We start from the raw sequence: 144,179 nt of genomic DNA on the forward strand, positions 1-144,179 counted from the left end.
CAGGCCACTGCGGTCAGCAGACTTGCAGCACAACACTCCACAAACCCACAACGGAGCTCAAAGGTGCTCGGCAGAGCACGCCTGATCTTACATGCTAAGCAGCTTCGCGTGCAATCAAGAGTGACCAGAGTAACGGCCCACAGGCTGCCTATAGACAGTCATCTAGTTGGAAAGCAAATGCGCCATGGTGTGCATTGCACTAATGGAAGTTCTTGTTCCTGCTCATGAACTGTTGTGTAGGCGCAGCCATTTCACTGCCCTATCGGATTTTACTCCCACATCACTTGTCTGCGCCATCCAGGCCCATCTTGGACTTCTCTGCTCTAAATTCCTCCTCACAAAGAAGAGAGACTAAAAAAGCATATAGATGGATCAGATAATCAGGAATTACAACTGTCTAAATGAAAAAGCCAAGAACTTAAACAGATGTATTCAAAAAACAAAGTGCCCTGCAAGTACTTAGGTAATTCACTGTTTTAAAGGGGTCTTCATGTGGATTGTAACAAGGGTATTTACATTTGGATTAATACTTACCTTGAACAGCTCAGGCTTTAACCAAGCAAAAAATATATTTGTTAGCCTTAAGCCTTCAAATATAATTCACCTGGGCTAATATAAGGCACTGGAGGTAGTCTCTCCATGATTTATTCAGATAATTCATTTACATTATCTAACTGCAAGCTTCAGTACACATCAAAGAGGAAATAATTTCTCTTTACCATTTAACCAGCAGTTGACCCCAGGACCTCTTTTTTTCCTCATCTTTTTGTTATGAAAGTGAATTTAGGGCGAAGAGACACCAACACATAGCTGAACAACTTTCTGTCTCAAAGGGCTTTGAGACATTGGAAGGAGAACCCAGTTTTCTGGACCAGCTACCCAATGGCCTGTTGACTGTACCATGGTGCCAGCTAGAACACCAGTTGTCTCCCAGAAGATACTACCTTTCCTTGGCAATTAAAATTGAACTGCTGTGCAATATGCAAAAAATAGTTCACCTAGAGTATTAATCAAAATATTATTTAATTGCATATATAGTTCACATGATTTCTTACAGTCAGCATTTTTAATTTGCTCTGGTTAAAGCCCCCCCCCCCTATATACCTGGCACTCAGAGCAGAACTAGCTGCAAAAATTATATAGACTTCTTTCTGGTCATTTTTTTATTGAAGGAAATCAAAAGTACCAGACATTAATGTCCCGCATATTATAAGTCTGTCTTCTAAATAACCACAATCTTTTAGGGGACAAAAGGTGAATTTTCATAAAATCAGAATCTCTCCCATCTTGTCCATCAGGGAGGAAAGGACAGAAAGGTTCACTTGGCTGAGGCTCTCGGATGAGCCGGCTGAGTTCCATTAACCACTGTTAGCCTCTGTAGTCCAAAAACATGTGACGTAAACCAGAAGCCAGGCCTCAAACAACTGGACAGTACAAAGGAAAAAGCCACATGAGTAAGGGTTCCTACACCACACTGAGCATCAGCTGAATTTCTCCAGAATACTGCAGAAGATTTAATCCAGACTAATGCTTATATATAGATCTTGCATCACCTAGGCTTCTAATTTTGTTTTTTCTGTGAGATAGAACATAAACTGTATCTCACAGCGGAGTAGAAAAAGGCCGTTTATTCTAACAGATTCAAGCTACGATTTGATGCAAGCTCTGTCATGAGGTAATCTAGAACAAGCCAAGACAGACACCAGCACCCAGGAGAAAGAGCAACGGAAGTGAATTGTCACCTTCCAAGACGTCAGTGCAAGTCTGCCTAAAGAGATCTATCATAAATGTGCAAAACCAGCTACAGCAAATACCTCTCAAGCCTGAGCATTTTAGGAAAAGTAAAGTTTCAGATTTGCCAGGCAGTCCAAATTAAAGTAGATTCTCTTAATTAATTATCTATATAGTTTTGAGTAGCAATACCACTGTTACACAAGTCTTTTAGCATCAGGCCCGCACAGCAAGATGGAATACTTGTGTTCTAGGTGAAGTGAGTCAGAGAAGGCGAGTTTCTTTCAAATTATGGTCAACTGCACAGGAATCATTTTTTCAGAAAAAGAAATCTCAAAAAGAGGCAAGATACACTGCTGTCAGTTTTGCGATAAGGAACAGTCGTAGTAATTTCAGAAGTTAGGTTTTTAAACAAGTCCTGATTGAACTTGTTTAGTAGCTCGGGGGGATGCACCTGCAGCAGTGGCCTCAATGAGAAGACGTCAGCAGGAGCTGTCTCTGTGTTGCACAGAGCCAGTTCCAGCTGGCTCCACGATGGACCTGCTGCTGGCCAAAGCTGGGCCTGTCAGCAAAGCTGGTGGTGTCTCTGTGATAACGTAGTAAGGGTGAAAACACTGCATGGCGTCTGGGAGAAAGGAGCTGGAAAAGGCGAGAGACAGCCCTGCAGACACCAAGTTCAGTGAAGGAGGGGAGGAGGTGCTCCAGGCACTGGAGGAGAGATTCCCCTGCAGCCCATGGAGCAGACTATGGTGAGGCAGGCTGTCCCCCTGCAGTCCATGGAGGCCCGTGGTGGAGCAGATAGTCACCTGCAGCCCATGGAGGACCCCACATTGGAGCAAGTGGCTGTGCCCTGAAGCCCATGGATACTCCATGCCAGAGCAAGCTCCTGGTGGGAGCTGTGGCCTGCAGATAGGAGCCCACGCTGGAGCAGGATTTCTGGCAGGATCTGTTGCCTGTGAGGGATCCACGCTGGAGCAGTCAGTTCCTGAAGGACTGCATCCCCTGAAAGGGACCCACGCTGGGGCGGTTTGTGAAGAACTGTGGCCCGTGGGAAGGAGTCACGCTGGAGGAAGGACTGTCTCCATGGGAGGGACTCTCATTTTTGACCAAATCAGTTTGTTTTCCTGCATGATGATCATTCTAGAGTCATACTGTTATTTATACATGCAAAGAAGTTTTTTAAAAGTAAACAATTGTGATTGCGAAATTCAACCCTGCTGGCAATAGCACAGGCTTTGCAATAATAGTTAAGAAGCAATAAATGATCTTTTGTTGTTTTTTTTCCTGAGATGTGTTCAACTCAAAACTTGACATTTCTAAACCCACTGTCCCTTTTCATCATCTTAGAGAGGCAGTAAAACAAGTTCAATTAAAACCAAAATTAAAACAATACACCATGATTCAAGGAAAAGTTTTTATTTTAGGGCTAACAAGTTGGTAATAAATAAAGGAATATAATAATGTAATAACAGATGTTCTCATGCACTTAACACATACAATAACGCTGGCTTACACTGCTGTTTGGACAAATTGAGAAGAGGTATTTGGCAATATTATGAGTTTGGATAGTTAAGAGATTATAGAACAAGAAATTCTTTCCATTGTTTTTACATTTCTTTTATACAAATTCAAATAAATATTAATACATCTATTTTTCCTCAGATTTTGAGTTCACTTTTAACATGCCCGATAACTAAGCCACAGTAATATATGACTGCCAAGAAAGAGCATTTATGAATTATACTTATTAATATTCCTAAAAATGTCACATTGTGCAAGCTCTTTAGATAAAATTAGGTTTTAGGAAAAATTGCAAAAAATTTAAACTCATTAAAACATATCCAGTGCAAAGGCCAGTCTAGTCCACACATTATGGTACTGTAATGTAAGCCAATATAATTTAAGTAATAAAACTTGCCTATATGATTTAGAGGGAGCTGAATACATTTTATGTTTTAAAGATCTGACATCTAATATGCAGATTCTGCAATATCAGACATTTTTCAAATCTTCATGAGATGGCAAAATAATGTTAAGACTTTATAAGTAGGCTTTTTTTTTTTTAGGATAACTCACATTAACAGTACTACAGTGGCCAAAAAAGACAAACTATTGTAATAGAAATCAATCTGATTAAAAAATTAAATATTCCAATTAACACTGAAAAAGTGTTTGTAATCATTATTTACAATTTATCAATGATACCAGTGTATAACTTCACACAGTCAAAGTATACCACTTCCCAAGCAAATACCAGTTCTCGAATCCCCATTCACGCATTCGACAGCAGTATGTTGCTGATGGGCAACACATCAGTTTAGAGAAGGAGATCGATCTGTGGTCCAGAGTAATTCTATGTACGGCCATTTGGTTTGCAAGCAGCGTTTCACAGGAGTGTCGTCGGTCTGTAGCATTGGTTCTTCAAAACCCATAACAACCGCTGTGCCTTCTACATACATGACCTGTCAAAATAAATCCAATTACGTCAGCCTATGTTTGTTTAAAAACTCTCTAATGAGATGATTATTTTCACCAGGTTAGGAGAGGATTTGTTATGATACATTTCTTTTTTACTACAAAAATCTAATCCATAAAGTTTTATATAGTTTTTTTGTTGTTTTAAATTAAATGAGGTATGAAATTAAAAAACGACTAATCTCTCAGACTCAAGTGCCTGAAAATTGTGATGAGGCCATATTCATTTGACTGTTTACTTCAACAGACAGTAAAGGCTAAAACTGGGGAAAAAAAAAGCTAAGAAATGCAATGCAAAAATTCTGTGACAACAGATCTTCTACTACTGTTGCAGTTGCGAAGTTTGATATTGTTATTTTTATAAGGACAGTGTTCCTTAGACTTAGCTTTATGCAACTAATTTTCCATAATGTGGAACTTCTGTTGCAAATTAGGTCTATTCATAAAGCAACACAATATTTAAAATGCTATAAGCAGAATCCTTTAAGAACAAAAATTTGTTTAAATTTTCTTCATTATGTGTATGTGTTCAATAATAAAGATAAATATATCTTTGAATGCTTTTGACTACATTTTGGAATATGAAACTGCTGAAGATTTCACAGTGGTTATTTTAAGGACTTAACTCCAAGCTACTCCAAAGACTGAGTACATGCACTTTCTCGAAGCATCTTCTTACTTGAAGTTTCTTTTGTTCCCTGCATCTCCTAATGCCTTACACTCTTCTGTCCTAAATGCTAATTCAGGAAGTAGCTTAGCAGCAGTCATGGTGCCTCATGCAAACCCCTCCTTCCAACAACGCTGAAAATGAAAGAGGTCATTTTTGTCCCCCATTGAGTGGTTCCAAAAAATACTGATTTTTGATGCGGGTCTGGAGTACTAAACTATTTCATAAAAAATTCCAAACATCTCAACGTAGATGTAGGGTTACTTACAGAAGGTGCAGTTTGTCTGTGTTACACCTCCATTGTCCTTTACCAGTTCAGATCCCGCTTCACATGCATAAAAATATTAAAGCTATATTCTTGTTTCTTAATTCTTACCTTTTCATTATAGTTAGATTGCTTCAGTCCATTGTAATGGTAAACGGTGAATGACTCTGAAACCCTAGAGTCCTAGTAGAAAGAAGACAGTTAATTTGGTGTAACATACACACTGTGCCTTGACAGTCTCTTCTCTTTACACTTAGACAGATGCATTGAAACAAGAAGACTCTAGGAAATCGTAAAAAAGTAAAATTTCTTTCAGGTGACATCATCTTGAATATTTTATTCATTTTACCCTTCTCGTCAGAAATAATAAAAAGATGTCAGTAAATTAAAGGGTAACACCCCCAAGAGCAAGCCACAAGTTTCTGGAATGTTCTGTCCAGTTCACCTGGACTCTTTAAGCTACAACTTCAGCACTGAGCATCTGTCCTAAGTTTTCAAGTCAGACACCTCAGGTAGTAGCCACATTTGCATGTATTTATGACAGTTTGGATGTTACCAAGTTAATCATTATCTAAGGACTAGATCCAGTCTCCAACCCTCCATCTGAGAGCTAAAAAGTTCTATATGCCCATGCCTGCCTAACTGTAAACCAACTGGGAAGACACCTGTTCAGCTGAGGCCTAACAGCAGAGGTACTGCAGCTGTCAGCCTTCACCACTCCAGGTGTTTAAATGCTTTAGTCCTAAAAGGACTGGAGAGCTTTGCATTTCAGTGAATCAGGACGCACAAATCAGGTGTAATATCACCTCTTTTATGCTTACTGGACCAGGCTCCACACAAAAACTTACCCCTTTTTTAAGTACATGGAAGTAAAGGCTGGAATGAGGAGAAATCTGCTCAGGTTACAGTACATCCACCAGATAACAAAAAGCCCTCATTCATTTTTCTCCTCTCAAATGATTCAAACCCCTTATCTCTGTATGGGTTTCCCACAGCAACCCAGGCTGTTTAGTGGAGGGAGGGTGGTGAAACGAAGGTCAGTGGTAACTCTACTCACAGAAATTGCTTCAGAGAAATGCATAAAATCAGGCTTTGCTGAGAAGGAAAGAGGATGCTTGTTCTTTTCCCTGAGGAAAGTACGCTCACCCTGAAGGCAAAGTCCTGCTTTCCAGCTCCTGCCCCATGGATGTTATGCAGTAATTGTTTCCCAAAAAAAAGGGCTACCGGGGAATTCAGGAATCCCCCTCTCCAGGTGACTGCCCTGAGTACTAAAGAGTCAGGCTTGCTCTCTCAGGCTGAATGACCTTTGAGTATTGTTCTTCTAAGCCCACAGCTTTGAAAACAAAAGCTGAGATACCTTCCTGCTTTTGAGGTGGAGTTTAGTACTTTCTAGGAGAGTAAGAATGGGGTTTTGCATATTCTCAGCAAAGATGGAATTGAATCTGGATCTCCTGAGCAATAGCTACATGTTCAAATATATTCTAAAGGGGAATTACAACAATTCCAACCATCACTGGCATCTGCTGTTTGCTCACAGTATTTTGGAGACAGTCATTGATCTCTGCAGAATTTCACTTTCAGATAGAATTCTGAAGGAGGTGTGGGGCAGGGCTCCTGCTGTCTGATCCACAGAGCACAGACTGGACACCGTATCCATGCCCTCAGCTTTCATTCAGTAACTGATACTGGCCGGTCCCAGTCCAAAACATGCTGGTTGCTCAAACTGCACCCTTAGGGCTGTAACACTTCCCATGTTTGGTGCTGGAGCCAGCCAAGGCTCCACAGCACAGGCAAAGCAGAGTGGTGGGAAACACGCGCAGCAGGGAGTAAGTACTTGATGGACAGGCATTGACCTGAGGGCTCCAACTTCACAGCAGGTGAAGAGCTCTTCCACCAACTCTAGGTGACTATGGCAGCGATGTGCTCATGATTCCGCTACGCTCCTGTCTCCAGCTGCCCCCCCTCAGTCAGAGGTGCCCTTCAGCAACCGGCAGCAGAGGCAGCAGACCCACATGACGGCCATTTTCTTCTCCAGCTACCTATGGCCCGCAGCACTGGACAGTTTAGGCACAGCCAATTATGGAGGATCTGCTTTGGCGTTCTGAACTCTATTCTAAGCATCTGGGGCCTAAAATTAAGCAGTGGAGTCTTCCAGATTTGCAAGTGTAATATAATTGTAACAAATGAGATTAAATTACATTCAATTGTAAAGATATTTCCACTTCTGGATATACAAATGAAAGGAAGAAGAAAACAGTTGGCAAACGCACAATGCAGATGTAATTCTGTAAATCCAGACAAAATGAACACACTAACTCCTTTTTCCTCTAGATGATGAACCATCTCTCAACGACGTATCGGTCCCTACCATCTTTGGCAGTGCAGTTCTAGTGTCTTCTGAATGACCAGATTGCTTCATAGTACAGAATCCTACACCCAAACAGCGCTGCACAACCCTTAACAAACAGCGTGTTGCTGAAGGCATTTTAAAAATATTGGTTTCGCATTTCCTTGGCTGTAAAAATGAAGCCATATAGTGTCAATGACACGTTAAGCCACAAAAGCCTCTGAAGCTGTACTCCTCGCAGCCCTTCTCCTGCCTCCACCAGCCTGTCTTGTCACTGGGGAAACCCTCTCTTCTGCCGGTGCAGCATTTGCACCGCCATGGACCCAGCCTCCACAAGCCTGTGAAGACAGCTCTCATCGGGCCAGCTGCCCGCTCTGGACTGCCACATGGCTGTACAAAGAGGTTCCCCCTGGCAGGGGGGAGGCAGCGTGAGGGCAGGGGAGTGTGACCCAAGGCAAAGGGAGGACAGTGGTGCTGCGTCGACACACGCTGCTCAGCGCTGCTGCTATCTTAATGAATACAGGGAACGGACTGAGAGTTTGAAAATAATTTTCCCTTTACCCTAGCATATACTGACTTCCACATATGCTAAACATACCTCTATCCTGAGTTAAAGTGTAAAAAATTTTATATTATTAGAGATATACACAGAACTAGCTTTAAAGATGGTTGTAACCTTTTCCCATTTGCTAGCAATTACAGCAGACATTTGTAATATTGAGAAAAACAGTATGGTCATTTATTCTCAGAAAAAAACAAACTCAGATGAACTTTCTGAGTAGGGAACCAGTTCAATTTCATATGCAAAATGATTATATATTTCCTGAAGTTAATTTTAGAACTTGTCACTACAATGGAGTTTCCTTCCAGTGTAAAGCTGACACAATCATGGACGCCTTATGCAGAACGGAAGTCTAGAGTTTGCTGTGTAATACAAGAAGTTATTTGCTGGTCAGCCTTGTCAAACGAATGCCATACCTGTTATTAAAACCAGCTCTGTGATAGTGATGGAAGTGTTTAATGAATCTCAATACAAGCAGAACAGACATTTCTCTGCAGCAATATTGATTACCTGCTCAGGGAAAAATTCTTGCAGAAAGGGACCCAGCAATATGATGCCCAGTCCTTCTGGGTCTAATTTGGTCTTCATGAGGTTTACACTACGACAAAAACATTGCATATAAAAGTATGAGTAAGACATTGTAATGCTGTACTACCACAGTACTGGCTGCCAAGTATAGCAATACTATTCTATTTTTAATTGTGACAACTGCACCAGAATGGCATGCAAGTTGACAAAACATGGTTATTTTAAAATAAAAGTGATCTGCTATTTTAAATTAAATAAGTGATAATTCTGAAAGACTGCCATATTTGGTAAAATAATTTGAAACCCATATAATCTAAAAACAGGTTTACAGCCCAAAAGGCATTTTGCTGTCTTGTAAGCATTCTTGATCTTAGATACATAAAACAGTCATCTTTTAAATACAGCTCCCTAACTGCCAAACAACCTGTTTTTAAATGGAAATTTGAAAAGCCTCCAAGATCTTCTAAGTACACTGAAATAAAATTAAGTTTAACATACACTTGTTTACATCACGTCCTTGATATCAAAGAAGCCAAAAACAATAAATAATGAAAATATCAACAATGCTAATCTGAAAGCCTTACTGCTTTCTGAGCAGTATGAACATGGCATAATTTCAGGTCACTACAAATGAATGTCAATTGTAACTTTATATTTCTATTTAAGCAATGTATTTCTACAGGCATCAAATCGCTTCAACATTTATTTGCATCTACCTACCCTTCTGCCTTAGTTACAAGTTGTACCATCTACAGCAATGCTCTCACTAGGTCAAACCACCAGAGCGCCTTGCCCAGCACCCTGTTCCTGACGCTGGTCAGTAGTTGGTGTGTAAGACTGAGTGCAACATGGCAAACACACAGTGATAGCCTTAGTTTACCCTCCCCATTTCCAGCATTGCTGCTTGAAGACATCTTCAGTGAGAGGCAGTATCTAAACCACAGAGAAACATATTCTTTTCTTTCCATGCAAGTGCCTAATTGGCTTTGAACCCATACACACTTCTGGCATCCCATAAACTCCACTCACAAAATTCAAATTAAACTATGGATTCTGGGAGTAAGTATCTCCTCCTGTTTTGAACCTGTCATCTGATAATCCAGTTTGATGACATCTCATTTTTGTATTGTGAGAAGCAATTAGCAATCATTCCCTGTTTGTCATGAAAATCCTGATTTTAGAAAACTCTCTTACATGCCAATGGTTGTCTCTCTTTCCCAGGTCGAACAGTCTTAACCTAGTTCTTCCTTGCACTAATGCTGTCCTGTACCTTCGGCTAGCCCTGTTGCCTTCTTGACACCTTTCTGCAATGTTCTTTTCCACGACAGAGTGAAACATCACGCATTTACACAATGGCATAACTCCTAGAAATCCCACTCTGTATGTCTGTCTGTCACTACATATCAGTTTCAATCTAAGATCCGTTTCGTGAATGGCAATACCTAGTTCACAGCCCAACAATGCATATGTAAAATCAGAACTGGTTTATCCCATGTGCAGTCAATCTACATTTACTGTATTGAGACTACTCTATTACCCTGCCTTCCAGGAACTTCTGCTGCTCTTCCACGCCATTTTTAATATCTCGAACACTGTTGTTTCAGCAGCAAACTATCATATTAAACCCTACCCTCAAATCCTCACCAGTGCCATGACAAACTTCACAGACCTAACACAAATTCCTGTAAAATTCCTCTAATGATCTCCCTCCACTAAGAAAAAAAGATATTTTAATCCCTTCATCGGTTATTTCTCTACAAGAAAACCTTCCTTCTTATCCCATGTTTACACCCGAAACATTCACATGTGAGTTTTCCCCAGACTGGCCTTCAATTCCTTTTCTAAGTACTGTTGTCCATTTGTCACCTTCTCATTCTGGTACTGTCTGGTGCCAGGACCGTTCACAATGGGATGGAACCTAAAATAATTCAGCAATTTCATTCTGATGTTTCTGCAGAATTTTAGGGTATTTGTTAATCTTTACACTTCAGACTCTTAGTTACTCTGACCACACATACAAAGGCTTAAGTGTGGAAATATTTCTGTAATCTGCCCCACTGAAGATGAGAACTAATCCCTATCATCTTCCCCAGTGAATATGAAGTGGAATTCACTAGACTTTTCTTACTGACTTTGAAATACTTTTTAATACTGGGGATCACCTATGAGAACTACAGACCTCTTGCAAGTCTCCTGGTTCTAATTCTATTCTATTAATACTATTAGCTTTTATTTTATAACTTTCCAGTTTAGTCATCAGAGAATTTTAACTCTGCTCTATTGTGGATTTACATTTAATGCTCCAGAAATGTAGATTTCACCCTATTTTTTTCATGTAGGCATTACATTTTTCTTTCAGAAGGCAGAGTCTTAGCTTCTCATAACTGCCTCTTTTGCCACCTAGGCCTTTAACCACCTAGGCCTCTTCTGTCAGGGGCTGCGGGCAGGTGTCTTTCTAAGGTCTTTTTGATTAGTATTGCATGTAAGCATTTTATCCTTTCGGCTATCACTTATGTGTCTCCACTTCTCAGTAGCTTCCTTTCTTGGTCCTAACGTAGTACTAATAATAAAATATTTGGCTTCTTTTTGTTTCTGCCTCAATACACATGGAATACGTTATGCAATTCTTAAGGGAGTGGCTCTGTTAAGGCCCTTGGAAGATGAATTTTAAAATTCATAAAACTGAATGTCATATCCTAAAAATTATGTTAATTTAATATCTAAAAAAAAAGAATTTTAACTACTCAAGTGAAACTACAACTGAGGATTTAAAAGATACTGGACTTCAATCTTTTTATTGCTCATTCTTACTGCTGTCAAAGTACAAAATTTAAGGTATTTCAGTAGCTGTCTGAAACCTGCTCAAATTCTTGAAATGCTATAATAGAGCTGTAAAAATATTGTGCTTGTAAACAGAACCAAGGCAGATTTAACATAATTTTGAAAATGCACTTAAAATTATGTAATAAAACTAAAGCAAGCTATATAATGACTAATGAGATCTAAGAACTGTTTAAAAATGCAGAGCCACACTACGTTTTTAAGTATGGTCAGTGTAGAGAACTAAATCAAAGAATCAGGAGGGGAGATTAATAAAAATGAATTGCTGGATGTTTCAGCTGAGGCTTTTTCATTCAGCAAACAGCTAACACCGTTCAATGTTACTGACATTACAGCAGCGCTACCGAAACATGCGTGCATTGGTGCTTCAGCCACCGCAGCGCGAAGCCTAGCGTCTTCACTGAAGAGGTAACGAATGTCGGGGTGATGATATCGGTGGCCTTTGTACTGCTATGGCTGAGGTGCGTGTGGGGACAAAAGCCTCCAGCATTGTCAAACAGCCAGACAGGATAAAATGATTTAAACCAGCTAAACCTAGATTGACAGATATACTCAAATCAGTGCCCTAAAGAGTATCAGATGGTTTTTAGAAACAAACGAACAAAACAAGACAGCTGGATTCTCAGGTATATTTACTAAAAGACTAGAAAATGTTACTAAAATCACATGCAATGGCATTCAGTACTGGTATGTCTAATCCACCTTGTTAATTCACATCTGCTCTACAAAGTCTTCTCCTCTATAATTCTTAAACTCTAAGCAGGTCTGACTGTTGTTCATCTTGAGATTCTGAGAAGCTTAAAGCCTTGGATGAGATGATCACAAAGAATTTCCATTTAGTTCTTGAACTAAAAAATGTAAATAGTACACTTGGAAGCAATGCCTTTAATTTTACTTAAAAAGCAAACAAAAAACCAACCAGAAGAGCCTGCAAGGAATTTGAAATATGTTATTTATACTTGTTCCACATTAAATAGACAGGACATCTAGAACAAAAAGAGAGTAGGTCCTCAAGACAGTAATATTAGACAACACTTTTATTTAAGAAGAGATGTTTGAAGACTGAATATTCCATGGTTTGATTGTGGCTTTTCAATACAGCAGGCCTTCTGACTGGCTCTTCCTACATCAATTTATATTTGTTGTGCTATGCACAGTAAAATAGGCCGGGCTATGCCACAAACACCCTGAGGGCCAAAAAGCCAAATGGAAACACTGCTGAATGCAGAAAGAGGATTTCTGCAGATTTATTGAGGCAGCAGAACAAAAAGGCCAAAAGAGAGCTTCTCAGACCTATTAAACTAAGGCTTTTTTCTTTTTCCCCTTTAAAAAAAACTTTTGCAGATTTCACCATTTATTGGCATGATACGAATACTAGCCTTTTTGTCCTGTATTTTCGTAGCTTGTAGTTTCCCAAGTGTCTTTCGATTTCAATTTTCACTCCTATTCTCCATAGAGAATAGCTCAGTAAACTTTGTTGTACTTTGTAACATTTGAAAAGACAGAAAATGGCAACAATCAAATTTTGAATTGCTCTGATAGGTAAGTAAACTTGCAGTCTCCACAGCCATGCTACAGGAACAACTGGTTTAGACCCCAGTAAGCTAGACTATATGCTTATGAAAGAGCAGAACCATCTTTTGGAAATGTAAGAACGTTCAAGTACATAGATCTCCCTTCTGGGTTAAGCATTTAGTGGCAAAACATGGTAAGCTTTGACATCGAAGGTTAATTGCTGCCACTAAATATTAGTCCTGTCTGTCCACGTAAGATCTAAAATAAACTACCTATTTCATCTGATAGTGTTATCTCTAATTCTAGGAATCAAGCTGCAATTTCTGGAAACAAATGACAATTATAAACACTAGAAGACACTGAGTGTTGGTGGAAACAGAAGTGTAACTGAAGTAGTTTCAGCTTCAAACTCTGTAGACAGATGCAGTGGCAATCCAATGCTAATCTGCCTCTGCGTTGCTTGGCTCTCTTGTCACAGTCAACATACCTCGTTACACAGTTAACAACCCTCGTTAACATGCAGAAATACATTCCTGACTACCTCCTCAACATATAGTAATGCAGTAGATTTGAGGGTTTTTTGGGCTTCACCACTACCAAAGTGAGACACATTTTAATTTGAAGTTCTCCCTTTAATTTAAAGCTGCCTTAAACACTTCACAGTAACATTCTGTGCCCAAAATGCAAGCTAGAAAAAATATCTAGAAAACTCCCTAATTATAATTGATATCTGGTTAACTGAATCCAGAAAACATGCCTAAAACTATAATTAATAAATTGATACTTCTGTAGTATTTAAATTTTATTATACTTACTATTCAGGATCTGAAACAAGGTCCAGAGCCTTCATTACATCTTCTAGCAGAGTGTCAGGTATAAAACCATTATCTGAAGAAGTAGCAAAGCTTCTCATTAGAAAATGCTTTCCAGGAGTACAAATTTTATTCAAAAATACAAATACTACCTATGTTTATCTCTAAAACTTGCAAACAAATGGTGGAGTTCTAGAAGGAACAAAGTTTTCAAACACTTCTCTCCCACTTTAAAAAAAAATGAGGAGTGCAATACAGAAACTGTGGGCTTATAATTCATACACTTAGAGACTTAATACTTGCTAAGAATTAAAATTCTTTATAGGAAACTCCATTTGATACCATGGGATAATAACTGTACGTTTTTTCCCTTTTCAGTAGTTAAAATAATACCTGAAAGTTTAAGAAAATTTTCAGTGCATGCCACATACATTCAAGAACAAAACTTCATGAAGAACGTAATTATAGCAGATCAGTTATTCTATGAAAATGTAACATAAGAGAAATCAAATTATATTTAAGCCTTATGTTAATTACAAACAACATTACAAGGTGTCCTGGTTTTGGCTGGGATAGTGTTAATTTCCTCCCAATAGCTGCTGAGTTGTTGCTAAGAAATCAAGGACTTTTTCTGCTCTGCCATGTTCAGCTAAGGAGCAGATGTGCAGGAGCTGGGAGGGAGCACAGCCAGGCAGCCAGCCCAAGCTGGCCAATGGAAATATTCCATACCATAGACATCATGTTCAGTTTATGAATGGGGGTTGGCCAGGGGGACAGGAAATCTTTTTTTTTAATCCTCTTTCATCCTTTTTCCAGGAGTTAGAACTTTTCCAGGAGTTTGGTCTTTTTTGGGAGTTCTGCAAAATCCATGAGTTACGGAATCACAGAATCACAGAATGGTGGGGGTTGGAAGGGATCTATGTGGGTCATCTAGTCGAATCCCCCTGCCGAAGCAGGGTCACCTACAGCAGGCTGCACATGACCTTGTCCAGGCGGGTCTTGAATATCTCCAGAGAAGGAGACTCCACAACCTCCCTGGGTAGCCTGTTCCAGTGCTCCATGTTTCGCAGTTGCTGCTCGGGGACTGGCTGCGAACTGGTCACTGGGCAGTGAGAAAAACTGTATTGTGTGGAGCTTGTTTTGCATGTTCATTATTATTATTATTGTTAGTAGTATTAGTAGTATGTCCTTTGTTGTCTTATTAAACTGTCTTTATCTCAACCCACGGTCCGTTTTCCTCCCCATCCCACTGAGGATGGGAAGGGGCAGGGTGAACGAGTGGCTGTCTAGTGCTTAGTGGCTGGCTGCTGGGTTAAACCACGACACAAGGTCAAAAAGCCAATGCTCTAAGACCTCTAATTCCTATTGCACAATGCTGTACTCAACTTCCCTTACTACAGAATTCTCAGAAAACTTCTTTATGTCACTTGTGGATTAATTACTCTATTGAAAATTTCTTCTGTGAAGTACTAAGTATTTCGCTCCTCTCTCAATCAGCTCAGGTGTAAAAGGATATTTTCCTGGCATGGAAAGGACAGTGGATTTGAGAGCAGCATTTTGAACAAGTTTTAGAAAATAATGGTCCTGTTTTTGAAGAGATACCCTACATAATGCAGTAGTCGTTACTATTTGGAATTTGTGTCTAGTGAATGAGTACATTTTGATTATAAAATCTTCTTTCAGCAAGAAGTACAGCCCTTACCCTCAGGGTCATACGTCTGGAAAACCCTTCGAGCTTGTTCTGAAGGTGCTTCAGGAGCAACAAGTGCCATATCCTTAGGGGAAAAAAAAAAAAAGAAGAAAACTTTCAGAATATTCTTAATTCAGATACAGACTACTACGGAAATATTTAGCCATACTACACAGGTTTGGACCTCAAATTAATGAAAATTTAAATACAACAGAGGAAGAATTACAGTAATTTGGCAATATTGCTGATAGTGACATAAACTGATCAAGAAATATCTTAAAGATTATTCCACAAACTTCTAGACAAATTTTATGTAAAACTTTTCATGTAGATGTTGTGGCACAAAAGCTACTTGGAGACTATATGTATTGTGTGGAGATTTAGATTCATGGTATAATTCTTTATATACATATAGATATGAAAACACATATACATATACCAGTGAAATTTACTGAGTGTACTATGCATACGTTGAAACATATAAAAATCATTTAGATAGAGAGCTGTGAGAGAATGTTTTGAAGTCCACTTCGCAGAATGGCAGAACACAAATTCGCTAGCTGCATGAAAAAGTATGACTTAAATAGTAGCTACTGTAATGCTTTTATTTATCTGTGACTTTTTAAATCTCAAATACAATCATGCTTTCCAAAACATGCAGAGGGGCACATGTATATCTCCTACTGCAAAATCAGCAAAAAGCATATGCCTCTGATTTTATGCCAAAAACATTATTATAAAAAAGTGAAATCGATTAAGCTATTCATAAGAAATGAAAGGTGGCATAAAGGGTAGGAAACACACCTATTCAAGACATCCTTTAATTTAAAAAGATATAAAGACTTGATGTTCAAGTAGAACACAGAACTCCAAAATACAGCTCCAAAAATTGCTCCCTAGAAGTACTTAAATCCTTAAATCCTACATCTCCTCTTGCAAATTTATGTTATTTTTTACATAGAAAGGAAAATGAAAAAGTTGCTTAGAGGGAAACACTGCATTTCACAATACCCCCTCTGGAGTTTTTCTTCCTGTCAATGCAAAAATGTCAAATGTTGTTACCTGTAAACACAAACCCCCAGAAATAGCAGCCTTGACATTACTCTGAATAAAATTAAACCCTGGGAAACACGCTCTTGTTCATATTGTATTAAGTAAATTGATTTGTTACAAATTGTTTTGGTTTCGGCTGCCGCCGGCAACAAAAGCGCCACGCGGCCGCCCCTCCCCCCGCCGGCGTGCGGAGGAGAATGAAAAGAAAGAGGCAGAAACTGGTGGGTCGGGATAAGGGCAGTTTAACAGAACAGCAAACAGAGGGAAAACAGGAACAACAACGATACAGATAAGGAGAAAACACAACCACGAACCGTACAACAGCCGCTCTCCCGAAACCGGACCGGCGCTGCGCCCGCCCAAGCCGCGAGTGCGTTCCCGCCGCGCCGCTCCCCCCCCACCGGAACCCAGCGTGACGTCACATGGTATGGAATACCGGGCTCTGTTTGGCCAGGTCGGGTCAGCCCCCACCCCCCGGCTGTGCCCCTTCCTGGAGTCCGGTGAAAATTAACCCTGTTCTGGCCAAACCCAGGACATTATCCACCCCTTATTCCATACCATCTACGTCATGCCCAGGTCCCCCATTGTCCAGTTGATCACCACCACTTCTCCTGTCTCCAGATATCATTCCTTTAGTCTATGGATCATCACTCTAAAGTGTCCGTTGAGTTCATTTAATCCATGACTTCGGGCTCCATCTGTCATAATGGTCTTCCGTGGCAGGGGAGGTGATGTGTGGTGATGGGCGGTCACTTGCTGCATCCGGAGCTCACGGCTGATGTATCTGGTGCGGCCCGTGCCCACAGTCTGCAGGAGATGTTGATCTTGATGAAGTTGCTGGATGCCAGTTGTTGAAAACCAGGTCCAATTCCATCATTGCTGTGCTCTGCTAGGTTTTCATCGAAAAAGTCCATCCTTCTTTAATCTGGACGATTCTTACTATGCTACTACTGGTACAAAATATAACAATTATAACAGTGACAACAGACAGTGACAGGGTTATTTAACAACTAACTTTATACAATTTATTTATGGACTATTCTCGCCCAAAATCAAATCCCCATGAGGTACACATCGGACTTCCCCATCCTTCCGCATTACCCACCAGGTACACCCAGGTCCTTGAGCAAAGGCAATCCCGCGGACGGGCTTGCCTGTGCCCGAGGCAGGACTAACCCAAACCGTCTTCCCTAACATGTTCCGCATGTGCACTACAGGGACTTTATCCCCTTCTACTGGGCGCTGAGGTTTTGACTGGGCAGGACCAGCCCGGTTGGTGGACCCTCTGGTGTTAACCAACCAGGTGGCCTTTGCTAAATGGGTATCCCAATTTTTGAAAGTCCCACCCCCCATTGCCCTCAAAGTGGTTTTTAGCAGCCCATTGTAACGTTCAATCTTTCCAGAGGCTGGTGCATGGTAGGGGATGTGATACACCCACTCAATACCGTGTTCTTTGGCCCAGGTGTCTATGAGGCTGTTGCGAAAATGAGTCCCGTTGTCCGACTCAATTCTTTCGGGAGTGCCATGTCGCCACAGGACTTGTTTTTCCAGGCCCAGGATGGTATTCCGGGCAGTGGCATGGGGCACAGGGTAGGTTTCCAGCCATCCGGTGGTGGCCTCCACCATTGTGAGCACATAGCGCTTGCCTTGGCGGGTTTGTGGCAGTGTGATGTAGTCAATCTGCCAAGCCTCCCCATATTTATATTTTAGCCATCGTCCTCCATACCACTGAGGCTTTACCCGCTTGGCTTGCTTGATTGCAGCGCATGTTTCACATTCATGGATAACCTGTGCAATAGTGTCCATGGTCAAGTCCACCCCTCGGTCACGAGCCCATCTGTATGTCGCGTCTCTTCCTTGGTGGCCCGAGGTGTCATGGGCCCACCGAGCTATAAAGAGTTCACCCTTATGTTGCCAGTCCAGATCCACCTGAGCCACTTCAATCTTAGCAGCCTGATCTACCTGGTGGTTGTTTTGATGTTCTTCAGTGGCCCGACTCTTAGGGACGTGGGCGTCCACGTGACGGACTTTTACAGCCAACTGCTCTAGCCGGGCAGCAATATCTTGCCACAATGGGGCAGCCCAGATAGGTTTGCCTCTGCGCTGCCAGTTGTTCTTCTTCCATTGCTGCAGCCACCCCCACAAGGCATTGGCCACCATCCAAGAGTCGGTGTAAAGATAGAGCACTGGCCACTTCTCTCGACTGGCAATGTCTAAAGCCAGCTGGATGGCTTTCACCTCTGCAAACTGGCTGGACTCGCCTTCTCCCTCAGCAGTTTCCGCGACTTGTCGTGTAGGGCTCCATACAGCAGCCTTCCACCTCCGCTGCTTCCCCACAATGCGACAGGACCCATCCGTGAACAGGGCATACTGTTTCTTATCTTCTGGCAGCTGGTTATACAGTGGGGCCTCTTCAGCACGTGTCACCTCCTCCTCTGGCGATGCTCCAAAATCTTTGCCTTCTGGCCAGTCCATGATGACCTCCAGAATTCCTGGGCGACTGGGGTTTCCCATTCGGGCGCGCTGGGTGATCAGAGCGACCCACTTACTCCACGTAGCATCGGTGGCATGATGCGTAGAGGGGACCCTCTCTTTGAACATCCAACCCAGGACCGGCAATCGTGGAGCTAGGAGGAGCTGTGCTTCAGTGCCGACCACTTCTGAAGCAGCTCGAACGCCTTCATATGCTGCCAGAATCTCTTTTTCAGTGGGAGTATAGCGGACCTCGGATCCTTTGTATCCCCGGCTCCAGAACCCCAGGGGTCGACCTCGAGTCTCCCCTGGTGCCTTCTGCCAGAGACTCCAGGTTGGGCCATTCTCCCCGGCTGCGGTGTAGAGCACGTTTTTAACATCTTGCCCTGACCGGACTGGACCAAGGGCTACGGCATGAACTATCTCCCGTTTAATTTGTTCAAATGCCTGTCGTTGCTCAGGGCCCCATTCAAAATCATTCTTCTTCCGGGTCACGTAGTACAGAGGACTTACAATCTGGCTGTAATTTGGGATGTGCATCCTCCAAAAACCCACAACACCCAGGAAGGCCTGTGCTTCCTTTTTGCTGGTTGGTGGAGACATAGCTGCTATTTTGTTGATGACATCCATTGGGATTTGACGGCGCCCATCCTGCCATTTTATTCCCAAAAACTGGATCTCTTGCGCAGGTCCCTTGACTTTACTTCGCTTAATGGCGAAACCGGCTTTCAGAAGGATCTGAACTATTTTCTCCCCTTTCTCGAAAACCTCCTCCGCTGTGTCGCCCCATATAATGATGTCATCGATGTACTGCAGATGTTCTGGGGCTTCACCCTTTTCCAGTGCAGTCTGGATTAGTCCATGGCAAATGGTGGGACTGTGTTTCCACCCCTGGGGCAGTCGATTCCAGGTGTACTGGATGCCCCTCCAGGTGAAAGCAAACTGTGGCCTGCACTCTGCTGCCAAAGGGATGGAGAAGAATGCATTAGCGATGTCAATTGTAGCGTACCACTTGGCTGCCTTTGACTCCAGCTGATACTGAAGTTCTAGCATGTCTGGCACGGCAGCACTCAGCGGTGGTGTGACTTCATTCAGGCCACGGTAGTCTATTGTCAGTCTCCACTCTCCAGTAGATTTTCTTACTGGCCATATGGGACTATTAAAGGGTGAGCGAGTTTTGGTGATCACTCCTTGACTCTCCAGCTGGCGGATCAGCTGATGAATGGGGAGAAGGGAGTCTTGGTTGGTACGATACTGTCGCCGGTGCACCGTTGTGGTCGCGATTGGCACCTGTTGTTCTTCAACCCTCAGCAACCCCACAACGGAAGGATCCTCCGAGAGACCAGGCAAAATGGACAGCTGTTTAATTTCTTCCGTCTCCACAGCAGCTATGCCAAAAGCCCACCGATACCCCTTTGGGTCCTTGAAATAGCCTCTCCTAAGATAGTCTATCCCAAGGATGCACGGAGCCTCGGGGCCAGTTACAATGGGGTGCTTCTGCCAGTCCTGCCCAGTGAGGCTCACTTCAGCCTCCAGTACACTCAGCTCTTGGGACCCCCCTGTCACTCCCGAAATGCAAATGGGCTCTGACCCTTTGAACTCTGATGGCATTAAAGTACACTGTGCACCAGTGTCCACTAGAGCTTTATACTCTTGTGGATCTGACGTGCCAGGCCACCGAATCCACACCGTCCAATAGACACGGTTGTCCCTTTCCTCCACCTGGCTGGAGGCAGGGCCCCTCTAATCCTCGTCAGAGAAATTGCTGCTCACCTGCTGTAAAAATGACTTGGAGGTCCCCTCCAGAGGATCGGAATCAAGGTCAAACTGTCTACCTGGTCTGGAGAGCTGGCTTTTGGAAACTGGAGCGGCATTTTTCCTAACAGAGTCCCCTTTTGTGATTGTTTTACCTCGCAACTCACGTACTCGGGCCTCTAGACTTGAGGTGGGTTTTCCATCCCACTTCCTCATGTCCTCTCCGTGGTCACGCAGGTAAAACCACAGGGTGCCCCGGGGTGTATAGCCTCTGTATTCCCTCTCCTGAGCAGAGAAACGCTTGCCCCTAATAGCTGAGATGCGGGCCCGCACAGGTGGGGAGTAGGACATATTCTTGTCTAGTCGCTTGACCAGTTTCTCCACAGCTGAGACAAGGGAGGAAGAGAGACTTTCCTCATATTGGCGGAGTCTGACAGCCACCTCGTCCACTGTTGGTGTGTCTTTACCTTTCCAGTTTACAACTGCCAGTGAGTTGGCATGCGAGGAGGGTGCACTCCGCACAAACTTCCTCCACATGGATTGTGAGCACTGGAGTTCATCTGGGTCTGTGGGTACCTGCTCATCGTCTGTGTCACAGTAAACCAGCTCCCGCACAGCCAATTCCCTCAAGTACTGAATACCCCTTTCCATATTGGTCCACTTGCCAGGATAGCATACAAAATCGTCACTGAAGGGGTATCTCTCCCTCACCCCTGAGAGAAGTCTCCTCCAGAGGCTGAGGACTTGTTCCTTTTTCCCAATGGCCTTGTCAATGCCCCCATCCCTGGCCAGGGATCCCAGCTGCTTGGCTTCCTTGCCCTCTAATTCCAAGCTACTGGCCCCGTTATCCCAGCACCGCAGCAGCCAGGTGGCAATGTGCTCGCCTGGGTGGCGGCTGAAATCTTTCCGCATGTCTCGCAGCTCGCCCAGGGACAGGGACCGGGTGATGATCTCTGTCTCTATCTCCCGTGATGACCCTGGCTCATCATCATCCCTCCCGGAGCGATCTGCTCTCTTTGCGTCTTTCTTTAGTTTTACGGGGGCGACTGCTACCTGCACAGGTTGGTCATTGGGCTCAGTCACTGTGCCTGTGGCTGGAGCTGGGGCTGGAGCAGCTGCTGTGCCTGCTGGGGAAACCGAGGCAGACCCTGCAGCTGTGGCTGCAGCAGCGGTGGTGCCGGTCAGGGGGGCTGGGACTGCCTGCTGGGCTGGAGGGGCTGCAGGGCCGGCTGGGGGGGCAGCGCCAGTTGCAGCGCCTGCCGCTTCGCTTCCCCCCCTTTCCCCTTTAAGGCACTGAACAGTGTTGAACAGGGCTCGGTAGGCATGGGCCAGACCCCAGCACATTGTGGTGATCTGTGTCTCTCTGGAGTTCCCAGGGTGGCAGCACACTTTTTTCAGATATTTTACCAGATTGTCCGGATTCTGTATTTGTTCAGGGGTGAGTTTAAAACACACCGCAGGTGCCCACTGCTCTAGACATCTGCCCATGCTGTCCCACACACCCAGCCACTCACAGCTATCCGGCCCCGGGGCAGGTCTCTGCACGATGTTCTTAACGACTTGCTTAACCCTAAACAAAACCTGCAACCCATTCAGGAGGCATAACAAAAGGAGAGTGCTGCCCTGAGCATCCCACGGGTACTCGAAATTCTCAAAAACAGTTAGGACCAGCCTGAGGGAAAGAGGGGGGGGGGCGAAAGAGTGGGGGAAGGTATCCCCTTCGGCTTTCCCCACAGACTGGGTTTGATTATTAACAAAATCTAAGACATAGGATCCGAGGTACGGAAATGACCGCAGTGCCGCATGCAAATACAAGACTAATTTCATGCACAGTGATGTTATCATATCATAAGTCGATATCGTACAGTACAGCAAAATCATCATCTTAATCCTTTTTCCAGTGATGATGAACAGCATGGCAATGAACACATAGTGCAAGTACGGATTTACATAGCAGAGCCACTTGATCAAAGTCAGAAACATTTTTTTTTTTTTTTCCTTTTTTACCGGCGACTACTTAACACAGAAAAATGCGTATAACAAAATTTAAGCAAATCTAAGAAAACAGTTTTAACAGCCGCTGCTCAGCCCTGCCGTTATCCCTGCTCCACGTCTGGGCGCCAATTTAATGTTTTGGTTTCGGCTGCCGCCGGCAACAAAAGCGCCACGCGGCCGCCCCTCCCCCCGCCGGCGTGCGGAGGAGAATGAAAAGAAAGAGGCAGAAACTGGTGGGTCGGGATAAGGGCAGTTTAACAGAACAGCAAACAGAGGGAAAACAGGAACAACAACGATACAGATAAGGAGAAAACACAACCACGAACCGTACAACAGCCGCTCTCCCGAAACCGGACCGGCGCTGCGCCCGCCCAAGCCGCGAGTGCGTTCCCGCCGCGCCGCTCCCCCCCCACCGGAACCCAGCGTGACGTCACATGGTATGGAATACCGGGCTCTGTTTGGCCAGGTCGGGTCAGCCCCCACCCCCCGGCTGTGCCCCTTCCTGGAGTCCGGTGAAAATTAACCCTGTTCTGGCCAAACCCAGGACACAAATCAAAAAGTTACCTTAAACTGTTTCGTAAGGTATACGTTATCTTTTGATTTCCAGTTCATTTCAACTTTGCTTTCTGAAGATGACTTAGATTTTATTGAAAGGGAAAATCACGTTAACATTCTTTCCTTATACCTGCATGCGCCAACAGTGAACTTTGGCATAAACTGCACAAGTCTGTATTACTTCATTTGAAGGAAGGCACAGAAATCAGAAAATATAGAATCAAAAGATGTATAGTGATTGTTCTTTTATCAGGTTAAGAAAACTCCTTCAGGAAAACAACAGAAACAAATCATACATTTGACCAGAATTCCACTCTTAACCAGTTTCTCTTAAGAGCTGACACCAAATTAGTCAAGAACATTAAATACACACCTAATAGCTTCTAGCATATACTCAAAAACTTTCCTGAATGGAAGCCAGCTGCCTAGGACAAACAAACAGGTATAACATAGAACACAAGCACTTAAAAATAACAGGCATCAGTTTTACTTTGGACACATGAACGGTACAGCTATTACTGGCAAGAGTTGCATACAGTAGGGGTTACAGAGCTCCCCTCATTTCCATGTACAGGAGAGACAAATACTTGGTCTTACAGCGGACTATATTAGACAGAAAGCTGGAAGGAGACATCTGCCCTGTCTTCCAAGGCTCTAGATCACCAGTCCTTTATAGTTGCACTCTTAGGGGCTACTCCATTGCTCCCTGAGCACAATGCAAACATGTACACTACCAAGCGATGCAGCACAGGGAGGGCAGGATTGGGGTTTAATTTGCTGTGATGTATTACGGGGTATCCACATTGCATCTTTACTGGCAATGAAGTTTGTGCCAAAATTCAGTCCAAGAAGAACACTTCGCAGAAGCAGAGCCAGCTGCTGTAAGCCCTTGTGTCCACACTGCAGGCGAGGCACTCTGAAAGTCCTCCTAGTGTACAACTTCAAGTGTTGGCTCCCCAGGACACAAACAACTTTCAGTACATCTTTTAGACACTTAATTGCATGTAGCAGGACTCCAAGTATAGATGCAATGCAAATTTGCATGAAAAAGCAGCTCTCCAATATGCTAAATCGCTAATGTAGATGGATCTGGTGAAACACATCTGCCGGAGTTCTCCTAGTTCCTGAGAGGCGATAAGACTGACCAGGACTAAAGACTTCTGGCTCCAGTCTAGTGCCTCTCTTGCAGCATAGGTGCCACCTCTCGCCGTGACTGGACTGCAGAGCCCATCTGCAGGTCGAAACAGGCTGGCCTGCAGATAAACTAGAGCTCTGTGCCTCCCATACTATGGGACTTCTCCAGTCACCCTGTACCCGAGAGCTCCAAGTGAGAAACGTACTGAAGATACTAATCTGGGATAAGCCCCTTTGTCCTTCTAGTCCCTCCTAGAGAGAACAACTTGTAAATTGCTTAATATACTGGAAATATAAAACCTATATTTTTACATCAATTCAGTACGTAATTTTAAGGATCCATAAATATGACTAATTTGGAACAAAAACACTACTCAATGAAAAATATTCCAGTAATTTTATAAATGAATGATAATGAGAACACTTGCAGAAAATCCATACTTTAACAGTGTATCTTCATGTTTACCTATGTTCTAAACTTTTTTTAAAGTACTTTGCAGATAAAGAGACCATACTGCTTTAATAACCTCTACAGCTCTACACAATTAGTTTAATGGTGCCAAATGATGTATGAAGATGCGCAGTTGTTGAGTATATACTCTGTTATAATGGGCAACACTTCTGTGATCATATAAGGTAATGAACCCATTCCCATTGAAGGGAAGGCGGTAGATGCAGTTTTTCTGGATTTTAGTAAGGCTTTGGATACTGTCCTTCACAGCATCCTTCTGGACAAAGTGGTCCAGCTGCGGGATGAGCAGGTTCATGGTACACTGGGTGAAGAACTGGCTGCAGGGAAGAGCTCAAAGGGTTTTAGTGAACGGCGCTACATCTGTCTGGCAGCTGGTCACCAGTGGTGTTCCCCAGGGCTTAATTCCAGGTCCAGTTCTGTTCCAATATATTTCTGAACAATCTGGATGCAGGAGTGGAATGCACCATTAGCAAGTTTGCTGATGATACCAAACTGGGAGGTGCCGTTGACTCTCTTGAGGGACAAGAGGCCTTGCAGATGTATTAGAGCATTGGGCTATGATTACTGGGATGAAATTTAACAAGTCAAAATGTCACATTCTGCACCTAGGATGGAGTAACACTGGGCACAAGTATAAGTTGGGAGAGGAGTGGCTGGAGAGCAGCCCTGCAGAAAGCGGTCTGGGGGTGTTGGTCAGCAGCAGGCTCAACAGGAGCCAGCAGTGTGCCCTGGAAGCCAGCAAACCACATCCTGGGGTGCATCAAACACAGCACAACCAGACGGTCCCAAGAGGTGACCATCCCGCTGTATTCAGTGTTGGTGCAGCCCCACCTTGAATACTGTGTGGAGCTCTGGGTCTCACAATTGAAGAGGGATGTGAAGGCCCTTGAATGTGTCCAGAGGAGGGCAAGGGAGCTGGTGAAAGGGCTGGAAGGCATGTCCTGTGAGGAGCAGCTAAGCACTTTGGGGTTGTCTGGTTTGGAGAAGAGCAGGCTGAGGGATGACCTCATTGCTCTCTGCAGCTTCCTGAGGAGGGGAAGCAGAGAGGAAGGTGCTGAGCTCTTCTCTCTGGGATCCAGGGATAGGATGCATGGGAATGGTTCAAAGCTGCACCAGGGGAGGTTTAGACTGGACATTAAGAAGCCTTTCTTTACCGAGAGGGTGGTCAAACACTGGAACAGGCTTCCTAAGGAGGTGGTCGATGCCCCAGGCCTGTCAGTGTTTAAGAGGCATTTGGACAATGCCCTGAATACCATGCTTTAACTTTGGTCAGCCCTGAATTGGTCAGGCAATTGGACCAGATGATCATCAGTCCCTTCCAAATGAAATTGTCTATTATATTCTACACATACAGTGCAAAATTTTATAATATGTGATAAACTCTTAAATACTTTGGAATACTCCAGAACTGGAAAAGTTTCATTTTGGGGGAGTCACTATAACAAAATATACTACGCAACAGAAGATTTCACTTTCAGTGAAATACAGTACACTATTGCAAGTAGTTCTCAGTTTAAAATAGATGATGCCATAGTATATAGAGTTTATTAACAACAAAATGACCAATCATTACTATATTCAGGATTTAACTGTAAAGAGGCGATATTTTTATGGTAGGTTCTTATTAACGAATTAGCAGCTCATGGACGCAGTGTAACACAGGAGAACTCTTAAAATTTCCATGGTTTGGAAGGACATCACCAAAATAACTTCTAACTGCACATACGTATTATTTCAAATGCAAACTACATAGTTCTACTTTGGTTTACAAGTATGCAGTTCTTTCCATATAATCTTAATGTAATCCAAGAATAAAGACTATCATTTGTGTTGTCCTCCCTCCCCCCAAATTATCTTGTTAATGTAGTACTTTCCACAGTTTCATGTGATGCAAAACATATTTAAAAAAATAAGTCTCCTGCATCTACCAACAATTTTTTCTGACAGTCCAATTGCAAATAGTATGTAATTCTGCTGGCATTTTAATTTTATAGGTCCTTAGTTATTTCAGTGCATGTGTACATGGGAAGAACTTGAGAGAATAAGTCACCAAAAGCATTCCTCAATACTAAAAATTCTCCATGTCTTTCAACTGAAGTTTTAAATATGGTAAAGCCTTCCATGTATTACATATTAATGTTTTTATTCATTAAATGTGATTTAATAATGCTCAAAGGAAGCCATTTCAGGAAAAAACTCTACCTGCCTTGGAGAGATGACCAAAAAAACCCCCCTCTTATCTTCAAAATAATTTAAACCTTTCACTGAGACTGTTATCCTATACATAGTTAAAAACACAATATTTTTATCCTGTATATACAAATCCTATGCACCCTCTAACTTAGCATGTAATTCACTTCCAGCATCCAGAAAACTCTGAAAGTTCAACTAGTCCATATATTTGTATCTAGGGGAAAAAAAAGTATCACGCCTCTTTCAGGCAGAAAAGCTGAATATGTGACAAATATCTAACAAAACTGTACTGCAACTGCCCAAGCTGTTATTTTAATATATGTGTCAAAATGTATCCCCCACCCCAGCCTTATGAATTGTATTTTGATGTATTCCATGCAGTGAAAGTTCCATAGAAGGGAATTCCATCAACAGTTAATTACAATAATTATTTCCAATACTAAGTACAACATGTCCCAAAAATCATGTTTCACTTGTTGGCTCTTGTGATACACAAACAAATCATTTTGTATTAGTTCAAAAAGTTATTCTCATCAGTAGTACCAGTTAATTTAAGATCCCATGTTTACCCTCAGAGGCAAAAAATACTCTTCATATGTTTTAATGAAAATATTCCAGAAGTTTTCATTCTACAAATCAAAAGCAGAACATAATGGCTAAGCTACTCTGACATCCTGGCTATGAATTTTTACAAAGATCTGCCCTGAAAGACCTGTTGCCCTTGAAAATGAAATCTGTTCGCATATGGGCTGCTTTACAGTTCTACATTACAACTGTTGAGTGATATGTGGAAGAATTACATATTGTAGTAATAACTTTCTTCTTAAAAATTTGTCTAAAGTCGACATAGAAACACTGATAATTTATCAACGATTTAGCGTGTTATCATGTAATCAGATGTGCAAGAATGAAGATTATTTAATGCAGTCTTTGTATTACAGAGAAAAGTGTGCATTTTTCAATGCTATAATCAGTGGCTTTCAAGCCAGCAACGTTTCCAAAATGGTTTCTGAAGAAAACACAGTTGATGGGATCTCTGGAACTGATTGCCATCTCTCTAGCTGACTTCTGAATCCATTGCCCAGTTTCAATTTTATTTGACAGAGGGAATGGAGTCTCACGACAGGCTGTTGAAACTGGAAGCCAGGGAGGGAGGAAACATACAGGTTTGTGTGCCCACTGAGAGAAGGCAGAACTCCGCTGCAAATCGCTGTGTTCAGCAATAGGTGGACAACCATTCAAACACCACAGGCACAAGCCCAGCCTTGTGACTGTATGCCTCGCGGTTGTTGGGTGGACCATCGCAGGAGACAAGTGGTGGGTTACTATAGCAGGGGTTTGCATGTGTGGGAGAGGGAGAAAGAGAGGTGCAAGGCAGAGATGGAAAGGGAAAGAGTAAAAATAATTTAAAGAGTCTAGGAGACAAGCTGCTGGAAGACAGGCTTCAGCTGGTCTACTCTTACCTAACATGCTATGACTTAGAAGCTCTTTAATATGTAGTTTTAAATTAACATGACTTGAAGTAGTATTGCTTCACTAACTACCCAGGGGAGCAACTTCAGACTTATTCAAAGAACACTGCTTTCTTCAGGTTCACATCAGTCTTGTGGGCTTCAGAGATGGCAAGACATTTGGTGAAGGTACAGACAGATCTGACAGATGTTGGGGAGGGAGGTGGCAGGAAAAGACCAGACCATAAATCCAAAAATCACTTGGTAAAAGCATAGGTCCAATGAAGAGTAGAACAATGGGCTGACTCAGTATAGACTTCTTCATAGCTCTTTACTCAACTGAAGTGGATATTGAAAAATAATTGCAGTTGATGTGGAAGAAACAGATTGGTGGGCAAACGATGACGAAATTTTGACCAACTTAGGAGGGAGGAAAAGAGTCTACACGTTCCTATCATTTATGCTGGAGAGGAACAGAAGTCCTCATCCAATGACAGCCATCCACAGTCCAGTGTTGTGAAGATTTTTGACTTTGGAGGGATCAGATAGTTTAAGCACTATTCCTGGTCCAGACGTAATGGTGAGGACTCTGGTCAACTTACTGAGGTCCTGATAACCATCATACAAAGAACTGAACAGGTATGGAAAGGCCACAGATCTCATTTCCTTTTAGGTACCATTGAACAGATGTTGAGATTGGTGAGGTATGCAGTTACTGGTTCTGAAAATACTCTCCAACATAGCATCTTGACCCTGCTTTGGCAGGAGGGTTGGACTAGATGACCCATAGAGGTCCCTTCCAACCCCTACCATTCTGTGATTCTGTGATCTACTGTCAATTTAGGCAAACTATTGTGAAGGGTCTCTGAAAAGGGACAGAGTTGGAGAACTCTGCTGTGGCAATAAAGAAAATCCAATCCTAGAGCCCTCACCTGTGAAGTCCATACTAAAGTATTTTATGTTATTTGACATAAATGTAGTTTGAAAGACCACCAGTCTGGCTGTGAACAGAGATATGGTCAACGAAGACTAGTTCAAGACTCCCATTTGTGCTCAGGGATGTCACCCGCAGCAGTAATTTGGAAAGGCCACTGCCCACAGCTGTTGCAGTGATGGAAGTATCCTCTACAGACTGCTTACAATGCTTTTCTTGTGCTGGCTGGTGGAGTATGAGATTGCTCTGCAGCATATTGTCTGCTATGAGAGAAGGCACTAAAAAATGTCAAACGACTGGAAAATGTCCACAGAATACTTCAAGGAGTAAAAGATCTTTCTGCTCAAGAGCTGCATACGGAGGAGCTGAAGGAAAGGTCCCTGACTTAGCTGTCACTATACAAGAGCTCTGTAGTCATGACTGTTTCCATTTCAGAATGGCAGGTGTCAAAGATCATATATACTGTGTCGTCCTCAGCCTTGAAGAGGGGCTTTGGGTCTCTCTGGGATTCAGAAAAAGACAAAAGAAAATCCTTTCCTGAAGAGAGGAAAAAGACACAAATGGAGGCATGCTGTCCCCAAGGCAGCAGAGTTCTTGCCACAGGACAGAAAATAAAATACAGGCCTTGTAATTCAGACCAGCAAAAGATGACACAGTTTATGTGAAAGTGTTCATCGAGGGGCAGAGGTGGTGGTGGAGGAGAGACAGTCATGGTAAGCGATTTGTTACAACAAGGTGGTTGAGAGGAAACCAACTGGCTCTGTTGCACTCTGCCTTGTGAGTAAGAGTGAACAGATTGGATTTACTCCACAGTACCTGAAGTACTGCAAACAGAAGAGAGTTCTCAATAGAGCAGAATGAAAAGCTACATAAGGGCTACTTCTTCAAATCTTTTTTCACCTTCACCCAGACAGAAAAGGAAGCCTACTTGATCCAGGGGTGGGGTGAGGCTGTGGAGGAAAAGCAAACACAAACCAAAGAGCAGAATTAAGAACAGAGAAATCTACAGTGAGCACCCTTCCATCTCGAAAGCAGGGCTTTTAACATGCGCTCAACTAAGTTATGGAAACCACAGTATACGCTCCATTCCTGTGGGAGAGGATGTTTTAAAGAGACAGCCAACAAAAGAAGCCACAGCACTGCAGTTTTTCAAAAATAAGAGAAACTCAGACTACAGTGAATACATGTTTAACAGTTCCAATGCCGCAGATGTTGGTGTTTTAGTTCAAAATGTTACAAGAAGGCAACAATTCACCTGCTGACATGTAAACAAATAAAAGCTTCTTCACCATGTTCCCTGCTTTGAAATACAGATTACAAAAGATTACTGTGAAACAATACACATCAGGTATACAGTCTTTTTGTTATTCACAGTTACTAACTTGTTTTGCTCATCATCACAGAACAAAGCTCTCCTATGAGGACAGGCTGACAGAGTTGGGCTTGTTCAGCCTGAAGAAGAGAAGGCTGCGGGGAGACCTGATTGCAGCCTTTCAGTACTTAAAGGGAGCCTATAGGAAAGATGGGGACAATCTTTTTAGTAGAGACAACAGTGACAGGACGAGGGGTAATGGTTTTAAACTAAAACAGGGTAGATTTAGACTAGATATAAGGAAGAAATTCTTTACAATGAGGGTGGTGAAACACTGGAACCGGTTGCCCAGAGAGGTGGTGGAGGCCCCATCCCTGGAAACATTCAAGACCAGGTTGGACAGGGCTCTGAGCAACCTGATCTAGTTAGTGGTGTCCCTGCTCGCTGCGGGGGGGTTGGACTAGATGACCTCTAGGGGTCCCTTCCAACCCAAAACTTTCTATGATTCTATGAAAGTCCTTGTTTTGAAAGCAAAAATACATTACTGGAATTACAGACCAGGAGTCGGCAAATTTGAGTTTACTGGAATTCTTATCTAATTACTAAATTACACATTACCCTCCAGTCACAAGTTTAATCCAAAAGGGCAGCTTTTCATATTGTCTGTTATCTGCCGTATTTAGATATCTTTTTTTTTGGAGGACAGAATACAGTGCTATACAAACTCCAAACTTTACTCCTAACAGGAACCAAACTGGCAGGGGGCAAATTACACGGTTTATGACTTCCAAAACCTTCACAATATAAGTCACTCAAGGTTTCTGGCAGCTTCTATTACCATAATACTTTTTTTCTACCTAAAAAATTAATATCTGTATTAAATACTATTTCTATATCTAATACTATTGCAGTCTATAGCCATGAAACATTTGCTCTGCAACCTGTGGTGAGCATTAGTATATTAACTCTATTTGGCAATTACAATAAGGAGATGGGAAATGAACAAGTATGGTGGGAACATTTGTTAGCAGAGTTAAAAGTCACTGAAGATGTACTGCAGAAATTCAAATATTCCTAAATAAATTTCTCACAGTACTGAAAGCTGCACTTAATGTTGGAAACCAGCTTCACGTGTTCAGTTTCCCACTTAAACTATGTAACTCTTGGGGTGATGCAAATCCTCTGGTTTACTTCAATCCAGAATGATGAATTGTTTTTGAAAATGGACCAGATAAATTATTTTATAACTCAAATATAACAAAAACATTTCTAAAGGACAATTGTTAGCCTGGCTAATTATTCTTATGACTTTACATGTGAAATGTATGAGTTCTATGAAGTAATTAAGAAAGCACTACATTAATAATGCCATGCAGTCCACTGTTACTTTGTGCTGTTAAGTAGTATTTTAGGGAATCATTATAGGCACATGGGTGGATACACATATGGAGAAAACACTAACCATTCACAAACTTTGCACATTTTCACATATTACAAAAACAGTATCACCTTTTATGTTCGTATTTGAATTTGGTATTTCAGGTAGCTAATTCCAGTAGTAGTGGAATAGACCAATTAACTTCTATGAAAAACAGTAAGATTATTCCTTTAATTAATACAAAACTTGTGATATTTTTCTCCTTAAAGCTGTATTATATGCTAAAGCCCACCTCCTATCACACCAATTACATTAGTTTTCTTAACTGTGCACAGGCAATCACTGAATTTTTTGTTCTGAGTATATCCACACTGTCTCAGTATTTCCACACCAAACTGTCTTTAACTCCCTGTAACACAAAATAGTTATTTTAAAAGTACATATATAAATGTATGTGCACATAAAGATTGCCTGAACTATCAACCGGCAGACCAAAATGGCATTGGGCTCCCTGTAATGCCAATTAAAATGAGAAAATACATTAATATATTTCATACCCATATGTAAAACAAACCAACACTGAAAAAAATGTACCTAAATACTGAAATGAGGTTACTTCAGTTTTAGAAACAAACAAATATATTATTCAGATAGCTAATTAAATGCGACTTCTGATGTTATACAAGGGGAGAAATAAAGATAGAAAAATAAGGCAAGGTCATAAATGTCACTAAATGTGCTTTACCTCTGGCCAGGAAGAGTTAAACGCTTCCTCTGCCACAGACAGTCCCCTCCCCCCCTTTTTTTGTATTTTTTTCCTTCTTCCACATTTAGACTTTCAATTCATTCATTCATGTATCCTAACCTGAAAGCAGAGCTGCCTTATCAAAAGAAGTCAGAGATGTTATTCTATACCCAACAGAGTTGCTATCGGTATGAAAGGAGACAATAACGGGACGAAAACCTCATTTTTGAATGCTTCTCAAAAAGTAGTTAGAAATGGATTGCTAAGGGTATTTGTGATTGTACTTGTCAAGAGCGAAATCAGACACTGCATACAGATTCACTCTAATGTTCCCAGGGATTCAACAGCTGTCACGTGCATTAAGATTCTGTGGATCAAACAACAGCTAAAACCCAAACTGATTTCAGACAGGTTCCTGCCACTTACAAAACTACCTAAAGTCTCCTGGAAACATACAGATTCTCTACACAAGTTCAGTCTGCCATGTCACACATTTGGGGAGCTCTGCAAGAAGCAGAGTTTGGCATAAAGTTTCACAACAAGACTAAACCCATTACTATTTTAAAGAGTATTTTTATTACTGAAGCATATGTTGTCATGTTGGCAGTCTCATTTAGTGTTTCTAGTTCCCCACATCTATCCCAGTAGGGTTTGGGAACACGGGAATACAGCAGACTGAACAGAGAATTAAAAAATGTCACCTTCCACTTCTCAAGGATACCTGGTGCCCTGCTTAGAAAGAACATCTGGTCTTCACACATTTTGGGGAAAAAAATTGCAGAGAGACAGAAAACAGCCACAAAATAATTTCCTTGTTGCTTAGCCCAAGAACACTTCAACTTACATCATCTTTAATAGGCATTCAGTAACCATATTTAAAACTATTTCATAAACTCTTTTTCAGGTAAAAAAATTCTAAGGGGAAGCAAGAATCTGAGACTCAATTTAGAATGTGTATTTGGAACAGGCAAGCACAGATTAATACCCATTCATATAGATTCATTTTCTCAAACAGAAGACACGGTGGGCATACTATCAGTTCACATGTTAATTGTGGAACTACCATTCGGTTGGCATACTAGATTTCCAATGCTAACTCTCACTAAAAATGGGTAAAATAATATTCCCAACATCATTATCTGGTACACAATTTCTGCAGTTAGTAGGCAGTAATTAGAAGACAAGATAAAACAAGGTAGCTTGTAGAGCAAAGAACTGATGGTGTGAGCCTAGAACTATCACAGTTTATGATTTCTATGTATTACCTCATATAAGGACACAAGGAATATGGGGAGAAGTTGTTCATTCTACTTACCTATCACGTCTCTTCACTGTGACACTACAAGTATGTTAAATTCCATATTGGGAAGATAGTGGGTAAGATTTTGGGACTCAAAAAAATTCTATGTGAAAATGACTCCATAAAATTTCTCCTTTAAAATTCCATTTCTGGAATGATTCCATGAAGATAAACCCTGACTACGAATACGCTATTTACTGTCCTAAATTGGTTTATTTACTGACCTGCATTGGTTTAGAAACTTTCACAATCATGCATACGTACTTGTTGAAAAAGCATGGAATCTAAACTCAGCTTTTTTCCCCTCTCCATGTGCTGAGGCTGCATCTTATGACTAGAACAGCATCTTTTACCTCTGCCTTATCTCTTTCATAAATACACAGTCATGCCAAAGCCTGATGTGGACACTGGAGCATACCATTGCATTTACATACTTTCTGAAAAGGAGTATTCTACTGCATGAAATTAACACCCTTCTTTCCATTCTTCACTTGATGTCAGATTAACTGTCAACAAAGCTAATACTTTCTTCCTAATTGTTTGCATACTACTCAATGATTTGTAAACCTGCAGAAACTGAAAGCATACTAAATTTATAAAAGTTAAAGCTTTTGGGCTAAGACTTCAGAACGTCTTTAAGGGAAGAAAAGAGAAGTTTATGTCTCTCCCTCTCACCTACTCACAAATACTCAATGAACTACAAATTGGTTAGGGTGTAGTAATACCTGCTCCACTATCAAGTGCTCAAAAAAAAAAGGATAGATTATTTTGAGGAAATTTGAAAAATATCCAAATACATGCAGAAAGCTAAAGTGTATAATCATTCTGAACACTAAAAAGCCAAAGTGTAAAACTCCGAGTGAGAAAAGAGCTTTTGAAGCAGAGTTGTATTTTTCAGCCCAGGACTTACTGTGAGCTAATCACTAATGCATACACAACTAGAAAGCCATCAGACACTGGAAGGATTCTAGGTCGTGCTTTACAATATTCAGTAGCATTGACCCAGCAGAAGAAAGGGGTCTGTAAATCGACTACGCAAAGATATATATATATATAAACAACACCTAATTGCAGAACGTTACCAGCAGACTGGAATAGCTGCAGACACAGCATTGTGTCAAATGCAGAATCAAGACAGCAACTGGTAATTGTTAACACCTTCAGTGAGCTGGACATGCTTTGTAAACAGCAGAAAAAAGTAATGCAATATATGAGAGTACATTATAATAAAAAAGGTGTGTTGAAGAAAACTTCATATCAATACGCACCGGATGGCTGTATCATATTGCATTGCTATCTGGGCAATCACATAAACAATACTTCACTATTTGATATTGCTGAAACCCAGACTAAGTGATAATTGTGGCAGAATGGAGTAGAACTTGTACCTGGAAAGGCCATGGCACCTGACTAGTGGAAGAAGCAAATGGTGGAGCAAAAAGCCATTATTTTTCATTTGATTTGGAATTAGGAATAACATTTTCTGCAAATTTCAATGATTGAGACTTAAAAACTGCAATACTATTAAAAACTCTATCAATTAACTGATCATATTTTAACAATGAGCCAGGATGCCTATTCCTCCAAATTCAAAAAACAGAATATCTACCCATCATGTGATGACTCAGGCCCAATGTCTTCGCTACTGTATCAAATATAGCTGGAACCAACATTGGTTTCACACCTAAAAGGGATACAGAATGATACAATGATGTTCTCAGCCTTGGTTTCTATGAGATACGTTGACTTTCAGAAATTACTTGACACAGTGACTTATAAATTACAAAACTGCATGTAGCAATGTCTTTGATGCATTTACTATCTGCAAGACACTCTGTACATACTACCAAAGAGAAAGAAAAAAATGTTTTTCTTAAAAAATCAGCCTTTCATTTGATAAGCTAACGTGCATACAAACTATATGTTGTTCATACCCTCCTTCCTGGAACAGGAGGCTATAATCCCTTCTAGATGCTAATAAGTACTTTTATGGGGTAGGATCCAATCCATTATCTTCCAGTCCTCAATTTCAGTTTAGATATGAAAGTCTTTCATTCTAGTATGAGGATAAGGAAAAAGCACTCCTCAGGACTGCTCTGCCTACAAATGGAAGGTATGCAAATGGTGGCTCATTTACTATTTTATGCATTTTTCACAACAGGTGCTTTACACATTCATCACTACAATCTATTCCACTACAACTATAGCTAACTGATTTTCAGAAACAATGTATCATTTAAGTTATAGTCAAAATATTGTTTCATGGAGATGACTGCACACTGGTCTCAAATACATTCCCATAGCCTACTCCTAATCTTTAAAACTGAATAAACAGATGACTACAAGAATCATTTTATTCCTACCTGTATTTAAAATAGACTTGAAATAATTAAGGAAGACAATCTTTCTAAAAATGGTTCACATGATATTCATGGTCATTACTTAAGCATATTTTCTTTGTAAGTTTTCCAATTCAGAAGTGCTCCTACAATATATTGAGACCTTAGCAGTTCATGGGGAACTCCTTCATTTTTCATTTGTGCATCTAGAAAAGGTTCTCTTCATTGTGCTGGCGTTCTTTCCCTCCTTCTCTCATCCCTCCTTCCTTCCTTTGTTTCAAAGGGCATCTCATGCAACAAGTGGTATTGTTTTATTTTCAATTTCTAGATCTGAATTTTGCTGGATCAAAAGTTCCTACTGGAACTGCTAGAACCACTCCCTGCGCCCCATTTTACATGTTTTCACCTAGGTTTGGAAACAGCGTACAAGCAGTCAGTACAAAGTCACTCTCTCACCTACCTCAGCACAAAACAGTACCAAAGCACGTAACATTTCAGGAGAGAGAATTAAGTGACACAAAAATTGGAACAACTCAAACATAAATACACGAAAGTGAGATCATCTAAGCTGCCCTATTCTCAACTACTTCACACATAAGAACTGAACCTCCTCCCCTGAAAGAAAACAGATGGATGCGAAGTCTTTTCCCAAAAGGAAGTAATTTGCTTATTTGCTTAGGGGCATATACAATTACATTTCATGGTCTGTATCAGCCAAGCGTGAACAATGTCCTTAAATGATTATTGTGAAAGCTGTATATAATGAGATGAATGTTAAAATTTTTAAAAAACTTTAGAGAACATACAGATATGACTACATGGCTGAAATTTGTCAGAGAATTGGGATAAACACAGCGAGTACAATTCTTTTAGGATGGTAAAACCCAAATAATCTGTTATATTAACATTCAGTCTTATATCTCTCAGTTTAATGACCTCTAGATTACAATTTCTATGTCTCGACTCTAAGAACAAATAATGCAAAAACCTCATGACTGAGTTACCTCTTGATGATCTGAGCAGTAAGTCCTCATAACTGCTACTCATTATTACGGGATGCACAGCACTTCTGACAAGAGCAACACAAGCGTCACAAGACTTTGACCTAATTCCTAAATGTTCTCACTTCAGAGTTTTTGCCACAAAATGTCAAAATACCTTCCACTGCCCAACGATTCATTTCTCTAGTGTTCAAAGACATCAACTTCTTTACCACCCAACCTCAGGAACTGGAAAACCACCAGAATGCTCTTTAACACTTTTCACATGCAATTTCCTCAGCATGTATGGGCATATTATTGTACTCCCGTCTTGATAAAAGTCAATAATGTGACCTTAGATTCCATGGTTATGGCTTTCTCTTTCTAGCTCCACATTTTCAGTTACTATACTAGGCTAAAAGAACCACAAAATCTGTATAGCTGGATCTCTACTTCAAGGCCTCTTTATAACTGTGTGGTAAGGACTCAGATTATGCTCCATCCTTCTAATACTACCTGAAAAACCCAAAAATCCTGAGTAACTAGAGTCCTACCTGACTCTGGAAGATGGAGTGATGATCCTGTATCACCAACCCTAAAACCAGAAAATCCAAGTCAGGATCCACTAAAAACCTGAAAACTTAAGTACAGTCTCTTGATTTAGGATGTAATAATGCATGTCGTAGTCACAGTGTTTCTGGTCCACTGCATTAGAATATGATTTGGCCTCTGTAACATTTATTACTGGATTTTTTATGGCAGAATGATCTATGTGTCCTAATCTTCTAGCTCTGCAGATCAGCCCCACCTGCCTACCACAGACAGGTACGCCTCGATCTTCCCATTCAACCTTTCTGTTGTCCTCAGCGTATCTCTGCTCTTGGAACTCCAGAGTTCTCCAAGACACTTTATAAGGTTGAAAGGATGTCAGGGAGGTGGCAAAATCAGAGTTAGTTCTTAATGTCTTGGATAGGAGAGGGTATTCTTGGCTTCTTCACAACCTTTTCTTCTTTCCCAAACATCATGCAAGACATGAAAAAGAACGTGTCCTGTAGAAAGTTGGTATAGCCACCCTGAAGAGATTTAAACAGCTCCATTATTTAAAAACTCTTTTAGTACAGATGAAGTACAGATGAAGTACAGACCATCAAAAACTAAGAGGAGATAAAGAAATCTGCTTTCTCCTTGCAGCTATCAGAGCTGGCTGCTCATTCCAACAATACGGGAAATGGGAAAATAGAATGAGACAGACATGTTTCTCCAGAGCAAAGCCAAAAATCATATGATGGCCAAAGTTTTTCATGAAAGTTACCTCCACTTCAAGCGAAAACTGCATTTCTAATGAAAAAAAAAGGGAAACAGAAATACAGAGACTTCATAAATGACAATGCTCCAGTTTTGTTATCTTTGGAGAAAATAAAGCGTACATGACTTTGGTTAAATTGATGTCATGAACTTGTTTCATTAAAAACAAATATGCCACCATACACTGTTGTAGCACATATGAAGTCTATTTTACTACAATGAAAAGTTCAGACAAAATCTAGAAGTTACTTGGATAAATGATGATGTGAAAATGACTTACATGAATGAAAAAAGCACATTTCCCCATGGAAAAACTCCGAAATAAATAACAAAAAAACTGCCCAGAAGCGCCTATTCATAGAAAGAAACATGTATCTGTAGTAAGAACAAATTAATCCCAAAGTAAAATTTCAGTAGACCCACACAGAGCAGAATAAGGTTTCACAGTTGCTCCGTGATCTTGCAAAGCTAGAATAACGTAGATACATTACAGAAGTAATTTATTTTGGGGTGCCCTCATGCGAGGTCTAAACCGTACATTACCCTGGGATCCTCAAGAGTTGAACTTGCTAGGGTCAATGAGAATTGGTAACACAACCAAAAAACTGGACTCTCAAACAGCGCACCAACCAGATACAACAAAATCAGGGGGTTTTGGACGGATTGCTCACCTCACTCTTTGGTCATTTGCCCGCTTGGCTTAAGGAGTTAATTGTAGAAGGTTTGCATATATGTATTGTGCTGATTGTTGTTGGAATTATAATGTGTATTTGCTTTAATTGTCTTAAAAAAGCTCTTTCCAGGATGATAGACTGTACCTGGCTTGCTCAAAAACAAGAAAGGGGAATTGTGGAGTCCTGGTTGGATGAGAGGGGACACAGTTTGGTGCCATTGAGCAACCCAGGCTTTGTACCGGAGGTAGGCCTGGAAAGCAGTGAACGCAGAACACTGCTGAGAAAGTAAAGTGGCGAACACGGAACGCTGGCGCAGGGGGACTGCCACTTCGCCGCTTCCTGTTACATCGTCGCTTCCACATGGAGATGAAGCTCTGCACCAATCGCAGTGAGTTATAGCAATTTTGCCCATATATGGTTAAGAGTAACTAACCAATCAGAGGCTGTAATTGCTTTGCTATATAAACCCTGTTTTGCTGACTAATAAAGGAGAACGATTATACCCATATTGGGATCGCATCGTTACTGCCGAACCAGCTTCCCACTCCAACAGTGCCCCCTGCCAACTATGAGACCATTATTCTTAAGAGACTTGGCCTTTCTGCTGGGAAACTTCTTTTGGGCAGTGGAACCCTTGTGAACTACTGTGTTGCTCAGAACAATAGCATTTACACCATGAAGCTTAAATCAACCAGTAGAGTAACTTCAATTCTCTTTGCGCACCACAGATCTCATAGGAAACACCCTGCTCTAACATTCATTTTAAAAAGGAGTCTCTTCCTGCAGAAAGGAGCTCTTAAATTATCAGCTAATAGAAATATTTGAAGATTCACTGCTGATTTAGCCAGGTCAGAGCTAGTGTCAAGAACAGAGCAGCATTTGTCTCCCTACTCTTAATCAATACACAAAAAAATTAAATCCTACTTTAGCCTAGAAGTTACTTCGGTAGTTACCTCACATATCGATATTCCTTCTACTAGATATCCAGACTGTCTCAACTAGAATCAATTGCACTTGCTTACGGAAGCCAGAGACTCTGAAACCACATACTCTGTAACCATTTCCTGAACTGGAATTCTTCAAAATCTGATTCTGATTTCTTCTCCAATGAAGAAAGACTTTTTCAAAATCTGATTGCCTGCATTCACTGGTCATGGGAATAAAAAACAAAAGGAACGGCGCAGATATTTTTCACTACCTTCCTGAAGTAGAAGAGTTCCTAAGTTAAAGGGTAACCATAATTTATTTGGATATACATAGGTTACTTTTGCAGTGACCAGAGTTGTTAACACTTACTAGCAACTACTGAATTTTTACACATGCATCTACTCTTCTTTCACGGCCATTGACATTCTCTGCGGGTGTTCTGAGATTAAATGTTGTACCCAACAACACCCCCACTCCAGCCCAGTTCTGGTAAACACCACTGACCGAAATTCAGGATCTCCTATAGCAGTGTCAGTGCTTGCTCAGATGTCCCTCTGTTGAACTCTGATCAAAAAGATTGCTTAGGAAGAGAAGTGAATGTTCTTTCTTCTGAGACACAATACTATCACGGATGCTGAAGAAAGGCCCTGAGAATATGTAGAACAGGCTACAATGATCAAAGCTAAAAAACCACAAAAATGTAATCCAAAACCGTAAGTATAGTCCCAACACAGCAAAACAGGCACACTTCCCTTGAAAAGCAGTAATTTGTAACTTATTCAGATATCTCAGCCAGGAGTTTCCCCCACTCATCTGATTCTTCAAGTCTAGAAATGCCACAATGCTACAGCTGAAAACGGACAGCCGATTCTGTTGTGGCCTGTGTGCTCCAGGACCTGGGAACCGACTAAGGGAGTTTTTGAAAAACTTACACAGCTCCTAAGTGTCCCCATAGACAGTTTCAATCACCCGAAGTCACCAGACAGACACACATTCCATGCTGTCTTTTCACTTTGAAACAGCCTGAATTCAAACTTTTAGACCATGTGAGCTTGCATGTTAGCAGAAAGTATTTAGAAAGCAGCTATTAACCTGCTCTTGCTCTTCCTATTGTTTGCACTGAAACATTTTCTTGTTACATTTCACGTAACTTTTCAACATGCTGGCATTCTTTAACACAGTGTCTGACCAGACTCTGACGTTCCTAAAAGTTCTGAACAGTCTCAGCTTGTCATAACTTCCTATGCTACCAGTATCATAAAAATCACCAAAATCTGACCACACAGCATTTGATCCAGAGGATCACAGCCTCATCCCTACATTAAGTAATTTAGAGCTGCCTCATTTCTCACTCTTTTCCCTACAATTAAAATAAAAAAAAGACTTTAAGTTTAAAGTCGACTTTTAGAGGACATTTACAATACTGTCTATTTGCATTAGCACCATCTGACACAGCATACTGTAGGGATACTTAGTGTGTCAGATGAAAGCTTCCTTGTTTATCTTTGTTGGCCTGAGGCCATTTGGAAGTTTTCTTATTCACCGAAAGGAAAGGCAGGCAGGGAGAGGCAGAAATGATGGCTGCTTGGATTTAGTTGCCTATGAAGAACCTACACACTTTTTCAGGGAAAATCTACCTTGTTGCAAATGCAGAGTCAATGACCACTAAGAGTAATACTGACCCTTAATTTTTATTAAATGCTAAATTTGGATTGCTGAGCATCAAGCAACTTTCTGGCCTTACATATGCACAGCTGTAAATGAAAGAAAGAAAACATGCTGGTAGTAATTACAGTTCCCTGATAACATTTCCGCCCCCCCCCCCCCCCCCCCCCGAGCTATCCCCACAAATTTTTTCAGCTCTCCTATGATACACGTAAGTATCAGAGTTCTGAAGAACTAACTATTTAGGTAATACAAATGTTTATCCATCCTTCACAGCTTCATTACATCTCATCTGCAGACCAAGCTGCAGTATTTTTGCTCAGTACAGTCTACCTTAGACATCAAAATCTGGAAGATGTGAGCTGAAGCTTCATTTCAGATGCTTCCAGATTCAATTTTCTTTAGTCTAGCAAGAACACTTCCACTGAAGTGCGTGACAGTGGATCAAAACTTTGTGATGAGTATTCTCCTGTTTCCATGCTTTGTGTAGGAGATTACCCACTGTATTTCAACTTGTTGTGTCTGCATGATTGCCTCCAGAACATCTAACTGTAAATGACTGTTTGGCTAGCGACAGGTCAACTAAGTCCCAGGAAGAAAAACTACTGATATTCTCTTCAATAAAATGTGCTTCAACCAAAATTGCTGTTTTAAGGAAGAAATAATTTCCTAAGTCATTTCTTTCTACCTCCAATTCCTTGTAGTAAAGTGAGGCTAATAATATTTCTGTAGATACCAAATGAGTTTTGACAATCAAGATGTGGAGATGAAGACCATGCAGATAGAATAAAATCTCTATTTTAGTAAAGGGAGAAATTGCTGACCCATTGGTACACTTTTGTTGGAACTAGGAATTGATCAGCTGTCACTGTTTAAGGCTGTTTCATGCTGCCGCAGTTACAAGAGAACTTAAGTTCAAGTACATGCTTTAGTTCATTTTTTAAATTTTTACTTTAAGCTATAAGTGTGATCTTCAGCCCAAAGATGCTGTGTTGCACTTTTCTTGTAAACTGAAATCCACAGGAAATGTAGGAAGTTTTAGAATGGCAGCAATGGACAGATTTATTTATTTTAGAAAGTATAACTGAAAAACATTTCTCTGAAAGTCACAGCTACAGCAGAGTGATCCACACTCAGAGTAATGCAAATATATTCTGGCAGACAGCAATAGACATCTATAGTATTTAATTCAAAATGTTCTGAGACAGAAAAGCAAGGTGAATGATCTTTCATTCCACAGTTAAGAGGACAATGTTTATTGCTGTGCTCCACACCAAATGTAAAAATCTGAATGAATCACCTGAGTACTGAAGAACAGCAGCCAACCTTCTCTGAGTATAGTTGTACGCAGAATTTGAGTAAAACTTTTTGCTTGTTGAACCTCCACACGCAAGAGAAGTCCCTGAGATGGCACTGAAGGTTCTGTGCTGTTCCCTAACCTCCCCACACTACCTGTCCATAGTGACAGCATCCTAGGAAGATTGCTTTTTTCCAGCTTTCTAGGAACAATTACTCAGCTAATGACAATAGTGACTACTATTCTGCTTAATAATTGCCTGATGTTTTTCTATTTAGACATAAGGGTTTAGGGTCCTGTGAATCATACACAGCTTCAAAGAATTAAAGCTGCATTTATTTTTTTCAAACTTAATCTGCACTGCTTTTGGCTCCACACTCCAGTTGCCTCTGTCCATTCTGAAGAGTTCTTTGTCATGTAATCAAATCCTTCCTCAAGCTAGAAGTTATTTCCTATGTATCAAGCACCATCTAGACAACTACACACACCACTTCAATAGCTTGCTGACTGACCACTGGCAATGAATCCAAGTTTCTTCCTGCAGTTTTTGGCATGTAGCTTCAACTGATAAAAAAATGGGCTGCTGACGGGAATCGTATTTCCACTGTAGCTGACATCTCTGCTCTATCTGAAACGCTCATCAACCTTCACTTTAGAAAGGGTGAGGTCAGACATGCAAGGTATATATCCAAATACTCTTGGAATTTTTACACGCCTTCAGCTACTACTTCTTTTCATCAAAAAAATTTATGGGAAATTCTTTGCCAAGACCACGTTGCTTCCTTTTCCTGCTTTTTAGTTCCTATGATATTAATCACAAGCTTTAGTCTTTCTACAGCCTAAGTGGAGTTCAGTGAAGAAAGAGGAACCATGTTATATTGGAGGCACCAGATGCTGATGCCCGGTTACTTTAAACCCAGCAAACAGCCCTCAACATCCTAAAAGAAAGAGGACTAGAAATGGATTTCTACCTGGAAACAGTCACTGTAGACACAAAACATTAGAAGGTGCAATAACATTCTGGACAGGCACACTTGACTTGTATAACAGGGATACTGCCTATCTGCATCAGACTGCTATCTACATGACAAGGTACTGACTTTGACGGTGTAATTCAGAGAAATTCTGAATCAAATTTCAAAATTGAAACAAAAAAACTTTTCTAGGAAAAACTGTTTGGGGAGAGAGTAAGGCAGGAAACAAACATCCAAAGAAGGATAAGAGCTTTTCTATTACCATGGAATAGGGAAAAAAGAGCATTTATCAGACACAAGGAATTCAGGGAAGTTCCAGGACATCATTTGCATCAGAATCTGCAAAAAAATATTCAATTTGCAGCATAGACTAATTAATTTAAAGGATTTTTAAATTGAAGTTTAAATGTAAAGAAATACTGCTGCACATAAACTTCCAGTGTACTGTGGGAGTTTGTATGTTTGTTTCAAGACAGTACTTACCCTAATTTTGGTGTTCCTTCCCCCAGCCCAATACCTTAAGCTAGAATCAAAAGACTTCAGCAAAATTTACGAGATATCATTAAACCACTCAAACAACTCTGCCTTCAAGGGAAGGGTTAATTAAAAGGTTTGGTGACTACATTTTTACACTAACGCCACATGAAACTCACATTTTAGCAAGAACTGAACTTCGAATTTATGTGGTGTTTATCTGTCTGAGGTTATAAAAAATCACATTTAACATACCTTGGCAAAAAAGACTGTAAGGTGTGTTTCACTGCCAAGTATCCAAATGGGAAATTTTGGAGATTTCAAATAGGAGCCAACCTAAAAAGTAAAACAAAATCAGAAACACAAAGCAAATCCAGAAAACTCATCTAGGTAGTGATGAAGATAATGACAATTTAGTTAGTGACATCCCAACTGCTCTGAAAACTAATCTAAAACATTTAATACAATGATGAAACATCTTAAAATACTTAGATTCTAATTTTCATCACTGATTACTGTTTGACTTGGAAAACAACATAGCTTATGATAATTAACTGAAATAAGACACCTGTGAGAAAGTGTTATCAACAATATTCCTCACTTCAACCTTGGAGACATGCTTCAAACACCACACACAAGGATATACTCCTATGCTTAACACTACTATAATTGGACGCTAAGTGAGGCAGAAGTCCACCTAGCTTATTAGCTGGTTTTGGATGAATCAATTCAGAACTGACATTTATTTAATAAATGAAGGGACAGTTAGTTACAATCAATACACAAACATTCTGCAAACTACATAATCCTCTTTAACTCTGAGCTAAGTTAAAGGAATTCAATAGAGATTGAAAAAGAAGCAAAGAACATCCCAGAGGCTTTTGAAACTAAGAGTACTAATGCTGTTTCAAAAGTAGTATTTGTAAAGCACAAAATTTCTCAAAAAAAACCTTAAATCAAGAAATTCTGTGTCTCAACAGGAAGAAACAATACGGACTAGGCTGCACTTCAGCTACTTTCAGATGTTGACAGATGAGTACATAAAATATATTATATATATTATATTCAGAATACATTTAATTCATAGTAGTTTTACCATTTTTACTTATGGCTATTTATTTTAAATGGAAGAGAGTGATAGCATAAAAAGAGAACACTAAAACTGCAATGTTCACATTAGCAAGCCACTTTGGGACTTCACAGTTTTCCAAGCATCTACATAACCTGCATTAAGCATTATTTTAGTAAAAATGTAAGCTTCTAACCAGCTATATTAAATTGGTGCAATAAAGTTCTGATTTAAATAGCATCAAAGAACATTTACTCAGTAAGATGCATTTAACAATGTTATTATATAGCTGTTTTAATATAGTATTATTCTCAGTTGTAAAATGAAGTTGAACATACTTTGAAAGTTCTTTAATATCTCCATTTGTACACAGTGAAGCTTTTAGCAATACTGTCAAAGAAGCTCACAACACCTTAATGAAAGAAAAGTTTTAAACGATGCAGGAAACAGCTTACCTTACAATATCTCAGAGATTCCATCAACGTCAAAAAGCCTACTGTTGCCTGTTTATGTATACCGAGAAGTTCTGTTCAAAACAAAACATAAAACTTACTCAAGAAAAAACTGCAAAGTCTCTTTTAAGTAATTTTTTTCTTACTTTCAACACTGATCAAGTAACGATTTTAGGAGTCATGCAGTTTTAGCAACAATGGCAAATCATCAGGGTATAGTCAAAAAACTACAAGGGGTTAATAATTTCCCTCTCTATAAAATAAGAAGAGCCAAATGGACAGTTTTAAAAGTTTACTATTCATAGCCTCTTTTCAAAAGTTGTTTGATTTATTAGGAGATGAAGTACTTGTTACTTACACCAAAATTATTCTCAGAAAAAATTAAGAAAAACAGCTATCTTGCAGGGGAAAACAACATATATATACATATCTGGTTTTTTTTTCCTTCCCCTCCCCTCTTTTTTTAACAATTCCCTGGCTAAATTTATCTTAATCATTTCACATTCTGAATGACAAAACATCATTTTGCAAACAATAGTTTCATTAGTAGGAAAGAAAGAGTTCACTCACTTCCATTTAATGTATCATACAGCTCTCAAACACACACAGCTGTCAGGAATAGCTGAAATATTTATATATTACTGATTGGAAGAGCACTTACAAAGCCTTAGTTGAGGCTCTCTAATAAAGAATGAGCAAGCACTTCAAAATTCAGGCTTAGAAATTAGTTATCATCATAAGGCTTTGAATAAGCTCTGGGCTTACATATACATTCATGCCAACAGTGTAAGTACTGTCTACTTGGAACAGCTCTACCAGGTCCCTAAACATTGTCTAAACAAAGAGCAGCACATACCCGATCCTGCAGATACACATGGGATACACAATGATCAATTTAACAAGATCTGTATTGCCTTTTTCAGAGAACACTGACTTCGGTGTTTGAAAGTTCCTTCTAAAACACTAATTCTCAACTATATTTTTTTAACATTGATCATTCATGTACAACAGCATAAAACTATGATGTCTTTAGCCATGGGCTAAAGCCTCAGGACCATAGGAAGTGAAAAAAACTGTTCCAAATTTAAAAGATTTCTGGACTTCCAGAAATCAATTTTGCATTTCATTGTAACTCACAGCACTAGGCATGGTAAGCCGTGCTTCCTTCATCAACTTTAAGTTTACATCTCTGAATTTTGCAACAGTCCAGAACTGTTACTATAGTAGTGGTCTAACTTTTTCCTCTACTGTTAAGCAAAAAAACCCCAAAACTCAGAAAACTTACAAACACTAGCTTGCTCAATACCTTTGTGGCCTGGAAGTACAACTTCTTCCTTAGAGTTGTCAGCTATACACATTAAATGTTTCTCTTGGCAGTGCAGAGTTCTTCAACCTGAAACTGTGCTTTGAAGGACTATCTTCAAACTTGTTTGGAATGAAAACATTTGGGGGTGCATAGATAATACTTTGCAGAACCCCATTACCTCACTGACTTATGGCTGTGTAGCTAGAAATTGCCATACTCTTAAGACAATTCATCCTTTCTTTGAGCCAAGGGCATGAGAGCTAGCCCAATTAAAAAACTAGCGAAGAATCCCTCAAACTAAGGAATAGCTATTGCTCAGGAATAGCACATTTATATGGGCAATGAAGAGAAACGAGTGGCAGAAGTAAGCAACAGTACATTAAAGAAGTTGTTTTAACACATCACATGTATTTTTTAAAAATCATTGACAAAAATCAATGCAAAGTTGAGTCTGCTAAAAAAAGGGTTCAGATTTAGAAGCGCATGCTTGGAACAGAAAGCAAAGTCACACATAAGTAACATTCACTATTCAGAAAATCATTCAGAAAAAAAAAAATCACCAGATTTTAAGTATTTTGTTCCCCTGACAGGTAACTAGATCAGAACTCTGACCGATAACTTGAGAGAACTGGGATCCTGGCTACGACAGCAGCTGCAGAGTGTGAATATCCTGAATGGCTAGTAGTCAAGCTACAAACATAGTGTATCTGAAAGCTATTATGTTAGCTTTAGCCTGTAGTCGCTGGTCCACCCATGCCTCCTCAGAATTAGTCAACAGAGAGGACAGACACAAAACGAAAAATCACTCTCATATGGCTTATGAGGAAACAAAGGGCAACCGGCTGCTCTAAATCAAAGTTCATGCCTGTGCATATCCTTACCCCAAAGAAAGAAAAATTACCTCTAGAAGAGATCTGGTAACATCAAAGATGACTTAAGAAAGTGAATATGTATGCCTCTTGTCAGAAAGTTAGTTTCTCCTTTTTTTTAAGTACTTTTGCAAAGCACTAAAAAGGGAGAAATCCAAAGCCTTTAAAAAAGAGTCAGGCCCAAACTAAAGATGGTTTTGAAAGGCAATGATGTTACCAACCGTGTCCGAGTACCGCCACCTACTGACAACACGAAATGTCACAACTTCTTGGCACTAATCAGGAAAAGCAACCACAGCATTATTTGTATTCATATTAAATTGCTACACTTCATGTAAGAATGACAGTCTTTAACAACGGGAAAAAAAAAAAAATCTACCTCCCCGTATCTTTCTACTGTGGATAACTGTGGCAAGAGAAGAGATGAGAATAAGAAAAAAGGTTTAAAGGGGAATATGCAGATAGTCAAAGAAGGGGGATCATTTCACTGGTATTTGTACCAGTGGTAGCCCAGAACAACTCCAGTTAATAACTCCTGCCCTATTTGGAAAATACGCAACACTGTAAGAGTCAGAGCTCTGAGTATAATCTGCAAACTACCTGGTAATTCCTCAAGTTTGCAATCTGGTATGTTCTTTGTCACTGATAAAATTACTGACAGTAACTTTAAAATGGTTTTAAAATAATTTTAAAGATTTACTTATTAATTAAAAATTGCATATCTAAACAGCTGACCAAGAGGTAAAGTGGCTTTGCTTAATTTCTGAATAAAAACATAACGAAAGTGCCATTTTGAACATTCAATTAAGTAAACGCTTTCACTTACGATAGGTTTAGATCACCTATCTAGCATTTATCCTGTTCCTGCACTGCGGCTGAATCTTCTCACTGTTTCTTCATTGCTGCCCCTGCAAATACGCCATGAACCACACCACATCCATTGCTGTCTGCAGCTCTTCAGCACCAGCCTTCCCCCGTACCCAGGGAACACCTTCCCTGCCCCCCAGTTTCAGAAGCTCACCAAATGATGACGCCTCATCACAGAAGTACCCGAAATCTCTTTCTGTTATGTTTGCACAAGGAAAAATCAAGCAGCACTGGCAATCAACTCTGCATAATACTAACATCAAACATTGCAACTTGTAGTCACTTGACCAGAGGAATTTAAAGCAAGTGACCACTAATCAAACAAGAAAAACATACGTAAAGCCACCTTCAGAAAACAGTCAGCAAACACATTCAGTTCTTGTTATGTCAACACCTGCAACACTTCCACATGAGAAACTCATAGCACTGACAGCAAGGAAGCTGAAGACTACAGCCAGAGAGACTCCAAATGCAGGAGAAATGATTAAAGGAGAAAAGAAAGGATGACAAAAAGGATTGATAGATAAAGGGAATGCGACAAAGTACCCAAAAGTCAGTCTTGACTAGGAAGTTGTGAACAGTACAGCCTTTTCTTTGTCCTTTTTGATAGACTATACAAACCACTTTGTAATAGATACTGATTATACACTTAAAACAGTGAATAAGCTGTGTTTGGCTGTAATTATGCCAAGGACTTGAAGAAAATGGACGGCTCCCAACAGCAGTTAAGTCCAACTATTTGACTGGTGAAAAACTAACAGGACACATAACACGTGATCCTTAAGATGTGCTAAAGATTATTTTCTGCTCCTCCTCTCCCCCCAGAAAGAGACAGATGTTTCTACAGCAGTTCTCGTTCTGGATTTTTAGGGCAGAATTGACGGAGAACCTAAATGTGGAATAGTACTGTGTGCAAAGAGAGATCAGTATTCTCAGAAAACAAAAAAATTCCAACTTGCATAACTAATTAATAAGGTCTACCAGAAAGATAATCTGAAAGACAAACAAGGGAATGATCTGCAAGATTTCAAAATAAGATACATTAAATTGCAGAACAGCAAATTATCCCAATGTAAAGGAAAGTTGCAAGAACAACTCAGATTGATAAATCATAATCTAAAAGTCAAAAAGAGAAAATTAAAAATACTGAAGACAATACATGGATAAAACCAGGAAGGCTATTTACAACAAATTTCAATTAGGAAGCGGGGGGATAAATGACAACAACGTTCTGTACATGCAGCATGAATCAGGGTAAGAACTGACTGATAAAACAGAAAAGAAAATGATACAAAGAAAACACAAGTATTTAAAGCCATCTTTGCTTTAATTCACAAAAAAGGTAAATGCTGTCACACACTCAAGAAGATAAACAAGATAATGGCGTCAGCCGTAAAAAAAGAACAAAACTGGCCAAAAAACTGTAAATAAGACAGTTGTGTTTGAGCTTGCAGTTCATAATCAAATTCATTATATAACACTTTGGTAGCTAGACAAAGTAAGTCTCCAAACCATTAATGATTACCTTGTGTATCAAAGATAAAGGAGGTGCCAGGAGACTAGAAAAGGGAAAACAGGGTACTTCCCCTAGCAAAAACAACAAAAAAAGCTAGAGGAAACACCCAGAAGAAAGGATGATTTTAAATCTCCAAAGGGTCTTGAAACAAATTAGTAATCACTTTGCATGTACTAGGAAGAATAAAAAAAAAATATATCAAAAAAGCAGTCAGTATAGGCTCATCAATAATAGACTGCAATAACCCAACCTAAATGCCCTGATAAGAAGTCTACCAAACAGGGGTGAGAAGAGTTAAGATAAAATATCCAAATGACATTCTGATGAGTCTGATACTGAAATACAGCCTGTATTAAATCATAAACAAGTGGAATTCTAAAAAGTCTCAAATGAGATTATACTACTCGCTCATTGTCAAACCAGAGCATTTTGATTCAGCTCTTGCATGGATCTGTCTTGAGCCTCAGTTAAAGTCAGTATTTTCAGTGATGACACAGATAATGGAAAATCCTTGTAAAAAACATGCTAATGAACCTGAGATGGACTCTGCAGCAGTGGGAGAGAGGATATGAACAATTTCAGAACTCAGTGTTCCTGCTTTCAGATCATCTTCTCTCTTTGTAACATGAAATGCAAAAATACTAAAGCCCCCTACGCATCTCAGTGGCCCTCTACTGGAATCACTCCACTATGCCAATGTCTTTTCTGTGCTGGGGAGCCCAAAACTGGACACAGCACTAGAGATGTGGTCTCACAAGTACCAGGCAGAGGGAAAGAACCACCACTTTCCTCCACCTGCTGGCTATCCTTCTCCTGATGTAGCCCACGATGCAGACGGGCACACTGATGACTCGTGTGCATCTCATTGCCCACAAGGACCTCGGGTCCTTTTCTGCAAAGCTGCTTCCTAGCCAGTCAGTGCTGCCCCGGGCTGTCACATGGCCTCATTCCACTCCAGATGCAGGCCTTCGGCGAATTTCATGAGGGTCCTGTCAGTCCAATTCTCTAGCCTGATATGGCTGCTCTGAATAGTGGCCCTGTCGCCAGTGTATTGGCCAACCTTCCCAACTTGCAGAGACTGCATTCCTTTCCATCATCCAGGTCATCAGGCATCCTGTAATTTCACCCCAAAGCTAACAATCCTGTATTCACTGATACTAACATCAGAGATTTTGTGCAAGTATGTTTTATTTCCATTAGAGGTCTGCTTAAATCAAAGGACAAGGAGACTACCAAAACAGAAGCAGCGCATACTCCAAATCCGTAGGTCAGCATCTCATAACATGAAAATCTTATAAACAAGTATAAACTAGAATCAACTTACTCATTCCTGAACATTCTCTGTCTCCATCCCACACATTGGAAACAGCATGCCCCGTCAACAGGAGGTTAATCAAACTTTGGCTATATAACAGAAAGAAACAGTCTATTAAAAGGGACATACAATTTATTTCTGAAAAAGTGGTTATCTCTGGCAAATGAAAAAATATTATATTACCCAGAGAGCTAAGCAGACATTCTCTAACTATATTCCTTTAATTAGCATGTATTTGTAATTCAGTGATGCTATTATGATCTCCATTCTTTCAAGCAACAACCTGATATAAAAATGCAGCCCTGAACTTGAGAATTATTCCTCTGAAAATTCAGCAATAACAGAAGCATTTCCTTACCACTAAATGGGAGTACACAATGAGAATGGCATGTGATGTTAATGTTGCTTTTAGCTATTAAAAAGTTACAACTGAATCTTCACTGTAATGTCAATAACTTCTAGAAGAACAATCAGTTACAGAAACATAAAAAATTAGCCCACTAATCTACTTCAAGTGGTAGTAACCGTCTTTTGCAGTTTACCTTCCATGACCATAAACAGGGTCTATCAATGGCTCAGTTGCATCTTCAATTTCATTTTTTATGTTTTCAATACCCTGCAGAAAGATTACAAACATTTTTGCTCTCTTAAGGAATGAATTGCAATGTTTACAACAACAGAATGCAAACAGTAAAACATTAGGAGGCTGACATTCTTATACGAATGGATACCTAAACAAGTCTTTCTCTTGATAACAGATGTTAGGGATATACAGGGAAGGCTGTTTCCGAAATCCGTAATTTTCCCAGATCTGGGAAAAAAAAAACCCAACAAAAACCACAAAAAACTAAGCTTTTCAAGTTTTTGTGCTGGAAATGTCCTGCAACATGAATGAAGACACCATTCCATCCATTTATCTAGATTTGACTTGGTTTATCACTTCAGTATTCACCTTTTACAGAAGAAGGCTTACATGATCAGACTTTCTTTTAACAAAGAAATACAACAAACACACACATACACACACAAAACATGAAACAACCCACAAACCTTTGTCAGTATTACAGAATACAGAAAGAGTAATACTCCAAATCTGTTTGTCCACACTGAGTATTGATCCCAAACTGCATCCTTCAGTTCAGGGAAGCTTTTGAATGCTCGTTTGCTAAAGGACAAAAAAAAAAGCAACAGAAAAGGAGAATGTATTTAAATGAAGCATTAGAATAGCACAGACAAGAACTACTAACACCTAATATGAAAACGTCCAAGTAAAAGCAGCGTAAATCTGGTGTTATACACAGAATGACACAGCAGCTGTTCTGGAGTTACTCTAACTGCCACAGAGTCATTAGTGTTTACCCATCAGAAGACGATAAATAATTCTGGAGCAATGTGCAAAAATGAACATAGTTTTTAGACGCAAACACTAACCATAAAGTTACATACACTTGTGAAAGAGCTGAGTGTGGCTTGAACCAGCAATTCTACAAAACACTGATACTGAAATAGCAAACAGACTGTATGTCACCAAAATAACATTGGCATTACATAGTGTTCTGAAAGACAAAACAGTGGAGAAAAAAACCCTTCCTCTTAACCAGGTAAGACTATTTTCAGGCTTTTGAAGTAATTGTTACATTTCCCATAAGAATTTGATTTTGTTAGACTCTAGCTTTGGAAAAAGCAAAATGTTCAAAACCATGAGTGGCACATTAACACCTGGGAAACTATCTAGTTGTATCATGGAGTTGCTGTCTGGATAATAAAGTTAACACCAGGTGATCATACATTTAAAAAGAAAAAAAGTAAAATAAAAACAGAGAAAAGGAAGAGATCCATCAAGATCCCAGTGAAGCAATACACTTATTTCTTGGGATATTCAGAGCTAAATACTGCTTTTCAGAACACAAACATTAGTTTTTATTGAGTAATTCAAACTAGATCACACTCTCTACTTACCTCACACAAACTTAGGTATATAGGTATATAGGTATATAACTTTCTTTTTAATTTCTTGCACACTTTTAGCAAGTCTTTGTTTAAAAAAACCCCAAACATCTGCAAAAATATATAAATAGATGGGTTTACTCTGGCTAACACTAGAGATTTTTAAACTACCTTTCATTATCAACAGAGTATACAAAGTATACAAGGTATGCAAGCCAAAGTCAGTTCTGAAATCCATCAACCCACTTGCTCTAAAGGTGTATGCCAGAGTGTTAATTTCCAGTGAGGAAGACTGAGAAAAACTGAAGTGGGTCCCAAAAGACCAAAGACTGAGGGGGTGAGTGGGATGGTGGGGAAGGGCAGGAAATTAGTGTTTTGATCAGATAAGGTTACAAAAAATTTATATTCTCCTCTTTCTTCTTTCCTCATATGACAATGGGTTTAAAAACCAAATTATAATTACTACGGATACAATAAGCAGTAGTTGTTTTCGTTCCAATTAGTAACATTTACCATCTCAAGTGTTTTTTGAAATTTTGTTGCTCTTTATTTCCTCTTTGAGGATTTATTTGTGTAACGATTACAACGGTTGACTGTGAAAATAAAAGGCTGTTACCTCTAAAGACAAACTCACTAGAACTGTAAGCTCTGTATTTACATCCCCAAAAGAGAACAGTGTTTAAAGTATGAAACAAAAATCAGTCTTGTGTATGAAACATTTTTATAAATGTTTCTTATGTTGTCTCAAATCAGTAAAAATACTAGATGACAACTTTTTTCGATATATATATGTATCAGAAGTATTTCAGATAGAATTGTCTGTGAAGACTGTGTAAAAAATTGAGGATTAACATCTTTAACTTAAAATTGAATCTTAATTAGCTGTGTTCATATACTTGAAATGCACAAGTTATTCAGCCAATTTTGCAGACTACATTGCTCCAGCTTTATTTTAAAGCCTAATGCTCCAAATAATATTCCATTTTGAACAGCAAAATGCAAAGAAAAACCACCAAAACCCCCAAACAAAAACTTGAAATCCAGGTTTAACCTGATGTGTAACACACAAAAAGTTCCTCAACATATCCCTTTCAGCGCTACGAATATTAGTGTAACTTCACAATATTTTAAATGTTCCAACATATTACTTACTGAATTAATGCATGAAATCGCTCAAAGCCAAGCTCTTCGACAGCCAAGGCAGCTATACACAAGAGACACTTTTCAGCACTACACATGGCAAAAAAATGACACAAGATACACACAGCAAGCTAGTATACTTTCAAGCTTCAATTAAATTTTTAATTTTTAATCCTCCCTTGACATTTAAATTTTTTAACTGATTAGTATAAACTAATTTACTGCAACACCAAGCTTCCACGATAGAAATTAGTGAGAACATTTCTATTTGGACTAATCAATTTATTAAAAGCACAAAGCCACTGGAGTGTGTAGACTTGAAAATATCTGCCAAATACTAAGCCGCTGATTTTGTACAAAACGTGGCTGCCACAAAGTCATCAAGCATATGCATACTACTTAAATTTGCAGGTCAACAAGAAGTATTATTTCCTAGAAAAGCAAGCATAATTATTTGGATTGTTTTATCAATGTAGGTAAGCTGTATTTTTTCGTCAAATACACTTTTCTGTTACTGAAACATTGGGCCTTTTTTCCCCCCTTTTAATGCTTATTTATTACAAACAGATCAGTAGAAATATTCTACACAGTGTTATGCATCCTGTTTTTAAATAATTTCTCAATGTTTTCTTTTAATAATGGATAAACAGCCCTTCAAACGAGTGTTGCGTCCAAGACAGAAAAAAAATACAGCATTAGTGTCTTCCCAAGTTCAACACAGGCTTTATACCTTTGTTCCCCTCACAACATTTCAAAACCAAGGAGATGAAATGAGCTTTTAAAATCAAATTTTCTTTTACCAACAGGAAGTTATACTCACCAGCTGTGTAATTATCAAATTCTATAGGCATTCAACTATTAAGACTGTAGCAGTCTTTAGTGCCCTCAATGTCCACAAGGACTTTATCTTCCTGCTAGTAGAATAATACATAAAACAGATAGATCTGCTTTCTGATGAAGGTCGCTTAATGCTCAATATTTAAATCATGTCTGATCAAGTAGCTACTGAACATGACCGCACACAACTTGCTAAGGACCTGAAGCCATTAGGGCTAACACTACTGATCATTTCTTCCCACAAGAATTCCAGAAAGAGCTTTTTATGCCCTTTCTGATTTTATTTTGAAAGATGCACTTCATTTGCCTATATGCAAATACAACTGATTCCTCAGCAACAGAACACTACTTTTCCACTTCAGAAATAAGGCAGTAGTAGCCTTAAGAGTGTTAGTTTTTGTATTCTGAAAAACAAGAACTTGCTAAAATTAGGTTACCAAGAGCAAAACTAGACTTCAGAAAATGTATTTTTATGAAATTTTTTTAAAATATGAAACAATAAATCTAAATGGCAGAAAATGCTACGTGAACTAAACCTGCTCCAAGAACCTATGTTTTTGTAAGCTGAAAGTTAGACGGACTAAATCATATAAAGCAACCTTTGAACCTGGGAACTTGCACTAATACAGCCAATGCATGGCCAACAAGAAGTCACTGGCATACACCACAAAAGCAGATGAAAAATGCTGTCTCTTTCAGCAAGTGTGCTCGAATCCACCTTTTGTTCACACAGCAGGATGATAGGCAGTTTCATTCTGTTACTACAGAACAGAGCGAAATGGTAAAGAACTACTACTTGAAACAAAGGGAAAGAAGTAGAAATTCTAAGTGTATCTGTACATAACCCAAACATGGCTAAACAAATAGTGTTCTTAGTGGAGAGGAAAAGAATGAACAGCAATAGAACATGAGCTGTACAAGAAATACAATTGTATAGAAATTCATTAAAATGATACTATAACATGCTGTGTCTAATCATATTTCATGGTTTTATTATAAATATATTCCCATATTCAATTCCAAAATAGCAGTAGCCTGCCATGTGGAATTGTATCTGTAATACTCCCCCACGTACATAACTCATCCCTGAAGTCCTACCAACTATGATAATGCCTGTTTCTATTTTTATTGATTACAGCAACCAAGCAGGAAATAAATTTACTCCTTTGCCCTAGCAGTAACAGAACTCTGCATTATTAACAACACCTTCTTCTCCACATCTTTGTCCCAAGCCTAACCACACAAGAAGCTGGTCTATAGTTAAACAGCAGGACAGAAAAGGAAAAAAAAATCCTGTGAAATATATCTGATATCAGCAGTGTATTGCATTATACATACAAGGTAAAATACTGTTTGAACTGCAGAGTACATACAAGAGGTACTTTCAGGGTCTAGCAGAGAATGTAGAATGTGAACAATGAAAGAGATTAATGTTGCTCATGACAAAAGCAGACTGTTCATGGCAAATGTATTCTGCTCTTCCTACGTACATTCCATGGTATTAAGGACAAGTCAGGCAGAACCTGTAGACTTGTACAGAAATACGAAAAATGAAGATATGTGATAGAATGGATTAATTCATTAAGTGTCAGTGTTGAGAGTAATTACTAATCAAGTGTGTGTTTAAAAAGACTTTCTACTGAATATTTCCTATAGTTAAAAGTTGTTTAGAATAACGCAATACATTAATAAACAGTAAAAGCCTATTGATAACTAGGCTCTGCTTCACTTTTTCATCAAAGGAAAATTCATAATATGAGCAAGAGCTTCAGAGACAACTGGAAAATCTGCAGAAACCAGGAATTTCAGAGTTACAAGTGCCTTACTATTATCTTGCAAAGGAAGATTTTTTTTTTTAACCAGAAAAGTTGGAGATACAACTTTCTGTATAATACTGTTTCTTAATAAAAAAAAAAAGCTCACTTAGGAACTCTCATGTGATGACCTTCTGTTTTTTCAATTAAGTAACATTTTAATTATTATTGTTTGAGCCTTCTAAAGCACATGGAGCATTTCACAGAAGCAGGGGAAGGTGGCTTGTAACATAAAGAGCTCCAGCACTACTAACTGCTATAGCTAGCTGCGCACATGTAATTCTACTTGTACAATTCTTACTTTGTAGTTATGCCACAAACTGCTGATTAACACATTCCTTCCATCAAAAGATAGCACCTTTATAAGCACGTTCTCATGTGAAGAGTTTTTCGTACTTCTTAAGGGACACATTGGGAACAAAAACTAAAAGAAAAAGAAGCTTATCTTTTACCACTTTAGAGATCTCCTATTGAAAGATCAATAAATACATGTCTCATAGATCACGTGTGCACAGATAAACTTTCCATGTCACTGGCTCCGCAGCAGTTAGATATGACCGAGTGCCATATCTTAGTGCAACAGATGATGTTCACTGGATCCTTGATGTCAGTAACTAACAAAGGCATCAAGACATTTGCAAAAAGCAGGTAACTGACTAATTCTAACCTACAAAAACAATCTGTTAAGTCTACTAGCAGATTATTTGATTAAGCTGTTTTGGTACTGCATAGAATCAAACAAAGGGAAAAAGGCTACTTCTCCGTAACAGGGGATGTAGAATATTTTAGAACAGATAAAGCTTTGCAGAATTTCCTACAAAAGCTCTTCTGAAATAAAGCAACAAGTGACCAGTTAAAATATTCCTCCACTGTTAGGAAGCATGTAGATTTTTCCAAATTAAAGACACATCAGGTCCCAATAAAGTAAAAAAAAAATAGAAAAATTATGGAAATTACTAAAAATCAAGAGAAATACGTATGTTAGAACTCCAGTGATAGATAGTACATTCCTTTCGACAAAAAAGATCAATGCTTCTAATTACAACAAACAAAAATCTGTCTGTTGCTAATGGAATCACAAAAGTGAAAACCTCATCTATGTAATAATGAAAAGCAGTGGCCCATCAAAAACAATGTAATACTTCACTAAGTGATGGGTAATTTAGTACAGAAATGCATCTTACAAGGTTGCTCCTCTTGACGACTAGATTCTGCAGGACTTTCAGAAATACTAGCAGTTTCTTCAGTTGTTTTTCCTCTTGTCCACGTTGCCAGAGAGTATGACTCAGAATTATCAGAGCAAGCCATTTCCAAAATATCACATAATGTATGACAGAGAAGGTTCTTCTGCTCCTCTTCTGAAAGATCAGAAACCTGGATGAGTTCAATTGCTGCTAATCAGTATCTTATACCAGCTACTACTATCTTTTTTATACGTTAATGCTATCTAAATAATTGAGTTTATTACTTTTATCTTATTAATTATTAATGTTAATTGCTGTTTGAGTATACTGGACCAAAGAATTATAAAGTTGAAAATTGTTTTAATATGATTTCTAATCCATTCCCCTTCCTAATAATAGATTTCAATCAAATATTTATAAAACACAGAAGTACTATGGACAGGCATAGACCTCACAAATGGAAGTTGAAAGATGTATAGTACACATACTGTACGCCTCATAAAACAGCACGGGAGCACACTTAAACAAAAAGAAAATATAAAATATTTTACATTCTTTGTATTAGGACATGCTTTACAAATAATTAAAATGGAAAAAATACAGAGAAAAAAAGAGGTCTCAGTACCTGGACAGTCTCTCCAAGTAGACTTTTCACTGGTAAAAAGCCTCTTCAAAAGGAATGCCTTTGTTATCAAAGCATAAAATAGTATTAAAATACAAGGCAGCACCAACTTTTACATCTTTTTTAAAAAAAAAAAGTATTAGAAGAGTTTCAAGCTGATCATCATTCAGTAAGAGACCCTGAGCCTACACTGTTTACTGATTGTTCCCAAACTAACTACAAAGGTGGCCTTCTACCTACATTCAACATTGTTGAGTTCGAAACTCAAGTACCCTTCAAATACGCAGAGTGCATATTTACAGAACATCTCCAGACTCACAGGACCGCAGTAATGGAGGCACAAGTATTTTGCAATATCTCTGATGAGTAGTACAAGACAACTCTAGTCACTCAGACAAATCCCTTTAGTAGTTCAAAAGCCCAATTCTTTTAACCATTGCAAGTCATAATTCACAGATCAGATTAAAGAAAACCTATGTGCCTCCATATCCCTGCTTTGTTTTCTATTAACATTAGTGTTTCAGTTTGAAAAAAAGATATGCTTTAAGTTACAGAGAAGGAACAATGAAAGAACAAACTTTGGGAAGAAGACTCTTGATCTTTCTAATTACTCCGTCAGATGATGTTTTCATGTATTTGCAGCACCTCAAAAACAGCTGCTTCAACTTTGTCCCTGACAGACTCACCCTGTTCTCCTGTCACAGATCTTTTGCAAACCTCTTTTAGTGATTCACAGCAGCAGTAGGCACTGCAAGATCTGTATGATCCTTTCCTCCTTCTCTAGCTGGAACTCAGGTCACATTTAAACATGCTTTAACTATTTAATTTCAAGCAATTTGAACTACATATAAATCTAGGAAAATACTGTCTATAAGAACATTTGATACGGTAAAGACTTGTCACCACCTTTAAGGAGCTGGCTGGTCCTATTCTTTACTCTCTTCACTCCCTCCAAATAAAAGACTTGTAACTCTAACATCAGAGATCAGACACTCTGCATCTGGTTTTAAGACTACAGAGCCAGGCAGAGTCATGTTACACAGTGCAATTCATAATAAAATATTTTTCTCTTGATTGTTTACAACCTAAACAAGTGGTGCTCCTTCCTGTGGTACAAGTCTTTTGGTGGGTCCATTGTTCAGAGTATCTTGAAACAACCATAAGAGAGGTTTTATGACTATCCCATTACACACACCAGAGATGCAAACAATTCCATGATGCAAGTTGTCTGTCCCAGATACCTTCCAGTTCATGATCAGATTAACTCTGCTACAGGATTTTAATATGTCCCCTATCAGTGGACAAGGCCCCACTCAGGCCTAGACATGACTGCAGAATTTGATCTGTGTGTAAGAGGAGTCAGGAGCAGGTTACCAACACAAGTAATCGGGCCCATGACTCGACATCTGCTTGTCTCTACAGGGTGCTGCTAAGAGAACGAAGAGCAGTCGCAGATAAGACAAATTGCCCTAGCAGAACGGATCCAGCCTACAGGTCATGTATCTACACAGCAGTCAGAATTGCCCCAGAAAAGAGCATTTCTAAGAGTATGCACATAGCCTAAAAGATACAACGGAGTAAGAAAACAAAAAAATCACAATCACAGTTGGTTGAGAGTATCTGAAGCAGAAGTGAAATTCTAAGCACGTATCCACAATAAAATATATTCACCTAACACACTTCAATTATTATGCTAACTAAGACTTTGAAAGTATAATATTTCTCCTTTTCTTACACAGCAAACCTTGTTAGGTTTGAAAATTGGTAACTTCAAATATTTCTAATATGGTTTGCTAAAGCAGCCATTGTGACACAGATACTACCCTTCTTCAGGACAGGGAATTTGAGAGAGGAGAAAGGATTAGGATTACATTTATATCTGATCTTTTACTTCTCCCCTTCCTCCTATATTCCCCACTTTCAAGTTACCTCTGCTTGGATCAGCCTGCTGCACTTCCTGAAACAAATCCACTTCTGCAAAATTATAGTTCAAAATCAGCTCATCTCTGCCTTTTTACTGAGTTTTTTGTCTCATCCACACTATAATTATGAAATCAAAATACAACTGATCTGCATTTTTTAAATATTTATTTTAGTTCCACATATATGAGAAAAGAACAAACTTTGGGCCTACTAATTTTAAACCACTCCTATAATAAATGTATCTTACCTGTACAGGTGCAATCACTGCACAAGGGCCACCTTCAAATTGTTCTAATGCAGTTGATTCAGATTCACTAAAGACAAATCCTGTCAAATGAAAAAAGACTGTAGTTAGTGAAATATGTAAACGAGCACTTTTATGTATACTCCTTCCCTAAGAGAAATGACACCTGATATATTCAGCTTTAAAGATTAGGTAAGTTTTCAAGATTCTTTTTCCCCTGATAATGCAATAGAATGTGGCTGAACTATCTGAAGAAAAAAAGTCATGAATACAGGTGAGAGCACAGAAATGAACTGTTTACCTCAGCAATGAAATCATGATCACAAAAGGTCAACAGCTAGGGTTTTAAACAAAAGGATTTTTAACAGTGAAATGGTCACTGCAGCACATGTGGCTGGATACTTGAACCATAGTTTTCATTTTATTATGGTTTATTTCTTATGATTCAATCAAAATTTTTTTGGAAGTGATAGTATTTTGTCTCACATATGTAAAAAAAAAAATCATCTTTGGACCTTCACTGAACATGCATAATACATTTCTATTCCCTATGAAGGGCACAGTATGCCTCCCACTTACCTCCTTTTTGGCCTATCAGTGCTTCCTTTTAAGACTGAAACATGCTGAGTAACTCAAATATTCAGTTGTAACCACTGAAGCAAGCCTGTTAATCGTGTTCTTTCACAGAAAATACACTGTATTTACTGAGATGCAAGATCACAGGTTTTCCCCCTCCATCTCTAATGTATTTATATTTCAGAATTATCTTACAGTCATATAACAGAGCAAATGCTGAAGCAATTATGGCAAAAATATTTGTTACCACCTTGCCCTTAAACTTGTCTTCAAGATACGGTGATTCATAGCTTGCATTTCTCACAGATAAATGCATATACACGGACAATTACCTTAATGAAGCTGACACATGGCAACTTTCTCAGTGAGTGACATTTTGCATTATTCTTTTAAGTGCTGATAAGACTGTGCTGAAGCGACTCTAGCTCAACGTAATCTAGAAATCATGCGACTGCAGTCAGCAACTAACCAGCAAGCACAAGCAAGTGGGGACAGAAAGGGGACACACATGCAGATTTTTGCAGCAGTGTCAGTCTCAGCAGAAAGAATATTCAATGCTTCTTTCCCACAATTTCTCCTTTTCCCAATTTTGTATCATTACATGCTGCCATATCAAAAGCAACCCTAACCCCTGGATGTGAATGTGAACCGGGGAAACGCATGCCCCCACTGCAGACTTCCACACTACTGCATGACAGGTATATCATCCCAAGTGGCATAAGAGAGGACTACTGCATGTTTTATCGCAGAAATTATAGTTCTTCAACAACAATGTGGAATTTTTTTTAAGATGGATCAATGTAGCCATAGGTCTTACAAAAATGGGATTTCACCTGTATCTGACAGAAGGCTCCGGAGTTATTTTTTAACTGAATGTGCAAATGTGCATTACAAAGACGTATTTTATATCCAAAACCCAGATGCACATCAAGCCTACAGATCTGACATCACCTCATGTACCAACCAAGCTCCATTAATCCATACTTCAGCCAAAGTTTGCACTAGTGTCATTTCACTCCCCTGTTAACATGCCCTAATAAGGAGTATCACCAGTCCTTTAAACTTTCCAAACTAGTTTGTGCATGCTATCATATTAAAAGGTAAGTCTTCAACTACTTTGAAGCATTACTGCATGCCGTCTAAGCACACTGCAACAAGAGGGTTTTTTTTAGTTGTTTTAATGATATAGCCACTGCAGAAAAACAACATACTTGGATATGGTACCATTACACGACACTTAAGAAATCTTGAATTCATTTCACATTCTTCAGGCTTCTTATAGAAAGTATGAACTGTCTCAGCTCAACCCTGCCCTATTTTTCAAAACTGCTTCCTAAAAATAAAGAAAACCGAGTGTGATCCACCAGAGTGAATACAAATTTGAGATAGACAATGCAAAACTGATATTACACAGAATTTGACATAATACAACCACACGAAAAAAACCATATATAATAACTAAAGGAACACTTCATTTCTTTTTTCTAAATGCTGCTTAATAAACATCAAGGTTCTAAAAGCTGTTAAGCAAAAAAAAAAAAAAAAGAGGGGCTTCAGTGATTTTGGTCTGGCTCTCTTTTTTTAAAGCTTCTATAAAATCTGAAGTCAGCTCAGGTAAAATTTCAGAAACCAGTAGTCTGGAGTCCAGCTGGGTTCAAGTCTACCTCAGCCTGCAATCAAACTTACTTACCTTTTTTTGCCCTCCACAATAATCACATCGTGGGCAATCTCTATAAACACCCATCAACCCCACGCTCTTTCTTATGACTCCTAGGAATGGCCTGGCCACCTTTTAAACTACCAACTAAGACTAGCATCTCTGATCCAGACTCATTTCTAATTACTCTCACTCTTAACTAGTCATATCTATCATACAGCTCTTTTCACTCAAGATAAAATTTCAAGAGTAAAATAGATTTAATTCAGCAAAAATAATCTTTTAATTAATCTGCCTGCCTTTTATCCATGAGTATAATTATTATTATCATTTACCTATAAGAAACACAAAATAGCATCATTATCATTTATCTTCCTTGTCATTTATAACCCTATTAAATGCTCCATTGACCCCATTTTTTCAACATCACTACTGCTCTACTGCTTTAACCTTTCTGTCAGGGGAGGGAAGTAGATCTAGATTCCTGTTGGTAATCAGTGCATTGCCCAATATTTTGAGTTATGGTGACTATGATACTCCCAAATCTGTCTTTATATCCTTTGTTCACTATTACTCACAGAACACAAAGTTTTATTCTCCTTGTTTCCACAAAACACAGCATTCACTAAGCCCTATGTTTCTTTTCTTACTCCTAATTCTTAGCTCTTCTACCTACAGTCTGCCAAAAGGAACGTACGACTTTGCTACCTACTCTTGTCTTTCATTTAATACTTCTCATCACGGTCCAAAGCACTACAAAAAGCATTCATTCTTCTATTATGACCACCTCACTGCTTTCCTACATCTTTTTATTACTTGCCTATTTCTAAAAAAGTTTTTTTTTATATCCAAGACACTCTAGACATTAGTAACACATTTTAAGCATCCTTCAGTGTTTCCACTCTGTGCAAGTACCAATTCTAGCTGAATGAAACAGACAAGGGGAGTAGCTAAAGAGCACGCAACATTAACCACATTAGAAAAAAAAAACTTGCTCTGCCCCGATCCAATTAGCTACAAAGACACTGTACTTTTTTTTTTTTTCCTGTTCTCTGCTGAACCAGCTCTCACCATGGAACTGTATTTCTTCTTCTCTTTTGGGATACAAGAACTGCCCGACAGAAACACTAGAATAATCCATTATTACCCTAGTACAAGGTTTACAATATATCTTAGTGTTTCATCCTTTCTCTATAGCTGGGTGTAGAATGACAGCCACATTTTGCATACGGCTTTGGGTTTTCAAAGTGTATTTTTATAGCAAAATGAAACTTCTAAAATATTCTGTGGGGGGAAAAACCCAACCAAAGCAACTTTTTCCCCACACAAAAAGACAGGAATGTTTACTACAGCAATACCACAAGAAAATTCCACTTAATGGGTTGTGGATAAAGAGCCAGAAGTCCTGGAAGGGTCTGAGGAAAGTATCCAAATTAACTGGTAGGCTACCACTAAACTGGGCAACAAGCTGCCAGAAAACAAAGTAAGATTCCAATGTGTCTGCCTTTTTTCACACCTTTGTAAACAATAGAACAAAACAGCTCTGTGAAACTTCTGAATTTTGACTGAAACTTCTGAATCTATAACCTGGTAAAAGCCTTCTATGTGCACACTCCTCAAGACCTTTTATTTTCTTAAAGCCTGTCAGACTTACCCAGAGTAAAGAATGGACTACCCTTTCTTAAAGTAAGGACAATGTCTTTTCAGATATTCCTTCTTGGGCCCAGACAACAGCAAAGAGTTCTAGGGTTCACTACTTATTTAGATAATTGTGTTGCAGAGCATTTCAATTTCTTACTATTCTGTGTATATTACAACTACATTAGCCACCATGCCCATTAGCCCCAAAATACAATCTTTTTAACAACTTCACTTCCATGTTCACATCCCATTTTTTTCACAGTGAATGGTATCTTCTATTCTCCTTCCACTTCAACAGTGCTGAAAGGGCTGTTATCTACACATAATGACACAGTCCCTCAGAAAACTGTATGTCTGCCTCGAAGCCTAACTTTTCATTCAGTAAGCTTCATAAGAGGTTTTGTGTCCTTCAGAATGAATTAATTATTTTCAGACAACTCCGCATTACCGAAGTACATGAAATAAACATTTAAATCTCATACACAATAGAAAGGGATTTGACAGTCAGTCTAAAACAGCAAGATGTGGTTATTTTGTCTGTAAAGACAGTATTGCTACCCCAAAATCAATATGCCACTCCAAGGGAGGACAGCAAAAAGAAGTCTACCAGGACAAAACTGAGAACAGAAATGCATCCCTAGAGAAGGCTGTTAGGTAGCTCTTCTCAGCAGCATGTCCCCATTGTTTTTCCAAAAACTGCTGCTGTCTCACATTTCTTAAGGGTGGGTGTCAGGAGGATGGGGCCAGACTCTTTTCAGTGGTGCCCAGTGACAGGACAAGGGGCAATGGGCACAAACTGAGGCACAGGAAGTTCTATCTGAACATGAGGAAGAATTTCTTCCCTCTGAGGGTGACGGAGCCCTGGAACAGGTTGCCCAGGGAGGTTGTGGAGTCTCCTTCTCTGGAGATATTCAAGACCCGCCTGGACAAGGTCCTCTGCAGCCTGCTGTAGGTGACCCTACTTCAGCAGGGGGGTTGGACTAGATGACCCACAGAGGTCCCTTCCAACCCCTACCATTCTGTGATTCTGTGATTTAATAACAGTATGGCTTGTGTTAGCAAGAAAGACCACTTCCTACTGGCAGAATTAGCAACATCTACTTAAACTGAAGCAACATCTTCCACTTAAACAGAAGTAACATCTTCTACTTGAATAGCAGCTCTAAGTCAGTAGTCATCAGTACTTCTTTGTTTGAAGACTTCAAGATTTTGCCCACACGATGTGCAAATTCCTGGCAGCAGGTTTGGCTTCTAACTTCTTACTTAATTCTTAGAGATGCCTTAAAAGCAGTCCACAGACTATGACCTGAAGACCACTCACCAAGGTTCGATTAGCTAAGTGTGATCGGCATCAGTAAAGCAGAAGCGTCAAACGGAGTTCCACCAAATGATTGGAAGAGGCAATACCTACAGCAGACAAGCAGCAACAAGCAGGCAGCCGGGTGCCAACAGGCGTAACCCCTTCCTCCAGCTGTCTGCACAATCCACACGTCTTATACCCTAACTGTGAACATCAAATGAAAAATAGTTTTCTTCCTGATTAACGGTTTGCACTGAGTAATACAGAACTCAAAGAGACAGAAAGCAGAACAATGCAAATATTCTATACATCATAGATGTCAAAACATAAAAAACCCCATAGTCACCAATGACCATTCCTCTCCTATCACCCAAATGAATTAAACATTATTAAATTAAACTCAGAAGAACACTTTTCAAATTGCTACTTCTGTTTAAAACTTCCAAGAGTGGCAAGTGTATTCCTTTAGCTCAAAATGTATCTATCTGCTTCTCTGGTAAAAATATTATTTCCTAGTAACCCTGCCTTGATCGTGGTCTAACAGCTTTACAGCTCCAACAACTTAAAAACAATACTATATGATCTAGCTCCTCAACCAAGGATGTCATAAAAGCCAATGTGGCGATGTTTAAATGGACTAGACCAGAAAGAGAGTTTCAGGCATATAAAAAAAGGAAACCTGGAAAGAACACAGGAGAAAGAAAAGGAAAGTTGTCAATCTACTCACCCAGCTCTCAAGCTGGAAGGGGAATCAGATAAAATGGATCTTTATAGATTGTATATTATACACATATACATGAACTGTATTATTAATACCTTCACACTATGCTTTTGAAGTTAAATAGTTGTTTTGAAAAGACTGTCCCATACTTTTCTTTCCACAGACCAGCGAGAAAACAGCTTAGGTAATTCTAAAAGGATGCTGCACTCAAACCTGCCAGACATTCATAGCTGTGAAGACCTGATGCCGCATGTCTTACGGCTGATCCAAAAAGCAGCTTTATGAATGGAATTTGTCTCTTGTATCAGCGAAGAAAATCACTCCTAACATGGGTATGTTTCTTTAGGATTCAGTCCTCCTCCCCAGCTCCTTCCTAAGTCATCATATCTACGCCCGGAAACACTGCAGTGCAGACAGAGCCTTTGTAGTACACTCCTCTGTGTCCACTTTGAGGATTCCAGTAAATGGGATTCACAAAGTTCAAACTGCAAATTCTGCTGCAATCAGAAAGAAAAAATATTTCTACTAAAAAAAACGACACAAAAAAACCAACAAATCAACTGCAATGACAGCTTTGCAGCCATGCCTTTGTTAAGTCAGGAATTAAAATAATGTATTTAAAGTTGCCAATGGAGCAAACAGAGAACTACTGTCACCAAGATCAAACAGCATATCCCCATCAGCTAGGTCAGCTCTGTTAACTGCCCACAGATCAGTCCGTCTTCAGTTTTGCCCAAAGGAATACAATGGTTAATGAGTTCGGTGCACGACGAAGATTCCCGGAACGCTACTATCTTTACTGAGAAGCTGACTGGTTCGAGTCTTACATTCCTCAACATCCTCCCTACTCTCTGCTTTTCTTTCCAAATGTAAATTATAGTTCTCAACTTCCAAAGGGTTTGAGAAAGGATCAGACAACATTCAGAAAGTATCTGAAATAAATACCAGTGTTGGTACCACACTCTAAAAAACCCAAACAAACCACAAAAAAATCCCAACACCAAACTAATTGTTTGAGCAAGCGTCATTTATACTTCTTTGATACTTTCTATACATACGACGTGAAACAAGGGGTCTATCTTTTAAACTTTGAAGCCTTTGGAAATAATAAAGCTTGATTTTTATGTTTGTTTTTTTTCTTTAATCTTGATGAGTCAGTGTTGATAAGACTCTTTTGCAGTAGGTAAATGGTGCAGAACTTTTTCAACAAAATAGAAACCGAAAGCTGGGTAAGTGCATTATGCTGGTACACAACCTAATGTACTGAGATTGACTTTTTTGATTTCCAGTGCAAGACCTCCAAACAACACACTAACTTATTTTCATGTGGTTTTACTACACAAAATTGACTATATTAAAGAGGATATAGAAAAGGGAAGAGATATACTACACAGTATAGTTACAGGACTTTCCCTAAATACAGGTGGGAAACAATAACTCCTTTCCAGGAGCTACCAAGAACATGCGAGGCCTTTTCCATTAATCTTTCACAGGGTCACAAGTGTGGGCATTACAACACATATTTCAATAAATTTTGGAACTGCTGAAATTTCATAAACTATCTTCAAAATGTCAATTTTGGCAATCTAACATTACCAGGTAAGATTAAGCTTTTTAATACCTATTCCTTTTTCTAACCTTGCAAAAACGTGTACTGAAAAAGCAACTCTACCAAAACTTAAAAGGTATTTCAGAAAGTAATTATATTTCAATAAAAACAATCAATTCACTAGGAAAAGTAACAGCTTTACTAGGTCTGCTTAAATTCTAGAACTTAGAAGGAATTTGGCATTTGTTCCCCAAATATCTCTCACTGAATTATCTGAACACAGTTTAACCTAAGGAAAAAGACATGAGAGTCTGGTAATGCACTGTGTTCTGTGACAGGGGACAAGCTGCGCAGCTCCCCAGTCAATGTCACACACGCATCTGCTGAAACCACGCAGATGACAAAACTCTTGCTAAAGAAAAGAAGAGCAAGAAGCAGAGAACACTGAGGGCATACCTTGGTTTCAGCCAACTTTACCCTGAGACCTGCATGCACTAAAAAAAAATTTTTTAAACTCTGACTATCATTTGTCAATTTTCTCCAGGAATTAGGGGCGTTGTTGTTACAATCTTCATAACAGAATCACAGAATCACAGAATGGTAGGGGTTGGAAGGGACCTCCGTGGGTCATCTAGTCCAACCCTCCTGCCGAAGCAGGGTCACCTACAGTAGGTCGTAGAGGACCTTGTCCAGGTGGGTCTTGAATATCTCCAGAGAAGGAGACTCCACAACCTCCCTGGGCAGCCTGTTCCAGGGCTCCGTCACCCTCAGAGGGAAGAAGTTCTTCCTCATGTTCAGACGGAACTTCCTGTGCTTCAGTTTGTGCCCATTGCCCCTTGTCCTGTCACTGGGCACCACTGAAAAGAGCTTGGCCCCATCCTCTTGACACCCACCCTTCAGATATTTATAAGCATTTATAAGGTCCCCTCGCAGCCTTCTCTTCTTCAGGCTGAACAAGCCCAGCTCCCTCAACCTCTCCTTGTAGGGGAGATGTTCCAGTCTCCTCACCATCCTCGTAGCCCTCCGCTGGACTCTCTCCAGTAGCTCCTCATCTTTCTTGAATTGGGGAGCCCAGAACTGGACACAGTAGTCCAGATGAGGCCTCACCAGGGTAGTGTAGAGGGGAAGGAGAACCTCCCTCGACCTGCAGACCACACTCCTCTTGATACATTCCAGGATGCCATTGGCCTTCTTGACAGCCAGGGCACACTGCTGGCTCATGGTTAACCTGTCGTCCACCAGGACACCCAGGTCCCTCTCCGCAGAGCTGCTCTCCAGCAGGTCCACCCCAAGCCTGTACTGATGCATGGGGTTGTTCCTCCCCAGGTGCAGGACCCTGCATTTGCCTTCGCTGAACCTCATCAGTTTCCTCTCTGCCCAACTTTCCAGCCTGTCCAGGTCACGCTGAATGGCAGCACAGCCTTCTGGTGTATCTACCACACCTCCCAGTTTGGTCTCATCAGCAAATTTGCTGAGGGTACACTCTAACTCTTCATCCAGGTCGTTGATGAAGAATAACTATTATTAGAATTCTTCAAAGCCCACAGTAAGTTATAGAGAAGGCTATTATTCCTTCTTTCAGCCAGGACAGGTACACAGACTGATTGTTTGCATATCGTTTTTATCGATAAGTCTCTGTACTACACCTTGCAACTGCAGTTTCGAAAGATTACCAGAAAGTCTCCACCAAGAGGAAACTATGTGTAGGTCGCACAGTTTAAATACGGAACAAGCATCTCACAGATACCCCAGGTCCCACAGCCATTGCTGCTTCATCTCTTGTCACATCCTGAAGATGGAAGGCACCTGCTTCCACCGCCAAAGAATCAATTTAAAAGAAAATATGTGGGTCTCTGTCCCGAGCCTGTCCCCACTTTTGCTAGGTCTATTTGTGACTCCCACGCTCTTTGCAAAAAAAGAATTAAAAAAAAAAGACAACTTATGCTCATGTTTCCACGAGCCGTGTAAAACAGCGGCACAAGATGCTGTCGGAATACATTTAAGAAACACATTTCCTTCCCTGCTCTTTTAAGACCCTCTGAAAATTTGTGGCAAAAGGCGAACAAGCGGCAAAAACCGGTCGTTTCGGGAGTGAAACTGCTGCATCATTTCTCCCGCGGGCCAGCCGCAGAGCTGCCGGCGGGGCCAACGCGAACGCACCGCACGGCCGCTGCCCCCGGCCGCGGGCAGCCCGGCGCCCCCCCCCCCCCCGCGCCGGGCGGCGGGAGCGCTGTGGGTGTGTCCGGACAGGTGGGCCGAGCACGGCGGGGCGGGCCGAGGGCCGGGGCAGGGCCCCCCCGGGGGAGGAGGCCGGGCAGGCCGGGCAGGGAGCGGGGCCGGGGTGCGGCGCACGCAAGTACCTTGCGCCCAGCGGCAGAAGATGGTGTCGGCCAGCTCGCGGGGCCCGGCCTTCTTGCCCCACACGAGGTGGACGAGCTCCTGGCCCGCCTCGGACATGACGGGGCGGCGGCGGCCCTGGGGCTGGGCGGGCGCAGCGTCTCCCGGCGGCGGAAGCTGCTGTGGCAGCCGCGGCCCCTGCGCAGGGGAGGGGCCGGGCCGGGCCGCGCCGGGCGGGCGGGCGGGCGGGCGGGAGGGAGGGAGGGAGGGCGGAGCCGCGCGGAGCGCGCGCGCGCGGGGGCGGGGCCTCGCCGGGCGCCTCGCGGAGCTGCGCATGCGTGGCGGCTTCTTTTCCGCCGCCCCAGCAGGCCCTGGTGCTTCCGCGCGCGCCGGAAGCAGGGCAGTGGGACGGAGGTGGTTTCGCGGGCGGACCACGTGGCGCCCCGCTCTGCCGCCGCGCGCTCACCGTTGGCGCCTGAGGAAAGGCGTTGGCGCCTGAGGAGGCGTTGGCGCCTGAGGAGGCGTTGGCGCCTGAGGAGGCGTTGGCGCCTGAGGAGGCGTTGGCTGAGGGCGGGCGAGGGGCGCCGGTTCGCTCCGTTCCGTCCCGCTCCGCTCCGCCCTGCCCTGCGGCAGCCCGGCAGTCAGGCGTGCGGCGCACGGCACGGCCGCCGGCCTCACGGAGGGCTGGAGGGGGGACGGGTAGGGGGGCCTGGCAGTGAGCCCCGATGCCCCCCCGCACTGTCAGCTGCCCGGGTGTGAGGCCGGTACTGTCGGCTGGCAGCAGTCCCCGTTAGCCTTCCCTCGCCCGCTGGGGTTTGGCCCTCCCGCTGTTTTCGCTGCCGCCTTGGGTTCGGTTCCGCACGAGCTGCCCCAGGCGCTGTGTTCGAAGTTGAGCAGAACGGAGTGGCACTGGTGAGGAGATGGTGGCATTAGGGAAGGTGGCTTGTTAAGTCTTAATGTGGAGCAGACAGTAGTCAGTGTAAAGACTCTGAATCTTGCATATGGACTGGATATACCAAGAGATTCAAACTCATACCAGTATTAAGTTGAGAGCCTCCTTTATATATTTGTTGTGTAGTGTTTTGTGGAAGTGCTAGCTGAAAATACAGATGAAATGTTGTGCTTGCATACACACAAGAAATATTTTTACTATAAGAGAAACAGCTCTCTCACCTGGCAGTGCCTGTATTCATACAACAGTTTGAAATGAAGAATGAAAGGAGTGGTGGTGGATGGACATCCCAAGAACTTGAAAACATTCAGATTTGGAAAATAAACTTGGTTTATGCAATTTAGTAATGAATCATTTCCAGCAGAGATTCTAGAAATAAAGATGGGGTATTTTTAGAAAAGATAATAGCTGTTTTTTTCAGAAGGGTAATTGTCATTTGAATGGGAATTCTTCATGGAGGTTTTGAGATCGGTGTTGTGCACAAGTTTAACATAGACTTAAACGAAATTCTTTGGAAAGGGGCTAAGTGTTACCACTGACAAAACTGGGTTAAGGATGTTCTCTTCAAAAGAAATGTTTCAATCTGTAAGTTTTCTAGGTGAGAACTGTACTGTATATGCCACATGGAATTGTTCATGTGGAGTACAGATGAAATGGAGCTGTAATACTGTGCCCACCCACTTCTATCTTCATCACGCACTTAGTACTTTTATGGAGATCGAGCACACACTGAGATTGTTACATGTGCAATTGTCTTAAATTAAGTATGAAAATAGCCAGTATCAGGGTGTTGGGAAGCTTTCTGACATGTCATACCACAAATTGATCAGAAGGTGGCGTGGTTGTACTTCCGATTTTTAAGGATTTTCAGATACTTGCAAAACTAAGCATTTTCTGAGTAACTACTTACAAGCCATCAATTTCCTTAAGTATTGATTAACAGAATGGATTCTGGATTCGTATAAGTAGTGTTTATAATGGGCACATCCTGATTTTTAGCAAAAAGAGTAACTCCAAGTTACTTGAAGTGGAAAGAATTTAGTTAGAATTAAAGGCATCGTAACAACAAAAATCAGGTTCTGTACGTACTATAATAAAGTCCATGTTCTTTAGTTTTTGTGTGCTTTGCATCAATTGTGCAGTAAAATGCAATTTCTCTTCTAGTACTTTGAGTTTAATACTAGGTATAGCAGGCTTGAAATTATAAACATCCCATGAGTAAGAGGAAAATATCAAAGTATATTTTTCAAGGTCTATGGAATATACACTTGAAATATTTGAAATATTTGAAAGAAATGTGGAGAGTTCAAAATGGTGCAAAGGTGCAAGCGTAAGTTGGCTAACTCAACAAAGTTCAGGCTGTCCATTGACAGGCTGACTACAAGGGGGAGGAAAGAACTGCAAGATTTAGCTCATCATGTCAAGCTGCTGGGTTTGTTCTGAGGAAGCAGATTTATATTGTGGATGCTGAGGCTAAAATCTAAAAAAATCAATTTGGTGATCAAGTGGGCAATTGAGGGGAGAAGGCACTGAAGAACAAGGATGCTGAGTCTACAGCTGGACGATGGCTGCTGCTGTGTTGAAGAGGAGCTGGATGGCACCACCCAGAGGCACCAGAAGGCTGGGAAAGCTCCTCCTCCACTTCCTGCTCTGTAGTGCTGGGTCATCATTTGCATGTCATCAAAAGGAAGTTAATTAGAAATGAGAGTGCCTTTGGATTTCATGGGTGCAAACAGGTATTTGCACTGAAATAGGTGTAAGGAAAAGGTCAGTCAGAACCTCGGGAGTTCTGAGCCAGAAGTACTGCAGTTTGATGTGCTCTAAATAAGTACGACAGGTTTACTTTCTCGTCGTAGAGTGGAAGAATGCTTATCAGCCATGCTTCTGTGATTATAGACCCATAGGTGAGCTGAAAGCTGATACTCCTGTAAAGTCACGATATCAAGTTAAATTGAATCTCTATTTCTAACCTGAGTTAGAATGGCAAATAGCCACATTTTGGTGTAGTAGCGGTACTGTATAGCACTGACAGTGAGGTTTTAGCCTAATGCCCTGCATTGTGTAAAAGTGATTTCACTTTTAAAATGTCTCGCCAGCTACTTACTGTTATATACCTCTGATACTGCTGATTTGTTCCGGAAGACTTAAATGCAGATATGAGAAAACGTCTGTGCTGACAAAAGCAAAGACAGTAGTGAGAGACACAAGATGTAAAGTGATTTGACCCATCTTGATTTGGCTGGTGTACAGCACGTGGAGTTCAATATGGACAAATAAAAACTAATGAATCTGGGAACAAGGGAGCAATTTTGGACGTATGTGCGAACCAGAACAATCTGCTGTGTGCTGGTTAGGAAAAGCATTAGGAAATTAGTTTCGAAATACCACTGAAATCATTAGCCTCACTAATACAAATGGTAAAAGGCAAACTATGATATTCAACGGTAGCAAACGGCGCTGAATGTGAGCGGATGAGACTGTGGATGCCATCAGTTACGACTTTTCTTAGAATCGTTAAGGTTGGAAAAGACCTCTAAGATCATCAAGTCCAACTGTGAACCCAACACCACCGTGCCTGCTAAACCATGTCCTGAAGTGCCATATCTACATGGTTTTTGAACACCTACATCTCTCACTGGTCATCTTTTCAGTTTTGGGCATTCATAAACTAGTGATGCGTTGCATATGGATACCAAAGAGTTGGACTGGAAGAACATGTGTGAATTTATGTAGGTAGTTCGGCTGCAGTTAGTGAGGAGGAAACTTAAAAAGGAGGATTAGGAGAAAAGCATACCATAAAACTGATATGTTGGAATTAGGAATGTACTGGGACTTCTGGTTTTTCAGGTGGTTGGTTTTACTCACTAAGGGAGAAACTAAGAGCTCAGTTGGGTCTAGTACCAGGTTGGCTTATATAGGCTGTATTTCAGAATCACAATGCATGTGGATTGGAGTCTGAACTCTGAACGAAGAGTGTGCAAATCAGCATGTTAATACAAGAAAATAGTATTTTCTAAATTTAGGAAACAATAGTACTTAAATCTTGTTCCTGTGGACCCTGGGATGTATGAACTGTACTATGAAGTCAGGGTTTCATAGATGATAAATAAAACAGGAGACCTCTCTGCATACAGGGTTTTTACCTCCTTAAAATGTTTAGAGGTGTGCACATCAAAAAGGATTAAAATCACTGCTCTGCAGCATTGATTAGATATATATTCTGAGTCGTGTGCACAGATTTGAACTACTTTTTCAAATAGTTGGTTAAAGGCATGTGGTTTTCCTTTTTTTTTAATGTTGGACTGCCATCATGTGGCTGGTTTGATGACTTACCATGCAAATTTAAAAAGAACGACAAGTTTTCTTTTTTTTCCTCGTAAATAATATGCACTTTTCACTTATTTTTTTCTTTGTGAAATGCTGCTAATTCCCTCTGCAGGCCGGTTTGGTGGTTTTGGTTATTTAAGGAAAACATAGCAACTACTATTCTCTCGTAGTCTCAAATCCAGACTCACTTGGTTTAGCTTAATTCTGTTGATTTCAGTATATAAAATCTGAGAACAGTTCTCCACTATACAGAAGAAGAAGGTAAAGAACGTAAGCATGTACTCCATATGTGTGCAGCCCCTTTTGGTTTGCTTAATGTATTTTTCAAGGATTAAGCCTGTTCTTGAAAGTTTTTTTTTATTAACTGAGAGGTTTTGGGCTTACTGCTAGGAGCTGTTGACAGAGTGCAATACAAGTTACAGACATTGTATGTTTTTGCCAGACAGATCTCAATAAAGTTCATCCACACTGAGATAGCTTTGTCTTGTCTCTGAAAATGCATTGTCTGGCTCGGGTGGTAGGAAAACCAAGTATATTAATAAATGCCAAGCTACGTAGTGCATACAGCTCCAAAGGGAGTCACAGTGGCGTTGTATAACTAAATTGTTCTGCCATTAGTGAGGAGGTACAATTGAGTATTGCAATTAAAGTTTTCTACAGTTCTGTTTACTCCCTGATTTTGATTACCTCACAGACACACACACCCAAAACCAAAATTCACACCGTCAGGTCTGTATAGAAAATGTAGCAGTTGAAATGTGGTGGTGGGCTAGAAAAGGCCATTGAACCAAATCACAAAAGCATTTAGTTGTCTGTCTGTTGTTTGGATGCCTAATTTCCTACAGATGCGAATGTGTCTGGACTATGTTTATAGTGTGACATGAAGTGTTATGTACCTGTTTGCTCTCGGGATGATTTCTGAGAAGGAATTTTGATATCAAAAATCCTACTCGTAATTCCATTTGTGTGCACATTTGTATCTGGAGAATAATGAATGTCACCAGTTCACAAAATGCTGATTGCTTGCTTTGTTGCAGCAGAGGTAAGCTCTGGACTGTGGGTAAGCAGCAAGAATGGGAGGCATCAATTCTTCCAACTTGTTGTCAGTTAGGAGGTAAAGATAATTGTAGTAGCAGTGATAACAAAGTGGTGGGGAAGAGAGACGCTTATCCCTGTTCTTTGCTTGGGTCAGACAGGAAGACACTATATGGAAAGAGACAAGAAGACAATGATGTTGTGCTCTTCTGCTCAGTGTCATCATCCTGAGTTGGGGCAGCTCTTGCCGGCTTTGTTGCCTGGCGAAGGAAAATGCTCCACAGTCCAGGGAATGGGTAGAGTGTGTTGCTTTCTGCCAGCAGGAAGATGGGGAGGGAAATTTGGGCACAGAAGTGAAATTCTTGAGGTGCCTAGGGACCTGTTATGGCCCTGAGACTTGCATGGTTCATTTTCTCTCTCCTTAGGCCTCCTTATTTTGAGAAGAGGGTAAAACTTCTTCTGTTTTCACCTGTGCATCATCACAAGATTCTCTGAGAAGGTAGACTCCAAGTCTAAGAAACAGAAAGCTCTTGATGTCTCTTATTTTCTCTTTTGAAATGGTGGATTAGTACTAGATTTGAAAAAGTTCTTAGAGGACTGACTGCTACTGAAATTACAGAAAAGAGAAAATGGACAATTTCTTGGTAGCTATTTGCCCTCAGAATCTGTTGGTAGGACAAAACAAGCCACTGATGGTCCTGAGCATGTTAATGTTTGGGGTTGACATCCTTGTGGAATGGGGAGGAATTCTTGAAGAATCACAACTTTCTACAATAGCCAACATAGCAAGTTAAGAGTTCTTTCTTGCGTGTATCTTAAACTCAACTATTGTTTATAGCATTTAGGTAAGCTGTTTTAAAACTGCTGGCGCTGTCAGTCTGTCGTTTGCAGAAACACAGATGAGTGCATACCACTATATTCATAGCACATAACCATTCTGTTGCATTTCATTGAAGAGTGTTAAAGTATGACAGAAAGTGGACTATTTTAGAAACAGTCATTTATTCACCTTTTGCAAGTTACCTTGGCATTTTGATGTTGTTTAAAGATGTGTCTTTTTTTTCCTCCCAAAGCATACTGAGATTTTATATTATATTAAAATAAAATTATCTTAAAGAGAGGGGTAAAATTTAAACATCCGTTATCCTTATACGGTCACTCAGTGTATGGCTCACCACAAATGCCTTTGGATTATGGACTGCAATTTTTTGGGAGAAAAAGGAAAAAAATTGCATTGTAATTGGCAAGAAAAATGTCTGTAACTATTAAGACTATTAGGGATATAATTAAATTAAGAATGTCGAGTACCAACACAGTGATGCTAATACTCTGTCTCTGGCATTACGAGTTACAAGTGGCTCAGACAAGCTTTGTGCGACATGAATGGGCTAATAACTTGCTGTGCAGTCACTACCCGCTGGTTAATTGCAGAGTTTACCAAGCAGTGACGATGTGGAGAAGTTGAAAAGAGCTGGTAATGCAGTTAAATTCTTCAAATGCATATAGAGTCATCAATTTTAGTAATGTGAACATTTCAAACTGAAAAGTTATTTGAAACACAAAACTGAATTGTTTGATTTCAGCAAAGCGGAACTGAAATATATTCATCATATTGAAATTTTAAAAGAATTAAATACACATAATTTAGTCAAAATTGTATGGGAAAGTTCCAGTTTTGCAAAAGGACTGGTTTCCTGAAGAAAATTCCAGGACAGTGGTTAGACCAGCTTTACTTTTTATCTTGGAGAGATGGAGGAAAAGTTGGTTTTACTGGGGAAGTTTTATTTTGAAGCGAGTGATATGTTGGAAGAATGCAGAATGAAGAGGTTGTTCAGACTGCTGACAGGAGGAAATGAAGATGCTCAGGACGTGCTCTGTGCTGAAGGGACAAGAACCACATTCTCTTATTGTGGCAATCAAAACCATTTGCCCATTTAAGTGTCTTGCTCTCAAAATTCTTTTTCTTACTTTCCCATTTTTTCTGTTTTGAATTCCTCTTTTCTAAAAGCCTGACACAATGGCACTCCTCCTTTATGTTCTCATCTCCTTTTCACCTACAGTACTTACATTTAATGACATTTGCCTTTTGTTTTATTTTCCATCCTTAACCATTGTTTTGTCTCCGTAAGTATTAATATAAATGTTATTGCTTTTTTATTCTTGAAATTATCTATTTCTTCATGTGTGACATTTTGTCCTTGAGATCTGTTATGAAAATTCATTATTTCATCTCTTTTCACAAAGGTAGCTGAAAATCCCATCTACTTTCATATTGATACCCTTTGCGCAAGATCTTGTGAGTTCCTTGGTCCTGTGACACATTTGTTTCTGCAATACATTCTGCAAAAGTATCACATTCTCCTGACATTTTAAGAATACATAAGGAAGAATGCAAGGACAGGAGATTCACAGGGAGCAACCATGTTGGGAGCAATGATTTGTGAACAGTCAGACCTTGGAGCAGATGGTGGGCAGTACTGAGAAAAGCATCTGTCAGATGAGAAGCCCTGGGGAAAGGGAGGTCATGAGTAAGTTCCTGTAACTTCAGAACTGGTTTGAGATGGGCCTTTTCTTTCATCACATGTGATGCTTAGTTGTTCTGAGATGAATTCCTACTTCCTCTTTACAGAATGTTATCATCATACCTAAAGAAATCACAGGATTTTATACATCAGTATAGCTTATATATAGCTTATTGTATAGGCCGTATATGTCTGAGTCATGCTCTCAAGCTCGACATTTTGAAGAATGCAACCGGTGGTTGCTTCAGATCATTGAAATTAACTGAACTTTAACAGATCTGAATAAAAATTCTGTGCCCACTAGAGGGTGTTGTAGTTCTTAGAATAGCTGGAATAATGCTACTTAGTTTTAACTAAATTCAGTGCAAAAAATCCTTGGCACAATCCTGTGGTTAAGAAATTAAGGGTCAGGGAGCTTTGCTGATTTATAGCAGCTGCACATCTGCTTTGGAACACACGAAGTGAAGGATTTCAAATTTATGATTTCCAGCAACAACCATGACTTGTCCCTGTTTTACATATTGTTGGCATTTCTACTGACAAATTTTGTTCATGAACATATAAACGAGTTTTTTTTTTCTTTTAAATTTCTCAACCTACAAAATTATGCTGACATTTTTGTTTGCTTCCCATTTTCTTACTTTCTTTACAATGAAAGAATAAAGACTAATGAAATCCAATACCCTTTCTGCTGTCATTCTAAATAGCAATTGATAGGCATCAAAGCTTCAAGAAATGACTGTGATTTAGAACTGTCTAGGTGAATTAAGAAGATATCTCAATCCACATTCCTCTCTGAGTTAAAAACTGTGTAGGTGAATAAGAGCATTTCCTCAATACTACATTCCTCTGTTCGTTAAAAACAAACTATTACTGAGATAAAATACTTTGAATGATTCATGGTCCTTATAGGATGGGAGCATAACTGCAAGTACTAGAAAGGGTTTCTTTGAGATTTTGCTATTAGATGAAAAGAAGTAAGTTTCCCAGTTTTGTGAAACTGTCAATTCCAGAAAGGTCTGAGCCTATGAAGAGGTGGGGTTTTTTCTCTTGTTACTTCCCTCTGTCCCTTTGAAATAAATACTCTAAATAGCTTTAGGTATCACATGCTCTTAGAAAAAGTTCTTGGTGAGATCCTGCCTTTGATTTGCTATGGAAGCTGTCTGCATTTCATGCTGTCTGCATACCCATCCATCAGGCTTTAATCATCTGTTCAGTCTTCTCGTTTGGTTGTCTCGTATGCCATTCTTACTGCCTCTTGTGCAGTTGCCCTGCAAGTCATATGTGCTCACTTTCCTGTGAATCTTTCCATAGCCTCATGCTTTCATCCAGCACTCTTGACAATAATCATTCGCCACCACCATCGTCATTATTGTGTTTCCAGCACTATGTGGCTGTTGTAATCCTCCCACTGTACGTTAGCTATTACAGCTGAGTATGGCTACTATGTGGTCCTCCACTCTTGTTGCATTTGTATCTCCTGTCCATCTTTATTGCCCAATACGTGGCATACCTTGTTTTTAATACAATGTAATAAAATCTAATATGTGATTTAGATCCCTGAAGCCACATTTCTTCATTTGTATCCAGTATGTTTTCTGTTGCTAAATCCATCTTTCAGATGAGAAGAAACTAATGACTTGCAGTCATTCAGGCAGAAAGTTTCTGTAACTGTGCTTGCATTTTTTTTCTCTAATTTGGACATGCAGTCAGAGAAATCGCAATTACAGTGACTGTGTGAAAGGACAGTAATTGCCTATGCAAATTAGGCACACAATTGAGAACACTTTTTTTCCGAAGATTTATGCTTAAAATCATTTAGTCCTTTTCATACAATTAGAGGTGATGACAGTCCTCTAGCAAAATGCAAAAGCGTTCAGTGATATCCCACTTACCTATTTCTCAACTGTAGATTCAACTATTACATCTTATGTTCTTTATCTCCTGCTCTAAACTGCTGCTCGTGTTTGTTACTTTGTAGTGGAGATTATACTTCAGTGTACTGTCAACTAATGTATTTGTAATATATATACATCTACGTAGTACATATACACATATACTCTTTGAATGATGTTATGGGAAGTTTAAATTGCATTTATTAAGTGTAATAAAATTCTTAACTGAAGAACATTACATAAAGCCCTTTCAAGTATGTATTTAATCATGGCAAAAATCTGTTCTTCCATTTAAATGGTTTCCACTATTTGATTGTTAATGATTTGAAAGGATCAAATCGACCTTAAACTGTGAAATTCTGCTTATTCTGCCTCACACAAAAGAAAAATTTTTGCCAGACATTTAAAATGTCTTTACTGCAAAGCTGTCCAAAAGTAGGGGAAGTTTTAGCCCAGTTTTCTTTTAAAAATACATAAACTCCTGAAAAGTAAGGCTAAGAAGCAAACTGCTCATTCAGCACAACAGTGGGGCTGCTGCTAACACTGCTGTTAAGAAAAAATAATCAGCAGATAAATGTAGAGTATTATGGCAACTCTCATCTTAAGATGTCTGGCTGTGGAAAACAGAGGAGACAGTCTGATATTCAAGTATCTTGTTGAGTCACTATAAACGGGTGAAGTTGAAATGCTTGTTATTAAATTGTATGAAACTGGTAGTGTCGGAGCCTGTTCTGCAGTTTGACATATGGTACAGCCTTGCATGGTGTTCTGCAAAACTGAGCGTTACACGAAGCGCATGTGGATGAGTTTCCAAATACATACGTCTCTCCTATCACCTCACCAATTTTTTTGTTTTATAAGTCATCATAAGCAGTTAGCATTAGTATACTTTCAGCAGCATCACCTATGTACACAGAAAACCTAGGGCAGCTTTCCTCTCCTCTTTCTTTGATAGTTTCATTCTGAGGCAGTGCGACAAAGCAAAACTCAAGCGCTTGTCAGGAACCGTGAATGTTTGTGCTATGATGAATCACATGACAACAGAGGCACATTTTTGGCTTGGCACCTTTTTCACATGACATTGAAAAGAAAAATCAACATGCAGCTTAATGTGGCAGAAATTTCAACAAGCTTTTTGTATTTCAGTGAAGAAACCTGTTCATTTCAGGCAATTAGTGATGAGGATCTATACACTAAATCTTGCATCTCTGAGCTTCCAGTGTTGTCACATTTGCATGAGAAGATGCTACACTGACAGAGCAAATGAAAATCCTGACTCCTCTTTTTGAATTTCAGAGGGCATCGTGTTTGCAATGAGCTGAACCCTGGGGGATGGAGAAGTTACCTCACAAAATTTCAGAGGAAAATGCAAGGCCATCAGGGAACTGGTTATGGCTTCCCAGCTTTCTGGGTTTTCATTTTTTTTCTAGTTTGCACCAGTTGGAAACAGTTGCCGAGCAACTGGTTCCTGTGTACTCTGGCCACTCCTCATCTGTGATAAGCTGACTTTAGGTTACCTGTATATCCTCTGTGCCATGTGGTCTGGGAGGGACATCGGTTGCCATTTGTGATGAGATGACCGGCCAAGCAGATAAGGGGAGAGCAGTGGCTGTTGTATACCTTGAATTTAGCAAGGCCTTTAACAGTCTACCTAGTGTTCCTATACCTGGACTGGTGAGCTGTGGACTGATTAAATAGCCAGTAAGGGTGGGTGGAAAATTATCTCAAGCATTGAACTCCAAGGGTGGTGTTCACTGGTACAAAGCTCACCTGGCAGCTCGTTATGAGTGGCATGCCTCAGGGATTGATGCCGACCATGGTTGTCTGCAGTAACAACTGCGGTGACTGGGTAGAGTGCATCCTTTGCAAATTTGCAGATTATATGAATTGGGAAGGGTGGTCAGTACACTGAAGGGCAGGGAGCTGTCTGAGCGACTTCATTGAGCTCCAGAAATGGGCTGTCAGGAACCTTATGAAATTCACCAAAGGCAAATGCAAAGTCCTATATCTGGGATGGAATAAGCCCACAAAGCAGCACAGGGTAGCACTGACTGGCTAGGAAGCAGCTTTGCAGGAAAGGACCTGATGTCCTTGTGGGCAATGATTTGCACACGAGTCATCAGTGTGCACTTCAGGCAAAGAAGGCCACCTGCACTGTGGGCTACATCAGGAGGAGGATAGCCAGCAGGTGGAGGAAAGTGGTGGTTCTTTCCCTCTGTCTGGTACTTGTGAGACCGCATCTCTAGTGCTGTGTCCAGTTTTGGACTCCCCAACACAGAAAAGACTTTGACATAGTGGACCATCAGAGAGCCACCGAGATCCTTGCAGGGCGGGGACACGTGATGTACAAGGCGAGGCTGAGAGATGCGTTTGTGCTGTCCTAAGAAGAGAAGGCTAATGCAATGAGGGGAATCTTACTGCTCTCTATGACTACCTAATACAGAGCTAGACTCTTCCCAGAGGAGCACAGTGCAAGGACAAGAGTTTGTGACTGGAAGTTAGAATGTGGGAAACTCTGTTGAAGTGCACGGGGAAAGCCTTTTGCCCTGAGAGTGGTCAAATGCTGGAACAGGTTGCCTGGGTAGGTTGTGGAATCTTCATCCATGGAGATACTTGAAACTCAAGTGGCCACTGCCTTCAGCAGCTGGATCTAAATGGACCCACATTGAGTAGGGGTTTGGTGTAAACGTTCTCCAGTAGTTCCTTCCACCTGATATGATTCCGTCTAAGAGATTCATCATGTAGTCGTAATTCAATGCATATGGGCCAGCACCAGTAAGAGAGTCTTTATTCATATTTTTAAAGTAGAAGGTACAGGTCAATAGAGTTTCATTTTCAGGGGACAATATAAAGATGAAGCAACTCAAATGAAAGAAGAAGAAGAAACAAGTTATGAATTTTCATTTGTATAGTATGTTAGAATTATAGAATCATAGAATCACAGAATGGTAAAGGTTGGAAGGGACCTTAAAGATCATCTGGTTCTAACTCCCCTGCCATCAGCAGGGACATCTTCCACTAGATCAGGTTGCTCAGAGCTCCATCCAACCTGGCCTTGAACACTTCCAGGGAGGGGGCATCCATAGCTTCTCTGGGCAACCCGTGCCAGTGTTTCACCACCCTTGTGGTGAAGAATTTCTTCCTAATATCTAATCTAAATCTGCCCTCTTTTAGTTTAAAGACATTCCCCCTTGTCCTATCACTACACAATGATAGTGATAGTGTGACCCTTGTGAAAAGTCCCTCTCCATCCTTCCTGTAGGCCCCTTCAGGTACTGGAAGGCTGCTATAAAGTCACCCCGGAGCCTTGTCTTCTCCAGGCTGAACAGCCCCAACTCCCTCAGCCTGTCCTTGTAGCAGAGATACTCCAGCCCTGTGATCATCTTCATGGCCCTCCTCTGGACCCTCTCCAACACATCCATGTCCTTTTTATGCTGGGGGCTCCAGAGCTGGAAGGCTTTTTACTTGAGTCTTAGAAGTGCATGAACAGTATGGTATTATTCCACCTCCTCTTTGTGTTTTTGATATTTCATTTTTGATATTTCATTTGATATCTTCTTTTCTCTCATAAGAACTTCCTAGGAATTGCATTCACTTTCACTTTGCAGATAATCACTTCATGTAATTGTTTGCACACACTGATGGTGACCCATCTGAAACCTAGACGTTTTGCTCCTCCCAGTCTAACTGGAGGGCTTTTCTGTAACTACTGATTTCCAGGCTAACTGTTTTTTTTATTATTATTATTATTGTTCTGTGTATTCCTACTGCTGAGAGAAGTTTACTACTATTTTTTGAAGGCTCATCTTCAGTGGAGAGATGAAGTCATTTTACTGATGCTAAACTCTGGAGTCAGCAACTGTGTATGGAGATAGTATAAGCTATATATTGAGTGCTTTGATTAACAGCTTAGCACTTTCCTACTTGAACTGAAGTGTCTTGGTGCCTTCCCACCCCATTACTAGCTAGAAAATTAACAGGCTTGGAGATTTCCCTGTCTGACAGTCCAGTATTTCAAAGCTTAAAAAAGAAAGGTTTGTATGTAGGTAGTAATCAGTTACAGGATCATCTTTGTTCCCTCAGGCTAATGCTCCAGAGAGGAAAAGCACCAAGACAAAACCAATGTGCAATGTATACTCAGGTCTAAAGTCTGTTTTCAGATAGGTCGACTGTTGCACTTTGATAATTGATCTGTTTCTAGCCTTTCTTGGTTTTCTCTCTTGTAATGTTTTTTCCCCCTCAAAGTTATATATTTCTTGTATAAAATAATGTTATTCAGAAATACATGGTAGTTGTAGAGACATTATAGCCTCACTATGGGATTAAATACACAGACAGTTCTGGAGGAAGATATATAAATCATACCAGTGTACTCCATCAGCTTCCATTTTTATACCCATAAGATGAGACATTAAGTAGAGTTTTTACCTTGTAAAATGAAGAAAGGGAAACAATAAGAATTTATTGCACCCAATAAACAAAAGGAAAGAAAGGGAATAGAATTTAAGAAATAATGTGCTAACTCAAAACAATCCAGAGATGAATATTAAATATATACACTATATATCTAAAGCCATTCAGTATAATAAATAACATGGGAAAAACATTGTAAATCATAGAACCTAGTCTAGTTTTCACGCATTGTTGTTTTATCTAAGATCAACCAGGCCTTATAGGAAACTGCAGAGCATTTTTTTTACAAGACACTCCTTTGAACTGGGTTTGTGTAGGTAAAGACTATGAAGTAATAGTGAGCTGAATGTTTCCCATGTTACCAAATATTGTTGCTAACTTGCTGTTTGCCTATAGATCTTGCTGTAGCTGGGTCTTTTGCTCTCTTTGAGCTTCTTAATAGGTAAGGTCGGTCTGCAGTATTTGATTTCCCTGCTTGACTCTGTTTTGATATGTCAGAATTAATATTTTAGATTACTGAGCAGAATTAGGATTCAGGGCAAAAATTTGTACTTGACTTCAAAACTAGGTCAGGTCTGGAAGTGTCTTATCCTACACTATGTTTTTGGAGTGTTTTTCAAGTAAAATTTAAAATAGATTTAAAAAGTATTTTCAGTAAACAACTTACTAGCTCTTTTGCCAGTAACATTTTCATAACCATGAAAAATATATTATCCACTTGTATCTAACTGTGCATGATAAAGACATACAGTAGCGCTGACTTGGCTGGATGGTTGCACTGGAAGAGTTGCTGTCAACAACTGGAGGTCAAAGTGGAGACCAGCGACTAGTGGTGTTTCTCAGGGGTCAGTGTTGGGACCGGCACTGTTTAACATCTTTGTTGGCAACATGTACAGTGGGATAGTGTGCGCCCTCAGCAAGTTTGCTGACGACATCAAGCTGTGTGGTGCGGTCAACATGCTGGAGGGAAGGGATGCCATCCAAAGGGACCTTGACAGGCTTGAGAGGTGGGTCCGTGCAAACTTCATGAAGTTCAACAATGCCAAGTGCAAGGTCCTGCACATGGGTCGGGGTAATCCCAAGAACAAATACAGGCTGGGCAGAGAATGGATTGAGAGCAGCCCTGAGGAGAAGGACTTGTGGGTGTTGGTTGACAAGAAACTCAACATTAGCTGGCAATGTGCGCTCACAGCCCAGAAGGCCAACCGTATCCTGGGCTGCATCAAAAGCAGCGTGGCCAGCAGATTGAGGGAGGGGATTCTGCCCCTCTTCTCTGCTCTGGTGAGAGCCCACATGGAGTCCTGTGTCCAGCTCTGGAGCCCTCAGCACAGGAAAGACATGGAGCTGTTGGAGCGGGTGCAGAGTAGGGCCACAAAAATGACTAGAGGGCTGGAACACCTCTCTGGTGAGGAAAGGCTGAGAAATTTGGGGATGTTCAGCCTGGAGAAGAGGAGGTTACAGGGAGACCTTATAGCAGACTTCCAGTGCCTGAAGGGGGCCTGCAAGGAAGCTGGAGAGGAGCTTTTTGCAAGGGCATGTAGTGACAGGACAAGGAGTAATGTCTTTAAACTGCAAGAGGGTAGATTTAGATTAGATGTTAGGAAGAAATTCTTTACAGTGAGGGTGGTGAGGCACCAGAACAGGTTGCCCAGAGAGGTGGTAGATGAAAGTGTTGAAGGCTAGGTTGGATGGGGCTTTGAGCAACTTGGTCTGGTGGAAGGTGTCCCTGCCCATGGCAGGGAGGCTGGAACTACATCACCTTTAAGGTTCCTTCCAACCCAAACCATTCTATGATTCTAAGATTCCATGACTTACATAATCACAATCTTAAATCCACAGGAGGCCCAAAGTTTGATCAATTCTCAATAAATGATTTTGAAGGGCTGACATTATTCTGTAGTTACCTATGACTTGCCAACAAAACTTGGTGTTACAAAGTGTTTTTCAATAACCAAAGTGAAACAGCTTTCACAGGGGAAAGTTTTTTAAATTAGGCACATGGGTCCTATATATTCTCTTTTTGTAGCAGTCATCCAAATACCAGTAGTATTTCCCTAGATAGAAGACAGTAATTTTCCTGATTCAGAATAAATGATATAAAAATCTTGGTTAGGAGGTTAGGACGGTGTTGGAAATGTTTTTATGTTGGATACCAAGTACATAGTAAAAGTCATCTTGAATGCCTGCCCAAATTTCTGTTACTATGAAACTTGGCACGAATTCCAATGTCAGCTTAAGGATCTGGCGGAGATTTGCCAGACACTCTTCCAGAAGCTCACCTGGAACACTGAAAGCAATAGAAACTCTACCTGGTCTTTTGAAATAGAAATCCCTTTCCTAGTATCTTAGTATGGATTCCCAGTAGCGAATGCTGTCTTCATCTATGGAGGTTGTGGATACAAATGCTTCTTCAGAATCATCAACAGTGGAACAATGGGAGAGAGATCTGCTTTATTCCACATCTAAAGCTAACTGAGAAGCTGTACTGAAATAATTGCCTGCATGATATACTCAGCTCCAACTAGAGTGTTCAAAAGCTTCTCAAGGCCATACAGTTATGGTATGCCTAAAAGGAAAAGATTGAAGATCAGTCACCCAAGACACATAACGTGCTGATTCTGGCTGGGATAGAGTTAATTTTCTTCGTGGTAGCTGGTACGGGACTATGTTTGGATTTGTGCTGGAAACAGTGTTGGTGATAACACAGGGATGTTTTCATTACTTCTGATCAGTGCTTGCAGAGTCAGTGCCTTTTCTGCTTCTCACTCCGCCCCACCAGTGAGCAGTCTGGGGGTGCACAAGAAGCTGGTACAGGACACAGCTGGGACAGCTGCCCTCAACTGACCAAAGGGGTATTCCATACCATATGACATCGTGCTCAGCATATAAAGCTGAGGGAAGAAGCAAGGGGAGGACCTCTGGAATGACGGTGTTTTCCTAACTAACTGTTAAGCGTGATGGAGCCCTGTTCTCCTGGAGATGGCTGAACACCTGCCTGCAGATTGGAAGCAGTGAATTAATTGCTTATTTTGCTTTGCTTCCATGCACGGCTTTTGCTTTACCTGTTAAACTGTCTTTATCTCAACCCACGAGTTTTCTCACTTTTACCCTTCTGATTCTCTCCCCCATCCCGCGGTGGGGGAGTGAGCAAGTGGTGGTGTGGTGGTTAGTTGCTGGCTGAGGTTAAACCAGGACACATAATCATCCTAAAGTGGTTAATAACTACTAATATCTGGTTTCAAGCCAGAGAAAGCCATAAGCTATACAGCAGTAGCTTCTTTCGATATTTATATCGTGTATGTTTCTAATGGAAAACTGATAAAGAGTGTAAGGACCACCGAAAAATTTATTCCGCACTACACCTCATTTTTATAAGTTTCTTACTAGGTGTAAGAGAAACAGTTACGTAACTGTGAAAGGGAAAAAACTTTGTTCTAATTAAAAGGTAGTGAAATTGTTTCATATTGAAGGAGAGAATAGAATTAAGTTGGTCAAAGGAGACAGACTTCATCAAAGGAGAAAATAACTGTAAGACTATAGGTACCTCCAAAAGTGGATAAAGAATGCACAAAACCTGAAAACCTCATTAACATCTTGTTAGGAGAGAAATAGGTTAGTAGTGTAAAGGTAAACTAGTTGCAAGTAAAGTAATAATAGCTATGTTGATGTATTCTGTAAATGTTTTTAACTATGTTACCTATTCTGGAGGTCATGCTTTTTTGCATTTTATCTCAATCTGGCTTAAGTATGATTTAAGCTCAACAAGGCATTCCTCACCCAAGCCTGGAAAGAATCTATGAAACAAGGCCATTTCACGTCTGAACAAATGCCCTAGATGCTCCACAGTGTCTGAAGTTTTCAGACTGGTTCCCTTTGTTCCCTCTGCAGTAAACAGGCAGAGAGCAACCGCTACAAATGCCAGGGGAAGAAAAGTCTTTCCCAGTGACTGCTGGTGACACTGGAGGGTCTCTGACATGCAATAAATAACATATTGCTGTGCAAGCCGAAAGGTAAATATCATAGATGTCTCTTCTTATCGCTTTTGTTTAACTTGAATTCTGAAAGAAACAAGACGTGCAATTATTCTTTTGGTCTGTCTGTACAGCTTTCTTTCCAACTATCCCTAAAAACTTTTGAATCCTAGCAACTAATTTCAAAGAATGAGGGTGGGATGGATCTGAGTTCTTGGAGGTAATGAACTTTGAGAAGTCTTGTGAAAATTGGTATTTGAATAGAGAGAAGATTTCCTTCATTGAGGAAAAGACAAAGACAACTCATACACATAAGTACATATGGAACTGCTACATGTGCTGAAACAGAAGGTGGCTGGTCAGCCACCATGTGTGATACCAGCCAGCCATTCCACCTTTTGGCCCGACAATCATCTGGGGCCTGGTCAGCCACCATGTGCATGATAGCAGCCAGCCATTCCACCTTTTGCCCCGACAAACAGCTGGGACAAAAACAGGAGCTGTGGTAGGCAAGCTCTGTGAGGGCTGTAATACGTAACCTTCTAGGAGAAAAGGGCTCGTTGATTCTGTTGTTCATGAAAAAATACTTATGTTGTATAATTCTTGTTATATTTCAGTGTAAAATATTTATGATCACAGTTGAAAATATTAATAGAAACAGACTGATAGATTTATTTCTTGTTTTGTAAAGAAGTTTAACTACTGTATTGTAGTTATACACATTTTTTTGTTTTAAATAACTTTTTAAAAATATGATGTACACAGAGGGGTCCCAGCCTAGTCAACTAAGCACTTTTAATAAAATAGAAAGACAACTGGGTTTTTCTGTTGTTCACAAGTCATATGATGCCTTCCCCAAGAAAGTCGTATGATTTTTTAAAAGTGCACTTTTGGTCTGGAAAAAATTGATCTTTTTTCGTTTCTAATCACTGCAAGCAATTAAACTTACTTCAAATATGATTACCATTCTCTCTCTGATATATATAAAGATCATTTGGACAGAAACTTCTTAAATCAGGAGAAGGTACATGATTTAGTTCTGTCACTTGCAGTACTATAAACCATGTTATGATGTATTCTAGAACTTTGGTTGATATAAAATACAGACTTCAGGGTCAGTTTGCAGAATGTATATGTCTAGAATAAAGTCGAACTATGGAAAATTAGTACAATCTGCTTATAAGTTTTCTTACTATTAAAAAAAAATGAAGAAGAACAAAACCAAGATGTTCTGCTATTGTTATTGAAGTGATTAAGTAATTTACAGTGCAGAGATCCATTTCCAAACTTAAGCCCTCAGACAAAACCATTGTTTTTCAAAACTGAGAGAGTACACACAGCTCCTGGCTTCGTTCCATTTTGATGAAAAGTGTCATTGATAAAAGGGAGTTCAAGCTTCCCTAAACCAATTAAAATGTTTTTGCCTCAGGTGGTAAATAAAAGCACATGATAGAACTAAAGCAGACTGGGAGAGTGGTAATCAGTACAGTAGTTCGGTATTGAACAATATTGAACACTGTAACAATAACACATAATAAATCATTTTGAAAGGTACATTGGATATATTTTTTTCAAGGACAAATAAAGTATACTCACAAGGATCAAAAGGACGCCTTAGTTATTTTTATGTTCTATTTTAGAAATTATTGGCAGTTCGTTTTTAAAGTAGCTTTAACTTGCTTGACTGCAAAATATTTATGACAACAGTTTTGCGTATGGGTCAGTTAGATGTAAATATGCTTTATTAAAAGCTTTTTACTTGGAAACCTTATGCAATTTTAATGTTTCAGTTTTAAGAGCAATATCTTGATTTTTATACATTAAATAACTTGATCTTATAAATGTGAGATGTAGTCAATGCACTTATATTATACAAGTTCATGATAGAGTTCAGCTGGTGTTCTTGCTCTGCCATGTTTTCCTTTGTACAACTAATTCACTAAAATAAAAATCATACATATTTGACAAAATTTTACTGAATCCATGACCATATTCCTAGCAATTCCAGCAGACTTGATATTTCACCCAGCAGGATCAATAGAATCCAAACAGACCGTTCTTTCAATTTTTTTCGGTAGGAACCTATGTGAGGGGTCGGTTCAATGCAGTTCATTCACTCAAGTCCATGAACAATAATAGGTAACAAATAGAATGACAAATTATGCTGAAAAACAAATAGTATATGTTTAGAATATAAATTAAATAGGCAAAGTAAAATTTACAGTATGACTTCTGTGTTCTGACCTTCCTGAAACCAAACTTTATTTTTCTTTTTGAATAAATTACTGCTTTATTTACATCATGTTCTCAAGTACATAATAGATTAAAGAATAGACTGTTTCAGATGGAACGGACCAACAATGATCATCTGGTCCAGATGCCTGACCAATTCAGGGTTAACCAAAAGTTAAAGCATGGTATTCAGAGCATTGTCCAAATGCCTCTTAAACACTGACAGGCTTGGAGCATCAACCACCTCTCTAGGAAGCCTGTTCCAGTGTTTGACCGCCCTCTAGATAAAGAAATGTTTCTAATATCCAGTTTAAACCTTCCCTGGCACAGCTTTGAACCATTCTCAAAACATCCTTCAACTAGATTATGTCCTAATTTGGGATAGTTATTGTACATTATCAATAAGAACTCATCTATTTTTCAGAAATATTTGTGCCTGCTGACGACCATATCCATTTAAGAAAATGAGCTTACATTGTTTTCCTTTGAATTGTAAAAATTTCCGTATTTGAATACAAGCTTGCTGAAATACTGAGAGACCATGAGCACAAGCCTTTACAGAGCCTAACTTTACCTCGGCCTCTGCAGTGGGACTGAGCTCTCCTATTTTAAGCAAACAAATCTTTTTCTCACTTCAGTTGCTTGCCTAACAACTAGAACAGTTCTTTGCTGACTTGTAACCACTTCTGAAAGTTCTGCCATTGTGTCTCTTCCCCACAGATTGTGAGGTTTTTAGGGGTAATAGATTTTTACTGTGATAAACCAAAGCTGACATTCTTTTCTAGATTTTGTGTGTCAGCACATCATTTTAAGAACTATAGAATTCTAAAATGTACAGGAAACATTCTAAGCATCTTGCTGCAAAACTGCAGTTCTCTGGGGATATACAAGTTGATGAAGGATTGGAATGTTACATGGTTTTCCTTCCAACTTTTTAGGAGCTACATTTTTTCCCCTTTCCTAAAGGAATTTTTGAGCTGAGTTACAGGTGCCAAGGAGGTAGTCAAAGTCATCATCAGAAGCTGAGTAACAGTAAGGTCTTGCTTTTGTATTTGTAGAAATGACCATTATTCATTAGGTGCTGGCTTCTAGCTATGCAGAGGCATTATGCTTAAAAAACGAGGTTCACACTTACTGCACCCTCTCAACATACAATGAACGAAAAAGAAAAAATAATAAGTCTCGGGATCAGTAGGAGTGCTGGTTAATCTTTCCAGCTTCACAGAATCACTGAATGTTAGGGGTTGGAAGTCCAACCCCCGTGCTGAAGCAGGGTCACCTACAGCAGGCTGCACAGGACCTTGTCCAGGCGGGTCTTGAATATCTCCAGAGAAGGAGAATCCACAGGTTGCCTCCCTGGGCAACCTGTTCCAGTGCTCCGTCACCCTCAGAGGGAAGAAGTTCTTCCTTGAGTTGAGGTGAAATTTTCTATGGTTCGGTTTGTGTCCGTTGCCCCTTGTCCTGTCGCTGGGCACCACTGAAAAGAGTCTGGCCTCATCCTCCTGACACCCACCCTTGAGATATTTATAAGCATTTATTAGGTCCCCTCTCAGCCTTCTCTTCTTCAGGGCGAACAAGCTCAACTCCCTCAGCCTTTCCTTGTAGGAGAGGTGCTCCAGGCCCCTCACCATGCTTGTAGCCCTCCGCTGGATTCTCTCCAGTAGCTCCTCATCTTTCTTGAACTGGGGAGCCCAGAACTGGACACAGTGCTCCAGATGGGGCCTCACTAGGGCAGAGTAGAGGGGGAAGGAGAACCTCCCTCGACCTGCTGGCCACACTCTTCTCAATGCATCCCAGGATACCAATGGCCTTCTTGGCAACCAGGGCACACTGCTGGCTCATGGTCAACTTGTCATCCACCAGGACACCCAGGTCCCTCTCTGCAGAGCTGCTCTCCAGCAGGTCTGTCCCAAGCCTGTACTGGTGCATGGGGTTGTTCCTCCCCAGGTGCAGGACCCTGCACTTGCCCTTGTTGAATTTCATCAGGTTCCTCTCTGCCCAACTTTCCAGCCTGTCCAGGTCTCGCTGAATGGCAGCACAGCCTTCTGGTGTATCCACTGCTCCTCCCAGTTTTGTCTCATCAGCAAACTTGCTGAGGGTACAATCTAACTCTTCATCCAGGTCATTGATGAAGAAGTTGAACAAGACTGGACTGAGTACTGACCCCTGGGGGACACCACTAGTTACAGGCCTCCAACTAGACTCAGCGCCGCTGATGACAACCCTCTGAGCTGTGCCATTCAGCCAGTTCTCAATCCACCTCACTGACCACTCATCCAGCCCACACTTCCTGAGCTTCCCTAGGAGGATGTCATGGGAGGCAGTGTCGAAAGCCTTGCTGAATTGGAGGTAGACAACATCCACTGCTCTCCCCTCATCTACCTAGCCAGTCATGCCATTGTAGAAAGCTATCAGATTGGTCAAGCATGATTTCCCCTTGGTGAATCCATGCTGACTACTCCTGATAACCTTCTTTTCCTCCACTTGCTTAATGATGACCTCTAGAATGAGCTGCTCCGTCATCTTTCCAGGTATGGAGGTGAGGCTGACCGGCCTGTAGTTCCCTGGGTCCTCCTTCTTGTCATTTTTGAAGATTGGAGTGTTCTTCAGCTTCTTCAGCTGAAGAAAACCTCAATGGTCCAAAAGTTATGCTCCGTAATTATCAACTTCTTTCACCAGTGTCTCTTTAATTCCAGCAGGTAGTGTAAAGATGTGTTTAAAATCTTATTGTTTGTGTTTGAAACCAGAGTTGATTTGAAAAAGAATATCAGATATTTTAAACAGAAACATTTGGACAATAAGATTTTTAAGTAAAATGTAAAAGAACATGTTGCAGTCAATTCAAGGTCCTTTCATCGTAGCAATTTGTGGTCATGACCCAACAGGGCCATGACTGGACACATTAGATAGCGGTGGCAACTTAGCCCAGCTGCGGTGAATGGAAGAGCTGGTGAATGCCACCAAATAAAGCATGAAAATAAAAGTGCGATTTTGGGCTGGAGCAAGGAGAGAGCTGAGCTTTAGTTGCCCCCCATTTCTTCCTCCCATTACCATCCCCAGGAAAATCTATGATCAATGAGCATCCTGAAAATTGTCTTCTGTAGACTGTTCTGTACCAAAGTTTGTATCTGGGCAGTCTCAAATAATTCGTTTACCATATATTGAAGCAACCAAAAGATTAGACAATCCTGATATCTAAAAGATATATTTCATAGGTCATTACATCCTCAGAAGTTCAGTGTTTGGCCCTGAGAGATCACGTTACTGTGAATATGAAATCTAAGAGATTATCTTGAATTCTACCTAAATGTTTTATTACATTCCTGTATTAAGAGAGAAAAGATTCACTGCAAAATGACAACTGATAGTTTGAGCAGGCTGCCTCATTTAACATCAGAGATGTAATCAGCTGAAATTTTTGGTGTAATCTGTGAGTTTTTGACCACTACTATGTTACTTTTTTTTCTGGAACCTATATTCATTGAGGTAGCTAAAGTCCTATTGCTTTGTGACAGAGAACTAAATAGCATCACAACTAAAAATATTATGTAGACCTTAATAAGAATTCCTGAGTTATTTAATATTATTTAATCAACTTGTGGATTCAAACAATGTGATAATTTAATGCTGATTTATTTCATTTTAATGTATTCGTACTCTTTTGTTTTATTTTTTAGATGAATTACCAAAATACAGACTTTTGGAAACATGTGATTTGGGTATTTCTTTTCCAGATGCTGGGTTTATAACTCTATTAGAACAGAAGGTCTTATTTGTGATGGTGGGCTTGGTATTCTCTTCCTCAAGATGTGAAAAGTGGAGTGGATAAGAACAGCTCACCCAAAGTGTACTTTATTGGCAGATTTTAGTAGCACTGGGCATTAGTGACTGTCTACCAAGTAGAAAACAAGCTACCTCATCATGAGCACCATCAGTTGCTCCTTAGAATTCTCTTTCCTGCCACGTCCAAGGATATCCTCCAGAGCTCTCTGAGGCTGTTTTGAAGTAAGATTGTATTGAGGTTTAATCTGGCCCAAATATTGTCCGTATGTGTCCATTCATAGTAACATCACTGTTGAACTATAAACAGTGCTATACACAGTGTTTCTATTTAAGAAGAAGCCAGAAAATTTCCCATTATGCCAAATGAATTTGACTGTCAAAAATTGACCACAAAATGCCAGGCTTTCCAGGTCAAAATATAACTGAGATTCTGAAGGTAAATTCTGGAGGATCACAGATTAGCTAAGAGGAGTTGAAGTGGAGTTACTTGTTACTGTGTTAGCATGCCCAGAGATCCTGTGGGAAATGCCTTGGATTTGGGTTGAGCTCTCAGTGGGCATCAGTCTTCAGAGCATTGTCCAAGTGAAGTGAAAGTGAGTTTGATTAGCATTTGCTACAGCTTAGGAAAGCTAAGACCGAATTCTCTCACTTTCAAGGTCAAGGACAGTAAATATCCTTTGAGAAAGGAATTTGAAGACGTTTTTGGTGCAGCACTGTACTATGTGAGATACCCTGCTTCTGTTATGTGTTGGTTGACCTCTCAAGATAAATATTTGCCTTCACAGGAAAAAAGGACAGCAACAAAAATGTAATACACATCATTTGCAGCTTTAAAAAGTGTAAGATAATATCCCTTCTTTTTTTTTTTCCTAGTACCACTGCTTGGGGACCCGAAAAAGGGATGAAAGTTTCTGTTTTCTGTGTATTATATTAGCAAATAAAAAGGCAACCATTGTCCCAGAGAGTTTACCAGAAAATTGCTGCACGTCAAGCAAAATGTGGCAAATGACAGCAAATGCGATAGATCCAAGAAACAGTAAAGTGAGAAAATTTTTGCATGAAGAAAAAAGACTTTTGAATTTATTAAAATTTATCTGTATTTCAGCATAAGCCTTGGTGCCTTTCTTTTTACATCTTGTTTTCTCTATTGACAATGTAGAAATTGATCAAGTGATGAAAGATAACCCCCAAATTATAGAAAATAAAAGCCGTGTTCTATCATTCTTATTCTTCAGTGCTTTGTTTGGTCTCATTTTAAAGAAACTCCATGATGGCAAAGCCATTACTGCCTTCCTGTGTCTATTCCAAACTCCTAAGAGCATTAAGGGATTTCCTATATTGGTTCCATGTTTTTCCATACTTTAAACATCAGACCAATATTCTTTGTTCTAGATTATCCTGAGAAACTGTTCTTTGTATCCTTCAAATGTTTGTAGCTTCATGCAAGTTTTTTTTTCAGGTCACTACTAGTTACCACCAAGCACATGCACAGTGCATTCCTGTGGGTCCTCTCCAGTGAAGCATGAGGAAAAAAACCTGCTGTTTTCTGAGCAATTGCACAAATGTGCAGTCCTAAAAAGACATAAAGCTTACATGAGACTTATTTTACTGTGCCATATTTAATGTACATTTATGTCAGTAGCAGTCCTAGCTTCTCTGTCGCCAGTGCTCACTTCAGGCCATTTGCTCTGTCACGTGCCTCCCCTGCTGCTGTGCCAGTAGGTCTGGTGGTGGGGTTCCCACTGATAAGCCAGGTCATGAAAATAATAACGGCTGCAGTTTTTAATTAATTTTTTTTAGGTTATTTTTAGGATATCGTCTGTCTCTATAGCACCAGCAGGTGATTTGCTATTTCAGATGCTATTCTGGTCTTCCATGAATCATTTTGCACAAAGTGGTTTCTTGCAGCTCACTCCAGCTGTATTTAGTTTACTAAAGCCTGGAAAGATAAACAATCTGAATCTAAAAGTTTCACAAGTAAAGTGTCAAATATGTGCACATATTAAAGATATTTAGTCAGTGTGATTTCCTTACAGTGCTTTGTAGTGTAGCTGTTCTTTTTTAAGGGTGATGGTCTTAATTGTTCTGTGCTTTCCATTTTTCTTTGTTCCCACTCATGCTCTCAGAAGACTGAAGAAATATTACTGCTCTTACCGTAATACATACACTTGAGAAAACACTGAAAAAGTGTGTTTGTGAGCACTCCAAGCAATAACTGGGCATTGATGTGTCTGCTTTGGCAGCATGCTTACTGATTTTGCCTTACTGATTTACCTCAAAAGGGAGGAAACAGAAAGTCAGTCTGAATATGGTATTAAGAGTACACCCTAGTGAATCCACTCTGGGCAGATATTAAACATCTAGCCGTAGCTCCCTATCTCCAGACCTTGTTGCTCAGAGAGCCATCCCATGTAGATAAGCCTTGGATTCTTCCTCTTTGATCAAGCTCTCCAGCTACTTCATTATCAAGTTGTTCACTTGATTTTCGTGTTTTACTGAGCAGCACTTGGTACTCCCAAGCTCCAGGATGGGAACAGGGTGGCTCGCTGCTGTCTTTGTTTCCTCTCTCTTTCTGTATGTGTCAAATCCCTAGAAGTTTTAGAGCAGCCCAGTCCTGTAGGTTTGATTTCTGAAGAAATGTATTTCCAACTTGAAATATCTAAAACATTCCTATGCTTTATAAAGAATAGAAAACTGCAGTACTGGCTTCATGCTACATGAAGTCTTGTGCTTGTGGAATGCCTCCACTATAATCTTTACCAGAACCTGTTTAAGAGCAGTCCAGATCGCAGTTTGCTTATTCTTCACTGCTTTATAGGACTGTTATGGTGCTGACACTTTCATTGATCCTGCTGCTCCCCATCCTGGTGCTGCATTTGTTTTCTGCATAGGCCAGGCCTATTTATTTCCCTCTGATGGGACTGCTTACTTGGCACATGGGTGAAGAAGACTTACAAATAGTAGTGGGAAGAGCACTCCTATATCTTTTCTGACTGGAGCAAGTGGTCAATGAGATATTTCTTTTAGGAAAAATTGTTGAGGGAGTCAGGTGCCTTGATATCACCCTTATTATTTACAAAGAGTGCACAAAATTACAGGAATTACAAGCCTCTTTCAGATAGCACTTGACATAACTCTTTCTGGGCTTTTTCTGGGGCTATAGTCCCAGTGTTGTTCAGGACATATTGTTGATTTATTGATTCTTTCTCTTCAAGTCTTTGGTATTTTTTCTCCAATTGCACAAAATGGTATTCTGCAAAAATCCCTCCATCCGCATAACTGATGTGCCTTTGTTTGTCTGTCATACGTGCTTGCTCTTAAGTTGATGCAACTATCGCTCCATATTGTGTTGTTCAATGAAGTGGGTCAATGGCATCATACAACTCTCTTCTGCCTACTAAAAAAGCACTCAAGTGAGCAAAGTCAAGTGATCATATGAGCCCTTCCTATAACAGATATTAATCTAAGTGCATAGTGCACAGCAAGGTGCATGATTGTTTTGATGGGTTTAAATGTTTTAGAGTAACCTAATTTTAACAAAAATTTCTGGTACAAAATTGATAGGTTGCTACAATTGGAGCAAACATGAATTAATGGACAAATCATGTTAGAGAGGTAAAAGAATGTAGCTTTTGTTTTTATGTGAAGGACGAGGAGAATAATCAAAGGGCAGAGTTCATGCCTTAGTGGATATTAATCCAGGCCTACTGAATGGAGGGACAAGACATATGGGGTTAAGCGACCTGAAAAAAATCTCACACAGGCAAATTTGCAAATACAGTAGTATGCTCCTTGTGTCTTATCTTTATCCAACTAAGAGGGGAATAGGTGCAAAACCAAGTTTATACAATTTGTCAGCTACTAAACTAGTTACTATATCATGTGGGTTCCAGGCTGTGTGAAACAAAACTAATTTTTGTTCATTTTAAGCATTTTGAGGCCATATGCCTTTGCCATCACCTCTAATAATTTTTGCTGTTGCTGTTTAGCTATGAATTATATTTTCCAAGAATTCATCAGGAAAGCGTCCTTAAATGGCTGCACTGGCTGCATTGCCAAGTGCAAGGGCATGTATGCTTTGAAGCTTTTTTAATGTCATGCAAAAATAAGTACGTCACCCGGGAAAACATATCTACTCAAATATTATTTCATGGTGGGGTCTTTCTCCCCGAAGTCGTACTCTCTTGAGAGAAATAACATCAATTAACTCTGCAATGAAGGCTAATAGCCTACTTGAATAGAACCTGCGGCCCTTGAATTTTATTACAGAGCTTTTACTCCTAGACTTTTCTACTTCATTTTTTTCATAGAGTAATATTATTTTTCAGGTGGAGGGGAATGAGAAGAAAAATATTGAATATTATTAGGGTCTTTTCTTCACCACTTTTAATTCCACTGTCAACAGCACCAGGAAACAATAGGAGGATCTCTCTGGCTTTAACCAGTAATTTTTGATCTAAATTCAACTGTCATTGACATAAGCACAACACTTTTATTCCTCTGTAGGAAAAAATAATGATGAGCCTGGCACGGTACTGAAGTATCACATACAAGCTCAGTTTACAGAAATGTGCAATAGCTTGAATACAAACAGTAGCAATAAAAACACCTAAAAGAAATGGGAGAAACACGGCTATGCCATTCAGCAAAATTAAAAGAAATTGACTTTTTTTTTTACCGTGTACCAGGAATGCCGGGAGTATTAAATATCATGAGATTTTTAGGAACAAAGAAAATGGATGAGGTCATCATATATGTGTGGTAACAACAGTAACCCAGAACTATGCTGTTTCCAATTAACAGTGGAGAAATACTGAAATGTGTATCATCAATACACAGGTAAAGGGGCTTCACTGCTAATCAGAATAAATAGGAGCATTCAACACAGAGCTGCTACAGGTTTTTAAATTGCTTTTGCCTTGCTGTATGGATAAAGCTGAACATAGCTTAATACATTTTTTACATGATGTAATTTTATCCAGCTCATACAATGTCAGGGTAATAATAATGATATTCTAATATTAATGCAAGCACGAGATATACATATTGATGAATAATGGTCATATGTTTTTGGATCTCCTTGCCAAGTCATATTAAAATGACAAATAATTGCCATTTCTTCGGAGAAATGGTACAGGCTCTGTAGTCAAAAAGCACATTAGGGACCCACAGCGTCCATTTGTTATCCTTTGTCAGGAAAACATGGTTCTTTAATGAAAGTGAATGAAAGGACACTGATTGAGGACAGTGACACTAAACCTCGTTCTCAACAGGAGCCATGACATGAGTATTAATAAGCAGATTGAAAGGTTAAGACTCAGCTTTGAAACTCTGGAAGTGCAGTAGAATCTGAAATAACTCCCCCCTCATAATATGGGGAAAATCACAGTGTAAAATGCATTGTGTAAGCCTTCTGGCCACAGGAGGATAGAGCAGATGGAAATTGGTTCCCAGACAATTCAGGCAAATGCCATTTAAAATCTTAACCCAAATACATTTTTGTTAAAGTCTTGGTTTTAATTCTCTGTCTTGATAAATGACCCCTTTCCTTCTCATTATCCCCTCCCTCTTTGCTCCCAGTACTATAAACATTCCGACAAAATCAACTCAGGCATTTCCCGAGCATTAGCGAGAGTAGTTGGAAAGCAAGGGCAAAAAGATGCAGCTCGAGTAAGTATAAAACAGTAACCTAGAGCAATGCGTTTAGTAAGAATTCAACATGTATGTTACTGGGAAGAACGAAGAAATAGCAGTATAAGAAAAAGATTTTTGAATGCATAATGCATTACAGTGATCACCTATTAATTACTGAGAACCCAGAGGAGCCAGTTGGGACCACAGATGAGTCTGAAACAGGCTGATCCTGCTGAGCGTTGTCCATACGTGGGGTCCCACGATGTCAGAGGTGCATGCAAGGGAGCAATGCAAATGTGCACGTCTCCGCAGGAGAGCGGCTGCGGCTGCTGTGTCTTTGTCCGTAAGACTTTGCCTCTCTGAAGCTCTGTATGATCTGCACAAACTCTGTACGATCGCAATCTCTGACCATCTTTGCAGTTTATGTTCTTTCTATAGTCCCACTTTTTTATGCACAGAAAATATTTTCCAGGAATTCATTGGTTTTAGTGTTATAGGGACAAGCTCTGTAATACTAAAATGTCTTTTTCCCCATACCAGTAGCAAAGCTGGACAAAATGCCCAAAGTTTAGGGGTGTTTGAATACAGAGACTGGTTCTGTTCATCACAGAGATGAAGTGAGCTGTGATGTTCACAATTAGATTTCAGTATATTCAAACAAGATTAGAAGACTCTAACTGAATGTCTCACCTCCTGAAGATCTGACAAAACGGCAAACTATGGCACACATTGAAGATATGCAATTAAATACAGATTTAAATGTATTTAAGTGGTTGTAATAATTTGAAATGAGTTTGAAATATTTGGTTTATCTTTAGGCAAGGCTAATAATGATGTGGGTGAAGTCTACACCAGGAAATTAAGAAGGCCTGGGACTATAATGCAGAAGCCAGCAGCATGGCATTACCCATGGCATTACCGATATTATTAAATGTTCCTAGTCTTCAAACAGGTGACCTCCACGCATGCTACAGATTGAGACTATTTCCCAGCTTATGGTAACTCGTAACTGTGCTTAGGAATTGGCTCAGGCAGCTAGTTGAAACAGGGCAAAATTACATCGTGGACTTTTCTAATAATTGCGTGATAAGCAGTTCCGTTGTTCACTGCTGGTGTTTTGTTTGGTGGTGTATCTGTAGGTAACAGACTGGTAACAGGCTGATTTCTTCACTAAACAGCCAGTGAATCAATACAAGTTGGTGTTATTTTATACTCAATGTCAGGAAACAGTGGAAATTTTAAGGGTGAAATAGCCGCAGAAAATAATCCAAGAGGTGACTGTGAGATGATTCAATTTAAATCAAATACAAAGAAAATGTAAAAGTAATTTGCATTGCTCTGATCAATGGAGAGCAATATCAACATTTTCTGTCAAGCAAGGGGCCGCCATCTGTTGGAAATAACAGGAAAAAAGAGTGTCACTTCTGGGTCTTCTCTTGATCAGCTTCACTGCATGTATGTTGGATCCTGAAGCTTTCCCTTGGACCTCACCATTAATTCCTTCGCATGGGAAATCCGAGTGTGTTATTGGCTAGAAGGTGTAGTTCACCCTGCAGACTGCTTCTCATAGATGGATAGGGGGACCTTAAACAGCTTGCCCTGTATAGCCATCCAATCCTGCTTCAGAGAATCCAGTCCCTCTCATATGTCACACATCCAAACAGTGCCCTTGGCCTGACCTTGCTCTGTGTACTGCAATTCAGTTTTGGAAAGCTATGAGAGGATTAGCATCAATTCTTTGGGCCACAGGAGTATTGTGCAGCCAACACAGGGGATGCAGATCAAGTGCTGCGCAATTTGGACATGGCTGGTGCTCACTAGAAGGAGGACTGCATGTCCCCAGCAGTGCAGGCATGAGTAATCCTGCACCATTTGTTGCTGTGTCCTCTGCTGTTGCATGTAATAGGTGTCTCAAGCAATGTGGACGCAGTTGTAGGTGGTCAAAGGGTAACACTGAAATTGGCTGGATGCAGGACTGTGAAAAGTAAGCAGTGCTAGGATATATCAGGTAAAATGTTTCCAAGAGAGGAGGAAATGTGAATACCATTTTCTAAGGCCCTAGTGAGATCTCATCTGGAGTATTGATAAAATTCCGCTCACTTATCTGCAATAAAGCTGAAATCAAGTAGAAAAAATGGCAAAGAAAAGTTATCTGGATGATCAAGGAGCTGGAGACCACAACAGGGTCGTCTTAGTCTTGCAAAATGTAAGCTGGAAGAGGATGCGATTACTTGAATTACATCAGGAAGGTGGACACGAGGGACTGAGAATTTCCTAAACTCAAGGGCACTGTTGACTCAAAACAAACTAGTGTAGATGAGGAAACATATGAATAAGTAAATGTAGGCTAAAATATAAAGAAATATTGCAAACTTTAGGAGAGAGAGCTTGTGAAAGTCTTGTGTGTAGGCTGTGAAGACAGGACACCTAGTTTTTGAGATGGAGCTTGATGAATGTAGGAGAGGAATGATATGACTTGGTTGTTTAGGATACCATGGGGCTGATGGTCCAGAGGTCGTTGCGTGACTATTTCATCTATCCCAAATATTGTAGAAATCTTGTTCATATAAAGCATTCCAGTGTTATAGTTTGTTAGCTGCTCTTTTAACCTGGAAGAATTTAAATAGGTTTCATTCTTGAAAGAATTGATTATTTTTACGTTGAGCAAAGTACCTATGGGATTTCAATGTCTAGCTGTATCAAGTACAGGGTAAAATACAGATACCTCTACCTTGAAAGAGAAACTGGATGCACACACTCAGAAATGCCTCACGGACATATGTATGCATTGTGTATTTTCATGTGAATGTTGTGTCACACAATTTGAACTTTGCGAATTTTGAAAATTTAGCCCTTGATATGCTGTTTCAATGAAGCGTCGGCTGCTTGAGGTTTTTAAAGGTTTTTCTTTTGTTTTGCTTCATTCCTGATCTGCGGTGAGGCTTGTTCTGGCAATGACAGGAGGGACAAATTGTTCATAGATCTTGTGTGCCATTCCTGATACAGTATATTTTGGGTGCTGTAGTTCTCATGTGCGGTGTTAGAAGTAGTTGAATAAAGAGACAGAATGCCAGTATCTGGGTAAATAATGGACTTATTTTTCTTGCTGATAGTCTGGTCTTTCTGGAGCTCCTTCCCAGAATCCCAGGTCCTAATGAGACTGGCCTCCACGATCCAGTGATGGGCTTGTGTTGTGAGTAGTTATATTTTTTCATGGAGGGAGTCAGTTTTGAGGAAATTTAAGAAATCAAAGTGGAGGATCTGAGGCTGATTATATTGCACTGGAATTCACTTTTTACATTATCTTATACTGTAACACCATATACTTTTACACTTTTCCTTTAAAAAACAAGAGTTAAGGCTGTAAGGTAAAATCATTCAATTGTGAATTGAATTTAGGAAATATTTTGAGTCTTCAAATAGACGATAGCAGTCACTAAAGACATTCAGAATACTGGTTTCGTATCAGTTTTATATTTACAGGAATAATACAAAAGCAAAATGTGTATTTAAACGTGTTTTAAAATTTATTTTGATAGCAAACTGTGAAAAATTACTGTCATTGAAATAAATTAGATAGAAATGTATCCATAATTTCTTTTTCATACTTGAAGTATAAAGAATACTCTTTTCCCTAATTAGGCAGTCAGGCTTTGAACAGTGTTTAATACCACCAACAGTTCCCCTTTGTCCTTATGGCCCTTCGTGTAGTCAGTGCCTGCTATTATGTTTAACCTAAGTAGCAGTCTCTCATGTGATAGTTGCATTCAGCCATTTATTGTTCACAGCTTATTAGAGTGGGAGTTAAAGACAGATTGCTGTAGTTTTCCATTTTTCATGGAGGTTAGGCAAAAATATTTCCCAGCATAACCAACACACAGTCCTACTACAGGAGATGCCATCACCTTGTAGTCTGTGGGTCAAGTAACCAGACAGCCCTTTTACTTCATTGCAGCTTGGGAAATTCTCTGTTAGCTGGAGAGAGAACAGCATACGCATACCCATACACCGTTTATCATCTTGGATATCATCTCTAGTGATGGCTGTAAAGGTTTGTTGCCCCAGAAAAGAGGGAATAGAAAAAGCTATGGGCAGAACCTATCCTTGACGAAGTACTGCTAACTTCCATTGATTTTTGTGAATGGGCAGTGCTTTGGCCCCAAGTCACCATCTTTGTGAACTTTATAACAGATTAGTAACCTGTGTCTTCAGCAGAACTGTGTTACTCCTGCAGCAGAGAGCTAATGAACCTTCCTGTATGATTAGGCTTGGAAAATTTCAATTTGTAAATAAGCAAATAATTAGTACTTCCAAAGACTATTTTCCCAGTGTTATTTTAATGGCTGAATTTTTGCACTAACTGGACAATCTAGTTTAAAATTAATATAACAGTAGTTTTTAATACAAAGTATAAAAATCATGACAATATATTTGAATACAGAATCACAATATTTTTCTAATCAGATTTTCTAATCAGATTAATCACATAAATTCATTAAAATATAATTTTGTTTCAGCTCTTCTTGTTGGAGAATCCCAGTTCAACAGTTCCTGACTAATGGTGAGCTTCTCGGAGAGATTAAGGTGTCTAAATAGCTTTGAAGTTTTGGGAGTAAATGCCATAGTTTTTATGTGCAAGGAACTGAACAGACTTAATTATGTCCATGTTTACCTCCATCTGCTTTAATTTTGTCCTGTCTGAAATGGGACTGCTTACACATGTAAAGTAAAGCCTATACCTAGATTATATTCTTGCCTGAATCAGGATGAGAATCCTGAACTTTTACTACAAGTCAAATGCTTTCAGTGTCCCATCTTTTTCCTACCTGAGATATGTTTTTTTCCTGTGATTTCAGAAGAATCAAATGCAAATATTCTTCACATCTCAAAATAATTTATACAAAAACATTAATTTAAGTCCATAACTGGGAAAAACCCAGTGAGTTTTTTGGGCCAATTTTGAGTAGATGGAGAAGTCAACAACTATCTCTACTTGCCAATGAAAAGAGAGTGCCTTGAGCTTGTCTAGAGAACCTGCTCCCGTACACGTAGTCTTCGCTCCAAGTCGGAGGGTGCTCTGCATGGGAGGATAATGACGGTGAAGGCAAGGCTGGATGAACTGAATAATTAAAGAAGCTTGTAATTTATGTTGCCATTAAATGCTGCAGGAAAAGAACTGGCTCTTATGTATCCAAGGCATTTTTCAGAAGATATTAAGGATGAATATTGGATACATAATTAGGTTTTCTTGCAGGCCTGTTAGTGTATTAGAGGTAGATCATGCAATAATTTCTATTATCCCACATTACCTATACTTTGATTGAGCAGTTGCATCACTGTATTTCTGCATCTCTAGAATAAATTTATTTTAGAATATGGAAGATTATACTTGCTCTCTACATGCAGCATGCCTTTTTCTTCTTCTTTCTCTTCATTTTATTCCCTTTACATATTACCTTTTCCTCTTTAATTTAATAGGACCCATACACAGAAACCAGGCAGATAAATGTACTGAAACCCTGTTAGCATTTAATCTCTTTGTAGATAAATGCAAATATTGCTGTTGATGGTACTGAAGCCTTGTCCAGCAGTCATCTGAGGAACTTGCTCATCCATTTTTCACAGTGTGTCCATTACTATCAGTCGCTGAAGATTGTGATCCAGAATATTCGATCCTGACGAAAACAATAGAATTAAACCACAGGGCTTCAGAAAATTGCTTTCATATTCAAGCAGTGGTACACACATACAGACACCTTGTTGATGATTTTCCTGCCCTGAAGAAAATATATTGCTGCTGCCACAAACCTGTCTTCTGGCACTTTGTCACTTACAAGTGATGATAAAATTGCAACAAAGAGACTTCTTTTTAATCTCATAGGTCATCGTTTGTACTCTGGACAGTCCTCCCTTTGTCCTCTCATTTAGTTTAGATAAGGTGAAAAAATCCTTTTAGTTGCCTCTAAACTTCTCTTAAAAATACAAAATCCAAAATTCAGCCTACATGTACCCTAAAATTTTTAACATAACTTTTTTCCTCATGTTTTTAATTTAGATCAAAAGCTCTGTGTCCATTTTAAATATATTATAATAATATTATAATAATATATTATATATATTATATATGTATTCAGGCAGCTGAATTGCAGGCAGCCTTTTTGTTTTGTAGGTTTGCGTTATACCATAAGCCTTGAAAGAGACATTTAATCCCTTTAATTTTGGGAGAACTCCAGAATCATGTCGTAATTGTACTACTGAAATTCTGGCCATTATTATATCCATTTGTTACTGCTACACATATAACAAGACTTTTAAAATTCAGTTATCCGGTCCAGCAATTCAAAATTGCAGAAAACTTGTGACTGATAGAAAGACAGAGAAATTCTGAATAAATCCATGTATATGTTAAATATTTTGAAGAGAGACTTTCACACTATTTGTAGAAACAGCAATTTATCTTGCTACATTTTAAAATTTTTTTTTCTACATTTGCTGAGAGATTTTTCTCATCTTTGTCAGCTTCTTCTTCAGCTTTATACTTCAATGAAATCCCAAACCTGTCTGTGACCTAAAAAGTTTGCTGCCATGGGATTTTGGTGCAGCAAATGCAGTATTTTTTCTCCTGCCTACTCTCTTCCAGTCTGAGTCTCTTCCAGCTGGAAATATAGAAAGAGCAAAGAAGAAAAGGAGGCTTAAAACCACCTGAAAGGGGGAGCAGGAGAAGGGGGTACCCTTGCAGTATGCTTTCCTCTCTTCGTGCCGTACATCAGGCTTCTCTGCTCCTCTCCTGTACATCTGACATTTGGCATCCAGGGACAAGACTGGGTAGGAATGAGGTGGAACCAAAACTGGTGTCATGCTTTTTATGTGGGGCTAAACATACTGTTTAAAAAAATTAAGGGGCACTATCAATACCTAGGACAGATTGTCTACCTTTTCTGTCTTATTTTCGTCCCCCTGATTACCGCCAGACAGAGGCTGTGGAGGCACCACGCACAGGTCCGTTCCCTGGAATGAAGGAGGAGTCAGCTCCTGTGATCCCTGCGCCACACAAGAGCTTCAAAAGCGTGTTCAAAAGAGGAGAGAGACAGACTCAGAAATTCAAAGTTTACTGATATCAGTACAACCTCCAGAAGCCTAGGACGTTCACGGTTCCTCCTATGAAAAAGCCAAGCATTAAGAAATACAGAAATGGACACTTAGATGCCTAAATAATCATTAAAGGCCAAACCCTCTGTTAGTGCCCAGGGGAAACAAGCCTCACCACTCCAGTTGAAGGGATCCTTGTGCTCAAACCAATCACTACTGAGAATAATAGACAGGTTACTCATTTACCTGGATGTGGTCCTTACGAATAGGAATGTCCTGAGCTTCATGCCGTGTCACCTCCCCTTGTCTCCTAAAATCACTGCAGATTCACTAATATAAACTGGCAAAAGCAGAATAAGCCACAATGACCATTCTTGATTTTTCGTGGGACTCTTCACAATGTGGGATGAACTTCAAGATAATAAACCAATGTTGTCTAGTTTAATTATACTGCTTGAAAACCTTCACAATAAATAAAGATGCATGCCTAAATAGCTAAGTTCAGAAAATTATTTTTCCACTAGGTAAACTGCCCTTTTAGAGTAACTAATTATTCTTATTCATGCTTGTATTTGCCTTATTAATTTTAATTTTCTACTAGATGTTTATAGAATAAACACATCCAGACACCCTTTCCTTGTTCAGAATTTACGTTATAGTCATCTTCAAAACTAGTAGCTTCAAAAAGAAATGGTTTAGAATAGAAACAGATTTCTATGGTATACTGAATAACTGCAATGGTTAAGAATATTAATGCAGAAGTGTCCAACCTAAGTTTCACAGCCAGAGAAACAGCCTATGGTAGAGAACAGTATTTTGCAGGAATGATTAGGCATGAGATGTTTAGACTTAATAGATAAAAATCAATTCCTCAAAAAAAGTTGTAAATGTTGTTCAAAGTAATTTCTCAGTATAATATTGTGTCACAAATAATTACAGAAGTGATGGGATGTTACGTTTAAGACAAGTTTCCTCTCAAACTCTTTTATTACATGTGTCACCTCTTCCTGACCTTATACTGATCACATAAGATTTTGCAGGGGTATCATAAAAATATATGTGCTTCTGTCCTGGGTTTGGCCAGGACAGGGTTAATTTTCACCGGACTCCAGGCAGGGGCACAGCCGGGCGGGCTGACCCAACCTGGCCAAACAGAGCCGGGTATTCCATATCATGTGCCGTCATGATGGGTTCCGGTGGGGGGGAGCTGGGGGGCGGGAACTCACTCGCAGCTCGGGAGCTCGCGGCGCTGGTCCTGTCCGGAAGAACGGCTCTGTGGGTCGTGCGGTTCGTGTTGTGTTTTCTCCTCATCTGTACTGTTGTTGTTCCTGTTCCCTTTGTTTGCTGTTCTGTTCAACTGCCCTTATCCAGACCCACCAGTTTCTGCCTCTTTCTTTCCATTCTCCTCCGCACCCCAGTGGGGGGAGGGTCGGCCGCGTGGCGCTTTTGTTGCCTGCTGCAGCCAAACCAGAACAGCTTCCATGTCAAAAATAAATTTAAAAAGGCAAGAGCAAGAGGATTTCCTCAACTAGAGACTATAAAATAGAAGCAGAAAATTATGGGAAAAAAACCCCACAAAATGATGAAAAGCACAAACACTTATAAGACTTTGATTGATGGAATTTTTCTCAAAATTTTAGGAGGCTTTCAAAGTTTTAGTGCATTGCACAGCAACCACTGGTAGTTTCAGAACTCATATTTTAAGGCTGTGTTTATACCAGGGGCTCAATTCTGAGTTCAGATAAAAGCTATTTTACCCTTGCGTGTGTAACAAGATTAGTCTCTCTCTTGTTGCACTTGTACGGGGCTGCTCGTGTGCCCGTGGCAGATTCAGCAGCACGGCTTCATGCCTGCGCCCGGGTGTTCGGCCCTGCTCGCCCTGTCGCACACCGACCCGCTGTGCCGAGAAGGGACAGCACACAGCAGCTGTCCCGACTCCAACCGTACCTTATACTCAAACGCTGAATTAACCTGGAGCCCAGTTAAAAACCTCCTGGGTGAAACCCATTATGGCCAATGCAGGAGGAGTTGTGCTGAACCAGCATAGGTGGCTGAAGCTGGGGCTTCATTTTCTTCTGCGCTAGGAACAAGACACATCTGTCTCCAAGCGGTGTAGCTGGGATAAATGTGAGCATACCATGAGAGAGGTAAAGGGTATAACAGAGACAGGAACGTTAACGTAATTCTGTTGTGCCAAAAATTCCCCCTGGGTTTATAAAACAGTTCTTAAAATCAGCAGGTAATTCAGGATTTTGTTTTGTTTTGTTTTGTTTTGGTTTTTTTTTGTTTAGTGAAGCAAAGCTTCTCCATTATAGTCCTGAATCTCCGCGCTTGGGATGCCTGCAGTAACCCTGGCAACCTGGTTAGTGGGGTGGGCTACAGCTTCAGCATCTCTGGCTGAGCACAGCGGGTCCATTCCCCCAGCCCACAGCACAGCAGCAGTGAGCTGCTGCCAGAACTGGGGCACAGCACCACCGCTACAGCCTCACCGGGGCTATGGGTGGTGAGGCTGCAAGGCTGATGCCTGCATGCATTCAGGCAGCCGGTTTGGCAGGATCACATAGTCCCCCTTTTTTAAAAAAAAACTATGTAGATTAAGCCTATAATGTCATTTTTGAGAGGGTGTTAAGGTGCTACCACATAGTTCTTCCTCAAGATAGGTGGCAGGGCTGAGCTCAAACACACTTTGTTGGCTTTAGAGATTTTGTCGTTATTATTCATACTGGAAACTATAACGCAAGCTTTATAAATTATTTTTTAATCCACTGAGTAAATAATTCCATGTTTGCTACAAAGTTTTTAAAAAAAGAAGGTATTTTCTATCCTTTTCTATAGGATTCTCAAGCACTCCCTCTGTTCTCATAATCCATGACCTATTAACATAATCTGTATTACATTCACCAGTATCATCTATTAAATTCTACATCCGTAAAGACATGTGAAATTAGCATGCGCCATACAAATCTTACCTCATTTTTTTTTTACGGGTGTCTCCCAAGACACTTTCTTCCCATTTCATAAATGTATATTTAAAAAAACATTATTAGGAAAGAGATTTTGGACTGACAGGCATAAAATATGGGCTGTCCGCCTCTTGAGAGATGTTTATAGTTGCTGTGGCTTCAAGAAGGAGCACTCTACATGGTTAAAATTCCTTCAGACTGAACTCCTGTAATTTTTTAAATCATAAATTTTCACTGCAGTCCTCTGGTTCAGGCAATCCTGCAAAGTGTTCCACATCTTTTCTCCAAAATCTTTCCAGTTCATAGGTTGCTTCAGTTTTGTTGCTTTCCAGAGTGCTAACTTTAGGATATTCATGATTCTGAAAGCCAGTTTAGTTACCTTTTTTCTCTAAATCCAATATTTCTCAAAAGAATTTCTCCTAGAAAGTTCCAAAAACAACTGAGCATTCAGAAGAATAAATGTTGTTTACAGAATGTCTTAAACTTTAGAAACAGTTCACTCTATTTTTAGGTATGTTAGTGACTTAATTTACCCTTCATTAACATCCCAGGAGTTAAAGGTTTGCTTTTACTTTTGCTCTTCAAAATTCAGCATGTGAAATGCATTGATTTGTTGATATTAGTTTAACCAAGCCAAGAACTTGCTCAAGTATTGGGGCTTTCTGCGACAATTGAATTGAAATTGATTTATGACATAAGATTAATGAATAATTTCTTCTTGATCTGTTGTTGTGGATCGGAAAGGCTGAAGTGATAGGCTTACTGTTCAAATTTCTATGTCGTACAAGCCTAGGACAAAGCTGGAATGAGAAAGGGACAAGGAGGCTTTGACTCAAGGTTGTAGTTTGAATTAGAGTTGAGATTTGAATTAAGGCCTGAGCTGGTAGTTTTACTGCTTGATCCTCTGAGACCTTGTCTGTGTTGGTTGATGAGCCAGGTGAGCACTGCTGGTATAGCAGCATCTATAGGGTTGTGGATGGTGTTAACGTTTGTTACATCTGCTTAATATTTGGGTTCTGCTGATCTACAGTGAGGATGAGGACTGGGACCCACAGGGTCTTACACTTTATGTGTTTCTTGGGTATGGGTTTTCATCATAACGTAATGTTTAAGATAGGGTTGGATGTAGGTTAGTAGTGGAAAGGAGTTGGACCTTAGTTTATTTGGGCATATGGAATGTGCCAGTCTGGCATGCTTCCTCGTTCTTGTAGATTTCTTTACAATGTCTCACTAATTCACTCTGCACCAAGGGTCAGCAGGCTGCAGTTTAGGCTGCCTGCACTCCAGGCTGACTTGGAGACCATGCTGCTGGTGGCCTTGAAGGGGCCCTTCCAGGTAGGTGTGCAAAGGAGCCTCAGCTGTGGATCCTTCCTCAAGTTTGTGATTGGATGCGAGGCTGAAAAGACAGTGGATGGCTCACAGCCATGTTGGGCCACGTGAAGGCCAAATCTGATTGAGCCTGGGTGTGGAATTGTATTTACATGAAAGAGAACTTTAGTTTTGTGTGAACTGCTATAGAAGTTGCTTGATACTATTATTGGTATTAATACTGCACACAGATCTAGTTGAGAACTGATGAGAAAATTGAGAAATTATTTCTATTCTGTTCAGAGATAGGTGACAACAGTCAAGTACAGTTAGTTCACACGAGAGCAGAGGTCCAGCACATGTTGATTTTATTACTCAGTACTTGGAGGTCCTCGTGTGTACCATAAACACTCTTTTCCAGCTATGAAAATGACTGCTGGATAGTTGTAAGATGGGATGACTTCACTGGCTAACCTGTGGATTTGGCAAGAGAAGTAAATAAACCCAGCACTTCCAGCACTGCTTTCTGTAATCCTTTCTGCCAGCCTTTGTCCTAATGTGAAGAAGAATCCTTAGTAATAGTTTAGACACCTCTCGCCTGGGCAGAATCAAACATAACTGTTTTTCCATTTCATATCCATTGTCATCCTATTTTTTCAGGTGTGAAGTTGGTCCCTTTGGCCCAAGTCCTTGTCCTGAGTCCCTGTTCTTTCAGGATCGTGTAGTAAAAGTGAGAATTCATCACCTACATGTTGTAAATCTAATCAGAGCCCTTACTAGTGCTAATCATTAGCCAGGCATAGTTAATGGGAACAGAAACATTAACAAATCAGATGCTTCATCCTCTACTGCAATTCATCTTACCATCAGGCCTTAAAATTAGCATGTTTCTGTGACCCTGACCCCAACTCAGCCCTAACCTTGAACTTGCAAACAGTCTGGGAGACCTCCACTGACATGAGTACAAAGCATAAGCTGGTTTTCCTCCGAGTGTCAGCCTTCATCGTAGTTCTGTGGGTCTTGAAGGAGCACTGCAGCTTCTTCTTTTATAATCATAGCCCCAACCCCAACACTGATTTGTGCAATTCCACCTTTACTGTTAAAATAGAATGCAGATCACAGCAGTCTCTGCACCTTTAATGAACTTGTAGGCACTGACTGTCACACTTTAGTCAAACTGCATTTAAAACACAGGGGTATTTTCTGTGTTTTAGTCACTGCTAGGCCTGACTTCTCAAATATTGTATAGTGAGAGGCTCGGGTGGAGCTTTACTTCACATTATTCAAGAGTTCTGAATATACAAGTATTTATGACCAAAGCATACTTACGTGAACTTAGGTGATGTTACATACAGTACTACAATAGCCTTCCTAGAGGTGACAGTAGAATTACAGAGAAGTGTAATCAGGGAATGTTTAAACTGTAAAATGCCTCACAGTTGGAAACTTCTGGAAATGAAACACTGACACGGTGAGGCATAAAATAATACACTACAAATATTAAGAACATTCTAGTATTATCAACTTCATAATGATGACACCTAATAATATTCGTATTGCAGTCTAAGGTTTACAACGAGGAGGGCTCTTTTGGTGGCCCGTTGAGCTGACAATTAGTGAATATACGACTGCAACGGGATGTGCATGGCTGCAGCTACTTCTACACTCACCAGCTCCTTAGTGATCTAACCAAAATGTCACAGAGATCAGGAAACCAAATACAGCAGAGGCCAGAACAGACAGTTGTTTCTCAGGTATGTTAAGTTAATATAAAAATCACGTCTTTACTGACAGTAATATAGAAAAGTTTGCGCTAGACCATTTTGTGTTTCACTGCTCCAGCATTTGCTTTCTTTGCCAGGCCTTGCAGCACAGGCTTTGTTCCAGGGAAAGTAGTTTAAGCCTAGCTCAAACGTGCAGTTTTCCTACTGTTTCTTTTCCCTTGGATATTTAGCATTTCAGGGAACTTTCGACTCTCACTGGTTCAGTATGAGAATAGGAAAGTTCATGTGAAGAGTATTACTCCTGTAAAACTGTGGTATTACTGATTGCTACAATAGATTTAGTGTTTTCCTGACAAAAATGACAATCATTCCATCTTCAGTCACTGGAGTATCAGGACACTTTAGTATTAAGAGAGAAACTCCCTGTAGTAGCCTATTTACAGATAATTTCTTTATCTTCTTAATCGTCTCTTGAAAATTTAGTGACAAGATTTGGTAACAGATTGTCATTCAGGGCATAATATACCACCTGTAGCTTGCCAGTTTCTACAAACACCGAGGTGGGGAGATCCATTCTACCTGTACATCGCAAGGTCTTTCAAAACAACAGTGCAAAACACACCATTCCAGATACATCCGTTCTCTCCTTGTAAAAACCTGCAGCACAGTCAGCCTTGGAAAAAAATGGCGGGACTCTTAGATCCTGTGTGTGTCAATGCGTAGGGAGTTCATCATGAGGTGATAATTTTGGGACACAAACTGTGATATACAGGCATTGCTTTGAAATGTTAGAGAATAAGTTGGGAGGAAAAATATAAATATCCACTGTCCTGGGGTGCCAGAAGGCATGAAAAATCACCACCCAGTAAATCTTGTTGGGTTAAAAAATGAGTTTTTGGCACCTCTAGGACTGAATACACAGGATTACCTGATTTATGGGAGTTATGAGGTTACATGGTGCCACCTGAGAAGCCCAAGGCAGGGAACTGTGCAGGTGGAAGGATAAATAATGATTATATGCAATTTTCAATACTGAGATAGAAAGGAAGAAAAAGTTACATCAAGCCTCGATGACTCTTTGAGACCCTGCTCTGAAAATACCTTTCTAGCAGACACAATGGCATTTGGGCAGTTTCCAGTACCGCATCATGGTGGTCCTTTACCAAAAAAGAGTAATAGCCAAAAACTAAATGCTTAGTGGAGATGTGGATTTTCAAGCAGGCAAATTAGGGGAAGTTTTTTCTCCTTCAAGACTGGGATGTTTAGATCCTGATGTAAGTGGAGGAGAGTTCTCCAAACCCACAATCAGGCAGCTGAACAAAGGAAGGATTAGTTCTTAGATTTCAAATGTATGTACATGTGATTAGTACAGGACTCTTTCAGATTTAGTCAAATCCTGCTTGTATTACTCTTGAAAATAATGCTAGTGTCTAATTAATTAAATACTAGAGGAATTATAGTCAACCCAAGTAGCTTGATTATCAAAACTACAGTGCAAAAGAGTAAGCATTTTTCTTATTTCCTGTTTTTTTTATTGGGACCATTTCCCCACTTTCTTTAAGACTCCATTAGCATAAAGCAGCAAGTTCATCTGCTGGAGATGGTCTAGGTGTAGGTGCTGCTGCCTTGAGGCAGGGAATGGAGTAGGGGACCTCTGCAGGTCTTGTTTTCAATTGTTACTAGAGCACTGTAAGTACAGCTTGGTTCTGTTGAATCTATCAGTCTCAAAAGCAGATATACCTGGTGAATCACACTAATTGAGAGAAAAACTTTGTAAGCATTAAGGTGTATTTACTGGAAAAAAACAACAGCATAGTCTTCTGCTTGAACTTAGGCATCTAAACAAAAAATCTGGGTTGTAGGAGGTGCGGAGAGCCTGAAACTTCCCCAACTCCAGTGTAAATGTAGGAAACCAAGCAGTAAGGAAAAACCCAACCAGTTTTGCTTAGATTCCTGGCTTTAGGTAACAGGATTTGTTCTTTTCCTTTTTCCATTTTCCCACCTCCCAGAACTGAAAGTGTTTAAGAGCCTGTTATCAAAAATGTGAATCATTTAGGCAAAGCTAATGATGATACCTGTGCTTCAGGTTCTTTCTCATCAGTGTGAACTTCTGGTTTCAAATGCCTGTGAAACTCCAGTTCTTTCTCAGACATAAATTGAAGACACCATTATTTCCCTCAAAACTTTTCCATTCCTTCCTTCCTTCCTTCCTTCCTTCCTTCCTTCCTTCCTTCCTTCCTTCCTTCCTTCCTTCCTTCCTTCCTTCCTTCCTTCCTTCCTTCCTTCCTGTGTGAATGTAAATATGAAGAAACCACATAAAAAAGAAAATTAAAGTGCATATTGTAGTTGCAAAATGCAAAGCATAATTTATTATGCATTCTTTCACTGTAATTTCACGTACAATTCTGTTCTAAAAAATTCTGGCTTATTCTAGCTGTAGTATACATTTAGGTACATTTAGTTGGTTAGCTGCTGTATTATTTTTTTAAATGAAGTATCTCAAGCAGAATTAAATTTTCCTACTAAGCAGATTAGAATTTTCCTTTCAAAATGAATGAATTTGCTTTGATTCTCAAAAATACACCCCAGGAACCAGCCCTAAGTCAAAATAAAACTTGATGAAAAATGGAGAATCTCTGTTATTCCTGCAATTTTATGATTAAGTTTAGTACTAAACTTTGTTAAGCAATGTTTCACTTTTATAATTTAATAGACTAGCACCTTAGAAGTGTGCTGCACTTCCAGAAGTGGTTAAGAAATCTGCTTGTGCATCTCATAAATAATTCTGGCAGGTATGAGCCAAAGCGCTGCTCTTTCTATGGACACCTATGTATAATTGTCCAGTGGACTTCCACAGGAACAACATGGCATTATTGAAGATTTGTCTTGAAAGATTTATCTTACTCTGTTAAAACAAGTCATTAGATTTATCTCTTTCGGTATCATAGGTCTTCATTGAGTCAAATAAACCATATTTTGTTTACTGCCCTGGAAAGATATAAATGCTAAATACTCTTTAACTTTATTTTATGAGAGCGAATATTATATTCCTCTTTCCAGTGACCTTTTATTGCCTTGTGAATAAAAAAATAATTTACCAGAGAGAAATAACAGCCAGAGGAAGGTGGGATTTATGAGCATGCCAACTCCACTAAAACCAAAGGATAAACATAATAGTCTCAGAATAAAAATGGTGAATTATCTAGTGCTCTATTCTCAAAACTTTAAAATAACTTTTCTCAGAAAATTAGACTTTTACTCATGTCATCTTGGTGGAAGTAATAGAGTACAGATTCTGTTTCTTCCTTTTTTCTCTTGCTTATATCCTAATGAATCTAAGACCATGAGCTATATTCTATTCGTAAGAAAGGAGAATACGAAAGAAATGTCCATCCAGTCTATAACATACATTAAATACATCAGCTGCAGAAAACCTCTAAATTCTGAAGACAGCAAATTTTGATATTATCCTGGTGGTGTTAAGTATTTCTTTGTTGCAAATAACTGCATGAAGTCTACAACTTTTCAAAATAAGGCAAACATCAAGTTTCCGTGCTGGAATATGTTTGCTGTATAGGACCTCTGATTTTGAAATGCAGTCTCCTTTGAGAAGTAGCTGTAAAATGGAAACTTTGCTTTCCTGAGATCAGCTCTCAGAACTTCGTTTTATACTACTCAGAAATATTATTTAGGTGGCATCATGCTAAATTCCTTACTGAAATCCAGAAAGACTAGTTCTTCTACACTTAGAGAAACAGTTATCTTCTCAAAATATGTGGTTAGTTTACTTCAATAATCTCACTTTGCATTTTAACCCACTACCCATTTGTAGTTAAATTTGATTTTTCTTTCATTTGAAATTCTCACCAAAGTCATGCATGTGGACAGATCAGACTCACAGGAGTATAGCTGATTTTGTAATTTCAAACCTTCCCTCTTTTCTCAAATGTAAAAGGTTTGCAAGTATTAGTTTTATTATTTTTTCAGTCATATGATGCTGCATCTGCATTGACATATCAGTACAAATCTTTGGCATTTATGTCACATATTTGTGCTTGAAGACTTCTAGGATAGGAAACAATTTGTTTTCCCAGCTTAGTTACATTTAGCACTTTGATTCTCTTTCCAACTGGTATTTAGTAGTTTCCAGTTCTCTACCCCCTCCAATTAGCCCATGGGATCCTTTGGAGAGGGAGAAGGCAGAAAGGTGGGGGACAGCAGGGCATCCCTTTGCAAGGGGACAGCGAACCCACAGTCTCAGAAGCCTTCAGGTTACTGGTGGGACATGAGGGGGAAGGACGAAAGGAGAGGGAGAAAGGAACCCGTGCAAATTTGAGGAAGAGATATAGTTTCAGGGGAGTGAGAAGAACAAGAGACAGTAGGGTAGAGTCTGTCTATACTAGATCAGGGCGAGGAGTGATGGTCGAGTCTTTTGTTAAACGGAGTTCAGGATGACCTGCTGTATAAGGATGAGATGACACCTTCCTCCTGGGGAGCGGACAGTGGAAAGCGAAGCACATAGCAAAGCACTCTTTGTACCTTGCATGCTCCCTGTCAAGCTGCAGCCTCCATGTTCCCGTCTGTCTCCTGGGGAAGTGCTTGAGATGGGGTACAGGGACATCACATGCTACTGCAGTCAGTCAGATGAGGAATTCTACCCTTTTTTTCGAAAGTCTTAAATTTATATTAATTTTATGCTTATTTAAATTATGTTTCCTATTTCATATTTCTGACAGTTTTTCATACTACCATCAAACTAATGCTTACTGATGAAATTTCACAGTTGCATGTATTTCCTAAGCAACATGTTCTGTAAAAATAATTTGACTTGTTCTTGGTTGTCTCTAGTCTGGAGACAGTGCTCAGCCACAACTGACTGAGGAGAGAAGCGAGCAATGTTGCTGGAGTGGGTGACCTTCATTCCCTGATGCTTTCAAGCGACCTTGTAGGGACAGCCATCATTACCTCCTTGGTGGAAGACTGAAGTGAAGGAGCAACCTTGCATATTACCTTTCTCAAAACCAGGCACATGCACTTCTGAGTACCACACAGAATTTACTAGCTTTTCAGCTGCACAAAATAACAAAGTCAAAAGCTGAAGGGAATTATGATTTGTCTTTTTGTTCGTAAGATGAAAGGAGTTCTCTACAGCCCTAAGATTTCATAGATTTTTATGCTATATTAACAACAAAAATATTTGTGAAGAAAATGTCCATTTTGCACCTGCAATAGAATTTTCTTGCAGCAGCAGCAGCTGTGTCTGTTTCATGTAGATGACAGGCTGACAAATGGAAAGATTATTTCTGTTCCTTCTTTCATTTAAGAGTCATAAATCTGAAAAATGCCGAATAGATTTTTTCGTGCATCTTATAAGATTTTATAGGAAGATCCAAGATGGCAGAGAGGGCACAGTTCCAGAATATAAATTGAGGTCTGTACTGGTACCACTAGCAGTCACTCAACATGATTTGACAGCATCTTTGTCAAATCGATGTACAATGCTTTGTTGAACTAGTGGAGTAAGTGGATATGTCTGATAAAATAAACAATGTGTTGTCCGTGCCATTGACATGAATGCTTATTTAATAAGATCGTTTTGATTCAAAGTCAGTTTTCATATTTATACTATTGCAAATCCTGCGGAAGCAGTTGTGTCAGCCATCTGTATAACCTCATATTCCGTAGAGATGCAGATCTATTCAGCTTTGTCTTGAGGTGTGCCTATAGCACTACCGTGTCAATAGCAAACACTATCATAATTTATATTCACCCTGCATAGGCAGACACGAAGCTTCATCCTCTCAGTGGTGATACAAAGACCAGACAAACTGGATGTCTAGTTATTGGTCAGCTCAGGTGCTCTTTGTGATGAGGCATTTCACTCTGTGCTGCACTGGAGCCCGACGTTTTGTGGGCAATAATTACACCATGGCCTTGCAGCTCCACAGGATTTTTTTCTTCGTTTTCAATGCAGCAGTTCCAATATCAAATTTTTCTCAGACACAGATTTACTAAATGTAAGAAAAATATAGATGTCTCCGTACATATCTTTGGCAATTCAAAGACAGCGGACCAAACTATATTTGTGCTGGTGAGCGGCTAAAGCCAGGGAAAATGTCACCCTGGACCACACTGCAAAGCATCTTCAGGGGGCAGTGGTGTCAGTAGAAACTGATGTCTCAGATCGCTTACAAAATTAGATGGCAAAATCCTTATTAAGCCTTAAATGAAATAACTCATGCATAATTTTATTTAGCTGTTCTGATGACTGCCTACATAATTTTTTAATGATATACCTTTTTTTCTATCCTTTTCTGCTTCTTTTTATTCCTATACATATATTCAAGCACAGTTACTCTTTATTCAACTGAAATATTAAGATTATATAATCGGAGGGCACATTAATGTTATCTTTTAGTGCGTGAAAGGTCATTTTACAATAAGGATTTATGGATGTCTGGTTACCCTGAGAAAGTCCGTTTATTCATCGTGTAAAAATGAAACCCAGGTGGTGTCAAGTTTTGTTCTTTAACTGTGTGACGACTTCTTCATCATTATAAGCCCTTCTTACCTCTGGCTGTGTAAGAGATACTGGTTTGTTCCTGAGCATGCGTAAGCCAAATTATTTTTTTTATGGAATAGCTGGATGTAGCAAGACTGATCTGTCTTCCTCCCTCACTGGTACTACTACAGAGCCAGGCATGTCCCCTTTCTACCTTAAATATCCTAAAACCTTTACCTTTTCTTCATCTTCATAGGCAATGAAAATTGCCATTTACAGGGGATCTGTATAAAGATTAACCCCTCACTTCTGAGGCCTTGAGCAGAATCGGGGGTTTGTGCTTGTGTTTTGCACACAGCGTGAGCCACGGTGTGTTTGAAATTATAAAGCTACATTTTTTTGTTTTATATAATAAAACTATAAAATAACTGTTTTAACTGGAATGTAGAAGGCCTGCTTTGGTATAGCTCCCTGGTCTTCCTTAATACGTGAGAGAACCGCCTAAAGCAGAGGGGCAAGCCTGCACAAGTGGGCTGGTGTCTTCAAATGTGGCGAGTGGGAGGTACAAAGCTCCCCATGTGCCTCCCCTCTGCCTCCTACTCCCCGTGCTCAACATCCATCTCCAGATGGAGTGAATCGGGGAAGAAGCAGAGAGGTCGCTCCATTCCTCCTCCATAGCGTGGCCGCCTTCATAGGATGATTCAGGAAATTATCCTTTTTCATGCATTCCACCCTCTGGCAAGCATCTTCCCCACAGAGGATGCCAGAAGCATTTCTACCTCCAGGAGGAAGAAGATAAAATTGTAAATAACATTTAAGAGTTAACTATTTTTGGCTGTGTTGCATAGGCTGAAAGTCCTATTTTCTCCTTCAGAAAATGTTTTGTGTGATCTGACTGAGGCAAGTCAGTGAGAGAACACAGAAGACATTTCTATAATTACAAGCGCCACAGACCAGAGATCGGCAGCACGAGTGAAATTCAAATAAAATGAAAACTAGAAAGTCACAAAGGGCAGAGTTAGTGCCACAGTCACGGTGGCAGGACTCCCATGGGTGCTGCAGCTTCTGTAACACTGAGCAAACCTGTGCTGCAATTCGGATGTGTGCCACAGCATGAACTCCACCCCTCCACTGGGCCAGCACCACACCAAACCGAGCTGTGACGACGTCCTCTGAGCAAGGCAACACCATTTCTACCCTGACCTAAAAGAGAAATGGTTTTGTTCTGCTCTGTGAACAAATGTGATGAGGCAAGACAGCTATCTGATTAGGTACAGTCTCCTACAACCTGGTGTCTCTCTGATAAGACTGGTGGGTTGTGGATGGGCTCTACCACTGGCCCCAAGTTCTTCTCTGCCAAAACATTTTGGGCCATGGCTGTTCATGGTTCTCATCTTTGCAGCCTCCCAAATCTGGATGCTTCATTTCTTTTTTTTTTTTTTTTTAAATGAATGCATCTCTGTTGCCAGTCTCCCCACTCACAGGCTCCTATGTGTTCTCTCCAGTTGCTCCTATATGTTCTCTCCAGTTACACCTAGCCTGCCAGGTAGTGATGCTGCACCGACATCTGGGCTTGCACCATGCCACCTCCTCTGTCCCTGGAAAAAAAGCCTAGGCACGCAAACCAGCAAGGAACAGATTTGTTTGAACCTGGTCTAAACTGCAGGCTGTACGTAAGTTGTCTAAATATGGCCTCTGAATTGCTTTTTGTACTCCCAGGGTCTTACTTGAGAAGGCAGAATATGGCAGACAATAAAAGACATAAATATCTCAGAAAGCTTTTACTCATTCATAATAATTTTTGAGAGAGCACTTCACTGTACTTCTGTTTACAAAACAGTAAACAACACTAAGGAATTTCCCTCCCTCACCAAGGGGGATGCAAAGAGAACAGGTCTTGTCTCTGTGCTTCCTCTTGAGACTGTGGGTTTGGTAGATAATGCTAAACAATTTAACTGTCTAATTCGATACTGCACAGGGTTTTGATCAGTAAGATACACCAGTGCAACACATACACATATATGAATGCAGCCCACATGAAATGCATTTAGTATCAGTTAAATATTGAAGTGTCATGAATTGCAATTATGAATAAAAAATAATGGTAAAATTATTCTAGTTCTAGTAGTGGTTCTACAAAATATGGTTCTTGACCCTGTCCTGTCTAGCACTTTCATTATTAACAACTATCTGGGAACAAAAAATGCTAGTAAAGTTTGTAAATATCCCCCAAATCATCAGAGAAAACAACAAACAAACTTGCTGGCTTTCAAACAAATATGCTCAGTTCAGGCCCAAATGTCAGGGACAAAAACTACTACATTAAAAAACACATCTCTAGAAACAGAAATTCTGCAAAATATCCTGGGATTTGGAGCAGATGATCTGCTGCTCCGTGCTGTGGCAGGAAGAGCTAATGCAGATAAACAGGATGATCTCAAGTAAACAGGTTATACTGGGGGATATTTTTTCACTGGAAATCAGAGTGTGGCAGATTCAAAACAAACAAAAGGGATTATTTTTTTGAATGGTCCATATTTAAACTGCTAAACTCATTAGCATACAATATTATGGATACCAAAAGCTTACACTAATGAGAAAAGTTCTTGTAAGTACCCCCCACGGAGCACTCCTGAGCACAGAAGTGTCTGCATTTATCATAAAGCTGGAGGCTGGTAGAGGAGTCCAGAAAATATCACTCACTTCTTTCCATTTTTAAACTTCGCCCAAATCATCCACTGCACATCACTGTCAAAGACAAGCCATTTATCTAGATAGACCTTGGGTCTGACCTAGTACAGCTAGTCAGATGTGGTTGTTCCTACTACTGCTATATTTTCCATCCTGATATATGACCAGCTCTCTAATGTTGTGTCCAGTTCTGATGTTCAAGATGTCCAAGAAGGAAACTGAAAATTTGAAGACTGTAAGAATGGTTTCTAGTATTAGGAAACAAGTTAAATACTAAGGGATTCTGTTCTATTTCCCTTAACAAGAGAAGGGCTAAGGAATAGTCTGCTCATAGTCCAAAAGTATCTAACTGGGAAAGACAAACCCTTCAGCAGAAAAAAGGCATGCATGACAGTAGGCTTCATCTGGCTAAATATAGCTGCCTATATCTGAGCTGGTCCATCTAGAAGCTCCGTGTGTCAATACAGATCTAAGCAATCCTCTCAGTGGGTTGTAAAGCACAATTCATCTCAGTCTAAAGTAGATGTCTAAAATGGTTTAGATGAATCACTCCCTTAAAGTTTCTATTTGCTCCACTGTCTGTGGAAGGCACCTAGTGTGACTAGCACAGCTGCTGACCTCTACTGAAGGTGCCCAGAGTTGGTTGAATCTTAGTCCTGATCTCTATGAACTGATTAGCAGAGATTAGTAAGAGTAGTAGAGTTCAGATTACTGCTCAGTGTGATTAGCGATTGGAACACATTATGAAGGACTAAGATGGGTTTTCTTTCAAAGGCTTTTTAAAAATTAAGATTACACTTTATTTTCTATAAAATATGCCCTAGTTGAAACACAGCTGTTGGCATTGTGCCAGAGGACTCTGCTGGCCCTTGTTGCACAGGAGGTCAGACTATCAAATCATAATGATTCCTCCTGGCCTTAAAAATCTGTGCCTTCAATCACTGCTAATGAATAGTGGCATATTTTCAATGCTTTATTAAGTGGCTCTTGATCAATACAGATGTGGCATTTACCTGCAGGGTTTTTCTCACAATTGTTAGCTGCTGCTGTGTTTGTTTCAAAGGATGGAATGTTACAAATCAGCTTATGAATCTCAGACACGATCAAGTTTTCCATCAGTACCAAAGGGCAGATTTAGTAGTGACTCAGAAGGTGGTAGACTTCCCCCTTAGCACTCTGCTCCATGCTGTGCAGCCAGAAGTGAAGCTGCAGTGTAGCACAGCCCTTTCTATCAATATCATGGCAGCATCCAGCACTGTGTAGTCAAATTTATCCTTGCTTCGCTTATTTTGCAGTGAAAATGTCTGAATTTAAAGCTTGGAGTTTAAGGGGAGTCTTTCCTGACTCAGTCTTCCCTGTCACTGACCGGTTTATCTGTACTATAGGACGCCTTTATATCCATCATTGTCATACATAAAGAAAAGATAATGGTGCATGCATGGCTATGCCATGAGTGTATTGTATTCTACCCTTGTTTTCAGCAAGTATAATGGCAAGCAAATGCATTAATTAAACTTCGTATTCACAAACACAGTTTTACCTTGTATTGCTGCCATTTAGGATGACTAACCAGGACTTGCACACAGTAGCTATGTTCTTGGGATAGCTGGTATGAAATCACATTGTGAGTCAATGCAACACCATCAACAAAAACACTTTTGACTGTTCTGAATGCTTCAGCAACTAAAAAGTTTTCAACTAATTTTGTCAAATCTGTGACATGCATAGTAGTTCCTGACACTCTCCCTCATTATTATTGGTGTTATTAGAAGTTCTGCATGTTTAGCTTTTATTAAAGGGTTGATCAAGGATGGCATGGGGAAAGGGGGCACTGAAGAATATTATAAACCCAGAAAAATCTGTTTCTCATGGGCTAAACAGTGATCAGTATCACTGGTAATAATCACTGTCTCATCCCATTCGTTTTCATCTCACAAATGAGCACAGCTGAGAAAGCTATACCTGAAAGGCTTACATTCCTGGTTCCTAAAGCTGGATCTCCAGCTGCAGGTACTTAGACATCTCTAAGGTACTATCAGCAAGCCCAGTCATAAATCACAAAGACTTGCTGTTTACCACTATGACTGATCTCCAAAAACAGGATCAATGCAGCTCATTCCTGAAACCTGAAAACAAGTGTATATAAAAGAGAAAGTGTTGAGAAAGACAATATTAAAAAGAAGGTCAAACTTTAATTCACCTTGGTTCCCAGAAACATTCCTTCAAGCCTCCTGATGAGAAAAATTTCACAGCCTGTGTGGATTGCATTACACCTACCCTCAAACTGAGTCCTTAAAGATAGTTACTGACTCATTTTTATTCTACTAAATCTTTACTGTGGTGGCATCCCTTCTTAGCAAATGCAGATGAAATAAATATAGTTTTCAATGGTATTTTTGCTGCTAGGAGGCTCACTCCAGGTTTTGCCCCAATTTTAGGTGGTGGAGAAGCACCTTTTTGCACTGTTCTGGGAACGGCTTGGAGGAAAGCAGGCACTTTGAGGCAGTGATGCATAGAGCAGTCTATATCCTCCAGCACAGGGAACTGCCTTGTTGTGGGGAGAAGGCAAAATCAAAGCTCCTGCTAATCTAATTCCTTTCTCCTTGCACAAAATAAAGTCATTACTCTGCAAAGAAAGATCGCTCTCCCTCTCACAATCTGGCTTTTAACTCCAGCACCCAGCACTGAGACACAGGAGGAATTCTCACAGCCTTTGGCATCTCTTTGCTGTGTGCCAGCTGAACTACAATTTTTTCCTTCCTGAATACATCCTTCAACTGAAGGAGCAGACTGTGCTACCATCGTACTTGTATAAGGTGAGATCAAAGAATCTTCCAGGCCACCATCCTGTTTCTGAGAGTGGACAGCAGCAGACGTTCTGGGAAGAGTGCAAGAAAAAGGCAGACTACAATGACACTTTCCCAGCGTGTTTGCCCTGACTCCAGAGATTTGTGCCTCTCGCATTTTCTCAGCTAGATCCAAAATCTGCTCAACAGTTTTCTCAATAAAACATTTGCAACCAGCACTGTACATTGTTCTCCCTGGAGCTGATCCTCAAGGTAGCAATGCCACCATAAATCCGAAGTATCTACCGTTCGTCCGGTTGCATTACATTCTGCACCAGTTATAACAGAACCGGGCTTTCTCCTGGCAGGTTGCCTCTTTTTCACTGGCACAGCTTGAAACAGGAATCTCAAGAAATGGCTAGGCAAACCTCGCTTGCTGACAGGACTCGCTAACAGCAGATTTGTGTAACTTTGCTGACTTTCATGGAGCTGGACTACATTTTCACTGGACTTGTGTCATGTTTGAAAGCTGAGCTAGACCAAAAGTTTTTGCATCTGTTACTGTTTTAGAGCAGAGCTGTGCAGGCATGGCCGGGTAGATGGGCAAGGGAAATGTTCGCACCGTATTCTGGTGCCAGTCTGAGCACTCCAGAAGTCTTCTGCAGCCAAGAGAAAGAGAAGGCGTGTACCTCGGCTTTACAATTACCCTGGAGAGAGCAGCCTCCTCATTTAGTTTCTAAATTCAGAGCTAAAATTCAGGCACATGAACACCCTCCCCATTACTCCAACATTTTCCAGTTGCTGATTTTGGTTTAAAAATAAAACTAAGTGACTAGATCTCTGATAATCTGTGGTGGCCCAGCATTTGCCCTGCAGCAGTTTCGACTCTGGCAACAACAACAGAACTTTTAGGAATAAAAACTCTGGCTGATTTTCTAGTTAACTTAATTTATTGTAATTAGCTTTACTTAATTATACATACAGCTGTTCTGCACCCTCGACATAGCTCAGGGGACTGTTTAAACTGCTTAAGTCTAAATGTCATGTTTCAGCACAGTGCAGAGCACAGTATTCTTCTTCTGAGGATCTGGTGGGAGGGAAGGGCATCCAGCAGCCCATCTTTCTTTCCTTTCACTCCACACACTCTCAGCACATCCTCCTCCCCCACTCCTTTTATTCTTGGGCGAGGAAGAGATATCTGTTCCTCTGTTAAACCTGACACTCACTCAGTGCACCGAGGGGCTGAGGGGATCACGGCCTTCGCCCCTCCCCGGGGCACGCACTTGATATCTCCAGTCAGCCTCACCCAGTCTAGCCAGAGGAGGAATAAGCCTCAAAGACGATATTAACCTTGACTTTTCTGCTGCCTTAACACCACTGAGATACAGAGGTATTCTTCTTTCCTTACCACAGATAACCGGTGGAAATATTTACGATATTGAATCCCATGTTGCAAATCTCATAAGGAGACCTTCTTTAAAGTAAAGCTTCATAAGGACTTTTTCCACCCTGTTCACAAAACATTCCTATGCTCCTAAAAGTTGTTAATAAATTCTCTGTATAAATCACCTCAGTGGAAAAGGCAGCACAATTTCAGCAAATCAAGCACTTACATAAACAATCACCTGGACTCTTCCACTAGGTTTGTATTGTTTAATAAAAGCAGGTAATGACAATATTTGAGATAGATTGGAATTTTAATCTGATTTTCTATCAGACGAAACTATGCAAGGTCACCTTCGCTGCAGTTCAGATATATGTGTACACTCCATACACAGATAACTAGGGCTGTCCAGTTTTGGTTGTATTGTTATTTCACTTAAACTAGTTTATTTTAATTCTTTTCCCTTCTTTACTCCAGTACAGTTCTGATATCCTTGTCTGTACCAGGTCTTTCCTGTTTTGTCAAACTTTTTCAAGCAGGATGTAGAATGTGCCACAACATCTTGGGGATAATTACTCTTCAACTAATTTGAAGCAGTAATGATGATAATCTAGATTTTTATGGAGCAAATGTTTTATGTTTTATTAATTGCACTTGTTCCTTCCTTTGGTATTTTTCCTGATGTCTAATCACCTTCCAGGTTTACTGTCGAAACTACTCCTATGCTGCGCATCTTGTACCCCAAAAGAAAGCCTTTATGATAGCATTCTAAAGCCCAGATGCTGCCCTTTGGAGAAGGAAAGTATTTATGAAGAAAACTTTAGTCAGAAGCGTGTTCACTACTTGCAGTGAGGAATGTCTGGCAGATTGTGCCCTTTCACAAACCCGGGCTTCGGTGTATGGATGCTGTTTGTCTAACACAATCACAGTTTGTACCACCTCCTAGCCAGGTACCTGAGAAAGTCTAATAGGTACAATCAAGCAAAAATCCCTATACTTTTTCACCAAACCCACCTGCCTCTTCCTTCTCCCTCTCCTTATCTTTTTCTCCCACTGCCATGAGCAAGGGGGTTTTGACCAAACAGCTGGGTAGTTTTGTTTTGTGCTGGGAATGGTATATCAAAGGTATGAGGCAGGCAGGTGATATGGTGGTGAGCTGAGTAGTGTCCTGGAGACTGTCTTGGGGTAGCGTAAGGATGGAACTGTGACAGAGCTGGTGCCTCTCTGGGAAGGAACCTGCTTACCCCAAACTTCTGCAAATCTTTATAGGATTTTGCTGATAAGGACTGGGGAGCATAGAAGGTGGGGGCACCTGAGTTTGACTTAGAAATTATTAGAAATTTTTATAAAAATCATTGAATATCTATGTACCACTTAAAGCGCCTGAAGCTGCTTTTCCAAACCTTCAAACTGATACTCAAAGGGGAACTTGTTGCTGAATGTTCTACCTCTGTATCCTATTTTTTGTATAAATCATCCTCATCCTCCATGCACTGCAAGGCATAGAATACTGCAGTGGCCTTTGTTGTCACATCACTCCTATAGCTTAGGGAAGCACCATTTAAGAGATGGGAAAAAAACACAGAGCCTCTGACTTCCACGTGATCCTTCAAGATGTTTGTGGTTGCGCACAGATGTGATGTCAGGCTCTGGACTTCTTTGACTATTTTCTCTCCTCAGTACTACCAGCTGGTGAGGCTGACCACATCAAGCTATAGCTTCTTGGGCAAACTAAGGGACTTTTTAAAGTGAAGGTCAAATTATTCTTTTCTAATCAAGTGTTGGTTATTTCTTGTATACCTTGCATAAAAAAGCATAGCTCTGCACAGCAGATGGAGGCCTAGCTGTCCTGCTGTGCCCCTCTGAGTCCCTGTTTCGCAAATGAATGAAACACAGAGGCAGATATATTCCTGACCTCTGTTCAGGACACTTTCCTACTTATTTAGACAGGCTGTGAGGATGCAGGTTATACTCTTTTCCGGGAGTCTGGTTGGTGTTTTGTCACAGATGGGAGTCCTAGAGCCAAGTAAAAACAGCCTTAGCTGCCAGAGGGTTTTGCGGCACAGAAATGGTCGGTGGGGCTGTGACTGTCGTGGTGGGGAGAAGAAATAGCTATGGACTTCTCACTTTAGGGGCATCGTAGTGCAATTCCTTCTTTAAAAATCTGTTGAAAATTGCTTTTATTTCTTACCATTGAATATTAATTTTTTCTCCATCTGTCTTTGCTACCCAGAGAAAGTCAGAGGTTTCTGAAGATAAAGGGATGGCGCGTGTCTCACGAAGTAGTGTAAAACACAGTGCTCTTCGTCCACGGTTCTCAAAGCCCCCTGCTAAGCTGATCAGTGTTCCTGTCATCATTTTTAACTGGGGCTAACCAAAGCACAGAGAAGTCTTTAACTGCAGGGGTTACCAACTGATCAACTGGCTGCCTGAAAATGGTGACCGCAGAGACCCTGTGTCCCTCCTATAAACGAGGGCCAAATGAAAAATTTTAGAGAAGAATGGCTAAAAGTCTCGTAGAAGTCAGAGTTCTCTTCCTCCAGGTGCCAAAACTCAGATACTGAGAGATGAGTAATATCCCTGTTGCTTTACTGGAATTTGTTCTGGACCCTCTTACTCTTTCCTTGGTGTCTGCAAGTTCTGAAACTTACTGTTTCCTTGGTGTCCACACCAACTCTTAGGGGCAGATCTCAATATTCTTCAACATCCAGGTGCCCAGGACTGGGGCATGAGAAGGTAGAGTCACATAAGAAACCAGAAATAGCACATGAATTTGTCACTGAAAGCAAAAGCAACTCATTAGCGATGTATCAACTCACACTTGTAAATTTACACCTGACATTTGACTGTTACCTCATCCTCCTGGGCACCATTTCTGTATTTATTCACCATATTGCATCCTCTGGTACTTAACGAGTAAGAGTCAAATTCACAGGGGGCTGAGGTACAGGTGCTGGTACAACAGACAGTTGCAATTGCCTAAGAAGTCAGCGTTCAGCAAAGTGATTCCCAGGGCAAACTGTATGTTAAGCACTCTAGGATTAAGTTCCTGATGCCCAATATGTCCAGCTGCTCAGTCGAGAGTAATGCAGAAACCCTGAGAGAACTACTTTGGGATTTACAGTCCAAGAGCCTTTCCTAACTTGGGTACACACAACTAAGTTCTCCCTTGGGTTTATGCATGTCTCAGTCTTTTCTTCGGAAAGGTGGCAGCAGGGGAAGGAGAGGTGGGAGAGGTTGGCAGACTTATTACTTGTAATGACTCAGTGCACCTAAGCAGGCTGTGCAACACTTGAGATAATTTTGTCATTTTTATTTCATGTTTAGCATCATGTGTCCCACATCTTTGCTGGGCATTCCCAATGCTTGCAAAATTGAAAAGAACAAACCCCCCAAACAACACAATGCCCAATCCTGCAACCCCCAAGCCAAAAAGTAAAGTACACAGCAATAGTCCCTGGTAGAATATTTTCATATTGGCTGTTATTCCAGGCAGAGGTGTGTTACCCTGAAATTGGAAAGAAAATATTCATATGATTTTGCTACACTCTGTTTCAGCTTGAAGGCGTAAATCTATGTTGGCTTCCTGTAGCAATTAAAAAAAATGTTTTTAAATCACAAAATAGGCAGACATTGGAGGAAAACTCTAGATCCAGTGCACAAATATCTAGCAACTGTTTCCTTTTAATGGACTTTACAAAACCTGCTGGGCAAACACAATCCTAACTAAATAATGCTGATTGTACTTCTTCCCCAGAAGAAATAATTGAAAGGAATCAAATGATAAATGAAGTGAATGGTGCCCCATCAAAGCAAATGGTGATAAATAGAAACACCTTGTTGTTGCTAACACTCACACTGATGTGAACTGGTCAGTATAATTTATAATTTTTTTTTTTTTTTTACCTTTTGCAGGCTGGTTCTTTGTTCTAAATCTGATGTTAAAGTGATAAATTAGGAAGAGGAAGGTTGTCTAACAAGCAGGTAGGCAGCAATATATCAAAAACCCAGAAGAATCTAGGCTTTTACCAATCTGTGGGGCTTTTTTTGGTGTTGCTATGAGGGCAGAAAAGCATACTTGGTCTGAAGATGCAGTCCAAAATATATGAATATTTTATGTTCCTTTCCATATATATGCATGATAGGCGTACATATATGCATATCATCGTCAGATATGTGTAAAAGTCTGCAAGACTGGAAGGACAATCTGTACACATAATTGGTGGAACAGTTTGCGGTTACTTGCCTATGCGTGTTTAAACATGCAACTATACATCGGCATTTCTGGAAGTGAAGCCCTTCATGTTGTGCATGGTATATAACCCACTAAAATCAATGGAGAAATGCTCATTGAATTCAATGAATATTCAGTCAAATGCTCAATTTTCTTACTTTTAAGGTAGAACAAAGTTCTTCTAGGGAATATATTTAATCATAGGCAAAGCACCCCTATAATTGCCTTCATTATTCCATTGAAAAAGACTTCGTGAATAAAGAGGAGAGACTCATTTTTTGACCTACAAAGATCCAGAAATCTTAAAAATTTAAACCATGCAAATATCAGAAATCAAAATATTGCGAATTTTGATGAAGCAGTAATGTGGGTGAAATTGTCATTTCTATGATTTCAAATATTTAATTTTGCTTCTGACTTCTGTGTTTTAAGTAACTTAAATATCAGAATAGAAGTAATTTTTAACTGAAATTCCGGCATGTCCTTTTCTTAGAATAGTAACATTGGAAGTTTTTTGCTGTTTATGTAAGCATTCTTTTCTTTTCGTAAGATAAAATGCAGATCTTTTCCTGTATTTTGGTTTAAACATTTTCAGCAAGAAAGCTGTTTATTAAAAAAATTCTCTACTTATTCTGTTGCAAACTCTGTGGAGTCCCCACAACCAGCAAAGCTAGGAGCATTTTCCCCTTTTTCCTCCTGTTCATGGGTCAGCTTCCTTGAAGTGTCTCGAATCTTTCATGATGTATTGTGTACAGATCTGGGCATAATTTTCTCTGCCAGCTGACTGCTGAAAACACCCAGCAAAGACAACCTAATGAAGATGATGGTTTGCCCCAGTGCTTTCAGATCAGTGTTTCGCTCTCTGTCAGAAAGATCTGATCCAGTCGTTCGATATCTAGGCTTTTATGGTCTATGAATCTCTGTACAAAATCATTACAAGAAGAAAAAAATATTACTTAGTATGCTATGACTCCCTGTGCTAGTAATGTTGTTCTGAGGCAAAGCCTGTCCTTGCTGTGGTCTGTCAAATTTGCATTTAGTTTTGTTACTTTGCTTCATGGTGGTCTCATATTGTCCTCTGATTTTTTTGCTCTGTTTGGTTATCGTGGGAGAGCCCAGCTCTTTTTTCATATTCAGTCTCATCCTAGAGGACATGTACGCCAGGCAAACCCTACTCAAGCTAACTGCAAGGTTTTTCTTTGCCACTGCCTCAGCCTAGTGCAAGGGCGCGGTGTGAAAGTGGCAGAAAGTGTTTCTGGCAGATAATACCCTAGCAGACAGCTGTGCAGGTAAACTTATGAGGCAAACCAGAGAAATAGGAGATAACCTCCTGTGGCTGCAATGTACCTTCTGCTTATACATCTCTCAGACTAAAAATAGGCTTTTGTGTTTATCTCCAATTTGTATTTTATATTTTCTGTGTGTTTCCTATTAATAATGGACAATAAGCTAATTAAAAAAAGTCTCTCTGTGTGCTTTGGCCATCTTATAGCTGAGTTAGCAGCTCCGGCTACATGCTGAGATGACTGGTGGATCTGCAGGCCCTTACTGCCAAGGTCTGCAATATATTTTTCCTCCACTGGCAACGAGCAGCTTTTTATTCTTCTTGTTAAGCTTCTAGGTAATAATCTTATTATTCCAAACTCATGGAAAAGTAAAGACACCCAAACAGACACGAGGTGAAAGCCTCTGCAAGTCTTGCATTTCAAAAAATCCTGAATGTTTTCCTTTTAATTAAAAAAAAGAAATCCTTTTACCCATGTATTATTCTTTTTAAAACTTTAGTTCTCACATCCAAATTTCACCTTTACCTTCCAGCTCACATTTTGTGCTTCCCCTCAGTTACCACTGGAGCTGAGAGCCTTGCAGGACCCCTGAGAGCTTCAGAAATACTGCCATTTTATCCACAGAAGCCTTCATCCGATACATTAAAGTTACCATGTTTTACCTGCCTTCAAAATCAGCTATTTAAGTGCCCTTTGATATTTTCCACGGTCATATGGGATGTCTTTGGAGAAGCAAAGACCTAAACGTGGAATGTTTGGTATTACATGGTCATGTGAGTGGTTGAGTGCAGCTTATTGTCTGGCCTGATGGTATCAGGTCTTCTTAAAGACCAGGAACTCTTTTAAGACTTTTTGTGGTTTTGAGAGGAGACGGACAGGGAATACAGACTTACTCATATCTGGGAGTGTGCATCCTACACTTCGGATAGCATGAAGGAGCTGCCTACAACAAAGCAAGGCCTGGGGAACATCTGTGGAGTGCAATCAGGGAGCATTTACAGAGGTAATGAATCATGCAGTAAGTAATAGATTGGATTTATTTACCTGGAGACAGTTTTCTTACATTTGCAGAGGTAGAGCTTCTGTCCGGAAACACACACTAATGTTCTAGCTGACCTGTAATTTTCAGTTGCAGTGAGAATGTAATGAGCTTTTTGAATTTTCAGGTACCATAAATTGTTTTTTGCCATTGGGATACTGCAGCATTAGATACAGTGGGTCTGAAGATGAAGTATGAAATGTTTTTCAGTGTCGGAGAGAAAGAATGCAGCAGATTAGTGGTGGAGGAATGTATATTAATCAGCCTCCCCTAAGTCAAACATTTTCACCACACTTGCAGTTTGTCCTATGTAAATCTAGCTTATTCGTGTGGTTCTCATTAGGATTTCAGGTCTTCAAGAATCCACATGTGAAATGATTTCATTTTCTCCAGCTGCACCAGAGCAAAAGTTTGCATTCAATTACTGCTGGAGTATTTGCCACTTAAAACTAAAGTGCTCTGTTTTGCTGAGTTGAGTCATCAGTAAAAGGTATGCAACATCCATCTTGCAACCAACTGTAGTCAGACCCTTTAATTAATGGCTTGGGATTCTGCTTTGTCTTTTAAAAGGATAAAATCTAATTGCAGTTCAGATTAGGCTGTCTAATGAACATGACCACAAAGCAATTGATCAAAACTAATAGGGGCAATAGTTATGCCTACGTTAAGTAAACCTCTTGTTTGTTTTGCATAAGTAACCTCAGGAAGCATTGAAAACATTATTGATGCATTATGTACTTCACTGGAATTTTAGCCAAATACTTTGCTGTAGTTCAAAGACAGAAACTCTAAGTCATATTTTCCTAGTAGTAGGAATATTGCTTATTCATCTTCCACTTACTACAATATTACAAAGATGCTGTTTTGAGAGTTTTTTGAAGTGGGAAATCTCATTTTAATTTAGCTTTTAACATTTTTGCAGGTGTATTCTACAGGTTTAACTTCACACACGAAAACAAAACAAAAAATAATTTTCTCCTAAGGAGTGTTTTCTTTTTATTATTGAAAACAAACCATATGTCCTAATTAGGCAGAGTTGGAGATCAAAAGATAAACTTTCAATTTTTCAATAGGTTCATGGTGTACTTGCAGGCAAGAATTAGGTCAGAGTATGAAATCCATGTTCCACATGCACAGTAAATATTTCACATTTACACAGTATAGCAATATATCTTCAAAGTTCTTTCCTTTTAATCTTTAGTTAGAGGAAATTTGTATCATTTGAGCAAGAGTTTCAAGATAAAGCCCTGTACAAAGACCTTATAAGATTAACTTGTATAGTGCAATTATTCAGATACAAGACTCTCACATTTAGATGTATTCAATTTGCAAACAAAAGTCCAAGTTCCTTTTACATATTTTTTCTGACATGAGACAAATTGCTTAAATATTAGACAGTTTTAAAAGCTTTTTATTTATGAGAGTTTTAGGAGAAGGACAGTTTAAGACAATCAAAGTCCTGGAAATGAGGACAATTTCTTGAAATATTATTCTAGAGATGTGGCACATTCCTTAAGATTAAGGAAAAGTTATGAAAAGAAACAAACAAACAAAAAGAAGATATAAGAAAGTTTGCTAGGCTAAATGTAGATGCCATGAATTTGAATAATTTTCACGGAATCACAGAATGGTGGGAAGGCACCTCTGGAGATCATCTAGTCCCACCTCCTGCTCAGAGCAGGGTCAACCAGAGCAGGTTGCTCAGGGCCATGTCCGGTCAGGTTTTTAGTAACTCCAAGGGTGGAGATGCCGCAACCTCTCTGGGCAGCCTGTGCCAGTGTTTGACCACCTGCAAAATAGAAAACTTCACCTTTTTTTTCTTATGTTGAAGCAGAATTTCTTATATTTCCAGTTGTGCTCATTGCCCTTTGTCCTGTCACTGAGCACCACTGAGAGGACCGTAGCTTACTCTGCTAGACTTCTTTACTTTGTCCCCTCAGGTATCTATACACTTTGACAATATTCCCCAGACTCTTCTTTGCTCCAGGCTGAATGGTCCCAGCTCTCTCAGCCTCTCCTTGTGTCACATGCTCCAAGTTCTTCAATACTGTTGTGGTCCTTCTCTAGACTCTCTGCCAATATGTCCATGTCTCTCTCACACTGGGGAGCCTGGGACTGGACACAGCACTGCAGAGGGGTCTCAGCAGGGCTGAGTAGAGAGGGAGGATCACCTTCCTTAACCCGCTTGCTATGCTATTCCTGACACAGCCTTGGAGCGAGTGGGAGAATTTTACCTGACTTTCAACATCTGCAAAGCAAATGTTAGCATCTAATCTAGCTACCCAAAGATGTCTTTGTAATCAATAGAGAGAAATGGATATATCTATTAAAAGTAGGATGAATTGCACCCTAGAATTGTATATTTCTTTCTATTTATAGCAGAGGGAATCTAAATTGCTAACTCAGATTAGAATTCTAGCACTAAATAAGAGACACTCCACCCCTAAACACAACTAAGAGTTTGTGAAGCCAGATCCAAGAAGGGGGTCCAGTCTGCTTGAACACTTGGCATCTATTTCCATGTAGCTCTGTTTGGGAGTTGAAGTAAATTTCCTGAGGTCACAATTTACTAAGGATTACTTTTGTTTGGAAACATGACTAGAGAAGAAGAATGTACCCATCTTTCATAGAAGAACCTGTTCACATATTTAATATAATACATATATATAATATAATGGTCTGGTCCGACCCTCAGACTATTATCCTCTGCTGCTCTTCCACGTGGGTGCGGACGAAGTTGCAGTAAGTAGACCAAGGGTAATTAAAAAAGAATTCAAAGCCCTAGGACAATTAGTAAAGGAATCTGGAGCACAGGTTATCTTTTCATCGCTCCTTCCAGTGGTGGGCAGAGACGTTGAGCAACATAGGCAGACTCAGTCTATTAACACATGGCTCCGTGACTGGTGTCACCGCCACAAGTTTGGGTTCTTTGACCATGGGATGACATACACAGCACCAAGCTTGCTGGCATCAAAAGGGAACCAGCTTTCTCAAAGGGGGAAGAGGATCTTTGCCCAGGAGCTCGCGGGGCTCATTGACAGGGCTTTAAACTAGAGGTGAAGGGGGAAGAGGAACCTATCAGGCTTGCCAGCGACAGGCTAGGGGAGGATACACAATGGTTAGAGGGATGGGGGACTAGTAGGAGCCCTCAACCCATTGCCCAGCAGCATGCGAGGGACACTGCAGCAATGTGGAAGTCTTGCAGAAGGGAGCTGGAGGCCCCTGAGGTATCAGGTGCCAACAAGAAAATACCCATGAAACGCCTCAAGGGAAAAAAGGGGTGCTCTGCTATGAAGGTAACGAGGCCGACAGCTCAGATGAAATGCCTCTGTACAAACGCACGCAGCATGGGAAACAAACAGGAGGAGTTGGAAGCAATCGTCCTGCTGGAAAGCTACGATCTGATTGCCATCACGGAAACTTGGTGGGATGAATCCCACGACTGGAATGTAGCTCTGGATGGCTACAGGCTGTTCAGAAGGGACAGGCGAGGAAGGAGGGGTGGGGGCATTGCCCTTTACATCAAGAAAACATTACAGAGTGAAGAGCTGTCCCTGAAGAATAGCCACGAGCAGGTCGAAAGCTTATGGGTAAGAATCGGAGAGAGAGGCAACAAAGGGAACCTAGTGGTTGGTGTCTGCTATAGGCTGCCAGATCAAGAGGAGCTGACAGACGAAGCGTTCTTCCTCCAACTCCAGGAGGCCTCACGCTCGCAGGCTCTCGTCCTACTGGGGGACTTCAGCTACCCCGACATCTGCTGGAAAAGCAACACGGCAAGCTGTAGGCAATCCAGCAGGTTCCTAGAATGCATTGAAGACAACTTCTTAACCCAGGTAATAAGCACCCCTACCCGAGGGGATGCAATACTAGACCTGGTGGTCACCAATGTGAGTGAGCTCGTTGGGGATGTCAAGATCGGAGGTAAGCTGGGCTGCAGTGACCACGCGCTGGTGGAACTAACGCTACTGAGGGAAATGGGAATAATGAAGAGCATAGTCAGGACCCTAAATTTTAGGAGAGCTAACTTCCAGCTCTTCAAGGAGATAGTCAGAAGGACTCCCTGGGAAACGGTCCTCAGGAGCAGAGGAACAGAACAGAGCTGGCAGGTCTTTAAGGATGTATTCCAGAGAGTGCAAGAGCTCTCAATCCCCAAGTGTAAGAAGTCAGGCAGAGAAGGGAAGAGACTGGCATGGCTGAGACAAGAGATGCTGGTCAAACTAAGGAAGAAGAGGGAACTGCACAGGCAGTGGAAGCAGGGACTGGCTTCCTGGGAAGAGTATAGGGAAGCTGCCTGGTTGTGTAGGGATGGGATCAGGAAGGCCAAGGCACAGCTGGAGCTGAACTTGGCAAGGGATGCAAAAAATAACAAGAAGGGCTTCTACAGGTATGTCAGCCGGAAAAAGAAAGTCAAAGAAAGCGTACCCCCGCTCATGAGCGAGACTGGCAAACTGGTAACAGCAGATGAGGAGAAAGCTGAGGTACTCAACAACTTTTTTGCCTCAGTCTTCACTGGCAACCTCTCTCCTCACCCCTCCCGAGTCGATGAATGGCATGAAGGAGACCAGGAGGGTAAAATCCCTCCAGCTGTAAATGAAGACCAGGTTCGGGACCTCCTGAGGAACCTAAATGTATATAAGTCCATGGGACCTGATGAGATGCATCCCAGAGTCCTGAGGGAACTGGCTGATGTAGTTGCCAAGCCACTCTCCATGATATTTGAAAAGTCATGGCAGTCAGGGGAAGTCCCCAGTGACTGGAAAAAGGGAAACATTGTGCGCCTTTTCAAAAAGGGTAGAAAGGAAGACCCTGGGAACTACCGACCTGTCAGCCTCACCTCTGTGCCTGGGAAGATCAGGGAACAGATCCTCCTGGAAGATATGCTAAGGCACATGGAGGCCAGGGAGGTGATTCGAGACAGCCAGCATGGCTTCACCAAGGGCAAGTCCTGCCTCACCAACCTAGTGGCTTTCTATGATGGTGTAACAACAAGAGTGGACAAGGGAAAACCAATGGACGTCATCTATCTGGATTTTTGTAAAGCCTTTGACACGGTCCCCCACAACATCCTTCTCTCTAAATTGGAGAGCCATGGATTTGATGGGTGGACCATTCGGTGGATAAGGAATAGGTTGGATGGTCACAGCCAAAGGGTAGTGGTCGACGGCTCGATGTCCGGATGGAGACCAGTGATGAGTGGAGTCCCTCAAGGGTCCGTACTGGGACCGGTGCTGTTCAATATATTTATCAATGACATGGACAGCGACATCGAGTGTACCCTCAGCAAGTTAGCAGATGACACCAAGCTGAATGGTATGGTTGAGACGCCAGAAGGACGGGATGCCATCCAGAGGGACCTGGACAAGCTGGAGAGGTGGGCCTGTGTGAACCTCATGAGGTTCGACAAGGCCAAGTGCAAGGTCCTACACCTGGGTCGGGGTAATCCCCGCTATCAATACAGGCTGGGGGATGAAAGGATCGAGAGCAGCCCTGCTGAGAGGGACTTGGGGGTACTGATAGACAAAAGGCTGGACATGAGCCGGCAATGTGCGCTGGCAGCCCAGAAGGCCAACTGTGTCCTGGGCTGCATCAAGAGAAGGGTGGCCAGCAGGTCAAGAGAGGTGATTCTGCCTCTCTGCTCTGGTGAGACCTCACCTGGAGTACTGCGTTCAGCTCTGGAGCCCTCAGCACAAGAAGGACATGGAACTGTTGGAGCGGGTCCAAAGGAGGGCTACAAAAATGATCCGAGGGCTGGAGCACCTCTCCTATGAGGACAGGCTGAGAAAGTTGGGCTTGTTCAGCCTGGAGAAGTGAAGGCTGTGTGGAGACCTGATTGCAGCCTTTCAGTACTTTAAGGGAGCCTATAGAAAAGATGGGGACAATCTTTTTAGTAGAGACAGCAGTGACAGGATGAGGGGTAATGGTTTTAAACTAAAACGGGGTAGGTTTAGGCTAGATATAAGGAAGAAATTCTTTACAATGAGGGTTGTGAAACACTGGAACGGGTTGCCCAGAGAGGTAGTGGAGGCCCCATCCCTGGAAACATTCAAGACCAGGTTGGACAGGGCTCTGAGCAACCTGATCTAGTTAGCGGTGTCCCTGCTCGCTGCAGGGGGGTTGGACTAGATGACCTCTAGGGGTCCCTTCCGACCCAAAATTTTCTGATTCTATAATTCTATAATATATATATAATCTAAGTAGAGCAGAGTATTTTCTAATGTAGTAAAGCCAAATGACAGTACAGAAATGAGATGCAGCATTCACAAAGTCAGTTAGAGATCATGACTTTCTAGGTTTTGCATAGGCATGGACAGAAAGTTTGTTAAAAAAAGAAAAAAATAATTTATTGGCATCTCAGCATACAAGAACACTTGCATAGGGAATCAGATCTCTCAGACATGACTGCCAGTTGCTCTCCAGTGGTGATGGGAGTCTCTGCTGCAGGAGTCCTTGCAGCAATGTCTTTGGGTGCATTGAGACTCCCAGAGCTGCTTGCTCAGTTCTAATCTGGTTGACTCATGGTCCTACATGGCCAGTCCAGCACATGATTATCTTAACCACACACACACACAAAAAAACAAACAAAAAAAGGATTGTGTGACCATTTCGGTAGCTGCAGAAAAATTTCTACAGACTATTTCCAAGTGTCTTAGCTATGTACTTGTTGATCAATTCTACAGCAGAAACAGTCTGGGCATTTCTAGGACACTCCAGCCAGAATGCCAATCAACACATTTGAGCATACAAATTGTTGCCTGGGGAGAATCTCCAGAACTGCCTGAATTTCCCATCTGGAGAGTTCCTGGCGCATGCAGTCACTTTGCTGTGGAGGAGCTACATCGGGCACCAATCTCAAACCAGTCCGCTGTCAAACCAGCCCATTATCTCACCAAGGCAAACGACTGGCTTCAGCGTTCTTGACTGCCCAGGGAATTAATGTCTGAAGCTTGCACAGAGGCACAGCCCTTATACCCAGTGACATCACCATTATGACTGCAGAACAAGCTAGATTTTCATACTTGTAACTCATTTATAGCTGAAGTTCCACAGCTCTTGCCACATTGCCCACCAATGAAAGGACTGTCCCATGACTTGTCCCCACTAAATGCACTAGCCATCCTTAGAGCAAGGGCAATGGCCTGGCGTTTCTGTTCTCAAGAGTGTGTCATTCCTGTTTCCTCCCTAGGGTGTGCATTTTCCAGAGCACAGTGACTCACCCCAGCAGGAGCAACGGCTTCATGGCTTACTTTCAGGGCAGTCTTCTGCAAAGTAGTGTGTAGTGTATATTTGAGCGTTACTGGATACCACAGAATTAAAATGCAAGACAAATCCATGGGAAACAACCTTTATTAGTCAAATTGCTTTAAGAGAAAGTATTTCTTTCATTCCACAACATTTCAGAAACAACTTTCCATCTGAATGTCTCCTTCACCCATTTAGGCAGAAATGTGTTGCTCTGATATGCAGAAATTACTCCAGGAATGCCAGAAACAGACACACACCATGAAAAGCTCCACATAGCTTACATCTATAGTTCCAACAAAGAGAGAAATCAATATATTTCTCAAAAATATTCCTATGGCAAAAAGGCAATCTTCCTTCTCATTCTGAGTATCAGTGTAGAATTATTATTTTTAGTTACATAAAAGCTACAATGAAATTGCAAAGGATGCCAGCAAAGGAAATGTAGAAATTAATGTTTTAGTAAGAATTCCAGGGCTGTTCACTGTCAGAAATAACTATTTCAAAATATGAAACCAAATTGATTAATTACGAGAGGGAAAAAATAATGTAAAAACATGAGACTCTGCTGTAATGAGGAGGAGATAAGAGGGCTGATACAGATTTTTTTTTTGTATATATCTGAAATGCAGGCTTTAAGATGACTGCAGAAAGTCAACCCATGCAAAGGGAATCAGAAAGTAACACATTTTCTTTTTACACATAAAAATGCTAGTCTCTAAAATATAAGATCCCAAAATAAAAGCAATGAATCAGCATAATAAGAAATTAAGAGGTAAGTGTCAAGATCCTCATAGCATATAAAAAAAAAATATAGCTGTGGTGGAGAGATACTCAAGACAAATTGGGATTTCCAGAAGAGGTATGTCTGTCACACTCAGTTTTGGTAAAGTAAACCTTAAAAATGTCACTTATTTGTGTAAGTTGTCAGTTGTCCATGAGAAGAGGGAGAGAGAAGACATAATTATTTTTTTTCTCTTTTATTTGCAACATCAACTTTCAGTAAGGCAAAAATTGCACTGAACAGATGTGGGAGATCCAGACTTTGCAGAATTAGCAAGGAAGCTGCACGAAACGCCTGAATTTGCCTCCTTTCTATAAACAGCTGAATATGCTTGAGATGACACGATGGAGAGTATGTTGTCCTGTAGGTACAGACCTGCAGGAAACGTGTCAGTCAACAGAGAAGAGTTTTACTTTCTTTTAGTAGGAAAGATGCTTTCAACTCCATTCTGGTTCTGATTCCAGTCAGCAAGGCTTGATGAGCTCAGCCCAAGTGTTCAGGAAGGCTCGGTGTAAGCAGCGTCTATTTGCCCACAGGCACATGCAGTGGCTCTGACTGCTGGAACATACTGATTATCTGAAACAGTCAATTAGATGCTCTCTCCCCACCAGGCGCAATACTTTCACACTTTTGTAAATACCTTCAAATACATCAGCTGGCTCCATTCTGACACAAACATACTGTTTAATTAGTTAAAAATTTTTGCCACTAGAAGAACACGCCTCAGTGATCTGAGATGAGAATCGGGACTATTACCTTTAAGTACCCATATCTGAAATTAAACTTGCTTTCAGACTCCCTTGCAGGAATGAGATGTGCTAGCATTCACAAATGTCCCAAGAGACAGATAACATATTAAATGAATAATTTTGAGCTCAGTAGGTGGTATTTTTTATTTCAAATGTGTCTTAAGCCTAAAATATTAAGCTTCCCACGATTAAAAAATGATTCACATATTCCAAATAATATTCTAAACTTTACTTTCAAGAAAATTCCAGATATTTTTCAAGCTTTGATTATGCTTTAAAACATTCTTGTAAAGTAGTCTGCAAATACATACAAGGAATTTCCACGTAATTTCACTGTTCAGTATAATGCAAGTGGTGTGGCATGACAGAGCTGCACAAGTGTCTAGGACTAGGGGACTGGAGAAGATAAAATTGGGATAGAATGCATCATTTAGGGACAAGAGTTTCTCAAGTCAGAGGGCTGTTCAAGTTGAGGTGGAGTCTGCCTGGCAGATAATATATAGTTTTTTCCTCCCCATTTCCCAGCATCAAGAGCCGTAATAAAAGAACTCTTTTAACTTCATAACAGAGACAGGTCTGGTGCTCTGCTGGCCGGTGACGTCTCCCCAGGACACTACAAGAACATCAGTCTCTGACTAATAATTTGCTGCTGTGACATCTATGCACCTGGGAATGCATTGTGGAGTTTTCATAATTGTGAAATACATTCTTGTTTTGTATATGGATCAGCGTGCTCAACACAGCAAGAATTCAGACTTTCAATGATCCACAATTCACTATTGCCTGCTATTTATTCCATCCCAATCTCATGCTAATAATTGTTGTAGATATTAAAAAAAAATACATTGTTGTATCTTTCAGAGAATGATCAATGTCAAACAAATCATTTTGTTGACAAAAAGTGATATTGCTTATATGAGGCTCTCAGATACTT

General features: G+C 40.3%; 1 protein-coding gene across 3 annotated transcripts; it reads right to left on the minus strand.

Moving 5' to 3' along the window:
* Nucleotides 1-3,131: 3,131 nt before the first annotated feature.
* Nucleotides 3,132-71,929, minus strand: MINDY3 (MINDY lysine 48 deubiquitinase 3). Of its 3 annotated transcripts, XM_075419432.1 has the most exons (16): nt 71,727-71,808; nt 63,710-63,831; nt 61,926-62,005; nt 59,759-59,816; nt 59,134-59,307; nt 55,311-55,362; nt 53,262-53,376; nt 52,754-52,827; nt 52,221-52,300; nt 46,342-46,412; nt 45,073-45,153; nt 15,446-15,518; nt 13,747-13,819; nt 8,558-8,645; nt 5,250-5,321; nt 3,132-4,193 (listed from the first exon to the last, which is right to left on the minus strand). In XM_075419432.1, exons 2-16 carry the CDS (start codon nt 63,753-63,755, stop codon nt 4,044-4,046), a joined length of 1,287 nt encoding a protein of 428 aa, XP_075275547.1. In that variant the 5' UTR covers nt 63,756-63,831; nt 71,727-71,808; the 3' UTR covers nt 3,132-4,043. The 3 variants fall into 3 exon arrangements, with proteins under 3 accessions (XP_075275547.1, XP_075275546.1, XP_075275548.1); XM_075419431.1 differs by lacking the exon at nt 63,710-63,831 and having other exon boundaries at nt 71,727-71,929; XM_075419433.1 differs by lacking the exons at nt 61,926-62,005; nt 63,710-63,831; nt 71,727-71,808 and having other exon boundaries at nt 59,134-59,323.
* Between the last annotated feature and the right edge of the window lie 72,250 nt (nt 71,930-144,179).

This window comes from Opisthocomus hoazin, chromosome 4 (genome assembly GCF_030867145.1).
Source record: "Opisthocomus hoazin isolate bOpiHoa1 chromosome 4, bOpiHoa1.hap1, whole genome shotgun sequence".
NCBI lineage: Eukaryota > Metazoa > Chordata > Aves > Opisthocomiformes > Opisthocomidae > Opisthocomus > Opisthocomus hoazin.

Coding starts and splice junctions, on each gene's coding strand:
- MINDY3 (XM_075419431.1), bottom strand. CDS start 71,823: ATGTCCGAGGCGGGCCAGGAGCTCGTCCACCTCGTGTGGGGCAAGAAG. Junction 52,301..52,753: donor CCTGTTTATGGTCATGGAAG/GTAAACTGCAAA, acceptor TCTGTTATATAG/CCAAAGTTTGATTAACCTCC. Junction 46,413..52,220: donor CAGAGAATGTTCAGGAATGA/GTAAGTTGATTC, acceptor TGTTTTGAACAG/AACTTCTCGGTATACATAAA.